The sequence below is a fragment of the Dromiciops gliroides genome, chromosome X, assembly GCF_019393635.1.
Source record: "Dromiciops gliroides isolate mDroGli1 chromosome X, mDroGli1.pri, whole genome shotgun sequence".
NCBI lineage: Eukaryota > Metazoa > Chordata > Mammalia > Microbiotheria > Microbiotheriidae > Dromiciops > Dromiciops gliroides.
Window position 1 is genome coordinate 28,958,221 of NC_057867.1, and position 144,179 is coordinate 29,102,399.

Below are 144,179 nucleotides of genomic sequence, written 5' to 3' on the forward strand. Positions count from 1 at the left end.
GGTTCTCTCTCTCTCTTGGTTTGCCCCCTTTCTCCCTATAGTAACATTGGTTGTTGTCCTTTTAATTTGGAGCCTTTGTCTCTTTTACCTCTTGGTAATTTGTTTCACCTAGGCTCAAGGCTTTCAACCTTATGGCAGCAACAATTCTGGCCTATATCCCTGTTCACCCTCTGGACCAGGCCTGCAAGGATTTCTACTCCTCCCTCCAAGAACTAGGGGCAGAGGGGCAGCTAGGTGACGCAGTGGATAGAGCACCGGCCCAGGATTCAGAAGGACCTGAGTTCAAATCTGGCCTCAGACACTTGACACTTACTAGCTGTGTGACCTTGGGCAAGTCACTTCACCCCAATTGCCTCACCAAAAAAACCCCAAAGAACTATGGGCAGCTCTACAACCTTAGCCAGTCTGAAGCAGTACAGAAGAAAGATCTTTGCTCTCTTTCCCCTTAGCTATTAAAAGAAAAAGTATGGAAGTGTAGTAGCAGCTTAGTAGACTTGGACCCAGTTATGTGTACTCTGACCCTGGAGGGGGTGGGGGGGGCTGACACTCTGACCATGGAAAAATATGGTTGATCAACTTGCTGGGGATACAGATTATTCTTTCCTTGCAAAAGCAAAGTAGTTAATTAACCAGATAGTGGTTAGTCTGTCTCTATTTGGGTAAAGGATGTTGTACAGTTGTGTTCATATATTTCCTTTGTCCATCTTGGTAAGTAGACGCTAAAATGTTTTATACTTTCTGTCATTTTGGGGGAGAAATTTTTATTCTTTCTTTTTTCTGATTACATATATATAAACCATTTAACATTGATTTTTTTTTTTAAATTGCATTCTCATTTCTTCCCCCCCAGCCTTGATATAGATTATACATGCCCAGTCACAGGCAACATTTCCTTATTAGCCCTGTTGTGAAAGAAAACATAAAATAGAAACAAAACCAAGAAAAATAAAGAAAGTAAAAAATGCTATGATCTGCTTTCATATTCCATCAGTTCTTTCTCTGGAGCTAGATCGCATTTTCCATCCTACGTCCTTCAGAATTGTCTTGGATCATTGTATTGTCGACAATAGCCGAGTCATTCACAGTTGTTCACTGGACATTATTACTGTTACTGTGTACAGTGTTCTCCTGGTTCTGTTCAGTTCTTCTCTGTTCTTGTGAGTGTTTCCAGGTTTTTCTGAAAACATCCCACTCATTATTTCTATCACAATTATAAACCATGGCTTGTTTGGCCATTCTCTAATGGATGGGCATCCTCTCAATTTCCAATTCCTTGCAATCACAAAAAAAGAGTTGTTCTAAATAATTTTATATTGATTAGTTCTTTTCCCTTTTCTTTGATCTCTCTGGGAGACAGACCTCATTGTGGTATTTCTGGTATTTCAAAGGGTCATTTGTAATTATATAAACATAATTACAAATTACTTTTTAGAATGAGTGGATCAGCTCACAACTCCACCAACAGAGCCTTAGTGTCCCAATGTTTCCACAGTCCCTTCTGACAGTTGTCATTTTCTTTTTCTGTCATAACAGTCAATCTGAAAGTTGTGATGCAATACCTCAGAGTTGATTTAATTTGCATTTCTTTAAACAATACTGATTTAGACCATTTTTCCCACTTGACAATAGATAATTTTTTTTTCTTCTTGAAAACTGCCTCTTCATATCCTTTGACCATTTGGCGATTGGTGAATTATCCATATTCTTATACATTTGATTCAATCCTCTGTCTTTTTGAGAAATGAAGCATTTAGCAGAGAAACACGATATAAAAATGTTTCCCCAGTTTTCTGCTTTCCTACTAATGTTGACTGCATTTTTGGGTGCAAAAACCTTTTAATTTGATGTAATCAGTATTATTGATTTTACATGCTGTAATGCTCTCTATCTCTTGTTGGTCATAAGCTCCAGGAAGGAAGACAAAAAGGAATGATAGAGCAAAGAAAAAAGGAAGGAATATGGAAGTGTAGAAATATTTTTACTGACTAGACCTGATTTGGGGGGACTAAACTGGGGATGACTAAACTGGGGACTTTTGACTATTTGGCTATCTGACTTCGTTAATTTAATGTGGGCCGTTTATAAAGTTCCACCACACTGCTCCCAAAGTGATAGACTAAAGATTAAGAAGCCTCTTAACCAAATAATCCAAGCAGAGTTTATTTATGAGATACTATTTCAAATTAGGAATACAGGGAAATAAAGTACAACCTGACTGCTTTCCTGTGGTTTCTTTCCACTGTGTCTCTTTCCCACCTGCTTCGCTTAGAACTTCTTAGAACTTCTCGAATACAGTAAGGGCCTTAGCTGCCTCCGGCCTCAGGGCACGTTACACTTTCCCTAGTTTGTATTAAGGCCTGTGACCTTCTGTCTGTCTGCTCTGTCAGTTTGCCCTTCGGCCTCTCTTTTGCCTGCTCCTAGTCCTTCTCGTCTTCTCCTGCATCCTTGTAGCCCCCTCTCCAGTCTCCAATCTTTGCCTCTGCTCAGCCGCCTCTTGACCTCTTCTTGCCCGTCTGAACCCCTGAGTCTTGTCTAGCTAGTCTGTCCTCGGCCCATCCTCTAGTCAGTCTCCCCCCTCCAGTCTCATTCCCGGGTCTGTAGATACCTTTTCTTCTCTCCAATCAAATCTCGGGGCTTCCTTCGCCCCCACAGACCAAGCTAATCCACCAGCCAGAGCTGCAGCTGGGGGGGGAGGGGGCTGTGCTCTCGAGCCTCATGCCTCAGCACAGGCCATCCGGGATCCTTCAGATAGCTCTGCTCAGGTCGAGGGAGCTGGGGGCTTTTTTTCCCCCCAACTCCATCTGACCTGGTCTTGTATAGCCCACGGGGCTTTTTCCGCTCAGCTGAAGCTGAGGAGGAGGGGGAGAGACCCTGAGGGCCTAAGGCTTTTTAATCTCAGCCTAAAGGTAGGGTCCCCAAATCAAAATAAATTTCCACAGAAGGAAAGAAAGAGGTAAGAAAGAAAGAAGGAAAGAAGGAAAGGAAGAAAAGAGGAAAGAAACAGAAAAGAATGAAAGGAGAAAGGAAGAAAAAAGAAGGTAGGAACAAAGGAAGGGTAGAAGAAAGAAGGAAGGAAAGATAAAAGACAGATGAAAGAAAAGGAAAACTGAAAGGAAAGCTATAAAGAGAGGGCAAAGGAAGAAAAGAGGAAAGAAAGAAAGAAGGAAGGAAGGGGGAGGGAAAGGAAGGAGGGAAGGAAGGAAGGAAAGATGAAAAAGGAAGGAAGAATAAAGAATGAAAAAAAAGTAGAAAGGAAGGGAAGGAAGGAAAAAGGAAAGATGGAAAAATAAGAAGGAAGAGTAAATAAAGAAGAAAGGAGGTAAGGATGAAAGGACAGAAGGAATGAAAGGGAAGAAAGGAGTAAGGGAAGAAGGGAGGGAAGGAAGAAGTGACATGGGGCTAAATTAGGTTATTAGGATAAATTAGGACATTGGGATAACTCAAGTTTTCTCCTCAAGAAGCCAACGCAAAGGACAGACACACCTAAGGAGTAAGGGGAGATAAGTCCATTAGGCTTGGCTACTACCTGAGCTTGGAGACAGAGATAACTGCAGAGGTCAGGACTATCATTCCCCCCCCCCCAAAAAAAAAATCCCCCTGACTCTCGGTCATCTTTCCCCCCCCAAAGGGCACTTTCCATTGTCAGGTGATCACCCCATCTATCGTCTTAAAAAACTTTGGCCTTTCTTCTGTTTGAGGAGAAAGAAGTTTAAGCCCTCTCCTCCCCTGGAGGCCAAGTCTTCCACTTCCCTCTAGGTCACTTTCTCTAGTGCCCAATAAAGGACCCTTTGAATCCTGACTGGACGGGGTGTAAGAGTGTACTTCTTTATGGAGGAATACCTAAGGACCTCCCCACTGACAGAAGGAAGGGAATGTGGGAAGGGAGGAAGGAAAAAGGAGGGAAGAAAAGAGTGAAGAATGAAAAAAGAAAGGAGGGAGGGAGGAAGGAAGGAAGGGGGAGGTGACAGAGGTGATGGAGGGGGGGGAGCTGGCCGGAGCTGCCCCGCCCCCAGCCTTCGCAGGCCCCGCCCCCAGCGCCCTGGGAAGCCTTAGCCCCTAAGGCTCCGCCCCCACGGCGAGGACGGGCCCCGCCCCCGCCCCTGCCCGTGCTTGTGGGGGCGGGGGGCCTCTGGCCCCCGCTGTTACCAGCCTGGAACACTCGGGTCGCGGGCGGTTGCAGAGACGCAGTCCGGGCGGGAGGAAGGAGCGGACCCGGGACCTGAGTTCGGTAGGCCTCGGCCCCCCCCACCCCCCCTTCCCACCCCGCGAAAGAGACCCCTGGGCCGGGCTTCTGGCTCGCGGGCCGCCCCTCCAGCTCCCGTGCTCCCCGCGGCCCCCTCCGACCCAACCCCGACCCTCCTGGGGCCTGCCCTTCCCGCGCCTGGGCCGGGGACCCCGGCCTCCGAGGCCGGCCTGTGTGGGCTCCGTCCCAGACCCTGCCCGCTCCGGGCCTCAGTTTCCTAATCTGGACAGTGGGGGTGGGGGCGGCATGAGTCCAGCCCGGGGTGCCCGCATACCCGTCCCCCCCCCAGCCCCCTCCCCGGAACAGCTGCCCCCCCCCCCAAGGTAGTGCCGGGCATGGATCACAAAGGAAAGCAGCAGCTGCAAGCCTTCTCTCCCCTCCCCCCCAGGCCCCTGTCTCCCTTCTCCCCCCCATCCCTTCTCTTCCTTTCTTCCCCCCCCATTTCCCCCCTCCCTCCCCATAACCTTCTGGAGAGCCGGGCCTGCCTTGTTTGTATGTTGGTTTGTTTGTGGTTTTCCTCCTTAGCATCCTAGGTGGCCGTGGGAAGGTTTCTAGGCAGTGGGTAGGCCCCGGGCCATCTTTTTTTAAAATTCCGAATATGGGAAATATAACGAGCGTTTCTATAACAAGGTGGAATAGAAAAAAAAAGAGGATTGCATCTAAATCTGCAAATCTCTTATGTCCAGCTTGCCTTTCCTTTTAAATATGCAAAAAAAACCCGATTACGATGTAACTATTCCCCCCCCCAGATGGCTTCCCTTAGTCACAATTATATGTGTGTGTGTGTGTGTGTGTACACCCCCCCCCCACACACACACACGGTGGGCCAAAAGTCATGATTTTTAATAACTTTTCAAAAATGATTTTTCTTTATTTTTGCCATTTATAAGATTTGTTTTTTCACACTTCATGTCAATTCATTTCCTCTATGTACTGTATATGATGCTGTGGCCTTGTAACTGAAGCATGCACAATAAAGGAGTTATGAAATATTGAAACCCCTTTGTGATTTTCAGCCCACCTTTCTCTGGGTGCAGATAGCATGTCCCTGCAAAGGACCTTTGTGGTTAATTCAGGCATTTCTAATAGAATGACTTGGCCCATCAAAGTTGTTCTTAAAACAGTATTGCTGTTACAGTACACGCCGTTCTCTTGGTTCTGCTCATCTCACTCGTCATATTTGCATGCAAGCCTTTCTAAAACCATGGAGCTCATCATTTCTTAGAGCACAGTAGTCTTCCTTGAGGAACATAAACCACAATGTGTTCAGCTTTTCCCCCAATGACAGTCGTCCCCCTCACGTTGGTCCATCATTTGTTGTTTGTTTTTTTTGGGGGGGGGGTTGGTGGCATTGAGGGTTAAGTGACTTGCCCAAGGTCACACAGCTAGTAAGTGTCAAGTGTTTGAGGCCAGATTTGAACTCGGGTCCTCCTGAATCCAGGGCCAGTGCTTTATCCATTGTTCAACCGAGCTGTCCCACCTTGGTGCATCTTGACTTTGACTGTAGGCATTGCATCACCTGATGTGGTGGAGAGGGCCTGGCAGGCAGGACACCTGAGTTCTATTTCCAACACCTTTGGTCTTTCTGCTCCTTAGCCACCTGTCCTTGGGCAAGGTCCCTCCTTTCTTCTGGGGCAGAGCTGAGAAGTGCGACTCTGATGTCTTTCTTTCTCTCTTTCTTTCTCTTTCTTTCTCTCTTTCTTTCTCTTTCTTTCTCTCTTTCTTTCTCTCTCTCTCTCTTTCTCTCTCTCTTTCTCTCTTTCTTTCTCTCTTTCTTTCTCTCTCTTTCTCTCTCTTTCTCTCTCTTTCTCTGTCTCTCAGTCTCTCTCTTTCTGTCTCTCTCTTTCTGTCTCTCTCTTTCTGTCTCTCTCTTTCTGTCTCTCTCTTTCTGTCTCTCTCTTTCTGTCTCTCTCTTTCTGTCTCTTTCTGTCTCTCTCTTTCTGTCACTCTCTGTCTCTCTCTCTCTGTCTCTCTCTCTCTGTCTCTCTCTCTCTGTCTCTCTCTCTGTCTCTCTCTCTCTGTCTCTCTCTCTCTGTCTCTCTCTCTCTGTCTCTCTCTCTCTGTCTCTCTCTCTCTGTCTCTCTCTCTCTGTCTCTCTCTGTCTCTCTCTCTCTTTTTCTCTGTCTCTCTCTGTCTCTGTGTGTCTCTCTCTGTCTCTCCCTCCCTCCCCCCCCCTTTCCTTTCCTTTCATCAGTTGGGGTTAAGTGACTTGCCCAGGGTCACACAGCTAGTAAGTATTAAGTTTCTGAGCTCAGGTTTGAACTCAAGTCCTCCTAAGTCCAGGGCCAGTGCTCTATCCACTGCACCACCGGGACCCTGATTTCTACCAGTACTTCTAACTCTAGTCGTGGGGTCTAGTCTCACTCCTGGGGTCAAAAAGGGTCTTCCAACATGAGTGATAGAACTGGTGCTTTGACCACCTGAGAGAAGGGACGTGGAAATGGTGGGTGATGCTACCAGCATTTGTAAGGCATTAGAAAACACACGCATTCCAGTGGTGGAAGGGCTTGGCCAACAACTTGTAGGAACAGTAAGAAGGTTCAGTGAAGACCTGTAAACTGGGCAGCAAACCTGCAACATGGTGGGTGTGGTGGGAAAGGAGAAGAGGAGCAGGAGGAGGAAGAGGAGGAAGCAAAGGCAGGACCTGGGGCTGGGGCTGGCTCTGAACTAGGTCTGGGGTCCTGGACAAAGCGCTCAGGAATGTGTTTGGTACCACGAAGCTGCTTGGACTCCAGCTCAGGGACCTTCCCATTTGGGGTCACACACCCCTTTGGCAGTCAGTGTGGGGAAGCCGTCGGGCCCTTTTCAGAATCGTGTTTGTTACCTCCATTCCCAAAGGCTGATTCTCTGTCATTTTGAAGTTAGAGACAAGTTACTTGTAATTTTGACACCCCCCCACCCCCCAAAGCCCTATGCAAGTTCCGGAGCCCCTGAAAACCATCCATGGCCCCTGGACCCCAGGGTAAGAATCCGTGGTCTTGAGGTTTGCCCAACAACTTGGCAACTGTCATTTCCCCCCTTCTTTCAGCACAAATAGGTGGATGAGTAGAAGACAGTCTCATATGGGAGGGGGGCCATGGAAAGAGAAATAAGGGCAGCCACCAAGAAGGCCTGGCAGGGGGAGTTCTGGTATCCGGATAGATTGATGTCCCTGTATGCTGTGTCCCTCCCCCCCCCCCATGCACATAGAGAGCAGGAAGCATTGTTCAGAAGGACGACCTTGAGTTCCAGCAACATCCTAACTTATCAAAGGACAGTTTAATATTGTACATCATATTTTATTGACTAAGGCCAGAGTGTGAGCTGTTTTTTTGCTGAAAAGATTTTGTTCTCAAGAGTGGAAACAGAAACACTTTTGTGCTTCACCTTCAGCCCAGAAAATCAAGGGAATCGGCCAAGTGGCTACATGGAGTATTCTGGGTAATTCACATTTTGTCATCTAATGGGGAGAGGAGGCAGTGTGGTGCAGGGGTTCTAAGGACCAAACTTGGTGCTTGGGAAACTGGAGTTCAAATTCTGCCTGTGATATTTTGTAGCTGTGTAATCATGAGCAAGTCACTGAGCCTCAGTTTTATATGAGGATTGGTGATGCCTGGAGTCCTTCCCTCCCAGGGACGGTGTGAGGATCCTCTGAGATAATGTACACACACAATCCTTTTTAAATGTGAGAGGGGTCAAGCATTGTAATCCTTAGGACAAGGTTTAGCCTGTGGGAAATACGATGGGTCCCCCCCACCCCGCCAAAATAGCTTTGAGAATGGAAACCAGACTTTGTAGGCTCATGTCTTAGCTCCTTTTAGGCCCCAGAGAAACAGCCAACTTTTTGCCCAGTTTAAGCCCTCTCGTTTTGTTTTTGTTTTTTTTTTTTTTGGGTGGAGCAATGAGGGTTAAGTGACTTGCCCAGGGTCACCCAGCTAGTAATTAAGTGTCTGAGGCCGGATTTCAACTCAGGTCCTCCTGAATCCAGGGCCGGTGCTTTATCTACTGTACCACCCAGCTGCCCCCTAGTTGTACAAGTTTCTAAAAAAGATTGTAGGAGTCATATATTTCTTTCTTTTTTTTTTGGTGAGGCAATTGGGGTTAAGTGACTTGCCCAGGGTCACCCAGCTAGTAATTAAGTGTCTGAGGCCGGATTTCAACTCAGGTAGTCCTGAATCCAGGGCCCGTGCTCTATCCACTCTGCCACCTAGTGGCCCCAGGAGTCATATCTTCGATCAACTTCCAAAGGCCCCTTAGTCTCAGACAACTGATACTAGACCGCTCACATGGGGCCTACTGCTCATATTGTGTGCTGAATATTGAAGGGACCTTGTTACCTAATAAGTGATCCTATTCTTCTTCCTTTAGCTACTCCCTTGTCTTTCCCACCCCTTCCCACTGGGTAGGGGGTATCATTTAGCTGTAAGCCCCAAGTCACTGACCAGAAAAGTAAGCCTCCATTCTGTAGTCCAGGGTAACCGTCAGGGGAGTTCTTTAGCCCATGGGGCCACATGCTTCTGAGCCCTGACTCCAAGCCTAAGTGTTCCCAGTTCCATTTGGGGGACCAGTGAGCATCCCGGTATTTTCCATAAATATCCCTCAGGTCTTAAGCAGCAGACTCAGGCTTCCCACAAAGTCTCTCAGTTTCTTGTGAGCTAATTTGCGCCTCTTTGTTTCAGACAGATGCCAAAGAGATGTGCTTTCTAATGAGATGTGGCTGAGGAAGCTCTCATTTGTAGATCTTTCTCATTTCCTGTATCTGTCCCTCCCTGCCAGCCCCAGAAGTCATCCTGGCTCTATGATGCTCCTCCTTCCTTAGTCACGCCAGTGAAGTGGAGGGAGTAGGGCAGGGAGCACAGAGCACAGAGTTTGTTGGCCTGCACAGCCACCTTTTTGTTCTTGCAGCAATGCCAGATGTGTATGTGGTCCCGGGTGGAGCCTCGCCAGAGATGCCCAGGGAGGATTCTCATCAGTCAGAAGTGGAGGGTAGCAGTGTCCATTCCAGCTATTCCAGTGAGACCTTTGAGTCCTTCACAGAAGAGGAGGTGAAGGAGGAGGTGGCAGAAGAAGAACAATGTCAGCTGATTGAGGGGAAAGCCCCCGGCTCCTTGGCCTCTTCTGAAGAATGCCTGACCGAGTCTAGTGCCTCTGGGAGCCAAGCTGTGAGCAAGAAGCTGATGCCAAGCTTAAAGGATGGAGGTACAGAATTCCTATTGGGTGGGAGTGGAAAGGGCTGTTGGTTGGTCCATCAGTGGGCAAACATTTTTTAAGAACCCCCTATATGCCAGGCACTGTGATAAGTAAGTTCTGTTGGCCACAAACTTAGGGTTACATTCCCACCCACCCACTGCCTTTGCCCATTTTCTACAGTAAAGGGGACCAGCCACTTTGCCATTGGCATGCTCACCCTGGGCATCTACAACATGCAGAACGCAACAGAAACAACCCCTGGCCCGCCCCCCCCCCCTCCAGCCAAACAAGATGCTCTCTGGTTCCTCTGAAGCCACAGGCCAAGGTGACGTGAAAGGTGCACACCAGGGTACATTGCTGAAGAGGGCCAAGCTGTGCCAAAGAGAGTGTAGTGGGGCAGAGGGAAGGCCACAAGGGATTGGTTCAGTAGCCTGATCACTGTGGATATTGACCTTCCTCCCCACCTGCCCCTGCACACAGCCCAAGCTCTGCTGCCCACTCTTCACACTTGTCTTCATTCCCCTTTCTACTGCCGTTTGAACCCCTTCCTGACAGCGGCCCTGTCTGCAAGTTGTTCCCGTGTTAGGAACCTAGGATTGAGAGTTAAGAGGGACCTCAGAGGTGTCTCCAACCCTGGATTGACAGATGAGAAAGCTGAGGCCCACATAAGTGAAGTGACTTGTAAGATGTCACAGGGTAATTTTACAAGAGCCAGATTTGAACCCACATCCTTTGACTTGAAATCTGGTCCTCATTCCCTGACATCACACTCTCCCCCTATCCGATGTGAGCTCAGGAAATGTGGGCTATGTTGAATATGTCTGTACAGTGAAGGTAATTACAAAAATGCATCTGCTCCAGGAAAATAATGGAATGCATTCCAAGGCCAGAGAGAACAGTTTTTAGATGGTTTTCTCTTTGGGATAATCCATTTCCACAGGCCATTCTTTCCATTAGCACCAGTCCTTGGGATTTGTCTGTCAGCATAATTCTTCAGGGTCTCTCCTGACAGTGGGGAGAAAAGACTGATGAGGCACAGCCTGATAACGGACTTCCAGTAAATTCAGGGTTACACGAACAAAGAAGCAAACCATTTCTCCATCTCCTTAGGAAACAGACAGAGAGGAATCGGGTTCATACAGAAACTGGGGAAAGAAACAATTTGTTTGCAAGGGCACTGAACCCCAAAATGGGCTTAGATGGCAAGGTTCTGGGCCCTTCATTCATCAGCCCTTTGGGTGGGCTGACTTGGGTACTCTCTCTAGCATGCGGGCAGAAGCTGGGATGAGAGAACATGTCTGAAAAAATGATGGTGGTTTTTTCCCTTGATGTCACTTCCCAGTGGCATTTCCCCAACCTCAATAGCACCTTCCCTGGCAATGGAGAAGTATGGTTCAACAAAGGAAAGCCATGTGTTGGCCATTAAGAACAACATGGTGTCATTCTGGGCCTCTGGCTTATTGCCACCTCTCTTTTGGGTGGCAGAAGCCTACTGCCTTTCTCAGGCCAAGTAGTTGGCCTCCTGAGGCACTTTGCAATTCAGGGATTCTACCAGAGGCTACTCCTCCCACCTTAGCCAATAAGGAAGCCTTCCTAAACAAAGCTGGTTGTGTTGATTTTTTTCTATCCCAAATAGGGGAATGAAATGCTCTGTGGTGTCTGGGATCTAGTATATTTATTTGAGCTCATGACTGTGTAGGGTGTCCTCAAGAAGTCAGATCTGACTTTAGAATCGATAGTGCCCCACATGGGGTCATCCTAGGGAGGTAGGGCAGAACCCCAACCCCCCCAAATGTCTCTTCTTTAGCCTGTAATAATCCTTCAAATTCAGCCTTTACAGATTCATACAAGGGGGCTGGAAAGAAGAGATGAAAAAGCATTTATCAAGACCTCCCCCTGTGTATGCCACAGTAGAACGTGCACATACAAAAGCAAACCGGTCCCTGCTGTCTAGGAGCTCACAGCCCAACGGGGGACGCCGCCCAGAGTGGATTGACCGGGTGCTGAGCACCTCGGAGGGTACTTTGCTCCTTAGGGTGCAGAGGTAGGCTCAGGGTGCTGCAGCTGTCTTTAGTTTCATCAGACAAATCACAATAATGTTTGTGTTTCTGAGGTTGAGCCATTGGACGGCCTCAAAGACTTAGGTGGCAGGAACCTTCTTGGTGAGGTCTTCAGTGGCTAGGCCTCTACCACAGTCAGCCAACATTTCACTATTGTAATTTAGATGAGCCCTTGAAGACATTGGACCCTGCTGCTTTGGAAGAGAAATTGAGTCAAAAGTGGATCCAGCATCTCAAGGCCAAAGAAAGTCCTGTTGGACAGCCCCAGGCTGATGGACGACCCCAGGCAGGCCCCAGGCCCCGAGCAGGTAAGCCTTTACCTTGTGTTAGCAGTAACCTCCTCTTTCTCTGACTGCCTTGTCGGGAGCAGTGGCTGTCTGAGACTCAGTTTCCTTCTGTGTAAGACAGACATCTTACTTGAGTGTCTACCTCCCAGGGGTGCTGTGACAAAAGCCTTGTGTGAACCTCACACTCGTAAGGAGATGCTCATTAGCCAGCATCACCCATTCTTTTTGTCTTTTTATTTTTTAAAGTAATAGACATTTTTATTTATAGCTTTGAGTTCCAGTTTTTATTCCTCCTTCCCTCCCTGTCCTCCACCCTCCCTGAGGCAGTAAGCAATGGGTCATACATGAATGGTTAAGTAGAACTTTACCCTGTTAGTCGTTTTGAATAAAAGAAAAAATGAAAGAAAGTGACAAATAGCAGGCTTAAGTCTGTGTTCCATCAGTATCGGTTCTTTCTTTGGAGGGGAATAGTAGGTTTTTTCTCGATACTCCTTTGGGGTTGTCTTGGATCATTGTATTGTTGAGAATAGTTAAGCCATTCACAGTTCTTCATCAAACAGTATTGCTGTCTCTGTGCACATTGTTCTTTTGGTTCTGTGTTCTTCGCTATACATCAGTTCTCACAAATCTTTTCAGGCCTTTCTGAAGTCATCCTGCTTGTCATTTCTTTTTTCTTTCTTTTTTTTTTTTTGTGGGGCAATGAAAGTTAAGTGACTTGCCCAGGGTCACACTTACTAAAGTGTCAAGTGTCTGAGGCCCGATTTGAACTCGGGTCCTCCTGAGTCCGGGGCTAGTGCTTTATCTTCTGGGCCACCTAGCTGGCCCCTGCTTGTCATTTCTTATAGCACAGTAATGTTCCATCAGCATCATATACCACAGCTTGTTTAGCCATTCCCCAACTGATGGGCATTCCTTTGATTTCCAATTCTTAGCCACCCCAAAAAGAGCTGCAAGAAATATAAAAAATAGGTACAAATAGGTCTTTTTCTCTTTTGGGGGATGTCTTTGGGATGTTTCCCTAGCAGTGGTATTGCTGCATCAAAGGGTATGCCCAGTTCTGTAGCCTTTTGGGCATAGTTCCAAACTGCTCTCCAGAATGGTTGGATCTTTTCACAATTCCTCCCACAGTGGATTAGCATCCCAGCGTTCCCACATCCCCTCCAACATCCCACATTTTCTGTCTTTGCTATATTTGCCACTCTGATAATCACCTGTTCTTTATACATGAAATGGTGCCACAAACCCTATCTCCAGTGTGGCTGGAAACAACACTTTATTTCCAGAACAAAAGCCGTGTTCACGGGTGTGCTTCTCAAAAGCACTAAAAGTTTGGGTTTGGAAGCAAAGGGCAAGTCCTATGACAGTCAAGGTGTGCCCAGGTCTTGCAGAATGCAATTTAAGGAAGAGCCCAGGAGTTTCCTATGTTTCCTCTCTGTGGACAGACTTTGCCATTTTCAAGCTGGATGGGACCTGGGAAATCATGTGATCCAACCCTCTTGTTCTGCAGAGAGAGAGAGAGAGGGCAACAGCCCTGAGAAGTTCAGTGACTGGCTTATGGTCAGGCAGATACTAGGGAGCTGAACCAAGATTTGAACCCAGGTCGCCAACCTTGGAATTGAGAGTTCTTTCTGCGGTTTTCTTCCTCATATCAGCATATGCCTTCATCCTCTCAAGCTGTGTTGGGTTTCATTCAGGTTCTGCTAAAGAGCCGTGCAAATATCCATTCGGGGAGCCTGGTTTTTGATACAGTTCTCTCCCACCTCTGCACGGCCTTCTTTGTCTGCTTTCTGTTACGTTCTGTCTCCTAGGTTCTCGTTCTGTTGACCACCAGAAAAGTTATAGTTTTCTGCTCCTCTTTTGCATGAGGATATTTGGTTTCTTTTCCTTTATTGGGCACCAGATGGCGCTCTCTTGTCACTTTATTACAGTGATCATCCCTTATTAGGCAACTAGTCCGGGTCAGGGGTTCTGCTAAACTCTGGGCTACAAAAAGAGGCAAAAAGGCCCATCCCTGCTCCGAAGGACTGCACAGGTGGATGAAAGAGATGAAAAGGGAGCCAATACGTACACATCAAGCATACAGGAGATAAATAGGAAATGAGCAAGCGGGGGGGGGGTGGCACTAGAATTAAGAGGAGTTGGGAAAGATGTTGGGATTCTGGATGCGAGTTGAAGGAAGTCAGGAAAGTCAGGAGGTGGAGGGAGAGAATGCCAGGCGTGAGAACAGGCAGGAATGAGGACCACAGGGGAAAGATGGAGGGTCTTGTTGGTGGAGCAGCCAGGAGGCCAGCATCACTGCATGGAAGAATCCCTGTTGGGCAGTGAGGTGGGAGTAGTTGGGAAAGGGAAGAGAGGTGGCCTAGTATCCCTGGAGGGAAGTCAGGGATTCTGAGTCTGAATTGCTGTGTGACCTCAGCCAGGCCATTTAAGCTCACTTGGTATGGGATTCCCTCTCCTTAAAACCCTAGGTCTGCCCAGAGATTTCTGACTTTCATTTCATCTCTCAGTCCCATTGATTCAAAGGCCTCCCTGCTTTGGTTACAAAGAGGAAAATGCAGGCCTTTCCCATTCCCCTTTCTCCCGCTCACTTGATCCAGTGTTGTAGAGATGTAAATATGAATAGAGAGAAAAACCCGAATGCTTTTAGACTGGACGTATGCCCCAAGGATTTCAAAGGCACAAGCAGGGGTTCTGTGTGCCCACCAATATTCACAGCAGGACTTTTGTGGAAACAAAGTGGGTTACGTGTGCCTACTATGGAGAGAGCTCTCACAGATAAGCCTAACATAGGGTTACTGGGTGGTAAGAAGGGACAGCTACGAGCAGCTCAGAGACTTGGAAACATGACCGTGAGCTAAGGACAACAGGCATCAAGTCCCTGAAATAACGTCAAATTCTTTCTGGAAAAATGTGAGAGTAGGCTTCAGGAGAGCCTTAGAAGTGAGGGAGTTTGAGGGGCAGCTAGGTGGCGCAGTGGCTAAAGCACTGGTTGTGGATTCAGGAGGACCCGAGTTCAAATCCGGCCTCAGACACTTGACACTTACTAGCTGTGTGACCCTGGGCAAGTCACTTAACCCCCATTGCCCCACAGAAAAGAAGTGAGGGAGTTCTTCTTTACTGGATTTTTGTTGGGAACATTATAGAGGAAATTTATACTTCAGGTAGTGGTGGAACTAGATGACTTCTGGGGGGTCCTCCCAGTTCTGAGATCCATGGGATTTTCCTCTTTCTTCCTGTAACTACCGTCTCCTCTAAGAATTTGGATGCTGTATCATTTGGTGCCTACATGTTTAGTATTGCCATTACTTCATTGTCTATGGTACCTTTTAGCAAGGTGTAGTTTCCTTCCTCATCTCTTTTAATTAGGTCAATTTTTGCTTTTGCTTTGTCTGAGATAGGGATCGCTACCCCTGTTGATATTTGATTCTGCTCCAGCCTTTCACCTCTCCCCTGTGTGTATCTCTCGGCTTCAAATATGTTTCTGGGAAACAACATATTGTAGGATTCTGGTTTTTAATCTACTCTGCTATCTGCTTCCATTTTATAGGAGAATTCAGACCTTTCCTGAAGACCTTCTAGGTTACCTTAAGTCAGAAGACTGGTTCACTGGGTTTTTTCAGGTTGTACAGCTCCAGAATCTGTTGAGAGGCTTAATTTAACATTGTTTCTGAGGGGAATTTGAGAGAGCTCAGGCAGCTTCCTGGTTCTACCCTGCCATCTTGGCTCCACCGTAGGATTTTTCAAGTGCAAGAGAAAAACACACCATACTCTGCATTTTTGGGAGATGTCTGTCAGAGACAGTTTGTCGATTTTTTACAAGCATTCCTGCTTGGAGGGAGAATCAAATGAGCCAAGCTTCCCTTGCTCATTGAAATTTCTTCTTCCCCAACCGATGTCTCCTTACATTTTGTAGTTATCCTGAAAGGAAAGACATCATTCCTAGTGCAAGACAAAACAAGGTGCAGAACAAAGGCTTAGGGACCTTTTACCCATGCCAGTGGATGGAAGCAGCATTGGTGCACCCTTGGAGAAATCTCTTCCCCCAAGCAGTTATTCCCTCTTTAACTGCTCCTTCTAGGAGTCCCCTTTCAGGCTAGGCAGAGATGCCCACTCTTAGCTGGATGACTCAGAAGGTATTCCCACTCTTAGCTTGGTCACCTCCAGCAAGACAGACTTGGTGTGTCATCTTAGTTTGGGGAAGTGAATGAATGAACAAGGACGTTCCTGAAAGGCTGATGAGATCTCGATTCAAGTGAGACCAAGGCTGTCAGATTGGGACAGTGTCCTCACGTGATTTCTTGACATTGTGTTACACTTCCCCCAGAGGTGGACCTGTACTTTCGCCACCATGCCGCCAAGTCAGGTTATAGTGAAGAAGAGGAAAGTGAGGCCCAGAGAGGGAATTGCCCCTCCATCCCCCAGGCGGTGGTAGGGCAGGATTCAAACCCAAGTGGTCAGGAGACTCGCATCCAGGCCCCCTCTGCTGCATTGTGGTGCCTTCCCTTCCACCATGCTTTCTCGTACTAGGGAATCTGTCGTTTTCCCTTTTCCCTTCCTAAGTGACAAACACGGAAAGCGTTGGAGACACAGATCACATAATTCCTCCTTAACCTAACAGAGTCACTGACATTTCTGTTCCGTGCACGTGTTGTTGACAGATGTCGTGGAAGCATCAGAGAGTGAAGAGGATGCTCTGCAGGCTTTTTATGCCACTAAGATAAAGGTGATTCGTCATCAGCTGAGCTCTCAGGAGACAAAGGGCAGCAGCCTGCCGAGGCAGCAGCAAGGACTGGGTGCAGAGAAGCCAGTGACAGATGAGCGGAACGACTGTGTTGTTCCTCGTCAGCTGATCAACAGAATCTCTCAGCAAAACCTGAGGATGGCACCCAACAAGGTACAGACACTGGAGAGTGTCCCGTTAGCTTTGGCAGCTGCTCAGTAAAGGAAAGTCTTCTGACTTATTTACTTGAAAGGAGCCCCGTGTTTTCCTGAAGCCACCGGGATCCTATGACATTGTGTCTGATGAAGAGCAAATCACGTTAGCAGTCAGGCAGCTAGGGGTTAGGGGTGGGAATGAGGCAGTACCAAGCAAAGGCAGCCCCCAGTGCAGTGGAGGCAGTGCGGAGTCACGAATGAATGGCTGATCTCTTCTTGATCAGGGTAGGGAAGGGAGGAAAGTGAAGCCAGAGTGGTGGCGACAGCCTGGAAGAACACTGGAGGTAGAAAGGGCATGGCTAGAGGTCATCATGAAGATGAAGGGTCTGGGAAGGTAATAGTTACCAGGAAGACTAGAGCAGTGCTCATGGCAACCTCCCCAAACCCCAGAGTGAGCTCTGTGTAATTGTAATGACCAAGCTTGGACCAGAAGAGGTGAGACAGTGCAGCCCCTCCCTTCTTTGAGGAAGTGTCAATGTGCAGAATATTGCCTTCCAGACCAGCTCACCTGAGGTGCTGCATAGTTTTGTCACGCTAATTTTTAACCCCTCTGGCCATCTTTTGTTCTAAGGGCCACCCCTGGGGGCGGGCCACCACTGGTTTTGCTCCTGAAGGTTGTATAAAAGAAGGAAACACCACCACAGTGGTTTTCAGAGGCCAAAGAGCCAACCAGGGGAATGTCTAGTCTGAAACTGATTCTTCCCAATCACTTTGCTTGGGGTCATGGGGAGTGGGTGGGTTGGTGGGAATGATGGGGAGCACAGGAAGAAATGACCTCCCCATCTTAGAAGTGGGACATTTTTGTTTGTTTTTGAGACGGGGCCTCCATGTCTCACCTAGACTGGAAATAGAGTGACCACTCTGGACAGTCCCACTGAACCCTGAGGGAAACCTGTAGTGAAAGGAGGTGATCTGGAGGAGGATCCAGCACAAGAGAATGAGGAGTGGTCAGAGAGGTAGGGAGGGACCGAGGAGAGCAGGGGTCCTGGAAACCTAGAAGAGAATAGTGAGGAGATCAGGGGCGTCCAAGCTACAGAAAGGCCAAAGGTAAGGAAAATGGAGAAAAGGCCCTTGGATTTCAGCACTAAGAGCTCACTGGTAACTTTGGGAGTTTGGGTGCAATGCTAAGACTGGACAGTGCACTGTAAGGGCTTAAGTAGAGAGTGGGAGGAGAGAAAGCAGAGGCACCTCTCCTAGGAGGCCTTCCCCAGCAGATTGGCCACAAAGGGCAGAAGTGGGATCAGGCCACAGTTCATGGGCATGAAGGCTCAGGGAGGGGGAGGAGACATGGCAAGGAAAGGAAAGGCCTCTCAGTCCGAAGGCAGGGAGAGATGGAAGGTTAGACTCATTGCCCCTGAAAGCCAAAGTTGAAGCAGTGGCTGGAAGCTGGAAGGAGTCACATTGTGGTGGAAAGACTCTTTGGTGTGGGAATGGCTGAGACTCCACGGCCTCTGAGCTCCCTTCAGATGGGGAGACTTTGTCATGCTCTTGTCTCTCTTTCAGGAAGCTTGGTACTGATCAGTAATGCTCACACACACAGAGAAACTCACTCACACACACACACACACACACACACACACACACACGCGCACACACGCACACGCACACATGCACACACGGACTCATACACACACACACACTCACATACTCACACACATTCACATACTTACTCTCATGTACTTACACATCCACACTCATGCACACTCACATATTCTACACTCACACACACACACACACACACTCACATACTCACACACATTCACACACTCTCATGTACTCACACATACTCTCACACATCCATACTCATGCACTCTCACATACTCTCACACACACACACAGGGACTCACACACACACTCTCACATATCCACACTCATGCACACTCACACATACACAGGGACTCATATATACACACACACTCACATACACACATTCACATACTCACTCTCATGTACTCACACACACTCTCACCCATCCACACTCATAAACACACTCCTGCACACTCATAAAGACACTCCTGCACACTCACATATTCTCACACTCACACACACAGGGACTCATATACACACACAGACTTATACACATACACTACATAGGATATACACCTTGCCTTGATCCCCGCTCAGTTCGTTGCTGGGTGATAAGAAAATGAAATTCCCCTGACAGGAATTAAATCCTAGTAGAAGGTAAAATGCCGTCTGTTGCCCGCTCTCGTTCCCCTTTGGGGGCAGCTTGTGGTGCGGAGAATAGAGCTCTAGACCTGGAGTCAGGAAGGCTTGATGCCGCCAAACCCAGGCTCAGATATTCAGTAGCTGGGTGACCTCTGTCTACCTCAGGCTCTTCATCTATAAAGGGAGGATAATGGTGGCCTCCACCTCCCTGTGGTGGTGTGAGTATAATGTGGGAGAGAATATTTGGAAAGCATTCTGTAAACTCTAAATGCGGTTTAAGTCCCAGCCACTGTTATCAGTATAGGAAATAGTTTCAATTTGTTTCTCTCTCAACCCTAGCCTTGGAGTCAGGGATCCAGTTCTGTGTCTCGTCTCTGCCTGCTGCTGAAGTAGCTCTGTGACCGTGGTTGCTGCAGTTTCCCCTCACTTTCCAAACAGAAACTCTTAACTTGACAAGATAATGGTGGAGATTAATGTAGCAAAAGTACGTTTTCACCATTAGGCTCCATAAAGATGTCAACCGGTGTTATTCTTTCTGCTTCCAAGCATGTTTATTGAGCATTCCTTTCAGAAAGGTGTTGGGTGACTACCGAACTCGGCCTAATGCATCCGGTAATTTCTGATTCTGATTTCTCGTTTGAAGGCATCAGCAGTTAAAGAGCACAAGTGTTCCCGGTGCCCAGAGTGTACCAAGAAGAGAGGAGAACTCTCCCAGCTGACCTTTCTGCGACAGAAAAAGACCTTCCTAGAGTCGGCTCTGCTCAAACAGAAAATGGAAGAGCACCGCCATACCAAAGTTAGTGACTCTTACACACAAATTCTGAATGGCCCACGTTTCCATAGCCTTTCAAGGCTGACCCAGAGCTTTCCTCACAAGCTTCTAGCAGAAGCAGGCGGCGTGGCCTCCTCCTTTGATTTTCCTCTTGGAAATGCTTATTACTTATCCATTTAAAATATTCTTTTCTTTTTCAATTGAGTTGCAGGTTCTCTCCCTCCCTCTCACCCCTTCCCACCCCACCCACTGAGAAGGCAAAGGATAAGATGTCACTTATGCGTGTGAAGTCCTGCCAACTACATTTCCATATCAGCCCTATCTCACAAAAGCAAAAACCCAACCACCAGCTATCATCTCTGTGGCTGCTCTGTCCTTGGCTGTTCAGTATTTTTGCATCAGCATTAAGCGATATTACTTTAGGCTTCTTTCTCTATCCCTCTTTGGTCTGGATAAGAAGGTTGTGTTTGTCTCTTAGAAAGAGGTTGGTGCCTTCATCCTCTGTTCTTAAAAAGAGTTTCATAGCAGGACTCAGAGGTTATTTTGTAATGTTTAATACAACGTGCTTGCAAATCTCTGTGGTCCTAGAGGCCCCTCCCCTGCATGGGAATTCATGTATATGTTGTTCACTTTCTCTTTCTGTGATTAGCTTGTTTGGGTTACGTTTATGCCAGTTCAAGAATCTCATGTTGTTTTTTTTAAATTATTCATCCACTTAATTTCATGTTTTCCTTTACTTGAAATACAACTGGGTATCCAGTTTCTGAGAACTGTCTTTATTTCTCTTCCAGCTTTTGTGATTTCCTTTCATCAGTTTGATTTCGGTATTTTGGTTTTCTTCTCTCCCTTTCTTTCACTTCTCATCGAGACCGTTAATTAAGGTTATCAGATTTATATTTTTTGTTTGATCATTCAGTCGTGTTCACGTTTTTGTGACCCCACTAAACCATAGCACATCAGGCTCTTCTGTCTTCCACTATGTCTCAAAGATTGCCCGAGTTCCCATTCGTTGTTTCCATGACACTCCCCAGCCATCTCCTTCTCTGCCGTCCCCTTTTCCTTTGACTTCAGTCTTCTCCAACATGCAGTTCTTTTCCAATGAGTCCCATCTTCTCATTATGGGGCCAGAGGATATAAGCTTCAGCTTTAGTATTTGACCTTCTGGTGAATGGTCTGAATTCATTTCTTTAGATATTGCTGTCCAAGGGACTCTACAAAGTCTTCTCCACCACACTTGGAAAGTGTTGATTCTACAACTCTCACAACCATACATTGGCACCTTGATTATCCCGACCTTGGTTGGCAAGCTGATATCTCTGCTTTCGAGTCTGCTGTCCACCTTTGCCATAGCTTTCTTCCAAGGACTAAGCGCCTTTGAATTCATGGCTGTAGTCCTCTCTGCAGTGATCGTTGAACCCAAGACTATCAAATCTGCCACTGCTTCCATTTCTTCTCCCTCTATGTGCCTGGGTGTGGTGGGACCAGCTGCCAAAGTTCCTAGGGGTTTTGATGTTAAGCTTCAAGTCAGCTTTTGCATTCTGCTCTTTCACACTCAAGAGGCTTCACTTTCTGCCATCAGAGTGGTATCTTCTGCATATCTGAGGTCGTTGAGGTTTCTCCTCCTAACCATAATTCCAGCTTTTCAATCACCCGGCCTGGCATTTCCCCTGATGCGCTCTGCCTAGAAGTTCAGTCACCGAGGGGGAAGGGACAGCCTGGTCACCCTCCTTTCCCAGGCTTTAATTGATCAGGTGTTCCATGGTTAGTTCTAACTCTTGCTTCTTGGCCTACACGCAAGATGATCTGGCACTCCCATCTCTTGGAGGACTTGCCACATTTTGTTGTGATGCACACAGTCAAAGGCTTTAGTGTAGTCAGTGAGGCAGAAGTAGCTGTTTTTCTGAAATTCCCTACTGTTCTCCACAGTCCAGTTGTCAATTTGGTCTCTAGTTCCTCTGCCTCTTCAAAAATCAGCCTACGCTTTTGTGAATCCTCGGTTCACAGATTGCTGAAGCCTGCCTTGCAGAATCTTCAGGATGGTCTTGCTTGCGTGTGACATGAGTGCAACTGTTTGGGCACTTGACCATTCCCTGGCGTTGGCCTTCTTTAGGATTGGGAAGTGAACGGCTCTTCTGCAATCCAGTGGCCACTCTTGAGTTTTCCGAATTTGTTGGCCCGTTGAGTGCAGCCCTTTGACAATTGCTCCTCCATAAATCCGGGTCCGTGTGCTCAGTGGTCATCTTCCATTGATTTTCACCGTGTTCTCCTTTGGCCTCACTTTTGCATTATTGCCTTGGTGGTTCTGTACTCAGTTGCTTTTTAAATCCTTATTTGCCATAAGCAGCTCTGATTTCATCAGTGTAGGGAAGACTCAGCCTGCTAAGTCCTTCCACAAGTGTCAGTCAAGAGCTCCACTGTAACTTGGAGTCTTCCTGGGTCCTGGATTGTTTCAGTGCCAGGCCACACATGGCAGAGGTAGGACTGGAACCCAGCTTTCCCTGCCTCCAAGGCTTGCACTTTCTTGTGCTGCTTCGAAGCCTTCCCCTCAAGACATTAGTGTTCTCTTACCCTTTTGGTAATGTCCGTGTCATAGGATATACATTTTCTCCTGATGAGCATTGAAGTTGCAGCCATCAACATTCTCATGTTATCTCCTGGCTAGCATTCTCTTTAATGTTGTTCTTATGATTGGGCCTTTGATATTCTCATTGTAGGGAACTTCATTTATCAGTTCCTTTTAGGCCTTTTTCTAAGTCCATTTTTTGAGTACAATTTGTGTCACGTTGGGGCAGCTAGGTGGCACAGTGGATAAAGCACCGGTCCTGGATTCAGGAGGACCTGAGTTCAAATATGACTTCAGAGACTTGACGCTTACTAGCTGTTTGACCCTGGGCAAGTCACTTAACCCTCATTGCCCTTTTAAAAAAAAACCAACAATTTGTGTCACGTTATAGAAAACAAAAATTTTTTGGAGACTTGTGCTTCTTTTATGTCTGAATTCTTTGTGTCTTGGCAGTTTTTGTATAAGTCTCATTGGAGTCTGAAAACAAAGCATATGCTCTAAGATTCTCACTCAGAAGTCTCCATAGCCCCAAATTCTAATAAATTCTCTATGGAATTTAGTAGGAAGGGGACATCCTTACTTTTTGGAGCATCACCAGAATGCAGGTGGATCATGTACGGTGTAGATGAGCTCTTAGGGTTTTCATCCAGCTGATGCCATAACCTGGAGACTAGAGATTCTTCACCCACTTGATTATTTTCCTGTGTCGATGTTTGGGGCGGTTACAGGTCTCATCCAGGAGACTTGACAGAAACAAAAAGCTTCTGTCTTTTGCAAAGAGGAGCACTTGTAGATCTTCACCACCCATAGTGAAGCCCTTTTTGGGGGAGACTCTCTACCAGATCCATCTGTGATCCGGGCAAAAGGCTTCCACGAGCATTTGTCTCGCTGTGTTATGGCTGGCCTATTATTCATGATCAGAGGGTCACCAAAGAAGTTCTTAACCACCATCTCTTCTCAGTCCCCACTGGGGACAGCCCAAGACCCTGGGTCTAACATCTTATTAGAGACAGCCCAAGACCTTGAGTCCAAGACTCTCTGAAATTGTCACGCTTCCAGCTGAGCATTTGCAACCATCATCCCAGGTAGTTATCCTAGCAGAAATATAACCTGGCAAGTGCTCCTGCAGGTGGTATCACCACTTCACTTATAGATAGCCCCCCCAAAAGTTCTTGTCCCCAAAGTCCTTGGCACAGATGGATGGCTCCGTGTCACAAATGGGTATGATTTTTATCCTGGAATTGACATTAAAATGCTTTGCCATCTGTTTTGCCACTGTACCCTGAGGACCATGGGACTTTTCCACTTGGCTTGCCATTCAAAGTTTCCACGTATATAGTCTCTTTTATTAGAACGGGGGCCCCTTGAGATCATGGACTGTCTTAATGTCCATCTGTTTCTCCAGTATCTAGTGCAAAAGTGCTTAATAAATGCTTTCTTTAGTCATTCCTTATTCATTCTCTGCTGTTTTATATTTAAGGGAGCCAAATAGTTTGGATGCACGAATGGGAGATGCTTTTCTGGACTAGAGCCGTTAAAGTGGTATTTTGTTCTAGGAAACGGGAACGCTTTTTATAATCAAGAAACCCTAATCACAGAGGGGTCTTATATTCTCCATACCTTTGAGGCAGTTGTGTCATGGTTCAGATTCTGCCTGCTCTCCACTGTAACAGCTGCCCTCTTCCCTGTTAATCCCATCACGGGGGATGCCCTTAATGCATGTATTTGTGCTTCTCACCACTATTTCTTGTCAGTGGGAAAGTAGGCGCGTGCAGGTGGATTGTTGTTGATGTTCTGAGATACCTTGGCATCAGTTGATCCTTCAGTGACCTGTCATCGTGTTTCTCTGATTAGTGATCTGGAGCATTTCTTTTGCGTATGGCTATAAATAATTTGTGCCCATTGATACCCCTGACCATTTGTCAGGGGATGTTATTCATTCTTGCATGTTTCAATCTGCCATGTAAATACCTTAGATGTCAGACCTTTATCGAAGATCCTTGCTGCAAAGATTTTTTTCCTCATATAATGCCCAGGCTTTCTGATGTGTTGCTGTATCCTCTTTGCTAATATTTTATTAAATATTTTTCAAATTGATATTCATTATGAAGAGTGGTCCATACTTTTTCTTTCTCTGATTGGAGTTCTCTCTGCTTCTCTTCTCTGATACCTAAGTATCGGGACCTATGACCTGTGTGATAGAAGAAATTATGTGCGGTCCCTTATTTCATTTTTGCAACCATATTATTCTTCCAGTGTTTGAAAGAAGTCACTTGTAAATTAAACTGGTTGTGGAATTTGTTTTTCTTTTAGAGTTCATTTATAGCTTGTTCAGTTTCTTTTTCAAAGATTGGGATATGTAAAATCTTCATTTCTTCTTCTGTTCATCTGGATATCATATATATGTACTTATGGATGTGGATGTGGATATGTCTATTTCAATGAAGTTGTCAGTTTCATCTGGATATAGTTGGACAAAATAATTTCCAGTAATTTCCTTCATTTGTTCTGATTTGTCCTTTTTCATTTTTGGTACCTGCCATTTGGATTTTTTTCTCTTATTTTAATCAGGTTAAGTACTGATTTTTCTCTTTGGTCACTTTTCCCCTGACCTCCCAGCCTCTAGTCTTATGTAATTATCTATTGAGGACAGGGCAGGGGCTGCTTTCAGCTGTCTTATTCACTCCTTTGATTTTTCAGCCTTTTGCTCCCGACCCTTATTTTAACCTTGAGTGACTCTGTTTAAGTGTGTTTCTCATTCCTAAGAAATTACAGAATCCTACTTTCTAGGCCCTTTTGCTACCTTCCTCTATTTCCTAGGTGAGTTCATCCCATTCGAATTTAGTGTTATGATTGTTTATTGTACATTTCCCTCTATCCTATCCTTGTATACCTTTTGCTTTCTTTGATCCTATCTTCCTCTTTGCAGAGGATAAGAGAAAAGGGGGATGCTCATCACTAGTGAGTTATATATTTGGTGTGGTCTACTTCTGTTCTCTTCCTCCTCTTCTCTTCCCCCCAACCAGTCCTTGGTTACAGGTTCTTACCATTTCTCTCTGCTTTGCTCCCCACTTTGTGATCCTCCCTACAGAGTCGGAATTTGTTTTGCTTCTGACCAATCCCTCCCTCACCCTACTCTGCCTCTTGTTCCACCTCTCCCCTCTCCCAGTTCCTACCTGTTTCCTCATTGAGTTTAATGTATTTTTGTACCAGACTCTCTTCTGTGTGTGTGTGTGTGTGTGTGGGTGTGTGGGTGTGTGTGTGTGTGTGTGTTTGGAAATGCTGTTTGGCATTCAAAGCCCTTCATCTTCAAGCCCCCTCCTGCCTTTCCAGTCTTCTTCTTCTTTCTTCATGCCTGACACGTACTCTTCTTCCCAGTGTCACTGGCCTCAGGGCTGATCCATAAACAAGACATTCCAGCTCTCTGTGCCAGGCATTTCCTTGAGCTGTCCCCCCATGCCCGGAATGATCTCCCTCCCCCATTCCCACTGCTGACCTCCTTTTCTTCCCATAAGTCCCACCCCAAATCTCACCTTCTCCAGAAAGCCTTCCCCAGCTCCTTCTTTTAAGGATTTCTTCTTGACCTCCTATATTCCTTGTTTTGTGTAAACGTGTTTGCATGTTGTCTCCCCCATCAGACTGTAAGCCCCTTGAGGGCAGGGGCTATTTTGCCCCTCTTTTGTATCCCCAGCACTTGGCACAGTGCCTGGCACATAGGACGCGCTTAATACAGGTTTATTGACTCACCTTGAATGGACCTGAGTTCAGATCTGGCCTCAGACATTGACTAGCTGTGTGATGCTAGGAAACTCACTTAGCTTCTGTCTACCTAGGATTCCTCACATGGGAAATGGGGGCAGTAATCGCCCTTCCCTCCTCTAGTTGTTGTGAGGACCAGATGAGGTAATATTTGTAAAGCACGTGCAGATGTAAAGTGCTCTATAAATACTATCTGTCTTATCTGTTATTATGTTGTTGTTGTCCATGATGGTGGTGGTAGTGATGATCACTTGTAGGGAGCGCCCCTAGTTTCCTGGGATGCCACTGGTCTCTTAGTAGAGCATCTGAGGGGTCCAGTTTCTGAGGGCCTTCAGAGGGTTCACTGCAGAATTCTGTGATCCTCTGCATTCTCCCTGAGCTAATTCTCTTTGTCATGAGGTAGCATAGCAAGTGCCAGAGGGAATCCCACGATTGTGATAGAATGATCAAATACATCGTTTTGATCAGGTGACTTTTTCTGAGCTGTTGTACACGCAAAATCCGTGCAATGAGCATAAGGTTGGCAGTCAACTAGATGAAAATTGTCTGTCAAGTCTACAGGCAGCTAACCTAAATACAGAGGAGCAGAAGCCATGCCCCAGGAGGGTAGTGGTCACAGAGTATGAACAATCAGTTGTCCAAAGTACTAGGTATTGTTAGCCACCATATGCCCCAAATCACTCATGATAAGAGAGAGGTCGGTCAAAGCAAGCGAAATCTGAGGTTTCTCTTCTTGCCCAGCAAACTGGGACCCAAAATATGGGAAGGACTGTGGAAAGACCAGCACAGTCACGGTGCTCTTGGTTTATCTGTGAATCTACCCAACCGTTCTGGAAAGCAGCTTGGAGTTATTTGAAAAAAAGGACTAAAATATCCCTACCCTTTGACCCAGAGGTTCCACTTCTAGGCGTATACCCAGGCAGGTCAGTGCTCAGAAGAAAGGCCCCACATCCACCCAAATTCACCTTTTAGCAGCAATTTTAGAGTCGCAAAGAATTGGAAACCAAGATGACGCCTGGGGATCGTGGCCTAGTTCGCTAAGGTGTGACGTGTGAAAGGAATGGAATATTACTGTGTCGCATCCAACAAATAGGAAGAATCCAGAGACTCATGGCAAGACTTCTGTGAACTGATGCAGAGTGAAGTCAGAAGAATCAGGAAAACAATCTAGACGGCGACCACAAGGATGTCAGCGGAAAGGACCACACCCAAACAATGGACCCTGCCTGCCTTCCTTGGAATCTGAATGACCAGGCATGGCCCCAGTGACGCTCTGTCCCCTCCCTCTTCCTCCAGGACAGCTATGGCTGAAAACGTCTTTGCCAGGGGCTATCCTTCTAGGGATAACCCTCTCCACCCAAGGGCAGTCTGGTCCTCAGACAGAAGACACAGCAAAGTTGGTTCAGTGTCCACTGCTGCAAGAACAGGAGGAGGAGAAGTTGTAGATATCTTCCTCTTTGTCTTAGGAGTCATCCTTGTTCTTGTTACTGTTTTCCTATTTCTTTGTCTTCTAGGACTTTCTCAGCTTCATTGGAGAAATCCACGAAAGCCTTCCCAAGCTTTCAGATGACCCAGAGACCATCTGGAAAAGATTAAATGCTCGAGGTCAGGTTGGGTAGAGTGTGGCTCAGCTTGGCCCCAGAGCAGGAGGCTGGATTGAACTATCAGGCCCTCTCCTCTCCATCCTGGGCCCTGCCTCATGCCCTTTGATACCACCAGCTGTCAGTAATATGTGGTCAATAAACAGATGTTTCTGGCATGTGTCTGAGTAGCCTCATTATTCCTGCAGTACACAGTGCACATCCTGTAAGGGTTCTGTGCAGACCTGGGCACTTGCACAGAGATGCCAGGAGGAGCTCCCATGCACAGGGCCCTATGCTGTGTCATGGGGGGTGGGGGGTTGGGGGCACAGAGCCAGGGAGCCAAATTTAGAGAAGACAGAGTCCATCCCCTGCCTGCAGCCGGGTAGGGAGCCAGGCCACAAGCACCGGTAAGTATAAGATATAAAGTACCCCTGGGGTGCATGAGGGAGGTGCAGAATGGAATGCCCCATGAGGTCACACGCCTCGGGAGAGATTCAGCAGCTGAAGAAGAACATTCCAAGTACAACAAAGAGCATGAAAAAATCAGTCCCTGCATGCCCGGAGCTCCCATTCTCCTGGGGGAGAGAACACAGTAGGTTGCTGTTTAGGGGCCAGTCAAGTGGAAACGTCCCATGGGCCTTCAGGAGGAGGCACAGAGCCAGGGCCAAAATGGCCCTTCTTTAAGGGTCTTTGTTCTGATGAGACCCTAGTGGTATCTGATGTGGAACCACTGCATGTTGCCAAGGATTTTGGTGGGGGGACTTTCCATTCCAGGTCGTCAGGAGCCACTGCCAGGGAAGCTTCCCATGCTGGAAGCTCTGCCCTTTCCCAGGCTCTTGGGCTCAGGGCCCTGGGCCATCCCCATCAGGGTCTGAGGGGAGATGGGTGGTGATCAAGGGGGTGTTGATGGTGCTGTGAGTTGTGTGGCACAGTGTTGCTTCCTGGATCTCCCTAGGGAAGCCTTGTTGCTTTAGGGGCAACATTTTAATTGAGGAGTGTTAGGTGGCTCGCCACAATATTGTATCAAGGAAGGAGATTAATAGCCTCTTTCAGAAACAACAGGGTTTATTAACAAAAATAAATTTAAAAACACAATTAAGATTAGTAGAATTAAGGAAAAGGGAATGGGGAAATAAAACTTAAGACCGGCTATCACACCACCACCTGGGGCTCAGCAGAACACACAGCTGCATCCTGCCTCTTTCCAGCTCAAAAGCCAGAGTGGCGAATCTCCTCCCTTCTTCCCAGAAAACCCTGGGCTGTCCATACACAGTCCCAAACTAATTGGTTGGCAGCCGTGACTGACAGTCACATGACTGCCCTCACTGGGCTTCCAGTCATTATAATTTTGCCAGGTCTGTATAGGCATTGGCGAGTGGTGATGATGTGAGCTGCCAGTGACATGACAATGGCTACAGCCAGTGGGTGGAGCACTATGTTGGTGCGTAGGGGTGGTGCCTGAGCCTGGCCAGTGTGCATGCTGGGGTTTCTTCAATTCCAACCAAAAGATGGGGTCATAAATACCTGGATTCACAATTCTTTACATTCCCTCCTTTGTTTTGTCAAGAAACATGGGGTGTTTCCTTGATGAAACAATAAATAATAAACGATAAACTGTAAATAAAAAATAACAATATCATAGCCTATGCTAACAAACAATATACTAATAATATAGGAAAGGGAAAATACACATTACAAATGATATATATAGTAACAAGGAAAAAAAACCAAAAATGTTCATTTAGGGTCCTTGAAATCTTGTCTTCGTTGAGTGTTAAGATACCATCAGGGGGACTGGATTCTGGTCCCGATTCTGGATTCTTATTGTGTCTGAATACTTTCACTTCTTTAGTTTTTGAACTGCTGAATTTCCCCTAATCTTTAGTATAGCATTGTCAATGATCAAATTAAACAGTGAAAGTTCTTCAAAATATAACTCAGAACAAATTTAAACTTGATATAGCATATTACAGTCCCCCCCTTTGGAGGATACTTATACCCATATGCAATACAGAGTTGAGGCAGTTATGACATCAATAATACTTTCTACCACCATATGGCTGGATTAAGGCCAAATTTAGCAGTGTGTCTGTCTGTGATGATACCTGAAAATGTTATGGGAAGGTTACCATACCACATCTCGTGGTTCTGTAGACATCTAGTAATTGTGCTAGGCCTCAGGTGGATTTATTCTGACCTTGCCACCAGACTGAGTGAGAAAACCAAGTTAAGTTTAATCAGGTGCATGTGTTAGGGCTAACATGACACCAGGCCATTTTTGGAGGGAGAGAGGAAGAAATTGGACTATGTCCAGCAATTATGCTCCACATAGCTGCTATCATAAGCAAACTATGGACTTCCTGAATGTATTTAGCTCCATCAGGGCATCTTACATGTATCTGTCTCTCTTCCTGTTGTACATATATTCTCTCTAGGGCCTGCATTGTGGTGTTGAACTATCTCCGTCAAGCTCAGTGTAAGAGCAATTATTCTCTGAAATGGTAAGTTTCCATAATTCATAAATCTCATATAAATTTCACCTAAGACAATATGATGATAAAAATAAATGCTATACTGTATAACTTAGGATATACTTGAAAGATATACGCATATATGTATGATCTCAAACTAGACCCACAGTATAAATAGTCACAATGACATATAAATGATAAATGAATGTAAATGGCTGATAATATTAAACATTATTACAGAATCTTCATTAATCAAGTAAACCACATCATCTTGTCCATGAATTCTCTATCTAGTACAATGACAATAACAGATATTTGAAGTGATAAACAATTTATCAAAAGGAAATAAAACATCAGCGAGGCTTAATTTGTTCATTAATTGTCTTATAAATCAAGCGATAAGGTTCAATAACTCTTTCTAGAAGACAGAGCCATGTGCTCTTGGTGGAGAAGTTCTTCACCTGTAGGAGGAAAAGCTTGTTTAAGGTAAGAGCTTATATTGCTAGAATTTGGGGTATACCACATTTTTTCATCTGTTTTCCCAATTATCTGCATGCCAAAGAGGCAGGGGTTTCCAAATCATCATTGATTCTTCTAATGCTGTCATAATGACTGTTATGGTAGAAAATATGGAGTTCTTTAGTGTTGGCTTTGTTTGTGCCACAAATTTGCCATAGAGGTTTATTCAACTGGTGAATGATTAAATTCAGTTGGTTATGTTTGGCAAAGGCTACAATTGCATCATTGTCAGCCCATGTCCCAGCTTTTTTCAAATCAGCAACATATTCTTCAAAGGGAATATCATTCCCTCTAAAAGGCTCAAAGTCTTTTTTATGACTGAGCATATAATTAGTAGTTTCTATTCTGTGTTTGATATGGTTTCTTGAATGACCTCCTAACTGGTCTCTGAAAGCTCTAAAAAGACAATTTCCATCTCCTGATACCGTACGGAGTTTGAGTCCCAGGGTTTGCAGTTGAGTGATAATGCTTGCAAATTGGAACTCTCTATTATCCCTAGGCTCTATTCGGTTTCTTTGCTCTTTAGGAGCTGGTTGAGTTTTATCTGAAATTACTTTACCTACAAGTGGTGCAGGCTTCACATGGGAACAATGAATCCAAGATTCTTTTTCTCCAATTTTAATAGCAGTAGGAGTCCTCAATAATACCTGAAAAGGTCCCTCCCAAGTGGGCTGGGTCCCACTGGTCCGCTGAAAATTCTTAATATATACATTGTCTCCAGGACTTAAATCATGCAAGGAAAAATCTAAAGGACCAGCGTGTGCAGCAATTCCTGCTTCATGGAGTTCATGTAGCCTAGTTTGTAGTTCCTGTAACAACAGAAGTATCACCTCCAACCAGTGATGTATAAACTGGGGAAAAAAACCTTTTAGCTTGGATAGGAGGGTGACCAAAAAGCATCTCATAAGGAGATATATGGTGTTCTCTTCTTGGTCTACTGCGTAGATAGAATAATGCCAAGAGTAGAATATCAGGCCATTTTAAATAGGTTTCAATACATAATTTGCCAACCATGCTCTTAAGCTCTTTATTCATATGTTCAACTTGGCCTGAGCTTTGATGGTGATAAGGGGTAGGAAATCTGGGAGAGAACTGAATTTGTAAAATGTGTACCTCTATCAGAGTCAATGCATGCTGGAGGCCCAAAGCGGGGAACTTTAAGGAGAACTTTGGCCACAAAGCCAGCAGTTGCTCGTGGGGGAAGGAAAAGCCTCTACCCATCAAGTGAGCTAATAATATTCTAATCAGAAACTACAGCAGCCCCAGTGAAATGGGTACCATCTTTCATAAATGAAGAACTGTCCGTATAGAGTACAATATCAGGGTTCTCTAAAGGTGTATCAAAAAGATCATCACGGGGTTTCTCAGCCATATCAACTAAAGAGACACAGTCACGCAACGGCTCCCCTGAGAATGGTAAGTTAGGGAGCAGTGTTGCCAGGTTAAGGACTGTACAGTGTTTAAAAGTGATATTCTCATGACCTAACAGGGTTACTTCATATTAGTCAGCCTTTGATCCAAAAAGGCTTGTGTTCTATGGCGTAGTAAGAGGGCCTCTACTTCATGGGGACATTGCATCGTAAGAGGATTACCTAGGACCAAATCAGAACCTTTTTCTACCAAAAGGGCTGTAGCTGCCACTGTCCTGAGGCAGAGTGGCACCCCAGAGGCCACAGAATCTAGTTGGCTGGAATAATAAGCTATTGGATACTAGACAGGTCCTAATGATTGAGTCAGGACCCCAGAAGCCACTCCCTTCTGTTCATGTACAAAAAGAGTAAAAGACTTACTGTAGTCTGGGAGTCCTAGTGTAGGTGCTGATAACAATGCCCACTTCAATTCTGTTCTACCTGAGAGATGCTGGGAATACAGCTGTAAAGGTTTTGGGACAGAATTTTTGGTTAGAACTATAAGAGGCTTAGTAATTTCACCAAAAGAGAGTATCCATTGTCTGCAATACCCAGCTGCTCCCAGAATGGCCCTTAACTGCTTCTTAGTAGAGGGAACAGTGAATTGTTGAGTAGCCTGGACTCACTTAGGAGAGACAGAGCAAGTTCCAGCAGCCAGAATGAAGCCCAAATATTCTACTTGAGGTAAGCACATTGCACCTTTGACTTAGAGACCTTGTGGCCTCTCTTGTATAGTTCTCATAATAAATGGCGGCTGTCTTCCTGACAGGTTTCAGCATCAGGGGAGGCTAAAAGTAAATCATCAAAATACTGCACTAAAATGGTGCCTTTAAAAGTAATAGAGTCCAGGTTCTGTTGTAAAATTTTGAGAAAATAATGTAGGACTGTCTACAAATCCCTGTGGGAGTCTAGTCCAGGTCCACTGTGTATTTTTCCAAGTAAAGGCAAATAAATACTGGAAGTTCTCATGCACTGGTATAGAGTAAAAGGCAGAGCAGAGGTCTACCACTGTGAAGCATGTAGCCTCACATGGGATGGAAGAAACTATGGTGGTAGGACTAGGGATTATAGCATGTCTAGGGATAACATAATTGTTAATCACTCTAAGATCCTGTACAAAACGATAAACAGGTTTGCCATCTGGCCCAGGCTTGGTTTTTTTAACTGGAAAAATGGAAGTATTACATGGAGAATGCTGGCATGGGACAATAATACCCTGACTTTTCAGAGACTCAATTATTGGGGTGATCCCTTCTATGGCTTCTTTAGACAATGGATACTGTGGAATGGATGGAGGTGGTCCCCCTTTAACTTCAATAGTAACAGGCATAGCAGATTTAAGGAGCCCCGCTTCAGTATAGGATGAGACCCATAGGAACTCAGGAATGTCAGAGGGGATTTTGAATGTATCCCCTACTGTTTCTTGAGCATCTGCAATTAAATTGGTAATAAATGAACAGTATTCTCTGGCAATTGTAGGGAGACAGCCCCATCTGGAGAACAAGATATGGTTGCTCTAAGCTTACAAAGAAGATCACGACCTAATAAATTTACAGGGGTATCAGGCATAAGTAAAAATGTTAAAGGCCCCATAGATACCATGTAAGGGCTTAATTCTGCCACTCTTTTGGCCTTACCTGAGACTCCTACCACATTTAAAGATCCAATAGAATTGCATCCAGGGTCTGATTTACTCACTAAGACTGATTTAGAGGCTCCTGTATCTAACAAACAATCATAATACGTATCCCCAACTTTGAGGATCACATGGGGTTTGTTACTCTGGTGAGGTGAATGGATTGGTATGAGGGTTGATATATTCAGGGTCTAGAAAAATGAAACTTTCAGTGTCTATTGTCCATTCCTCCCCTGTACACCATCAGTCCTGTGTCTCCCTCTGAGGGATTCTAGAATTACCCCGATTCTGATTCTGTCCTTCTGTACCTCCCTAATAGGGTCTAGGAGTATACTGATTCTGGTTGTAATAAGGCCTGTAATTATCTTGTTGGTTTCCTTTCTGGTAAAAGTTTCCATAATTATTCTGGTTTCTCCTGAAAAAATATTCAAGACCCTCAGTTATTGCTTGCCTAAGTTCTTGCTTTCTAATTCTACATTCTCTCAATGAGGGTCCTTGTTTTTCATAGTACTGACACACCTTTGGGGTTTTGTACTGACCTTTAAATGCCTGACCTGAAAGTGCTGGTGCCAGAATGCTTTGCTTAGCTGTATTTCCTTCATTTGCCTCAAAGATATAGGTGGCAATTTCTTTAACCCTTTCTACAGCAATATCTTTCCAGCCTGCACACTGTGTTATAAAATATTTATGGATTTCTGGCAAGGATTGGTAGACAAATGTATTACGAATAATATAGGAGTCCTTTGAATCTAGTGGGTCCAGTCTTGTAAATTGCCTAGCAGCTTCACAAAGTCTATCATAAAATCTATTAGGTTGTTAATTAGGCTCCTGGGTAAGTTAAAAAAATTGTTTTTGCCAGTTTTCAGATTACTTAGAACAGGATTCCATTCCTTTTTGAAGCATTTCCTTAGCATTTTTAAATTCTTGGAATTGTTGTGGGTTGTTATAATTCCAGTTTGGCTCCTGGAGAGGCCATTATGTTGAAGCTTTTCCTGAGGCTACTAAGGAATTTCCTGCTGTGACAATATCTATAATTTCACTTGGGGATAGTACAATTTCTATAAGACAAGTGACATCAGCCCAAGTGGGTTGATGTGTATTAAATATAGACCTTAACTGCGAAATTACTGACTTCAATTCTGATCAAACCTAGGTATAAGTTTCTTCCATGCACTCAGATCCTTTAGACTAAATGGGCTGTATCTTTTAAGTTGTACTCCTCTGTGGGTATGGTCTGTAACATCCTGCAGGGGGCGCAGTCTCTGCTGATCTGATCCTAAAGACTGGTCTAAATCTGTTTCTGAACTCAGGTCATCTCCAGTAGAGGTAGCTGTTCTGGCATCCTTCTGAACACATGACTTACTATGGTCATATCCCTTCTTCTCTTTCCAGTTTTTTGGGAAAAATGCCACATTACAGTAATGACAATAGCGAAAATAAAATTTATAGCCATTTGAGCTATGATTATACTACTATAGTAAGGATCAAACTTAGTTATAATGCTTCCAGTAATATTAAACATGTACTCAGTGGGGAAGATAGGCTCTCCCATGCCATTGTTCCAAAGATTTTTTACTGTGTTTTTGAGGAGGAAACCAGTAATGCTATATATATAAATATGGAGTAAGTTAGTTGTTTAAATTGGGACAGTATGCTGTCCAAAAATATTCCAATTAGGATATACAAGGGGGGAGCAAAATATTCAATCATGGTGCAGTTTAAAATGGACTGGCTTTTCTCTGACCAGCAAGATAAATGCTAAGGTTTTTTAAGATCAAGAGAGATTGCCTAAGGGAGGCAGTGGGGGAGGGTTTAAAAGATCCCCTAGGTTAGTTAGCATGTGGTCAAATAAGGGGAGGGGTGGGGTGGGTTAAAGAAATCCACTAGGTTAGCTAACTCCTGGCTGGCACTTCAGTCTGTAGAAGCCAAATTTTAATTGGGAGTGTTAGTTAGGTGGCTTGCCACAATATTGGGGCAAGGAAGGAGATTAACAGCCTCTTTCAAAAACACAACAGGGGGGCACCTAAGTGGCACAGTGGATAAAGCATCGGCCCTGGAGTCAGGAGGACCTGAGTTCAAATCTGGCCTCAGAAACTTAACACACACTTACTAGCTGTGTGACCCTGGGCAAGTCACTTAACCCCAATTGCCTCACTAAAAACAGAACAAAACACAACAGGGTTTATTAACAAAAACAAACTTAAAAATACAAGTAAGATTAGTAGAATTAAGCAAAAGGGAAAAAGGGAATGGGGAAAGGAAAATCTTATGACCTGCTATCACACCACCACCCAGGGCTCAGCAGAACACACAGCTGCATCTTGTCTCTTTCCACCTCAAACACTGGAATGGCGAATCTCCTCCCTTCTCCTTCCCAGAAAACCCTGGGCTGTCCACACACAGCTCCAAGCTAATTGGCTGTGTGATGTTTAAAATCTAAATTGTGGTCACCTTAAATTAGAAGCTTCAGCGCCAGTCTTTGGGCATTAAACATTTATTAAAGCATGCAAGTGTTCACAAGGAGTTCAGAAAGTTAAGAAAAAGCCTATCTCGAATAGAGTTCCAGCCTGGTTGGGTTCTTCCTCAAGTCCTCCTCCAGGAGCCTGCTTTAATCAGGAACTGTCCAGTAAGCTGACTGTGGAAGCTTTTTATAGTTCTGGAACAGAGGTGGTTCTTACACACTGCTTCAAGCTGATTGGTTGGCATCATCCAAATCCATTGGTTCTGAAGGTGTTCTCAAGGTGTGATTACAATCCAGTTAACTTGAAGTAGGCTAATCAGCAGTCAATCACTCTCACTTGATTCAATCAGTCTAGGTTAATCTCCAGGTGGGTCTTTGAGTATCTACTAAATGTCATTATTTCATCACAGCTGGCAGCCCTGATTGACAGTCACATGACTGCCCTTACTAGGCTTCCAGTCATCATAATTTTGCCAGGCCCATGTAGGCATTGGTGAGTGGTGATGATGTGAGCTGCCAGCATCATGGCAATGGCTACAGCCAGTGGGTGGAGTACCATGTCAGTGCGGAGCCATGGTGCCTGAGCCGGGCCAGTGTGTACACTGGGAGTCCTTCAATTCCAGCCAAAAGATGGGGTAAAAAAACCTCAAATCACAATTAATTCTTTTTTTATTAATTATAAAAGTATCTTATTATTTTCCAGTTACATATAGAGATAGTTTTCAACATTTTTTTTTGTTTTGTTTTTTGTGTTGTTTTTTTTTTGAGGGCAATGAGGGTTAAGTGACTTGCCCAGGGTCACACAGCTAGTTAAGTGTCAAGTGTCTGAGGCTGGATTTGAACTCAGGTCCTCCTGAATCCAAGGCCAGTGCTTTATCCACTGCGCCACCTAGCTGCCCCCTCAACATTTGTTTTTATAAGATTTCTAATTTCAAATTTTTTCTCCCTCCTTAACCTCCCTCTCTCCCTCCCCAAGACAGCAGGTAATCTGATATAGGTTATATATGTACAATAACATTGAACATATTTCTGTATTAGTCATGTTATAAGAGAAGAATCAGAACAAAAGCACCAAAACCAAAAGAAATAGTATGGTTCAATCCGCATCCATATTCCACAGTTCTTTTTTTTCTGAATTTGGAGAGCCTTTTCCATCATGAGTCCTTTGGAACTTTCTTGTACCATTGTATTGGTGAGAAGAATCAAGTCTGTCACAGTTGATCAATGCATAATGTTGATGATACTGTGTACAATGTTCTTCTGGTTCTCATCTCACTCATCATCAGTTCATGCAAGTCCTTCCAGGTTTCTCAGAACTCCTCCCGCTCATCTTTTCTAATAGCACAATAGAATTCCATTACATTCATATAACACAACTTGTTCAGCCATTCCCCAATTGATGGGAATTCCCTCAATTTCCAATTCCTTGACACTACAAAAAGAGCAGCTATAAATATTTTTATACATATGGGTCCTTTTCCCTTTTTTATTATCTCTTTGGGAAAAGACCCAAAAGTGGTACTGCTGGATCAAAGGGTATGCACAGCTTTATAGCCCTTTGGGCATAATTCCAAATTGCCCTCCCGAATGGTTGGATCAGTTCACAGCTCCACCAACAATGCATTAGTGTTTCCATTTTTCCATAGCTTCTCCAACATTTATTATTTTCCTTTTTTGTCATATTAGCCAATCTGATAGGTGTCAGGTGGTACCTCAGAGTTGTTTTAATTTGCATTTTTCTAATCAGTAATGATTTAGAGCATTTTTTCATATGGCAATAGATAGCTTTGATTTCTTCATCAGAAAGCTGCCTGTTCATATCCTTTGACCATTTATCAATTGGGGAATGACTTGGGTTCTTATAAATTTGATTTAGTTCCCTATATATTTTAGAAATGAGGCTTTTATCAGAAGTACTGGCCACAAAAATTGTTTCCCAGCTTTCTGCCTCCCTTCTACTTTTGGATGCATTGCTTCTGTTTGTACAAAAATTTTTAAATTTAATTTAATCAAAATCATCCATTTTGCATTTTATAATATTCTCTTTCTCTTGTTTGGTCATAAACTGTTTTCCTTTCCAAAGATCCGAAAGGTAGACTATTCCTTTTTCTCCTAATTTACCTATGGTATCACCTCTCATGTCTAAATTGTGTATCCATTTTGACTTTATTTTAGTATAAGGTGTCAGATGTTGGTGTATGCCTAATTTCTGCCATATTATCTTCCAGTTTTCCCAGCAGTTTTTTTTCAAATACTGAATTCCTATCCCAGAAGCTGGAGTCTTTGGGCTTATCAAACACTATATTACTTGTGTCATTTACTACTGTGTCTCCTGTGCCTAGCCTATTCCATTGATCCTCCACTCTATTTCTTAACCAGTATCAGAAAGTTTTGATGACTGCTGCTTTATAGTAGAGCTTCAGATTTGGTACAGCTAACCCACCTTCCTGTGCATTTTTTTCATTATTTCCCTTGATATTCTTGACTTTTTGTTTTTCCAGATCAATTTCATTATTATTTTTTTCTAGCTCTATAAAATAATTTTCAGGTAGTCTGATTGGTATGGCACTGAATAAGTAAATTAATTTGGTAGAATTGTCATTTTTATTATATTAGCTCAGCCTATCCATGAGCAATTGATATCTTTCCAATTATTTAGATCTGATTTGAATTGTGTGAAAAGTGTTTTGTAATTGTGTTCATAGAGTTCCTGGGTTTGTCTTGGCAATTAGGCTCAAGTATTTTATATTATCTACCACTACTTTAAATGGAATTTCTCTTTCTATCTCTTGCTGCTGGACTTTGTTGGCCATGTATAGAAATGCTGATGATTTATGTGGATTTATTTTATATCCTGCTACTTTGCTAAAGTTGTTAATTGTTTCAAGTAATTTTTGAGTTGATTCTCTAGGATTCTCTAAGTATACCATAATATCATCTGCAAAGAGTGATAGTTTTGTTTCCTCCTTGCCTATTCTAATTCCTTTAATTCCTTTTTCTTCTCTGATTGCTAAAGCTAACTTTTCTAGTACAATATTAAATAATAGAGGCGATAATAGACATCCTTGTTTCACCCCTCATCTTATTGGGAAGGCCTCTAACTTATCTCCATTCCATATAATGCTTGCTGATGGTTTTAGTTAGATACTGCTTATTATTTTAAGGAAAGCTCCACCTATTCCTAAGCTCTCTAGCGTTTTTATTAGGAATGGGTGCTATATTTTGTCAAAAGCTTTCTCTGCATCTATTGAGATAATCATATGATTTTGGTTAGTTTTCTTATTTATGTAGTTGATTATGTTAATAGTTTTCCTAATATTGAACCAGCCCTACATTCCTTGTAGAAATCTCAGCTGGTCATAGTGTATTATCCTGGTGATCACTTGCTGTAATCTCCTTGCTAATATCTGATTTAAGATTTTTATATCAATATTCATTAGGGAAATTGGTCTATAATTTTCTTTCTCTCTTTTTGCTCTGACTGGTTTTGGTATCACCACCATATTTGTGTCACAAAACGAATTTAGTAGAACTCCACCTATTTTTCCAAATAATTTGTATAATATTGGAATCAATTGTTCTTTAAATGTTTGGTAAAATTCACCTGTAAACCCATCTGGCCCTGGGGAGTTTTCTTAGCGAGTTCATTAATGGCTTGTTCAATTTCTTTTTCTAACATGGGCTTATTTAAGGATTTTATTTCTTCTTCAGTTAACCTGGGCAGTTTGTATTTTTGTAAATAATCATCCATTTCATTTAGGTTGTCAAATTTATTGGCATACAGTTGGGCAAAATAGTTCCTAATTATTGCTTTAATTTCCACTTCATTGGTGGTAGAATCACCCCTTTCATTTTTCATACTGGTAATTTGGTTTTCTTCTTTCTTTTTTCTAATCAAATTAACCAATGGTTTATCTATTTTATTGGTTTTTTCATAAAACCAACTCTTAGTTTTATTGATTAATTCTATAGTTTTCTTGCTTTCAGTTTTATTAATTTCTCCTTTAATTTTCAGGATCTCTAGTTTAGTATCTAATTGGTGATTTCTAATTTGTTCTTTTTCCAGCTTTTTAAGTTGCATGCCTAATTCATTGATCTCCGCTTTCTATTTTTTATTCATGTAGGCAGTTAGAGCTATAAAATTTCCCCTAAGCACTGCTTTGGCTGTATCCCATACATTTTGGTATGTTGTCTCATTATTGACATTGTCTTAGATGAAGTTATTGATTGTTTCTATTATTTGTTGTTTGACCCACTCATTCTTTAGAATGAAATTATTTAGTTTCCAATTGATTTTCAGTCTACCTTTCCCTCGTTCTTTATTACATGTAATTTTTATTGTATCATGATCTTAGAAGGATGCATTTACTATTTCTGCCTTCTACATTTGACTATGAGATTTTTGTGCTCTAATACATGGTCAGTTTTTTAATATGTGCCATGTACTGCTGAGAAAAAAGGTATATTCCTTTCTATCCTCATTCAATTTTCTCTAGACATTTATCATGTCTGACTTTTTTAGTATTCTATTAACATCTTTCACTTCTTTCTTATTTATTTTGTGGCTAGATTTATCTAATTCTGTGAGGGGAAGATTCAGATTCCCCAGTAGTGTAGTATTACTGTCTATTTCCTCTTGTAACTCATTTAACTTCTCCTCTAAGAATGTGGATGTTATGCCACTTGGCACATACATGTTTAATATTGATATTACTTCATTATCTATAGTACCTTGGAGCAAGATGTAGTTTCCTTCCTTATCTCTTTGAATTAAATCTATTTTTGCCTTTGCTTTGTCTGAGATAAGGATTTCTACCCCTGCTTTTTTTACTTACAGCAAACACAATATATTTTGCTCCAGCCTTTTACCTTTACTCTGTGTGTATCTCTCTGCTTCAAATGTGTTTCTTGTAAACAGCATATTGTAGGATTCTGGTTTTTAATCCACTCTGCAATTTGCTTCTGTTTTATGGCAGAGTTTATCCCATTCACATTCACAGTTATTATTACTAGCTGTCTATTACCCTCCATTCTATTTACCCCCTTTGTACTTTGCCCCATCTTTCACCCTATTCCTACTCACCAATGTCTTGCTTCTTATCCCTGCCTCCCCCAATCTGCCCCCCCTTTTTATTACCCCCTCCCTTTTCTTTACCTTTTTCGCCCTTGCTTTTGCCCTCCCTTCTACCAGTCCCCCCTTTCCCCTTATCGTTTTACTTCACTAAAGAATAAGCTAAGTTTCTTTATCCAAATGAATGTATATTTTATTCCCTCTTTGAATCAAATATAGTGAGAGTAGGGTTGAAACAATGTTCACCCCTCCCTTCTTTCCCTCTATTGTGATAGGCTTTTTCCCCTCTTCATATGATATAATTCACCTCATTCCACCTCCCCTTTTCTCTTCTCCCCATAAATTCCCTTTTTAAGCCCTTAATTTTCTTGATATCATCATATCAAAGACAGTTTATATTTATACCCTCTGTGTATAATCCTTCTATCTGCCCAAATACATATACAGTTCTCAAGAGTTATAAGTATTATCTTCCTGTGTAGGGATGTAAACAGTTTAACCTTATTGAGTAACTTCTCCCCCCCCCCCGCCACAGTCCCGTTTACCTTTTTAAACTTCTCTTGAGTCTTTTATGTTAAGATCGAATTTTCTATTCAGATGTGGTCTTTACATCAGGAAACCTTGAAAGTCCCCAATATCATTGAATGTTCATCTTTTCCCCTGAAAGAGAATGCTCAGTTTTTCTGGGTAATAGATTCTTAGATGCAATCCAAGCTCCTTTGCCTTCCGGAATATCATATTCCAAGCCTTGCAATCCTTTAATGTTGAAGGTGCCAGGTCCTGAGTAATCTTGACTGTGGCTCCATGATATTCAAATTGCTTCTTTCCGGCTGCTTGGAGTATTTTCTCCTTCACCTGATAATTCTGGAATTTGGCTACAATATTCCTTGGAGTTTTCCTTTTGGGGTCTCTTTCAGGAGGTGATCGGTGGATTCTTTCAATGACAGTTTTATCCTCCGTATCCTCTATAATATCAGGGCAGTTCTCCTTAATAATATCCTGGAATCTCATGTCTAGATTCTTTTTCTGATCATGGCTTTCAGAAAGTCCAGTGATTCTCAAATTATCTCTCCTGGATCTGTTTTCCAGGTCAGTTGTCTTTCCAATGAGGTATTTCACATTTTCTTCTATTTTTTCATTCTTTTGAGTATGCTTGACTGATTCCTGGTGTCTCATGGATTCATTACCTTCCAGCTGTCCAATTTTAATTTTTAAGGCATTGTTTTCTTCAATGAGATTATGCCCTTTTTTCTCCATTTGGCCAAAAGAATTTTTTAAGACATTGTTTTGTTCAGTGAGATTATGAACCTTTTTTCCATTTGGCCAGATGAAGTTTTTAAGGAATTTTTTTTTCCAGTCAATCTTTGTGCTTCCTTTTCCAAGGTGCTGATTCTTTTTTCATAATTTTCTTGTGTTGTTTTCATTTCTCTCCTCATTTCTCTCAGTTGATTTTTTTTTTTTTTTTGGTGAGGCAGTTGGTGTTATGTGACTTGCCTAGGGTCACACAGCTAGTAAGTGTTAAGTGTCTGAGGCCTGATTTGAACTCAGGTCCTCCTGCCTCCAGGGCTGGTGCTCTATCCACTGCGCCACCTAGCTGCCCCTCAATTGATTTTTTTTGTTTTTTTTGTTTTGTTTTTTTTGTAGGGCAATGAGGGTCAAGTGACTTGCCCAGGGTCACACAGCTAGTAAGTGTCAGGTGTTTGAGGCCGAATTTGAACTCAGGTACTACTGAATCCAGGGCTGGTGCTTTACCACTGCGCCATCTAGCTGCCCTCAATTGATTTTTAAAATCCTTTTTGAGCTCTTCCAAGAAGGATTTTTGTTTTTGAGACCAATTCATCTTCCATCTTGAGGCTTCACATGTAGGCAGTTTGGGAGTATTGTCCTCATGAGTTTGTGATTGGAATGATGCCACCTACTGGAGACTTACTATAGGAAAGCTCCACCATGAGGAAAATGCCTCAGAGGATAAGGCCATGTGGCTTTTCCTTGGCATCAGGAAGTGATGTTGGCTCATGGGTGCTGTCTATCAAGACTACCAGCCAATCAACTTGAGGAGCCTCCTATTTTCTGGGAGGGGACAGGAAGGAGGAAAGAGGGCCTGCATGGAGAGCGCTCTCTCCTTTGGGTTCCTGATTTGATGGTGGTGGTGGCGGCAGAGGACTTCACAGGAAATTTGAGGAAAGATAGGAATGCCAGGCTGTTGGAATTCTGTTCTCAATCTTTCTCTTTCTATTTTTCAATAAACCCTTAAAAACTTAAACTCGTTTTATCAGTGATTTTAGTCAGTTTCCCCCAAAACTGGGGGAACAGATTAGAATCCACATTTAGAATCTTAAATTACACACCTGTCAATGCAGAAGCTCTCAATGGTGAGAGCTCTTTTTTTTCTTACTCATACTGCAGCTTTTTTTTAAAGTTGAGGTTTGTTCTGGGGGTACCAGGGTCCCTGTTTCAAGCTTCTTGTGCTGGGGTATAGGGGCTGTGTCACTGGCTTTCTACACTGAGGCCTCTATGGCTTGTGGATTACTCCCCACCCTGGCCCTGCTAGCTGCAGGCTGGGATCGGTAGGCCTGGTCGCACCTGTCCTATGGGTGGCTGTCCAGCTGGTAACCTGCCCTCTCTACTGGTGCAGGTGGGTTTCACCACTGTCCTGCTGCACCACCAGCTGGTTCAGCCAGGATCCAGGGGCCTCAGTTGCTCTGCTGTGGCCCACAGCTTTCTGCTGACTTGCCCTGATCCCCCTCTGCATTGCGATGTGCTTCCCTTTTGCCCCAGTGAGACCAACCTTTCCTGAAGTCTTCTCAATTATCTCTGGTTGGACGACTGTGTCTCTCTGTCTCTTTGCAGGTTCTTTAGTTTCAGAATCTGTCTAGAGGCTTGATTTAATGTTCTTTTTGAGGGAACAGAAGGAGAGCTTAAGCAATTTGCTGGCTACTCTCTGCCATCTTGGCTCTGCCTCGGGATCTCTCAATTGTTTGTTTTTTGTTGTTGTTGTTTTGTTTTGGATTTTTAGGTCAGGCAATTGGGGTTAAGTGACTTGCCCAGGGTCACACAGCTAGTAAGTGTTAAGTGTCTGAGGCCGGATTTGAATTCAGGTACTCCTGACTCCAGGGCCAGTGCTTATCCACTGTGCCACCTAGCTGCCCCTCAATTGTTTTTTTGTTTTGTTTTGGTTTTTTAGTGAGGCAATTGGGGTTAAGTGACTTGCCCAGGGTCACACAGCTAGTAAGTATTAAGTGTCTGAGGCCGGATTTGAACTCAGGTACTCCTGACTCCAGGGCTGGTGCTCTATCCACTGCGCCATCTAGCTGCCCCCCCCCAATTGTTTTTAATAGGAATGAGGGATGTATTTTGTAAAAAAAAATTCTGCATCTATTGATATAGTTATATGATTTTGTTACTTTTGTTATTGATATAATCAATTCTGTTAATTGTTTTCCTCATGTTAATCCATCCCTGCCTTCCTGGTATAAATCCTTCTTGGTCATCATGTATAATCTTTGCAATATATTGTTGTAGTCTCCTGGCTAGTATTTCACTTAGAATTTTTGCATTCACATTCATTAATGAAATTGGTCTATATTTTTCTTTCTTTGTTTTTACTCTTCCTGGTTTAGGTATCAGCACCATATTTGTTTCATAAAAGGAATTTTGTAGGACTCCTTCTTTGCCTATCATTCCAAATAATTTAATTAGCATTGGAATTAGTGGATTTTTAAATTTTTGGTAGAATTTACTTGTAAATCCATCTGTTCCTGATGCTATTTTTCTTAGGAATTTCATTTATGACCTGTTCAGTTTCTTTTAAAAAAATACGTTTATTTAGATATCCTGTTTCTTCTTCTTTTAATCTAGGTAGTTTATATTTTTCTAAGTAATCTTCCATTTCACCTAAATTGTAAATTTTATTGGCATATAATTGGACAAAAACCCTCCTAATAATTGCTTTGATTTCATGTTCATTTTTGATACTAGTGATTTGGTTTTCTTCTCTTTTTTATTTTAATTTTTTTGAATAGAATTTTATTTTCCAAAATATATGTAAAAACAAAAATTTAACATCAATTTAAAAAAAACTTTGTGTTTCAATTTCTCTTCCCCCCTCCATTCCCACCCCCCACCCACAAGAACTTAGGAAATTCAAAATAAGTTATACATGAGTTGTCATGGAAAAATTCCCATATTAGCTAGTTGTGAGAGAAAACAGTCAAAAAATCCAAAACTTCAGATTAAGGAATTGTCAAAGAGGAAAAGAAAAAAAAATAAAAAATGTGTTTCCATCTGTTTTCAGATACTATCAGTTCTTTCTCTGCAGATGGGCTGCAATCTTCATAAGTCCTTCAGGGTTATATTGGAGCATTGCCTTGCTGAAAATAACCGCATGCTTCCCAGAATATCATCCCCCACTATTGCTGTTATTTTGTATACAGTGCATTTCACTCTGCTTCAGTTCATGTAGGTTCTTTCTAGGTTTTTCTGATAGTATCCTGTTCATCATAACCTGTGTATAGTACCTTAAGCTTAACAGAGTTTTCTTCATAAAAGCCCTGCAAAGTAGTTACCATACATTTTGCCATTATAATCAATCATCATAACTATTTTCCTCCATCCCACTCCCTTCCCATGACCATCTTCTTTTTACCTATTCCTCCTCAAAAGTGTTTTACTTCTCACTATCCTCTCCCTCACTCTGCACTCCCCTTTTTCACCCTTCCTTCCTTATCCTCTTCCCCTCCTACTTTCCTGCAGGGTTAAATAGATTACTCCTCCCAATTGGGTATGAAATCTATTCCCTCTATGAGCCCACTCCAATATGATCAGGGTCCCTGAGCTAATTCTTTTTTTTTTTGTTCCATAATCTCTCTTTTTTTTAATGTATAAGGTATTTTATTTTTTCCGTTACATGTAAAGATAGTTCTCAACTTTTGTTTATACAAGCTTTACAATTTCAGATTTTTCTCCCTCCCTCCCCTCCCTCCCTCCTCCCCTAGACAGCAGGTAATCTGATATAGGTTATATCTATATATCTCTATACATATACATATAGATATAGATATATACACACACATATATAAACACATAATAACATTAATCCGATTTCTGCATTAATCCTGTTACAAGAGAAAAAATCAGAGCAGTGATGCAAAACCTCAAAATAGAAAAAAAAAACAACAGCACCCAAAACAAAAGAAATAATATGGTTCAATCAGCATCTGTACTCCACAGTTCTTTCTTTCTTTTTTTAACTTGGATTTGGAGATCCTCTTCTATCATGAGTTCCCTGGAACTCTTCTGTACCATTGCATTGGTGAGAAGAATATAGTCCATCACAGTAGGTCAACACTCAATGTTGATGATACTGTGTACAATGTTCTTCTGGTTCTGCTCATCTCACTCATCATCAGCTCACGTAAGACCCTCCAGGTTTCTCTGAACTCTTCCTGCTCATCATTTCTTACAGCACAATAGTATTCCATTGTATTCATATACCACAACTTGTCCAGCCATTCCCCAATTGATGGGCACCCCCTCAACTTCCAATTCCTTGCTACCACATAAAGAGCAGCTATAAATATTTTTGTACATATGGGTCCCTTTCCCCCTTCCATGATTTCTTTGGGCAAAAGACCTAAAAGTGGGGTTGCTGGGTCAAAGGGTATGCACAGCTTTATCGCCCTTTGGGCATAATTCCAAATTGCTCTCCAGAATGGTTGGATCAGCTCACAGCTCCACCAACAATGCATTAGTGTTCCAATTTTCCCACAGCCTCTCCAACATTTATTATCTTCCTTTTTTGTCATTTTAGCCAATCTGATAGGTGTCAGGTGGTACCTCAGAGTTGTTTTAATTTGCATCTCTCTAATCATTAGAGATTTAGAGCATTTTTTCATATGGGAATAGATAGCTTTGGTTTCTTCATCAGAAAACTGCCTGTTCATATCCTTTGACCATTTCTCAATTGGGGAATGACTTGGATTCTTATAAATTTGATTTAATTCCCTATATATTTTAGAGATGAGGCCTTTATCAGAAGCACTGGCCTCAAAAATTGTTTCCCAGTTTTCTGCCTCCCTTCCAATTTTGGATGCATTGCTTCTGTTTGTACAAAAATTTTTTAATTTAATATAATCAAAATCATCCATTTTGCATTTTATAATATACTCTATCTCTTGTTTGGTCAAAAACTGTTTTCCTTTCCAAAGATCTGATAGGTACACTATTCCTTTCTCTCCTAGTTTACCTATGGTATCACCTCTTATGTCTAAATCATGTATCCATTTTGACCTTATTTTAGTATAAGGTGTAAGATGTTGGTCTAAGCGTAATTTCTGCCATACTATCTTCCAGTTTTCCCAGCAGTTTTTGTCAAATACTGAGTTCCTATCCCAGAAGCTGGAGTCTTTGGGTTTATCAAACACTACATTACTAGTGTCATTTACTACTGCCTTTCCTGAGCCTAGCCTATTCCATTGATCTACCACTCTATTTTTTAGCCAGTACCAGATAGTTTTGATGACTGCCGCTTTATAGTAAAGCTCCAGGTTTGGTACCGCTAACCCACCTTCCTGTGAATTTTTTTTCATTATTTCCCTGGATATTCTTGATTTTTTGTTTTTCCAGATGAATTTTGTTATTATTTTTTCTAGCTGTATAAAATAATTTTTAGGTAGTCTGATTGGTATGGCACTGAATAAGTAAATTAATTTAGGCAGTATTGTCATTTTTACTATATTAGCTCTGCCTATCCATGAGCAATTGCTATCTTTCCAATTATTTAGATCTGATTTGATTTGTGTGAAGAGTGTTTGGTAGTTGTGTTCATAGAGTTCCTGGGTTTGTCTTGGCAAGTAGACTCCCAAGTATTTTATATTATCTACCGTTACTTTAAATGGAATTTCTCTTTCTATCTCTTGCTGTTGGACTTTGTTGGTCATGTGTAGAAATGCTGATGATTTATGTGGATTTATTTTATATCCTGCTACTTTGCTAAAGTTAATTGTTTCAAGTAATTTTTGACTTGATTCTCGAGGATTCCTTAAGTATACCATCATATCATCTGCAAAGAGTGATAGTTTTGTTTCCTCCTTGCCTATTCTAATTCCTTTAATTCCTTTCTCTTCTCTGATTGCTAAAGCTAACATTTCTAGAACAATATTAAATAATAGGGGTGATAATGGACATCCCTGTTTCACCCCTGATCTTATTGGGAAGGCCTCTAATTTATCTCCATTGCATATAATACTTGCTGATGGCTTTAGGTAAATACTGTTTATTATTCTAAGGAAAGCTCCCCCTATTCCTAAACTCTCTAGTGTTTTTATTAGGAATGGGTGCTGTATTTTGTCAAAAGCTTTCTCTGCATCTATTGAGATAATCATATGATTTTGGTTGGTTTTCTTATTGATGTGGTTGATTATGTTAATAGTTTTCCTAATGTTGAACCAGCCCTGCATTCCTGGTATAAATCCCACCTGGTCATAGTGTATTATCCTGGTGATCACTTGCTGTAATCTCCTTGCTAATATCTTATTTAAGATTTTAGCATCAATATTCATTAGGGAAATTGATCTATAATTTTCTTTCTCTGTTTTTGCTTTGCCTGGTTTTGGTATCACCACCATATTTGTGTCATAAAATGAATTTGGTAGAACTCCTTCTTCACTTATTTTTCCAAATAATTTGTATAATATTGGAATTAATTGTTCTTTAAATGTTTGGTAAAATTCACCCGTAAACCCATCTGGCCCTGGGGATTTTTTCATAGGGAGTTCATTAATAGCTTGTTCAATTTCTTTTTCTAACATGGGCTTATTTAAGGATTTTATTTCTTCTTCCGTTAACCTGGGCAGTTTGTATTTTTGTAAATATTCATCCATTTCATTTAGATTGTCAAATTTATTGGCATACAGTTGGGCAAAATATTTCCTAATTATTGCTTTAATTTCCACTTCATTGGTAGTAACATCACCCTTTTCATTTTTGATACTGGTAATTTGGTTTTCTTCTTTCTTTTTTTTAATCAAATTAACCAATATTTTATCTATTTTATTGATTTTTTCATAAAACCAGCTCTTAGTTTTATTGATTAATTCTATAGTTTTTTTGCTTTCAATCTTATTAATTTCTCCTTTAATTTTCAGGATCTCTAATTTAGTGTCTAATTGGGGATTTCTAATTTGTTCTTTTTCTAGCTTTTTAAGTTGCATGCCCAATTCATTAATCTCCTCTTTCTCTTTCTTATTCATGTAAGCATTTAGAGCTATAAATTTTCCCCTAAGCACTGCTTTGGCTGCATCCCATAGATTTTGGTATGTTGTCTCATTATTGTCATTCTCTTGGATAAAGTTATTGATTGTTTCTATGATTTCTTGTTTGGCCCATTCATTCTTTAGAATGAAATTATTTAGTTTCCAATTGATTTTCATTCTACTTTTCCCTGGCTCTTTCTTACATGTAATTTTTATTGCATCATGATCTGAGAAGGATGCATTTACTATTTCTGCCTTTCTACATTTAACTATGATATTTTTGTGCCCTAATACATGGTCAATTTTTGAAAATGTGCCATGTACTGCTGAGAAAAAGGTATATTCCTTACTATCCCCATTCAATTTTCTCCAGACATCTATCATGTCTAACTTTTCTAGTAATCTATTCACCTCTTTCACTTATTTTTTATTTATTTTTTGGCTAGATTTATCTAATTCTGAGAGGGGGAGATTCAGATCCCCCACTAGTATAGTATTACTGTCTAATTCCTCTTGTAACTCATTTAACTTCTCCTCTAAGAACTTGGATGCTATACCACTTGGCGCATACATATTTAATATTGATATTACTTCATTATCTATAGTACCTTTAAGTAAGATGTAATTTCCTTCCTTATCTCTTTTAATGAGATCTATTTTTGCCTGCACTTTGTCTGAGATAAGGATTGCTACCCCTGCCTTTTTTACTTTAGCTGAGGCATAGTATATTCTGCTCCAGCCTTTTACCTTTACTCTGTGTGTATCTCTCTGCTTCAAATGTGTTTCTTGTAAACAGCATATTGTAGGGTTCTGGTTTTTAATCCACTCTGCAATTCGCTTCCGTTTTATAGCAGAGTTCATCCCATTCACATTTACAGTTATTATTACTGACTGTCTATTCACCTCCATTCTATTTACCCCCTTTGTACTTTTCCCCCCTTCTTTCACCCTATTCTTCCTCACTGACGTTTTACTTCTTACCCCTGCCTCCCTGGATCTGCCCTCCCTTTTTATCACCCCCCTCTCTTTTCTTTACCCTTTTCTCCCTTGCTTTTGTCCTCCCTTCTATCAGTCCTCCCCTTTCCCTTCCCCTTTTGTTTCCCTAAAGAATGAGTTAAGTTTCTTTATCCCAATGAACGTATATGTTATTCCCTCTTTAAGTCAAATCTAATGAGAATAGGGTTGAAACAATGTTCCCCCTCCTTTCTTTCCCTCCGTTGTAATAGGTTTTTTTCCACCTCTTCATATGATATAATTCATCCAATTCCACCTCCCCTTTCCTCTCCTCCCCATAAACTCCCTTTTTAACCCCTTAATTCTTTTGTATCATCACATCAAAGACAATTTATATTTATACCCTCTATATAAAGTCCTTCTCTCTGCCCAAATACATTTACAGTTCTTAAGAGTTATGAGTATTATCTTCCTGTGTAGGGATATAAACAGTTTAACCTAATAGGGTAACTTTTTTTTTCCCCTCTGTTTACCTTTTTAAACTTCTCTTGAGTCTTGTATGTTGAGATCAAATTTTCTATTCAGTTCTGGTCTTTTCACCAGGAAAGATTGAAAGTCCCCAATGTCATTAAATGTCCATCTTTTCCCCTGAAAGAAAATGCACATTTTTGCTGGGTAATAGATTCTCGGCTGCAATCCAAGCTCCTTTGCCTTCCGGAATATCATATTCCAAGCCTTGCGGTCCTTTAATGTTGAAGCTGCTAGGTCCTGAGCAATCCTGACTGTGGCTCCATGATATTTAAATTGCTTCTTTCTGGCTGCTTGGAGTATTTTCTCCTTCACCTGATAATTCTGGAATTTGGCTACAATATTCCTTGGAGTTTTCCTTTTGGGGTCTCTTTCAGGAGGTGATCGGTGGATTCTTTCAATGATGATTTTATCCTCTGATTCTATGATATCAGGGCAGTTCTCCTTAATAATTTCCTGGAATATGGTATCTAGATTCTTTTTCTGGTCATGGCTTTCAGGCAGTCCAATGATTCTCAAATTGTCTCTCCTCGATCTGTTTTCCAGATCAGTTGTCTTTCCAATGAGGTATTTCACATTTTCTTCTATTTTTTCATTTTTTTTTATTCTGCTTGACTGATTCCTGGTGTCTCATGGATTCCTTATCTTCCAACTGTCCCACTGTAATTTTTAAGGCATTGTTTTCTTCAGTGAGATTATGCACCTTTTTTTCCATTTGGCCAAGTGAATTTTTTAAGGTATTGTTTTCTTCAGTGAGATTATGCAGCTTTTTTTCCATTTGGCCAAATGAATTTTTTAAGGCTTTGTTTTCTTCAGCTTCCTTTTCCAAGCTGCTGATTCTTTTTTCATAGTTTTCTTCTTTTGCTTTCATTTCTCTCCCCATTTTTTCTTCTACCTCTTGCAATTGATTTTTAAAATCCTTTTTGAGCTCTTCCAGGAAGGCTTTTTGTTCTTGTGACCAATTCACCTTCCCTTTTGAGGCTTCAGATGTAGACAATTTGAGGCTATTGTCCTCATCTGAGTTTGTGTTGGCTTCTTCCCTATTGATACAGAAGCTCTCAATGGAGAGGGCTCTTTTTTGCTTCTTACTCATTATTGCAGCTTATTATTCTTTAAGTTGAGGTCTGCTCTGGGGGCACCAGGGTCCCTGTTTTGGGCTTCTTGTGCAGGGGTATAGGTGCTGTGTGACCGGGCTTTTACTCTGAGGCCTTTATGGTGTGTGGAGATCCCCCGCCCTGCACTTCCTGTCTGATTGCGCTCGGCCAGCCAGGCGCCAGACCACGGTGTCTGATCCCGCCTGACCCGTTAGTCTCCCTCCCGGCCGGTGCAGGTAGGTTTTTCCACTGTCCTTCTTGGCCACCAGATTTTTGAACCAGGTTCCGGGAGCCTCAGTTGTTCGGCTGTGGCCCGCAGCTCCTGCTGACTTGCCCTGACCCCCTCGGCGCTGGGTTGCTTCCCTGAGCTGGGCCTCCCTTTTGCCCGAGTCAGACCGACCTTTTCCTGAAGTCTTCTAAATTATCTCTGGTTGGAGGACTGTGTCTCTCTGTCTCTTTGCAGGTTCTGTAGTTTCAGAATCCGTCCAGAGGCTTGATTTAATGTTCGTTTTGAGGGAACAGAAGGAGAGCTCAGGCAGCTTGCTGCTTCCTCTCTGCCATCTTGGCTCCGCCCCTCCCTGAGCTAATTCTGTGCTCTAAATTTTTCTTCCTCCCTCTCTCCTCAACCCTCTCTATGAGATCAAGCAATTCAATATGTCATACTGGTGCAGTAATGCAGAACATCTTCATCTTCCTTGAAAGTGTTTTGCTTTTTACTGCTCTCTCCCCAAATCTGCCCTTCCCTCCTTCCCTTCTGCCCCCCCCCCTTTATCCCTCTCCTCCCTCAGGGCAAAAATATATTACTATATCTACTTGAGTATGTATGTTAGTCCTTCTTTGAGCCAATTCTGATATTAAGGTTCACTCACTCCCCAACTCCTTCCCCCTCTTCTACTCTCCTCCACAAGCTTTTTTCTTGTTTCCTTCATGTGAACTTCCTCTCCCCAGACCATCTCTCCCCTTCTCCCTCCCCTGGTTTATTCCTCCTACACCTCAACCCTATTTTAATGATGTCATCATGGATCAGTTACATGGTACAGTGGACAAAGCACCAGCCCTGGACCCAGGAGGTCCCAAGCCCAAATCCAGCCCCAGACATAAGACACCCCACCCTGTCTACCACACAAAGAACAAAACATAAATGCTTTACAGATATCATCCCTTCATATTCAGTTCAGACCTGTGTCTTCTCTGAATTTCTTACTGAGATAGTTCTTATGATTTCTAAGTATTATCTTCCAATGTAGGAATGTAAGAGTTTGATCTTTTTTTTTTTTTTTCTGGGCAATTGGGGTTAAGTGACTTGCCCATGGTCACACAGCTAGTAAGTGTCAAGTGTCTGAGGCCGGATTTCAACTCAGGTACTCCTGAATCCAGGGCCGGTGCTTTATCCACTGTGCCACCTAGCTGCCCCAGTTTGATCTTTTAATATCCCTCATGAAGTCTTTTTCCTGTTTATCTTTTTTTTTTGTGGGGCAATTGGGGTTAAGTGACTTGCCCAGGGTCACACAGCTAGTAAGTGTTAAGCGTTTGAGGCCGGATTTGAAGTCAGGTCCTCCTGAATCCAGGGCTTGTGCTCCATCCACTACATCACCTAGCTTCCCCCATGTTCATCTTTTTTATGCTTCTCCAGGGTCTTGTATTTAAAGTCAAATTTTCTATTCAGTTCAGGTCTTTTAATCACAAATGCTTGAAAGACCTCTTTCTCATTGAAATCCCATTTTTGCCTCTGAAAAATTATACTCAGTTTTGCTGGGTATGTGATTTTTGGCTGTAGTCCCAGTTCCTTTGCCCTCTGGAATATCATATTCCATGCCCTTCAGTCCTTTAATGTAGAAGCTGCTAGATCTTGCTTTATCCTTATTGGGGCTCCACAGTATTTGAATTCCTTTTTTCTAGCTGCTTGCCATATTTTCTCCTTGACCTGGGAGTTCTGGAATTTGGCTATAATATTTCTGGAGGTTTTCCTTTTGGGATCTCTTTCAGGAGGTGATTGGTAGATTCTTTCAATTTCTATTTTAGCTTCTGCTTCTAGAATATCAGGGCAATTTTCCCTCACAATCTCTTGAAGGATGGTGTCTAAGCTCTTGTTTTGGTCATGGTTTTCAGGTAGTCCAATGATTTTCAAATTATCTCTCCTCGATTTATTTTCCAGGTCAGCTGTTTTTCCAAGGAGATATTTCACATTGCCCTCTATTTTCTCATTCAATTGGATTTGCTTTACTGTGTCTTGGTTTCTCATAAGGTCACTAGCTTCCATTTGTTCAATCCTAATTCTTAGGCATTTATTTTCGTCAGACAGTTTTTTAATCTCCTTTTCCATTTGGCTTTTCAAACTGTTGACTTTTTTATCATGACTCTCCTGCATTGCTCTCATTTCCCTTTCCATTCTTTCCTCCTTTTCTCTATATCTTCTTTCTATTTCTCCTACTTTCTCTTCAAAGTTCCTTTTTAGAGCTTCCATGGCCTGAGACCAGTTCATATTTTTCTTGGAAGCTTTGGATGTTGGAGCTTTGACCCTGTTATTATCTTCTTCTTCTGAGGTTGTATTGTGGTCTACCTTACCCCCAAAGAAGTTTTCAATGGTCTTTGGCTTTCTCTGCCTACTCATCCTGGCTTACTATTTCTTGCCTTTTAACTCCTTCTTAAAGTGTGGCACTGCTTCCAGGACACACTGTTCAAGCTACAGCGAGGCGCAGGGGATGGTTGGGCTTCTTCTCAGCCTGCCTGGCCTCGCTCTCATTTGATTTTAAACTCTCCACTGTGGGGGTGATGGGGGTATTGCTGTTTGGGGGGGGGCTGCTTCTTGGCTTCGCTCCTGTTCTCAGCTTCAGAGGGTCCCAGGTGTTTTGGGTTGGGGGGGGCAGGTTTTAATCTCACCTGGCCTGTTCTCTGGTCCAGAGATAACCTCAGGCCTACTTTACTAAGCAACCAACCAGCAAAACTTTCTGTGGTATGGTTCTCAGCTTCCGATGAGACTGCTCCCCTGCTCCCCTGCTCCCCTCCCCCACCTGGGTCTCCCGCCGCTCAGGATTTCTTCCTGGTTGCCCGCTGGGGTGGGACATTCGAATCCTCCCCCCAGTCCACTGGTACCCCTGCACTTACCACCCCAGGCCAGCCGTTCAGCCCGACCACGCTCTTGGTTCCAGAAGACGCCAGTGCTGCAGCCGATTCAGAGGCACTGGGGCAAATTACCCTGGCGGATGTCTGACGTGTCGACCTGATTGCAGTGTTCGGCTTTATTTGTGGCCCAGCATGGCCGCCTGAAATCTATCTATAGCTGGAGAAAACTCTCAGCCTGTATTTTTGTGTGTTTTTCTGCCCCAAGGGTTCTTTTATTGCTATTTTTGGGGTGATTGTATCAGGAGCCCTCTGTTTAATGTCTTTCCTTCACCATCTTTTTCTTCTCTTTTTAAAAATACTATTAACAGGGGCAGCTAGGTGGCGCAGTGGATAGAGCACCGGCCCTGGAGTCAGGAGTACCTGAGTTCAAATCCGGCCTCAGACACTTAATACTTACTAGCTGTGTGACCCTGGGCAAGTCACTTAACCCCAATTGCCTCACTAAAAAAAAAAATACTATTAACCAACGGTTTTTCCATTTTGTTGTTTTTTTTTTTTAAATAAAACCAACTCCTAATTTTATTTATTAATTCAATGGTTTTCTTAAATTATCTTTAATTTTTGGATTTCTAATTTGCTGTTTAATTGGGAATTTTTAATTTGTTCTTTTATAGTTTTTAAAAATTGCATACCCAGTTCATTGATCTGTTCTTTCTCTATTGACGTAAGCATTAAGAGAGATAAATTTAGGGGCAACTAGGTGGCACAGTGGATAGAGCATCGGCCCTTTATTCAGGAGGACCTGAGTTCAAATCCAGCCCCAGACACTTGACACTTACTAGCTGTGTGACCCTGGGCAAGTCACTTAACCCCAATTGCCTCACTTAAAATAAAAAGAGAGAGAGAGAGAGAAATTTTCCTCTGAATGCTGCTTTTGCTTCATCCCATAGGTCTTGGTATGTTGTCTCATTATTATTGTTCTTTTTATTATTTCTATCACTTGTTCTTTAACTCACTCGTTCTTTATGATTGGCTTATTTAGTTTCCAATTAATTTTTAATCTGTGTTTTCATGATACCTTTATTAAATATCATTTTGTTACACTATGATCTAAAAAGAATGCATTTAATATTTCTGCTTTTCTACATTTAACTATAAAGTTTTTATGCCCTAATATATGATCAATTTTTGTAAAGGTACCATGCACTGTTGAGAAAAAGGTATATTCCTTTCTATTCCCATTCAATTCTCTCCAGATATCTATCATATCTAGCTTATTTAAGATTCTATTCATCGCCTTGATTTCTTTCTTCTTTATTTTTTGGTTAGATTTATCTAGTTCAGAGAGGGGTACGTTGAAGTACCCCAATATTATAGTTTTACTATCTATTTCCACCTCTATTTCATTGAACATTTCCTTTAAAAAATTGGATGCTATAGCATTTGGCACATTTGTACCAGTTTAATATGGATATTACTTCATTATCTACGGTACCTTTTAACACAATGTAGTCTCCCTGTTTATCTCTTTTAATTAAATCTATTTTAGCTTTACTTTTGTCTGATATCATGATTTTGAATCAGCTGAAAGCATGATGAATTCTACTCCAGCCTCTTATTTTTACTTTATGTGTCTTTCTGGTTTTTAATCCATTCTGCTATCTGTTTCTGTTTTATAGGTGAGTTCATTCCATTTACATTTGAAGTTATAATGACTACTTACAAAACTAGTGTATTTCCCTCAATCCTAGTTTTTCTATTTATTTTTCTTTCCCCTTCTTTGTACCCTATCCCTCCTCAGGTGTCTAATTTACTTCTGACCACTACCTCCCTTATCTGCCTTATCTATCTTCCTTCTAAGAATCTCTTCCTTATCCTCTCCCCTTGACCTTCTATTTCTCTTCAAGGTAAGAAGACTTTTATAAGTGTAGCTTATCTGAACCCAGTTCAGATAAGAATAAGATTTTAGCTCTACCAGCCCTCTGCTCTTTCCTGTCTTCCATTGTAACAGTTCCTCCATTGATACCTCTTTTGTATGAGATAATTGCTTCATTTCACCTCTTCCTACCCAGTTTTAGTTTTAGGATCATCCCATCATATTCAACACAACCCCAAGCCTTCTGTCTATTATGCTCTTTCAAACTACCCTAGTAATGACAACATTCTTAAAAGTTAACAGATGACATTTCCCCATATAGATAGTTTGACCTTGTTAAATCACTTATAAATGGTCTATCATGTTTGCCTTCTTATGTTTCTCCTTATTCTTTCTTTTCTTTTTGGTGAGGCAATTGGGGTTAAGTGACTTGCCCAGGGTCACACAGCTAGTAAGTGTCAAGGGTCTGAGGCCGGATTTGAACTCAGTTCCTCCTGAATCCAGGGCTGGTGCTCTATCCACTGCACCACCTAGCTGCCCCTCCTTATTCTTGTAGTTCAAATTTTCTGTTCAGTTCTGGTCATTTCCTTAAGAATACTTGAAAGTCCTTTAATTCATTGAATATTTTGTTTTTATTATTAAGCTAAATCTGTTTTTAATTAATATTAATTGCTATTACTATGTTTTAAATTAATTAATTGCTATTATACCAGTTTTGGCGGTAAGCATTTATTATTAATTAACATTATATATACTAGTAAAGGATTGACCACATGTCTCCTTAACTTCTCATGGTCTCGGGCTTTAAGACCTACATTGTCCTAAGAGGGAGTGCTAAGTCAAGTGTCCATGAGTCTGGAGAGAGAGCCAAGGGCTAGCCCAGAGAGCAAGCCAAGAGAGCTTCCCTGGCAGGGCCAAGGGTTTTATCCTCTTTTGATAGAGGTGGGTAGGGGGCAGCTAGGTGGCACAGTGGATAAAGCACCAGCCCTGGATTCAGGAGGACCTGAGTTCAAATCCGGCCTCAGACACTAGACACTTACTAGCTGTGTGACCCTGGGCAAGTCACTTAACCCTCATTCCCCCACCCCCACCCCCCCCAAAAAAAGATAGAGGTGGGTAATTATACATTGATCAAAGCTAATTGGTTAGCATCATTCAATTCCATTGGTTGATATGACTTGAGGGTTGTCTGTATTAAAATGAACTCTATGGATGACATCAGGAAGAAAAATGTAAAAGACCCTCCTCAAGTTCCTTAAGGCAAAGTCCATTATCTGAGTGTGGTCCTTCACTGAACTAGACAAAAGAGTCCATCTCCATTTCTTTTGTTCCCTTGGGTTTGTCCCAGGCAAGATCTGCTGAAGTTCCTGAAGAACTGGACTTTCTGGAGTGGGGGGGAGAAAGGACTAAGGAACTGATCTCTGGGTCCCCCCAAGAAATCCATTATTAATAATTATTTTCTCATAATATCTCTTTTTTGCTTTCCCCCTGAATGTCTGTAAGTTATGTGCTATTTGAAGTTCAGACAAAGGAACAAGGAAACAGTAGCTGACTGACCAGTACAGAAGCAATTCCCAGGTATGACACATGGGTTGCTTAAGATGTATGGCAGATGAGGTTCCAGGCTGTGGCTGTGGGTGAAGAGGAGCAGGTACATTCTGGTGAGTGCAGTAGTAGAGGTGATGGGGCCCCTGCTTGTGCTTGCTTGCTTCAGTTCCAGAGCAAAGGGGTGAGTTGAAGCTGGCAACTACTGGAGGGAGCAAGAGCAATCTGAGATGGTAGTGGTGTCCCAGGGCCTCTAATACCTCTTTACATTAATTTTTGATCAGCATAAGCTAGGTCCTGAGTTGGGCATTAAACAAACTGGTACCTAAGCTATAGGTCTGGTTCCTCAGCCGGGCAGGGCTAGGTTCAAGCAATGCCATAAAGTTTTCCCACAATTTCCTCCTTTTGGCATTAAAGCCCAACATTCCTATATTAGCAGCAACACAACTACAAAACCAGATATTTAGGTTAAAGTTTAAAATTTGAATCAGTGGAAGCATCTCCTTCACTGCTCATCTTATCAAGAGCTTGATAGAATTCTTTTAAGGAGTGACCAGGGACCAGATTGGCATCAAGTCATAGAGGGAGGGATCAAATTGAATAAGTGTCAGGGGAGTCTTAGATTTGCACCAGAAAACAAATGTACTACACTATACAGGGAAATTTCCCAGACATCAAAAGAATATATACATCATCTGTCTGTCTGTCTGTCTGTCTGTCTGTCTGTCTGTCTATCTATCTATCTATCTATCTATCTATCTATCTATCTATCTATCTCTATTTCATTTGTTTGTTTTTTAAGGTTTTTCCTTTTTGCTCTGATTCTTCTAGCACAGCATGACTAATGCAGAAATGTGTTTAATGTGATTGTACATATATAACCTATATCAGATTTCTTGCTGTCTTGGGGAGGGGAGACGGAGGGGAGGGAAGGAGAAAAAATTGAAACTAGAAATCTTATAAAAACAAATGTTGCAAACTATCTCAACATGTAACTGGAAAATAATAAAATACTTTAATGGAAAGAACATATATAGCCACAAATATCACAAAAAGTTATTTTTTATTTATTTATTTTTTTGCGGGGCAATGGGGGTTAAGTGACTTGCCCAGGGTCACACAGCTGGTAAGTGTCAAGTGTCTGAGGCCGGATTTGAACTCAGGTACTCCTGAATCCAGGGCCAGTGCTTTATCCACTGCGCCACCTAGCTGCCCCTATTTTTTTTAAAAGATACAATCCCATTCCTTCAATATCATGAAAGTTGAAGAAATTTAGTTAAAGTCATACTGTCATATATACCTTAAGGAAACAAACCTAGTTAAAGAGATTATATAGCTAAACTAAGTTATTAGTTTACATTAAACTACATTTAATCAACTTATTGCACCAGGAATCTTAGTTGTCTGATACTTGGAAACATTTTTCCTTGGAGATTCTGGAATAAGCTTCATCCACAAGGCAGTTGTGGAGGACCATTCCTCTTTAGTCTGGCTTTGCAGTAACTAGTTCATGTGGGGAAAACCAGTTTAAACGTTACGGAGATAGCCTTATACTTGTTCTTTTGTCATTGTTTTTATTTTTATTTTTATTTATTTTATTTTATTGGTGAGCCAATAAAAGTGACTTGCCCAGGGTCACACAGCTAGTAAGTGTTTAGTGTCTGAGGCCGAGTTTGAACTCAGGTCCTCCTGAATCCAGGGCTGGTGCTCTATCCACTGCACCACCTAGCTACCCCCCTTGTCATTGTTTTTAATAGAAACATTTAAGAGTATACAGACATACACATATATGTATGTATATACACCAAAGTCATAATACAAGAAAAACTAGAAGCTGAACAATAACACCAACAGTATTATGGGTTTTTAAGGTATGCTGCAAAATGTTTTGCCAGTCAAACAACATCAGTTTTTTGAATATATATCTGAATCATCTTGCATAGAAAATCATTTCACCCATCTATCAATTCAGCATTCTATACTAATCACATTAAAAACCAATCTAAGATAGTTACACTTTTAATTCTTATTCATGCAGTTTCTAAATATATCATCTTAGTGCCAAATATTAAATCTATTTTCAATAAAGGTCAAATTTCCTTAGAGAGGGAAACATCACAATTATCTCACTTTAAATGGAACCATGTTATAATTTAGTTTTAGGACAAATTCAATCAAATAAAATCTGAATTTACAACCACAAATGCTATCATTCAAAATCTTAATTTTCTCAGGGACCTCAAATTATAGAGCCCACTGCTTTCATTTAGGTCACTTCCAAAGATTTATGGTGACAGCCTCCCATTTTCCTGTCTTATTCAAATATTTTAGCATTTACAAAAATCTTCGAACCATAATTTGCACATCTATAGCAAATACATTATATTTCAATTACAAATTTGGTCTCTAGTTTATAATGCCATAAATTTCTATAAAACAGGAAAAAGTTTTCCCTTCTTTGTTAGTCTAACTTTATCTCTGTAACCCCAACTGGTCAGTACTGAAATGATAGTAAATGTTTCTTGCAGGTTTTTTTTTTCTTATTTGTGAAACCTAATCTCCCACTGAAAGTCTGAAGTGGGTGAAAGTCCCTGTTTACTGGGTTGGAGAATTTAGCATCAGATTAGAGAAACTTGTTTCAAGTATGAAGCTTCATTAATCTTCCCCAGCATTCTGAACTTTCTGACTAGTTTTTTTTTTTTTTTAATACAGCTGCCTTTATGGCTGGCTGCATTTTCTCCTTAGAAATCTTCCAAGGTAGCAGAATTTGCAAACGTTAGATGTGACACAAGATAAAGGTTTTCCTTAGAATCTCATAGGGAAGGTAAAGAGGGTGAAAAAGAAGGGTGCCCTACTATTGGGGAATGAGCACTCGGCTTGGGGAATGTACAATCCTGGACAGCAGTTATTTAGACTGGTACATGTATGAGCTTCCTTCATTAACCTAATGTCATCCTAAGTGAATGAATGACTAATGTTAGTGATGATGTTCATCAGATCACCAAATCAACTAAAAGGATAAAGGATTCTCTCTTGACATTTCATGTGGTTCAAACTGAGTTTGAGTCCTGGATCATAGTTCCATACTTACTAGGGAAGCTGTTGCCAGTATAGTTACAGACACAGGTAGCTGGTTTATTTCTAATGGTCACAGGAGGGTTAGTGTACATTACACTGGTGAACATATTTTCCCATATTCCCTCCACTATTTGTAATTTTTACTGTTCTGTCATCTTAGCCAAGCTGATTGGGGGGAGGTGGTACCTTAGACTTGTTTTAATTTGCATTTCTCCAATTATTAGTGTTTCAGAGCCTTTTTTCATATGACTATTGAAGGCTTTGAATTCTTCCTCCCAAAACTGACTGTATCCTTTGGCAATTTTTCAATTGGTAAATGGGTCTTATTTTTATAAATTTGGCTTACTTCCTTATGTATCTGAGAATTGAGACCTTTCTCAGAAAAACATACTATAATTTCTCCCCCACCCCTAGGTTCCTGCTTTTCTTCTAATTATGGCTGCATTGCTTTTGTTTGTGCAAAGGCTTTTCAATTTTATGTAATCAAAATTATCCATTTTTCCTTCTATGGATCTTCCTATCTCATTTGGTCATGAACTCTTCCTCTCTCTATAAATCTTACAGGTAATTTCTTCCATGCTTAGCTAATTTGGTTATGATGTCCTCCTTTATGTCTAAATCATGTATCCATTTTGAGCTTATCTTACTATACAGTGAGGTGTTTGTCTATTCCCAGTTTCTGCCAGATTTTTTTAGTTTTCCCAACAGTTTTTGTTGAATAGTGAGTTCTTATACCAATAGCAGAGATCTTTGTGTTTCTCAAACACTACGTAACTGGGCTCATTTGCTTCTGTATATTGTGTACCTAATCTGTTCCACTGATCACTCGATTTCTTACTCAGTCCCAAATGGTTTTGATTATAAAAGCTTTGTGGTATAGTTTTGAGATATGGTACCGCTAAGCCCTCCCCTTCCTTTATATTATTTCATTGATTTCCTTGATATTCTTGATCTTTTGTTCCTCCAGATGAACTTTGTTATTATTATTGTTATTTTTGCAGGGCAATGAGGATTAAGTCACTTGCCCAAGGTCACAAAGCTAGTGTCAAGTGTCTGAGACCAGATTTGAACTCAGGTCCTCCTGAATCCAGGGCCAGTGCCACCTAGCTGCCCCTTTGTTATTATTTTTAATAGCTCTATAAAGGAATTTTTAGGTAGGTTAATTGGAATGGCACTGAATAAGCAAAAAACTTTAGGTAGTATTGTCATTTTTTATTATATTGGCTTGACCTACCCATGAGTTTTATTTATTGGTTCAATGTTTTTTCTACTTTCAATTTTACTTATCTCTCATTTATTTTCAGGATTTCTAATTTGATGTTTATTTAAGGATTTTTAATTTGTCCTTTTTCTAGTTTTTTTTTAGTTGAAGGTCTAATTTATTTGATTGGCTTTTTCTTGAGAAATTAATGAGCTATTAATATTTCTCCAATTATTTAGATCTGTCTTTATTTGTGTGAAGAATTTTTTATGAATGTGTTCATATAATTCCTGTGTATATCTTGGCAAGTAGATTCCCAAGTATTTTATACTCTCTGAAGTGATTTTAAATGTAATTTTCTATCTCTTCCTGCTGGATTTTGTTGAGAATATAGAAATGATGATTTATGTAGGTTTATTTTATATCTTGCAACTTTGCTAAAGTTGTTTTGGCTAATTTTTAGTTGACCCTTTAGAGTTCTTAACGCCAATATATTATCTGCAAAATTGTAAGATTTTTGTTTCCTCATTATCTAATCTTATTCATTCAATTTCTTTTTCTTGTCTTATTGATATAGCTAACATTTCTCATGTAATATTGAATAACAGTGGTAATAATGGATATCCCTGCTTCACTCATGATCTAATTGGAAAAACTTTTAGTTTCTCCCCATTACAGATAATTCTTTCTCTTGGTTTCAGATAATACTACTTATCATTTTAAAGAAAAGCTCAGTTCATTATTATGTTTTCTAGTGCTTTTAATAGGAATGGATATTTTATTTTGTCAAAAGATTTTTCTGTATCTGTTGAGAAAATCAAATTATTTTTGTTGTTTTTGTGATTGATATAGTCATGTTTATAGTTTTCCTAATGTTGAACCATCCCTTCATTCCTGGTATAAATCCCACCTGGTCATAGTGTATGATCTTTGTGATATATTGCTGTAATCTCCTTGCAAGTATTTTATTGAATTTTTTGCATAAATATTCATCAGGGAAATTGATCTATAGTTTTCTTTCTATCTTTTTTACTCTCCTTGGTTTAGGTATCAAAACCATATCTGTGTCATAGAAAAAAATTATTAGGACTCCTTCTTTACCATTTTTTTCAAATAGTTTATGTAGTATTAATTATTCTTTAAATGTCTCATAGAATTTACTTGTAAATCCATCGGGTCCTGGAAATGGAATGCTTAAATAATCCATAGAGAAAAAACTTGAAAAAGCCATAAATGAGTATTTTATTTCCTCTTCTGTTAATCTGGGCCAATTATGTTTTTGCAAATATTTATTCATTTCACTTAGATTGACAGTTTTATTGGCATATAATTGGACAAAATAGCTCCTAATAATTTCTTTAATTTCATCCTTTTTCAATTTTGACACTGGTAACTTGTTTTTCTTCTTTCTTTATATAAATCCAGTTAGCCAATGGTTTATTGTATTATCTTTTAAAATTATAAAATGAACTCCTAGTTTCATTTTTTTGGTTCAGTGTTTTTTCTACTTTCAATTTTATTTATTTTTCCATTTATTTTCAAGATTTCTAATTTAATGTTTAATTGAGGATTTTTAATTTGTTCTTTTTCTAGTTTTTTTTAGTTGCAGGCCCAATTTATTGATTGGCTCTTTCTTTATTGATAGAAGTATTTAGAGGTATAAATTTCCCCCTAAGTTCTGTTTTGTATCCCACCTAGCTGCCCCTGGAGAACATTTTCTATCATGAGTTCTTTGAAATTGTCTTGGATCGATTAATGCAGAAATAGGATTAATGCTATTATGTGTATATATATATATGTGTGTGTGTATATATATATATGTATATGTATAGAGATATATAGATATAACCTATATCAGATTACCTGCTGTCTAGGGGAGGGGGGAGGGAGGGGAGGGAGGGAGAAAAATCTGAAATTGTAAAGCATGTATAAACAAAAGTTGAGGACTATCTTTACATGTAACGGAAAAAATAAAATACTTCATACATTAAAAAAAAAAAAAAGAAATTGTCTTGGATCATTGCACTGCTAAGAAGAGCCAAGTCTACCACAGTTGATCATCACATAATCTTGCTGTTACTGTGCACAATGTTCTCCTGGTTATGCTCACGTCACTCAGCATCTCCAATTAATTTTTAATCTGTGTTTCAAAGGCCCTTCATGGAATGTAATTTTCATTGCATTATGGTCAGAAAAAGATGCATTTAATATTTCTGATTTTCTGCATTTTTGGTGAAGCTTTTATGTCCTAATACATGGTCTATTTTTGTGAATGTCCAATGGTCAATTGAGACATAGGTAAGCTCCTTTCAATTCTGATTAAATATTCTCCAGAAGTCTATCATATCTAACTTTTCTAAAATTTTATTCATCATTGTCATTCTCTTTAACAAAATTATTGATTACATTCATGATTTGTTCTTTGACCCACTCATTTTTAGGATTAGGCTATTTAATTTCCAATTAATTTTTTTAATCATAAAAGTATTTTGTTATTTTTCAGTTACATGAAAAGTAGTTTTCAACATTTATTTTCATAAGATTTTTAGTTCCAAATTTCTCTCCCTCCCTTCCCTCCCTCCTCCCCAAGACAGAAAGCAATCTGATATGGGTTATATATGTACAAATACATTAAACATATTTCTGCATTAGTCATATTATGAAAGAAGAATCAGAACACAAAGGAAAAACCTCAAAAAAGAAAAAAAACAGCCAAGAAGTAGAAACAGTATAGTTCAATTTGCATTCAGAATCCACAGTTCTTTTTTTCTGGATGTGGAGAACATTTTCTTTTTTTCTTTTTTTCTTTTTTTTTAGGGCAATGAGGGTTAAGTGACTTGCCCAGGGTCACACACCTAGTAAGTGTCAAGTGTCTGAATTTGGATTTGAACTCAGGTCCTCCTGAATCCAGGGCCAGTGCTTTATCCACTGTGCCACCTAGCTGCCCCCAAACTTTAATTTTTTTTTTTTTTGGTCAGGTCAATGAGGGTTAAGTGACTTTCCCAGGTCACACGGCTAGTAAGTATAAAGTGTCTGAGGCCAGATTGAACTTAGGTCCTCCTGAATCCAGGGCCAGTGCTTTATCCACTGTGCCACCTAGCTGCCCCTGGAGAACATTTTCTATCATGAGTTCTTTAAAATTGTCTTGGATCATTGCACTGCTGAGAAGAGCCAAGTCTATCACAGTTGATCATCACACAATGTTGCTGTAACTGTGCACAATGTTCTCCTGGTTATGCTCACTTCACTCAGCATCTCCAATTAATTTTAATCTGTGCTTCAAAGTCCCTTTATGGAATGTAATTTTCATTGCATTATGGTCAGAAAAAGATGCGTTTAATATTTCTGCTTTTCTGCATTTTTGGTGAAGCTTTTATGTCCTCATACATGGTCTATTTTTGTGAATGTCCAATGGTCAATTGAGACATAGGTATGCTCCTTTCAATTCTGATTAAATATTCTCCAGAAGTCTATCATATATAACTTTTCTAAAATTTTATTAATCTTCTTAATTTCTTTCTTATTTATTTTATGGTTAGATTTATTTAGGTCTGAGAGGGGTAAATTGTGGCCCTCCACTATTACTGTCTAGTTTTTCCTGCAACTCATTTAACTTTTCCTTCAGATTAAGGCAGTGCCTGAAATTTTTTTTCTCAATTTTCATCCAGCTACATAATATACTTTTTTTTACCTTTTCTCATTGGCTGTGTTTCAAGATCTGGCTTTTAAATCAGAGCATCAGCATGGCGTTGAGAGAAATTATATTGAAACATGTTCTATGTTATAACCTAATTATATTTTGATACTGGTTTTTAAAGTTACTTATCAGTCCCCCAGAATTGGATCTCTGAGTACAGAAACAAAACTTGTTCCCAGCAATGATATTGTGTATTCTTGGAACCATATGAGCTATGATAACCAGTGTTGTAAGAGTCCCCACAGCTCTGACACTGTGCGATTTTATGGTCAAAGGTAGTCCTAAAATTGCAGGTTCCAGTGGCTTTGTAAGCTCTGATATTCCTTCCCCAAAGTACCCTCCCACCTCTGATATTCCCTATTCTATGGCTTATTTTAGGCTTGACACATGTTCAAATCTTACAGAAACAGACAATTTCAGTTCTCTGACTCTGACCAGTTCCTTCCAAGTTTAATAATCTAGGCAGGAATTTCTCATCTAGCTCATCCCCCATGAATTGTAAATTGCCTCCAAGCTCAGACACTCTCACCTTCTTAAGTTTCATATTGTGGATGCTACATAAACTCCTAGTTCTGATATGCAGAGTCTACACTTCCATCCAAGCAGGGAATTGACACAATATAAAATTACTTTTTTTTATGGAGCAGTGAGGATTAAGTGACTTTCCCAGGGTCACACAGCTAGTATGTGTCTAGTGTCTGAGGTCAGATTTGAACTCAGGTCCTTCTGAATCCTGGACCAGTGCTTCATTCACTGTGCCACCTAGCTGCCCTATTAAATAACTTAAAAAAAAATTTTTTTTTGAGGGGCAATTGGGGTTAAGTGACTTGCCCCAGGGTCACACAGCTAGTAAGTGTTAAGTGTCTGAGGCCGGATTTGAACTCAGGTACTCCTGAATCCAGGGCCAGTGCTCTATCCACTGCGCCATCTAGCTGCTCCTAAATAACTTTTTTGTCAGTTTTTTCTTTCAGTTTTTTCCTTTACATTTAGATTAGGTTTGGTATATTTGAACTTCTTCTGGCTTTCTGATTCTGGGTATAAGTTTTAGTTCAGAGGATCACCACTGTGATGATACAGATTATTCTGTAATATGGCTGGCATCTCATACCCCAAATAAACTTTTTTTTAATTGTTTCAGCTTTACCCATTTTTCTGTATAACTTGCAACTCTGATCCCATAAACAAAGCATATTCCCCCAAATTATATTGTATGCCCTCAGGACTATCTGAGGTTAGATAACTTATATTCTAAGAGCCCTCCCAGCTCTGACACTGTATGGTTTTATGGTTTATCCTAGTCCTGAAATTGTATGTTCTAAGATATTCCCTGGCTCCTCTCACCCTTCCTCTAAATTCTCTGCCAGCTCTAACATTCTCTTCTCTACAACTACTCCCAGGCCTGCATTGTGCATGCTCAGCTCCCACAGAATGAGACAATTTTAGTTCTCAGGCTTTGACCATCTCTCACTTTCTGCTGTCTAAATTCTCTTGCAAGTTTGATATTCCAAGTTGGAAGTCCCCATCTAGCCCAGGCCCCATTGATTCTAAATTGACTCTAAGCTCAGACATTATATGTTGGGACATACATGCCTTCCCAAGTCTCATATGCTGGCTTTTTTTTTTTATCAACTCCCAGTTTTGTTGTTCAGAGCCTGGACTGCTCTCCTGGTCCTGGCATTCACCATTGTGCTGATATAAATTACACTGAAATATACGTTGCATCTTCTATACTAAATACACTTTAAAATTTTACTTGTCCCTCCCTTTACACTTGAACTCTGAGCAAAGAAATAAAACTCCTTTACACCTGAGGTATGTATGTTCTTAAAGACTTCCAAACTTTGCTAACCTCTGTTTTAAGATTCTTCCCAGATCCTACACTCTAAAGTTTTAAGGTCATTCCTAGTCTAGAACTTGGATGTTCTAAGGACTTTCCTAGCTCTGATATCACTTGTTCTACCCACCTTGCCAGCAGAGACAGTCTGTGTGCTCATACCCCATGGGATCAGACAATTTGTGTCCTCATGGTCTGCCCATTTTCCACTTTCTGTGTTTTAAGGTCCTCCCACCTTTGACATTCCAAGAACCAACACTCCATCTAGATCAGGAACGCTATATTCTAAATTACCTCTAAGCACAGATATATTAGTTTCTCTATGCCTTCCAGGGTTCTTATTTCTTTGTCTACTTCCAGTTTTGTCATTCTGACCTGGACTGCTGTTCTGGACATGAAATTCTTCATTCGAAGCTCTATCTGTCCTCCAATATATTCCCCTGAAAGCTACTTTTTAATGAGACATTCTATTTTCTAAAGACCCCTATAGCCCTATTATTTTGTGGTTTAAAGGGCCCACCTTCCTCTGATATTCCAGGGTAGTTTTTTTCATTTTTTACTTGTTTAATCTGTTTTAGTATGTTATATGACATAGATGTATTAGCAATGCAACTACTTGAGAGCACAAATTGTTTCTTTTGAATTTTGTGTACTTTATTTTTTGAGCAAATATTGACCAACAATAATATTGATATCTATGGAAGCTTCAACCTTTCAAGACACTGCAAACAATCACTGTTGTCCATTATTTTTGTCCTTTTCCTTTTTAAAAAATGGGACCGGATCAGGTACTGTATGTTCATCTTTTAACTTTGACCGTGTTATTCAGGAAATGAGAGTTAATTCAGAGGATCACTAGTGTGCTGATATAAATTATACTGACATATATGTGGCATCTCATCCCTAAATATATTTTGTTATTGTTATTTAATTTTACCTGTCATTTCTCAGAGGTTGTTACTTTGAGTACAGAAACAAAACTTCTTCCCATCAGTGATAATTGGGTTTTCCTCAGACCATCTGAGCTTTGATAAGCTATGTGCTAAGAGCTCAGCTCTGGTCAAAATTAGTCCTGAAATTGCATTTCCTAAGCGCTTTCCAGGATCTGATATTTCTTCCTTCAAATGCCTTCCCAGTTCTGGCATTCTCTTCTCTATAGTTTCTCCTAGGCCTGATATTTTGTGTATAGATCCCCTGGAATCAGACAATTTCAGTTCTCTATGACCATCTCTCACTTTCTGTGTTCTGAGGTTCCCCCCATGGTTGATAATCTAGATTAGAGGGTCCCATCCAGCTCAGGCCACATCCATTCTAAATTGCCTCCCAGCCATTTCAAGCTATGCCTCCATTCTACATTGGGTAGAACCCCTCAGCTGTCATACTCTGGCTTCTATACAAACTCCCACTTCCAATAACAACAACAATAACAAATAGCTAATGATTATATAGAGTCTACTATGTTTCAGGCACTGTGCTCACCCTAGCCAGAAGCTCTTCAAGGGTGGCACAAACCTCCTAGCATCAGTCTTCAGCTCCTCAGCTCCACAGGTGCAGTAACTTATCCATGTGGCTGCTAGAGAGGCTAACAGTAAGAAAAGAAAACATAATAAAGATGAGATTGCAACCCACACTCAAAGAACCTGTGTTGCTATTGAACAAGCACCTTCAAAGAGAATTCTAGGGAAGAAAGAGCTTTCCAATGCAGGGGAAAGGTCGGTTTTGGGATGCACTAAAGAAGAAGAAAATTCTGAAAGGGAGCAAAAGAGCAAATGGTAAAATGTTTGATAATTCAGATTATTCATTTGAGGTAAATAAAAGAAAGAAGATTTGAGTCAGTGAGGAAGAGGAAAGAAGAAACAATAAGAGAACTTTATTAGTGGGAAATTTACTTTGTCTCCTGTTTAAAAAAAGAGCTGTTCCTTGATTCCAGCCAATAGCACTTTATCCAAAAAAATGGCTGCATTAAAACACAAAGTTCACCCTGAAGAGAGCATTAACGATTATGTTGCTGCTGAAAAGGCACTGAGAAGCAGCAGCATTCAGAGTGCAGAGACATTGCCCATCAGAGCTGAAATTCGAGCTGACGCTCCTCTGAGGGCGAAGAGATAAGTGTTTTTGGGGAACAACCTCCCTTCCAAGCCTGAGGAGGCCGCCACTCATGAACACTCCTCTGACTGTGGAAGCATTGGAGCAGTAAAATTGTGAGAAGCAAAGACGCTGGAGTTGGCCAAGGGTGTGACTATGTCTTCCTTGAAATACTGATGCTGTACAACTTGCTTTGAGATTAAGTGACTCTGGGGGCATCTAGGTGGCACAGTGGATAGAGCACCAGCCCTGGAGTCAGGAGGACCTGAGTTCAAATCTGGCCTCAGACATTTGACACTTACTAACTGTGTAACTCTGGACAAGTCACTTAACCCCAATTGCCTCACCAATAAAACAAACAAAACAAAACAAAACAAAAAGCAACAACAATAACAAAAAAGAGATTAAGTGACTCTGAATTAATGGGAAGAAAACATGCCAAGCTTTATGGTAATAATGGCAAGGTTCAAACACCACACACTCCTGGCAAAGATTTGCAGAAATCCATCAAATTTAAGCACAAACTTAATTTCCCTCCTAAAAACACAAGATAGCATTCTGAAAATGCATTTCCTATAGAAAAAGCTAATTCCTTGAAAAAGAAAAAGAAATGGCAAAAAAGTAGAAAAAAAGTAAAAAGCAAATGGAAAAACCCAGCGACTCCATCTTAAACTTTTCTATGTGGTGGATAACTTACTAATAAAGTTGTATTCCATTAAAAATGAAAATGATTATTTTTAAAAAATTTGATCCTCACAATAATCCTGGGAAGTGGATACTATTATTATCCCCATTTTACGGATGAGGAAACTGAGGCAAATGAAGATTAGGCGACATACCCAGAATCATATAACTTTTAAGGTTCTGAGGCCTGATTTGAACATAGATCTTCTTGACTCCAGTCCTAGCACTATATCCAAGCACTGCAATTCTCCTTTCTAAGCTCTATCCATCCATCAATATATCTGTAAAATGGGGAGAATAATAGCATCTACCTCTCAAAGTTTTTGTGAGAATTAAATGAAAAAAAATACTTGTTTATTTTTCAGATATTATATTTTCTTAAAAAAAATTTTTTTTGATGAGGCAATTGTGGTTAAGTGACTTGCCCAAGGTCACACAGCTAGTAAATGTCAAGTGTCTAAGGCTGGACTTGAACCCAGGTCCTCCTGAATTCAGGGCTGGTGCTTTATCCACTGCCCAGATATTATATTTTCTAAGGAGCCTGACAGCCTTGTTATTTTATGGTCAATGTGCTCTTTTCCCTCTGATATTTTGACTTGTTTTCCCCCTTTGATTTATTTCATTGCTTTTAGTATATAAAGGGCATCTCTATATTAGCAATACAATTATTTAAGATCATAAATTATTTGCCTTGTGAATCCTGTGTACTTAACCTTATTTTTTCCAATAAATATAGCAATACTTATAAAAAACCCCAACAATAATATGTTCAGCAGCCTTAAAAACCTTGAAAAGAAACACAAGCTTTTGCTTTTGTTCCATTTTTTCTTTTCATTATTTTCCCTTTTTTTTTTTTTTTGGTGAGGCAATTGGAGTTAAGTGACTTGCCTAGGGTCACACAGCTAGTAAGTGTCAAGTGTCTGAGGTCGAATTTGAAATCTGGTCCTCCTGACTCCAAGGTTGGTGCTCTATCCACTGTGCCACCTAACTTCCCCTGTGCCACCTAGCTGCCTCCATTATTTTCCTTTTAATTCATATCAAGTATTGTGTATTAAAATTTCCATTTTGGTTGTGTGATTCAGGACATGAGTTTTAATTCAGAAGATGACCATTGTGCTTAAAGATATTATATTCATATATATATAAATATATATTGCATTGTATGCAATATTCTTTTTCTAGTGTTTTTAAGATTTAACTTACCTTCACAATAATTTGTTCTCCTTAGCACATGCAAAAGACTCCCCAACACTGATATTGTGTTTTCTCAGGACCAAGCTCTGATCATTCATATTCTAAGAGCTCTTAAGCTCTGATATCATGAGATTCTATGGCAAAAACTAGTCCTGAAATACTATGTTCTAATGAATTTGCGGTTTCTGATATCTCTTGTTCTACCTACCATGCCAAATCTGATATTCTCTTCTTTTTCCCTTTCCTCTTATTTAATCAGTTTTAGTATGTGAGCATATATATATCAACCATAAAATTATTTAAGGTCATAAAATTTTTCCTCTTCTGAATCCTGTGTAGTTACCTTATTTTTTCAAATAAATACAGCCCATTTAGTAACAACAATAGTGGCCTTACCTTATGAAAACACCAGAAACTTTTAAGTTTTTGCCTTTACATTGTTTTCTTTTTTAATCCAGATTAGGCACTGTATATTCAAATTTTCTTTTTGGCTGTGTGAGTCAGGACATGAGTTTTTTTTCCCCTTTCCTTTCCCCCCCCTTTTTTCCTTTTTTTCTTTCTTTTCTTTTTTTCTTCCTTTCCTCTAAATTAATAAAGTATTTTTTTCCGCCACATGTAAAGATAGTTCTCAACTTTTGTTTATACAAGCTTTACAATTTCAGATTTTTCTCCCTCCCTCCCCTCCCTCCCCCCAGGACATGAGTTTTAATTTAGAGAATCACCATTGTGTTTATAGATCTTATATTGCCATACGTGTTGCATTTCATACCAGAAATATATTTAATTTTTAAAAAATTAGCTTTCTTTCCCCATAATTTAGACCCATGAGCACATAGACAAAATTACTTCTCATCCATGACATCATGAGTTCTCAAGAACATCTTAGCTCGATAATCTAGGTACTAAAAGTTCTCCCAGCTTTAACAGTGTGTTTTTATTTCCAAAACTAATCCTGAAAATGTATATTCTAAGAACTTTGATCTCTCGGATATGACTTGTCCTGTCTGCCTTTTGAGCTCTGACATTCTCTTCTCTCTGGCTTCTCCCGGGCCTGACATTCTGTCTGTTCACATCCCATGGAGTCAGACAATTTTTGTTCTCTGATCACCCTCCACTCTCTGTGTGCTTAAGTCCATCCCAAGTTTGATATTCTAGGTTACAAGTCCCCATAAAGCTCAGGGTACAAGCTCAGATATTCAATGTTGGACATACCCTCTAAAGTCTATCTTCTATCCATCCTCAAATCTATTCTCTTGAAAGGCATTTCCAAGTCAGACATTGTATTTTTAAAGACCCTCCCAGACCTGTCATTTCATCTTCAAAGTCTACTCCCTCCTTTGATAGCCAAAGGTGTTTTTTTTTCTTCTTATCAATTTTTGTATGTTAATTTACATCTGTATATTAATAATGCAATTATGTAAAATTAGAGATTTTTCACTTGTAAGTCCTGGGTGCTTACCTTATTATTATTTTTTTTGGTGAGGCAATTGGGGTTAAGTGACTTGCCTAGGGTCACACAGCTAGTAAGTGTCAAGTTGTCAAGTATCTGAGGCTGGATTTGAACTCAGGTCCTGCTTTATGCACTGCACCACCTAGCTGCCCCATACTTACCTTATTTTTTAATAAATACGGTCCATTCATTAAAAATAATAGTCATATATACAGCATAGTTAGCTCTTGAAAACACTGTGTACAACTACTTTTTGTCAGGCATGATACATTCCCATTTCCCCTTTGGCTGTGTGAGTCAGGATATGAGTTTTAATTCAGAGCATCACCATTGTGCCGATATAAATGATATGGTCATATAGGTTGAATCTCATATACTTAATAAACTTTTTTTTTTTTTTGGTGAGGCAATTGGGGTTAAGTGACTTGCCTAGGGTCACACAGCTAGTAAGTGTTAAGTGTCTGAGGCCGGATTTGAACTCAGGCATTCCTGACTCCAGGGCCGGTGCTCTATCAACTGCGCCACCTAGCTACCCCAACTTTTTTTTATTGTTCAGATTTACCTGTTCTTCCTTATAAGTTATTACTCTGAGCATAGACACAAAGCTCGTTCTCAGCAATAATATTGTGTGTTCTCAGGCCACCTAAGCGCTGATAATCCATATTCTAAGAGCCCTCCCAGTTCTGACACTGTGTGGTTTTATGGCTCATCCTAGTCCTGAAATTAATTATATGTTATAAGGCCATTTTTCTTGCTCTTCCATCCCTTTCTCCAAGTTCTCTCCTCTCTGTCTTCCTCCACGCCTCATATTCTGTGTTCTCAGATCCCACAGAATTGGATAATTTGTGTCCTCAGGCTCTGAACATCTCCCATGTTTCGTTTAAAGGTCTCTTACATCTTTGATATTATTTGTTTTACATGCCCTCCCAAGTCTACTATTCTACCTTCTATTTGCTCACACCCTGAGTTTGGATAACTATCCTTTTGCAGAAATCTTCTCTTTTAAGCTCTACCCCACCTTTGAGATATTCACTTCCAATGCATCCCCAAGTCAGACATTCTACGTTCTAAATAATCGACAGGCCCTGTCCATTTTTGTTCAAAAGATTGCTTTCCATTAGTTTTTTTTTCTTTTCACTTATTTAGTCTTACTATATTAAATTGCACATTTTCCTTTAGAGCAGGATCAGGATAGAGCTGGATTATGTTAAACTGTGTGATTTAGGATATGAGTCTTAATTTAGAGGATCACCATTGTGCTTTTAGAAATTAGTTTGAAATATGTGTTCTTTTTTTTTGTTTGTTTGTTTGTTTTTCGGTAAGGCAATTGGGGTTAAGTGACTTGCCCAGGGTCACACAGCTAGTCAGTGTTAAGTGTCTGAGGCCGAATTTGAACTCAGGTACTCCTGAATCTAGGGCTGGTGCTTTATCCACTGTGCCACCTAGCTGCCCCATATGTGTTCTTTTATACCAAAAATATTGAAAATACTAAAAATCTACTTTTTTCTGTTATTTTTTTCCCCTTTTCATTGTTTTCCATTGGAATCAGAAGAGGCATAGCATGTTTAGCTCGGCACTTTGGCTCTGTGATTCAGGATAGGAGTTTTAATTCAGAGGATCACTGTTGGGTTTATATAAATTATATCAAAACAAGTGTTTTATATCATACCATAAATATACATTTAAATATTTTTAAAATTTAACTTCCTGTTCCCATGCCTGGGAAGTCTGAGCACACAAACAAAAGCCCTTTCCATTACAGGTTCTCAGCACCAACTTAGCTCCAATCATCTATGTTCTAAAAGACCTCTCAGCTCTAACACTGACCAAAGCTTGTCCTGAAATTGCACGTTCTAAGGGCTTTCCCGACCATACTATCCCTTCTTCTAAGTACCCTGTCTTCTTCTTCTAGGCCTAACATTCTGTGTGCTCACATCCTACTGAATCAGGTCATTTCTTTTCTCTGACTTTAACCATTTCTTACTTTTTATGATGTAACATGCTTCTCACGTTTGATATTCTAGGTTGGAGGGCCCCATCTAAGTTGAGCCTCATGGATTCTAAATTACTCCCCAGCTCAGACATTCTATGCTGGGCAATACCCTCTTTAGTCTCATATGCTGGCTTCTATATCATCTCTTGGTTCTGATATTCAGAGCCACAAGTGCCAAACCAGCTTGGAAATTCTTCATTCTGGGTTCTCCAATATATTTTCTGTTTGACTCCTTGTTTTCTAAAGACTTTACCATTTTCCTAGTTACTTTATGTTCAATAGTCCTGTGATCCTCTGATATTCAAGGGGTTTTTTTCCATTTCACTCATTTAATCAGTTTTAGTTGTGTTAAATGCCTTATATTTATTAGAAATACGGTTATTTAAAGCCATAAATTGTTTACTTTGTAAATCCTGTATACTTAATTTTCTTTCTTTATAAATACATTCATTCACAATGACAGCAATATGTACAGCAGCCTTTCTCCTTGAAAATGCTGCAGGTAATTACTTTTTTTGCCAGTTTTTTTCTTTAAGTCCAGATTAGGAATGATATATTCAAACTTCCCCTTTGACGGTATGATTCAGGCTATGATTTTGAATTCAGAGGATCTTCACTGTGCTCATAGATGTTATATTGAAATATATGTTGCATTTTATACCATAAATATGCCCTTTATTGCAGGGCAATGGGGGTTAAGTGACTTGCCCAAGGTCACACAGCTAGTAAGTGTCAAGTGTTTAAGGCCGGATTTGAACTCAGGTTCTCCTGAATCCAGGGCTGGTGCTTTGTCCACTGTGCCACCTATCTGCCCCAAAATATGCTTTTAAAAATGATTTAAAAAAATTATCATCTTGCCTTCCATAGAACTTGGACCCCTAAGCACATAAACAAAACTCTCTCCCAGTACTAATATTGTATGACTTTGGAGCTCTGATAATCTTTGTTCTAAGAGCCCTGCTGGCTCTGACAGTGTGGCCTTATAAAGGCCCAAATTGGTCCTGAAATTGTATGTTCTAAGGGCTTTCCTGGCTCAGATCCCCTAAATGCCCTGCCTGCTCTGGCATACTCTTCGCCCTCTCTTCTCCTAGGCCCTTCATTCTGTGTGCTCACATTCCACTGAATCAGACCCTTTCTCTTCTCTGTCTCTGACCATCTTTCTGTGTTCTAAAGCCCCTCCCTCCATGTTTGTCATTCCCAGTTTCAGGCTGACATCCAGTTCAGGTACTCGATTCAGAATTGCCTCCAAGCTCATTCATTCTCCCTTCCACATTCTCTCCCAGATTTGATATTCCGGTTTTCATGTCAACTCCTGCTTTTCACACTCAGAGGAAGACTACCGTCCCAACACTGGGAGTCTATTCTGAGCTCTCTCCAACCTCCAATATACTCTCTCCAAAAGGCCCTGCAAGTCAGACAACTATGATTAATGCTCCCTTTCCGCTGGGGCATGTTATGGTCAAAGCCTCCTCCTTCCTCTGATATTTTAAGTTTTTTTCCCCTTCCTGCTTATATCTTTATTTTTATGATATTAAATTACATACATACATGAAATACAGTCTTTTGAGAGCAGAAATTGTTTTTATTTTAATTCTGTAATACTTTTTTAGTAAATGACTGTTCATTAATAATAATAATATTTACAGCAGCCTTAATCCTTCAAGACACTGTGTGTAATTGTTGTATTTTCAGTTATTTTCTCCCTATTCTCTTCTTTTTGTTTCTCTCTTTTCCCTCTCTCTCTTTCCCTCTGTGTCTTTCTTTCTCTCTCTTTATTTTCCTCTGTCTGTCTCTCTCTGATTCTCTCTGTCTTTTTTCTTTTAGTTACCAGATTAGGTACCTTACATATTTGACTGATTAATATAGGATATGGGTTTTAATTCAGAGGATCACTATTATGCTGGTATAAATTATAATGTAATATAGGTTGTAGCTAGGTGGCACTGCAGTGGATAGAGTGCCAGGCCTGGAGTCATGAAGACTCAACTTCCTAAGTTCAAATGTGGCCTCAGACACTTACTGCCTGTGTGACCCTGGGCAAGTCACTTAACCATGTATATTTCAGTTTTCTCAGCTGTAAAATGAGCTGGAGAAGGCAATGGCAAACCACTCTAATAACTTTGCCAGGAAAACCTCAAATGGGTCATGAAGATTCAGACATGACTGAAAAAAACACTAAACAAGAACTCTCCCAACTCTGACACTCTGATGGGGAGGGGGGGAGGAGAGCAGTGTCATGATCTAAGCTAGTCCTATAATTCTATGGTCTCATATTATGATTTCTTTGTCAACAGTCAGCTCCGAGATTCATAGCCTGGGTTATGTCCCAAATATAATTTCTTGAAAGATACCTCCAAATCTCACATTCATTTGTCTAGTGACCCTCCTGCCTTATCATTTTATGGCTGAAATTCTCTCCCACATCTTATATTGGAGGGTTGTTTTTTTCCTTTTCACTTATTTCTTTAGTATTAGTTTATTAAATAATATATTAGCAATGCGGTTATTTGAGAGCACAAATTTTTTCTCTTATGAAATCCATGTATATGCTTTATTTTTTCAATGAATACTGACCATTCATTAACAGTAATAGTGATGTGTCCAACAGCCTTCAAGAAACTGCAAGCAATTAAAATGTTGTTTTCTTCTCTCCTCTCTACCCTTGTCCCCTGCCATCTCCTTTTCTCTTCTCTCCTCTCCCTCTTTTACCTCTTTCTCTTTTAAAAAAAATGAGACCCAGCCTAGGCACTACATATTGAGCTTTCACCTTTGATTGAGTGATGCTGGACATGAATCTTAATTCAGAAGATCGCTTTTGTGCTGATATCAATTATAATGTGATATAGTTTGCATCTCATACCCTAAAATATACTTTGTATTGTTCAAATTGATTTGTCCTTCCCCATAAACTTGAAACTCAGAGCAGAGAAATCAAATTCCTTCCAATGATACAGTATATTCTCAGGCCTTCTGAAATTTCATGTTCTAAGGGCTTTCCTAGGGCAGCTAGGTGGCACAGTGGATAAAGCACCAGCCCTGGATTCAGGAGGACTTGAGTTCAAATCTGGCCTCAGGCACTTGACACTTACTAGCTGTGTGACCCTAGGTAAGTCACTTAACCCTTATTGCTCAGGAAAAAATAATTTAAAAATCCAATCTAGGGGCAGCTAGGTGGTGCAGTGGATAGAGCACCAGCCCTGGAGTCAGGAGGACTTGAGTTCAAATCTGGCCTCAGGCACTTGACACTTACTAGCTGTGTGACCCTAGGTAAGTCACTTAACCCTTATTGCTCAGGAAAAAATAATTTAAAAATCCAATCTAGGGGCAGCTAGGTGGTGCAGTGGATAGAGCACCAGCCCTGGAGTCAGGAGGACCTGAGTTCAAATCCGGCCTCAGACACTTAACACTTTCTAGCTGTGTGGCCCTGGGCAAGTCATTTAACCCCAATTGCCTCACAAAAAAAATAAATAAAAATAAAATTAAAAAAAAATCCAATCTAAGGGCTTTTCTACTCTGATATTCCTTCTTCAAAGTGGCCTGCCAGCTAAGCCATTTTATAATGAAAGGCCCCTCCCTCCTCTGATATTCTAGGGTTGTTTTTTCCTTTTAATCTATTTATTGTTTCATTATTTTAAATTACATATGTGTGTTAGCAATATAATTATTGAAGATCACACATTGTACCCCTTTTGAATCCTGAGCATTTAGCTTGTTTTTTTTTTTCAATAAATACTGGCCATCCCTTAACAATAAGAGCAATATCTACAACAGACCTACCCCATTGTTTTCTTGTCAGCTTTTATCCTTTTTTTATTGGAGCCAGTTTAGGCATGGTATGGCCTCCTTTTCTGTTGGCCTGTGTGATACAGGACATGCCTTTTAATTCAGAGGATAACCTGTAAGGGGGGTTTTAAAAGATCCCCCAGGTTTGTTAAGCCCTGTAAGGGCCACCAATCTGTAAGGGCCAAATTTAATATGGGAAGAGCTGCCCCCTCCCCAACTGTTCCTCCCAGACTGATAAGAAACGAGATTAAAAAGCCTCCTTTCAAATAAACAAAAAACAGAGTTTATTGAGAACAAATTTAGAAATAAGGAGAAGAGTTCACAGCGGCAGGTGAGAGAGTCTGGCCACAGATGCACAGGGGGATAAAGAGAGTCAAAAGCAGCTGAGTCTGGTCCCAAATCACAATCAATTCTTACAAAACATTGTGCCAAATGAAATTATACTGTTGCCTCTACTCCATGATTGACTATTGTTTTCTCAGTTTACTTGTTTCTCCCCACAAGGTGGAGCTCTGAGCACAGAAACCATACTCTGTCCAAGTGAAGGTATCATCTATCCTCAGGACTATGTGAGCTCTGGAGTCTCTATCCTAAGAAATTCCCCAGCTCTGATGCTCTGAGATTTTAAGGCCGCTCTGAGGGCATTCATGGCTCTGACAGTCTCTTCTTCGTGGCCTCTCCCAGGCCTGACAACTCTAAGGATTTTTTACTTTCTGTAGTTTCAGGTCCCTCCCACTTTTAATATTCCAAGTATGAAGGCCCTATCCAGGTGACACACACTTGATTCCAGATCACCTCCAAGCCGAGACATTTCATGTTGTACATGCTCTCACATGTCTGTTATTCTGGCTTTTTGTCAGCTTCTAGCTCTGACATCGAGAATTCGGATTGCTGTCCCAGTAGGGAAATTCTTCATTGTAAGTTCTATCCATATTCCAGTATATTCTCTTGAAAGACACCTCCAAGTTAGACATTTTATTTTCTAAGGACAATTTTTTTCCCTTTTCTGCTTTTTTTTTCTTGTTTTCCATTGGATCCAGTTTAGGCACTCTACATTTAACATTTAATCAATTTTAGTATATTAAATGACAAATATTTGTAGAAATAGAGTTAGTTAAAACCATAAATTGCTTTCCTTGACAATCCTATGTACTTAAATTATTTTTCAAGAAATATAGCCCCCCTAAAAAAGAAATATAGCCCATTCATTCAATATAACAATAAGTAAAAGAACCTTTTTGTTGAAGCCACTTCAATTGATTAAAAATTATTAATTTTTTACATTTTTTTCTCTTTACATTCATATTAGGCATTTTATCTTCACAATTGCTTACTGGGGTACAGGGTGAGGGGGCAGAGTGAAAGGTCACCACAGCCAAAGTTCCCCCAAAACCTCCCATACAGAATAAGCACAGAAAACACTGAATAGATTTCTGGGTGGAAAGGCCAAGAATAGCTCACAGTGAGTTCTTTGTCCAATATAAGGCAGATGATGAAGATAGTAGAGAGACCTGAAGATGTTGAGTGTAGGCTGCTCTTGGCATGGGAGGTGTGGCACCAGGAAGTGCTCTTGGCAGGCAGCAGCAGCAGGGAGGTGTAGTGGCGTTGCTGGCAGCGGAACCAGTGCCCAGGGATTGAAAGCAGACAATTAAAACACTTGCTTTCAAGCCTATGGGCGTAGGATCAGGTGCCAAGAGGGAGTTCTGTTACCATTAATCACTTCTGAGTTGCAGTTCCAAACTGGAGAGGAGTGCTGGTAGTCACAAAGAAGCAGGTGCCCTACCTGAGCAAGAACCACAGCCCATGTACTAAGTACACCACTTTCAAGGCACCAAAAACCTACAGACCCTTAGATAGACTTGTGAAAGCAAAAGGACATAATGCACAGAAATTCAGGCCAGTCATCCTCTCAGAAGCAGAGCACAGACCAACTCTAACATAAAATCAAAAGTGAAGATGGGGGCAGCTAGGTGGCGCAGTGGATAGAGCACCGGCCCTGGAGTCAGGAGTACCTGAGTTCAAATCCGGCCTCAGACACATAGCACTTACTAGCTGTGTGACCCTGGGCAAGTCACTTAACCCTAATTGCTTCACTAAAAAAAAAAAAAAAGTGAAGATGTAGGCTAGGGAAATGAGCAAACAAAAAAGAACCTGACAATACAAAGCTCCTATGGTGAGAAGCAAGCTCAGACACAAACTCAGAAGAAGACAAAGTATTGAAAACAAGAATGATATAAGAAAAGTTGGGAAAATAATTGAAAGATGAACAAAGATTTATGAAAAGAGAATGAATAGGGGCAGCTCTCATATCATCTCCTGTAAGTTGGCTGCCAACTCTATCATTCTCTTCTTTCTTCCTACTCTCAGGCCTGACAGGAGGTGTGCTCACATCCCAAGGATTCAGAAAATGTCTGTTCTCACGCTCGCTCTGAACATCTCTCACAATTTGTGTTTTAAGCTCTATCCCACCTTTGATAACATGAGTTGGATGGACCCATTCAGTTTCGGTTCTCATGATTTTGGATTGCCTCCAAGTTCAGACACTCTGTATTCTACATGGTCTTCTGAGTCTGATATTCTGGCATCTCTAGGAACTCCCAGCTGTGATATTCAGAGTCTGGAATGCTGTCTCAGTGTGGAAATTCTACATTTGACGTTCTCAGCTGTTATTTTCTGTTCAAAGTCCCCTCATTCCAGTTAGTTATATTCAATGTCTTTTTTCCCTTTTCACTTATTCAGTTTTCTTATGTTGAATTGTATATATGTTTTAGTAATACGTTTATTTAAAATCACAAATGGTGTCCCTTCTTAAAACGTATACCTAATACCTTACATGCTTAAAAAACTCTCCCCTTTCATTTCCTGAAATAGGAATATCAGTAGCAGTCTTGCTAAATTAAGGCAGTGCATGGAATTATTTTTTTTTTCCTCAGGCTCTTTTTTGTTCAGATTTTAATCCTACTAAAATAATATATTTTTTGTTTTTGTCATTATCCGTGTTTCAGGTCCTGACATTTACATAAGAATATTAGCATGGTGCTGATGTAAATTATTTTGAAAAATATGTTCCATGTTCTACATGAAATTGTTAATATGAATGTATAGATCACCTGGATTTGATGGAGCTGCCTTATTATCCAAATGGATTTTATGAGACCCTGGAGCAAAATGCCCTTTGCTCAAAGACTTCAAACTGAAACCAGACAGTCCCAATTTACTTTCCCCAAGAGAATAAACAAATTTAAATGTCCCTTTGAAATTCTTATTCACTGTCTTCTTTCCCAAGAAAGTGAATAGATCTTATTGTTCTCCTGATCAACTATCTAGAACTTCTTGTCTCCACACAATCTATCCTTAGCATCTGCTTTAAGCTGAGCTTTTAAATTGATTTATATTGTTCAACTGATTTACATTTCTAGTATTTGCTTTGGGTTGAGTTGTATCAAGCCCATTAAGTTATTCTGTAACCTGTGAGCAAAGAAACCTTAAAAACCCTTAGAAAGAAGTGGCTCTCTGAGCCCCCTTCTGAGGAGGGTGGGGGAAGGTCTCCAGCATGATCATGCTATATTTCTTCTTGGGACAAAAATAAATTGTTATTATGTTTTTTCTGTCTGTCTTTGATCTAGTTTTGGTAGGAAATTTATGTTTTCTCTGATCTGGGTTTTTGTAGGAGGACAGGTATGGAAACAAATTGTAGGAGATATTATAATTTCTGTGATCTGTTTATTAATTTTGTAGGAGAGATTAAAGATTAATTTCTCTGATCTGTTTGTAGGAGACAGGCAGCTTAAACTATGTATATTAATATTCAACAAAATATAGTTTGATATTATTTGTTAAATTTACCCGTCCTTCCCATCGATAAGAACTGAGCACAGAAACAAAATCATTTCTAGATTTGATTTTTTTCTTTTTCATTTATAAATTGTTTTCACATATTAAATTAAATATTTTATATTGAAAATACATATTGTATCTTTTGACTTTTGTGTACTTTATTTTTTTTTAATAGTGACCATTGTTGAACAATAAGAGTGATGTCAACAACAGCTTTAACTCTTCAAGATGCTGCATGGCCTTTCTGTGTTTTCAGGTATTTTATCCTTTTACTTTTTAAAAAATTGGAACTGGATTATTTACTTGATTTTGACCTTTCGTCTTTGACTGTGTAGTGGAAGACAGGAGTTTCAATCAGAGGATCAGCACTGTGTGGATAGAAATCATTCTGCATTATATGGTGCACCTCATATCCTGAACATATTTTTTCTTTATTTGTCGTTACCCATAAGTTGCAACTCTGAGAGTAGAAACAAAACTCTTTCCCAGAAATGACACTTATTTTATGTTTCCAATAAGTATTGATGATTAACTGACAATCATACTGATATCTATAGCATGTTGAACGCTTCAAGGCACTTCATGCAATTATCATTTCATTAATTATTTTTCCTTTTAATTTTTGGAAAAATTGGAACTAGATTTGGCATTATATGTTTATATTTCCTCTGTGCCTGTGAACATGGGTTTTAGTTCACAGGATCACTATTGTGCTGACATAAATTATTACAGAAATATATGGTGCACCTTATACCCTAAATAGATTGTTTTTGTTGTACACATTGATCTCTTTCCTTATAAGTTGGAACTCTGTGCACAGAAACACAACTCATTCCCATCAGTGATATTGTGTGTTCACAGCACCATCAGGAGCCTGATAATTTATACTGGAAAAATCCTTGCAGTTCCAATACTGTGAGGATTTATGGCCAAAACTCTTCCTGAAATTGTACGTTCTAAGGGCTTCTTCAGCTCTGACATTCTCTTCTCTCTAGCTCCTCCCAGGCCTTATATTTTCTGTACTCACATTCCATGGAATCAGAAAATTTCTGTCTCTGGCTCTGACCATCTCTCAGTTTATGTGTCCCAAAATCCTTCCCATGTTGGATATTCTAGGCTGGAGGGCCCCACTGAGCTCAGGCCCCAATGTTTCTAAATTACCTCCAAGCTCCCCAACATTTTATGTTGGACATACCCTCTCACATTTTATATATTAGATACTATATCACCTCCCAGTTCTGCTATTCAGAGCCTGGATAGCTATCCCGGCCCTGAAAATCTCCACTCTAAGTGCTGTCCACCCTTCATTATATTTCTTTTTAAAAGGCGCCTCCAAATCATGTTTCCCTTTAAAAAATGTCGTCCATATCAGGGACTCCCCTTCCAGGTGGTTGCTTGTCTGTCCAGGAAGAATTACCCCAAAAGCAGATTTGATTTGCAAGACAAGTATAATTATCTTGGGTGCGGTTTTGAGTGGAATCTCTCCATCCAAAGTGAATTTCTCCCTTTAGCAACGGGATACCAGGAGTCCAGGAGTAAGCAATCTGTAACAACAACCAGGAAACTATAAAAAGAAACTGTCATTCCCGAAGGAAGGTTTATGTGAGTGGCACAATATATAATTTGTCATCTCCAGTATAACTAACCATAACAGTGTTATTAGAGCCCTCTGTGATGATCTCAGCGGCCTTAGGAATATCCGTCGGGTGTTTCCTCACCCAAAGTTTTGTTACAACTCGGGGATTAGTTGATCCAAATCCCTCATTTCAAGTAGCACTGGAGGGAGGTTCTTTTACCTCCTCCCATCCAACTCTAAGGCATGGCAATATTATTAGTTGACATACTCAAGCTCCTTTGAATGCTATATACACTTCAGAAGTACTGAGACTGTGCAGATGTATTTTAATTTCTCCTCTATAATCACTATTCATTATACCCCACCCCCCCACCTGGACTTGCTGAATAGTAGTGCTTGCTCTAGATCAATTGTCCACAATAGCCTGCTGGTATCTCTACTCCAGTCCCTGTGTGGAAGAACCCCGATTTTCCAGGCCCTAAGTCCACATCTTCTATGAAAGATATGTCATATCCAGCAGCCCCGCCCGTCCCATACAAACTGGTGGAGCGCCATTTCAAAGTCTTAGAATGCGCTTGCTGTGCTCTTATTTCTAAGTTAGGACTCATCATTCTAGATAAAGGTGGTCCATTACCCAGAGGCCTGTTATTCAATTGCTGGAAAGCCTCAAACAAATTCTCCTTCCATTTATGGAGAGAATTCTTTCCCAATTTCTTTAATTTTTCTTTAATAGACCATTCATCCTCTCAATCAGGCCTGCAGCCTGAGGATAGTCAGGTTCTATATTATGTTGTTGACAATACTGATCGATCTCTTTCCCTTTGAAATGAGATCCATTATCACTTTGTATCTGCATAGATAGAGTGTTATAATATCTATAGTTTTGCAAGTGTTCTTTTGGGTAGCCCGTTTATATGGGCAAGCTATCAACACTCCTGAGTAGGTATCCACGCAAGTGCAGGCATACTGACACCCCTGACTAATAGGCAGATGACCAATGTAATCAATCTGCCATACTTGCGCAGGTAAAGCTCCTCTTCTAATTTCCCTAATAATAATATTAGGGATTGCCTTTTCTTTAAACAGCTGGCATTGTTTGCACTCATCTGTTACTTGTCTTAATAGGGAAATGGGAAGGGCCATTCCATGGGCCAATGCCCACCTGTATGATGCTTGGGGTCCCAGATGTCCTGCCATTCCGTGGAGCCATCTTGTCAATGATAAGAGTTCCTCAGTGTCATCAGGGGAAACCCCGGATTCAATTTGGGTTTCTCCTATTTTGGCCAGTTCATTTACATGGACGTTATGCTCACGTTCCACTGAATTCGCATCCGTATTCGCATCTACATGAAAAACTGAAACATTAGTAAATTGAACCCAATTCCATATATCTTTCCACATTTTATATCCCCAAATATTTTTTCCATGTATATCCCAATTCTTTGTTTGCCAAATTGGCATCCAGGTAGTTAATCCATTAGCCACTGCCCATGAATCAGTAAAAATATGACATTGTCCTCCTTTTTTCCTGTTTAATGGCCCGATATACTGCCATAAGTTAAGCCCATTGACTACTTCCTTCCCTGTGGTTTCTAACACTACTTTAGTAATAGGATTAAATGACACAGCTTTCCAATATCTCTCCTGACCCAAATATTTTGCTGTACCATCAGTGAACCGTACATGTTGTTTTTGGTCTGTAGTAAGAGAAGCATACCCTTGGTTCCATTTAACCAGGGAATGTGTTTTAAGAGTTTCTTTCATAAGAACTCCCTCTTCATTGCTAACAGCTGATACCTTTTCATGTAATACAGATATTCCTGACTTCCCAGGTTTAGCTCGGTTTTATATATACCACTTCCAATTTAATACTTGCTTCTTGAGCATGTCCAATTTTATGTGATGCAGGAGTCCCCATTACCCAACTCATAATAGGGAGTTATGGTCTTATAGTTATTTCATGATTAAGCATCAGGTGCTCAGTCTCCACCAGTGCCCAATAGACAGCTAATAGTTGTTCAAAATGGGTGTATTGCAAACCAGAACTAGGTAATTTACAGGACCCAAAACCCACGGGCACATTCTTTCCTTCTTGCTTTTGCCATAAGCTACATTTGGCATATTCTTGTTCTACAGAGACTTGTAATTCTACTGGACTTCTTTTTTGGGCGGGGCAATGAGGGTTAAGTGACTTGCCCAGGATCACACAGCTAGTAAGTGTTAAGTGTCTGAGGCTGGATTTAAACTCAGGTACTCCTGAACCAATGCTCCATACACTGTGGACTTTCTTTTATAGGCAATAGATCTAAAGCAGTTTGGACTGTGGCCTTAGCTTCTTCAAAGGCTTTTTGTTCCTGTGGTCCCCATTCAAATTCATATTTCTTTCGGGTTACTTTATAAAGGGGACTTAAAATTTCTCCCAAATGAGGAATGTGATTCCTCCAGTATCCAAAAAGTCGGATAAATTTCTGTGCCTCTTGTTTAGATGTAGGGGGAGCAAAGTCAGCTATTTTCTGTTTAGCTTTCGGAAAGATTTCTCTATGGCCTGCATTCCATATAATCCCTAAAATTTTATGTTCTGGTCAGGCCCTTGTATTTTAGCAGGATTTATCTCCCACCCCTTCTCCTTCATGTGATCAATCAAAGCATGTAGTGCCTTTTCCACTATTTCCTTGTTCTCTCCCTGAACCATAATGTCATCAATATAATGAATAATTTGTACTCCAGAAAGTTTTAATTCATCCAAGTGTTCAGCCACAGTTCTATGACAAATAGTAGGGCTATGCAATTATCCTTGAGGAAGTTGTGTGAAAGTATATTGTCTCCCTTGCCAATTAAAGGCAAACTGGTCCTACTGACTGGAATCTACTGGTATTGTAAAAAAAGGCATTTGCAAGATCTATAACTGCACACCACTGCCCAGGGGAGGTTTGAATAGTCTCTATTAAAGTCACTGTGTCCGGGACTGCTGCATAAAGTGGAGGAGTTACCTTGTTTAATTGTCTATAACCAACAGTCACCCTCCATGTCCCGTTGATTTTCCTCTTTCTTTTCTTATATTGAGCTACTCTCACAGCAGCTTTCTCAGCTATACTCTGATAATTCTGAGCTTGATCTCCAAGTATAAAATTCTGACACTGTAACATAGATCATTTTCCCTGTCATTCAGCTAACTCATTTCCAAATCTACTTTTTCTTTTATCTTCTTATTCCTATCCTCACAAACTATCCTATATGCAGTCAAAAGTGCCCACCCTCTTCTATAAACTCCAATCATTTCTTTCCTTTTTTCAGCATATTTCTTTTTTTGTTTTTTGTTTTTTTTATTGAGGCAATTGGGGTTAAGTGACTTGCCCAGGGTCACACAGCTAGTAAGTGTAAAGTGTCTGAGGCTGGATTTGAACTCAGGTACTCCTGACTCCAGAGCCGGTGCTCTATCCACTGCGCCACCTAGCTGCCCCAGCATATTTCTTAAACAGAGGCATTTTGTACAGCGAATCCTGTTCGTGACACCAGTTTGTATTGTTAAGGGTAATGTTCAGATTCGCTCCTACAAAATGACATTCCAACACCAGGTGAAGAAAATGAGATTAAATTAATATTATAGTACAGGAAAAGAGATATTAGTTTTGCAGCAGCAATAAAGTAAGCAGCCTAACATTGTAACTATTAAAGCAAAAGCGACCACTATGTAGAGATTTAAAGAGAAAATACATTACCAAATCGGGGAAGCACCAACTCCTGGATCCATTGGCTGGGGGTCCCGGTACAGCCTCCCAGAGTCCCGATTGGGAATATCCCAGGCAGAGCGTCCTCTCCACAGGTGAGACTCCAAAGAGGCGGGGCTTTACTTTGACTTATATAGGACTTTAAACAAAAGTGGCTTGAAGCCACCAATAGCAGCTTGTATGATGGGCTAATTCTTTACTGACACCAAGTGAGTTCGTGCAGGGTCACTGCCAGAGAAGTTGGAATAAACATTTAGTTTCTCAGGACATACTCCTGATGGGGAGCCAACCCCCCAGAACCACCCCTGGAATTGTTTATAGTCCCTAGAAATGGCTAGTTCCTGGGAACTAATTTAGTGAGATATGCCTAGAAGGGACCTGGCCAGGATCCCAGCAGGGTGTCCTCCTTCACAGTCCCACTCTCGGTCAAAACAGAGGCAGTTTCCCACATGAAGCTATAGCTAGAGTTCACAGAAAACATCTGGGAGTTCATAGAGGGGACAAACATAGGCTTGTGAGCTAGGCCTATGCCTGGATGATCTTCTAATATTCATTTACTTTTCACCTTGTCCTAGTTCTAAATTGACTCCAAGCTCAGACATTCTGTGTTGACCATTCCTTCTAAGTCTCATATCCTGGATACTATTCTGATATTCAAAGAGAGAACTGCTATCCTAGAACTGAAATTATCCATTTGAAGGTCTTTCTATCCTCCTGTATGTTCCCTTGAAGGCACCTCCAAACTAGACATTGTATTTATTAAAGCCTCTACAAGCTTAGCTATTTTACATTCAAAAGACTTTTGTACTCTGATATTCTAGGGCTTTTTACTGTTCACATTGTAAATCAATTTTAACATATTATATGCATATATTTACTAGAAATATAATTATGTAAAATCATGAATTGCTTCCCTTATTGATAATGTATCCTTATATTTTTTTTTCTAAAAATACAGCCCATTCATTGACCATGACAATAATATATAAAATAACCTTTCCTGCTGAAGCCATTTCACTTAATTAAAATTTTGACAGTTATTCATTTTTTACATTTTTTCCTCTACATTCATATTAGGCATGGCATAATCACAGTTGCCTTTTGGGTTACAGGGTGAGGGTGGCAGAGTAAAAGGTCAACACAGCCAGACCTCCCCCAAAACCTCACATACAGAATGAGCACAGAAAACACTGAATAGATTTCTGAGTGGAAAGGCCAAGAACAAGTCACAGTGAGTCCTTTTTCTAGCAAAGGCAGATGAGGAAGATGGAAGAGAGGCCTGCAGATGATGAGTGTAGGTTGCTCTTGGCATGGTGGGTGTGGCCTCAGAAGGTGCTGTTGGCAGGCAGCAGCAGGGAGGTGTAGGGGTGCTGGTGGCAGCAGCAGCATCAGTACCTAGAGATGGAAAGTAGACTACCAAGGATATCTCCTTTCAAACGCTAGGCACAGGATCAGGTGCCATGAGAATGCTCTGTCACCCATTGCACACTTCTGAGTTGCAGTTCCAAGCTGGAGAGGAGTGCTGGTGGTCACAAAGAAGCAGGTGCCCTACCTGAGCCCAGGTACTAAGGACAGTTACCAGACCTCTCATTGCATCACACCACTTTTGAGGCACCAAAACCCTACAGGCTACCCCCCCATCCCCACCCCATGCCTAGGTTTCCTTCCTCTGCCCTGACTATTGATTGACCTCTCTGCTTCCTTTAAGTTCCAAATAAAATCTTACTTTCTCCAGGAATACTTCCCCAACCCCTCTCAATTCCAGTGCCTTGCTTCCATTAATTATTTCACATTTTCCTACATATTGTTTTCTTTGTCTATATTTCCTTGAATGTTGTCTTTCACATTAGACTGTAAACTCTGTGAGGGTAGGAACAATCTTTTGCTTTTTTTTTGTAGGCCTAGTTCTTAACACAGTGCCTGACACATAGTCAGTGCTTAATAAAGGCTGAGCAATAGATTGATTGTTCTCAAAACCATCTGCGCTCTTACAGTCTATATTTGAAGAGCCTTCCTGAGCTCTGACACAGTATGAATTTATGACCAAATCTCATCCAGAAATTCTATGTTCTAAAGGTTTACTGGGTCTGATATCACTTTTCCTAGCAGCCTTCTCAGTTCTAACCCTCTCTTCTCTCTGAATTTTCCCAGGCATGATATACTGAGTGTTAACATCCCATAGAATCAGGAAATATCTGTTGTCTGACTCTGACCACCTTCTACTAGAGACCCTAAAATCCCTCCCAATTTTAATTTTCTATGTTGGAGAGCTCCATTTAGCTCACTCTAAATTTGGTCCAAATTCAGACATTTTTTATTACATATACGTCTGAATCGCATATTTTCCAATCAATTCATGTTCTTCCATGTCTGCTCCCAGTGTTTCTATTCATATACTCACTGGCATCTCAGCCCTGAAATTCTCCATTCTTATCTCTATCCATCCTATAATATATTCTCTTGAAATGTATCTTCATGTTCATCCATCTTTCCTCTGAAGATTCTTGGAGCTATAATATTTTTTTTTGCAGGGCAATGAGGGTTAAGTGACTTGCCCAGGGTCACACAGCTAGTAAGTGTCAAGTGTCTGAGGCCGGATTTGAACCCAGGTCCTCCTGAATCCAGGGCCAGCACTTTACCACTGCGCCATCTAGCTGCCCCGGAGCTATGATATTTTATGTAGAGATAACCCCCGATCTGGTGATACTGAAGTGTTATTTTTCCCTTTTCTCACTTTGAATCAGTTTTCATCTTTTACATGGAATGTTCTCTTAGCAATACTATTATTTAAAATCACAAAGGCTGTCCCTTCTAAACTTGGGTACTTAACATTAAAAGACACTCACCATTTACTCCTAACAATAAAAATATAAGTATCCGTCTTACTAGATTCAGAAAAAGTATTCCCTGAATGTTTTTCTTAGATTTTTAGCCAGCTATGGTAATATATTTTTACTTTTTCTGTTTGCATGGGTTTCAAGATTTGTCTTTTAAGACAGAAACTCACCGTGGTGCTAGGAAAAATGATATTGAAACAGATTTTGTATGTCATACAATACATATACTTTGTGATCTTGTATGTTGTCAGCATCATCTAAGCTCTGTTCCTCTATGATCTAAAAGCCTGAGCAGCTCAGACATTGCTGTTTTATGGCCTAATTCAGTCCTGAACTTGTAGGTTCTAAGGACTTCATGAGCCCTGATAACCCTTCTTCTAAATGCCTTGTCAGCTCTGACATTCTTTTTTTTCCTGTGGCTTCTGCCAGGTACTACATTCTGGGTGCTCAGATCTTATTGATTTAGACAATTTCAGTTCTGTGCCTCTGACTATCTCTCCCTTCCTGTGATCTACATGCCTGGCACATTTGATAATCTATCTTAGACACTCCCATATAGCCCAGAGTCCACCTGTTCTAAATTGTCTCCAAGTTTAGACATTCTGTGTTGTCCATTCCTTCTTAAATCCTGCCTCTTTTGTCAACTCCCTGTTCTGGTATTCAGAGGCAGACCTGTCATCCCACCACTGAAAATCTCCATTCTAAGCTCTTTCCATCCTCCCATATGTTCCCTAGAAGGCACCTCCAAATGACACAGGATATTTTCTTAAGCCCCAGACAGTATAGCTATTTTATATTCAAAAGCATTTTGTCCTCTCATATTCTAGGGTTTTCTCCCCTTTCACTTCTTTAATCAATTTTAGTACATTAAATGACATATATTTGTTAGAAATAGTTAGTTAACACCATAAATTGGTTCCCTTGCCAATCACATCTATTCATATTGTATTTTTGAGAAATACAACCCATCTATTCAACATAACAGCGATAAGCAAAACAACCTTTCTGTTGAAGCCACTGCAGTTGATTAAAATTTTGACAGTTATTAATTTTTTTCCTTTATATAAATATTAGGCATGGTATCTTCACAATTGCCTATTGGGTAGAGGGTGAGAGTGGAAGAGTAAAAGGTCACCATATCCAAACCTGCCGTACAGAATGAGCACAGAAAACACCAAATAGATTTCTGGGTGCAAAGGCCAAGAATAGGTCACAGTGAGTTCTTTGTCCAATACAAAGCAGATGATGAAGATGATAGAGACGCCTGCAGATGCTGACTGTAGGTTGCTCTTGGCATGGCAGGTGTGGCATCAGAGGGTATTGTTGGCAGGCAGCGGCAGGGAGATGTAGTGGTGGTGTTGACAGCAGCAGCACCCGTACCCAGGGATGGAAAGCGGACTACTAAGTACATCCCCTTTCAAGCCATGGGTGCAGGATCAGGTGCCAAGAGGGAGTTCTGTTACCTTTACTCACTTCTGAGTTGCAGTTCGAAGCTGGAGAGGAGTGCTGGTAGTCACAAAGAAGCAGGTGCCCTACCTGAGCAAGAACCATAGCCCACGTACTAAGGACAGTGACCAGACCTCTAATTCCATCACACCACTCTCACCAAAAATATACAGACCCCTAGATAGACTTGTGAAAGCAGAAGGACATAATGGACAGTAATTCCTGCCAGTTATCCTCTCAAGAGCAAAGCAGAGATCAACTCTAACATAAAATCAAAAGTGAAGATGAAGGCTAGGAAAAGGAACAAAGAAAAAAGCAATTGACAATACAAAGCTACTATGGTGATAAGTACTATGGCAAGCTCAGACACAAACTCAGAAGAAGACAGTCTTGAAAACAAGAATGATATAAGAAAAATTGGGAAAATAATTGAAAGATGAACAAAGATTTATGAAAAGAGAATGAATGATTTGGGAAAGGGGTCCCCCATGATACTGAAAAAAAAAACATCGCAGCAATTCTCTAGCAATCAGAATTTGCCTAATGGTAAAAAAAAAAACCTCAATGAAGAAAATAACACCTCAAATAATAGACTTGGCCAGGTAGGAAGTAATGACTCCATGAGATATTAAAAAATAGTAAAACAGTGAAAGACTGAAAAAATAGGAGAAAACATTTAGTATATCATTGAAAAAGCAACTGCCCTGGAAAGAGATTGAGGAGAGATACTTCAAGAAACACTGGACTACCTGAAAGCCATGATTTTAAAAAAGAGCCTTGCCATTCTATTTCAAGAAATCATAAAGGAAAAATATCCAGGTATCTTAAGAGTCAGAGAACAAAGGTAAAATTGAAAGAACCGAGCAGCTAGGTGGCACAGTGGAAAAAGTGCTGGCCCTGGATTCAGGAGGACCTGAGTTCAAGTCTAGACTCAGACACTTGACACTTACTAGCTGTGTGACCCTGGGCAAGACACTTAAACCTCATTGCCCTGAAAAACAAAACAAAACAAAAATTGCAAGAACCTCCTTGTCACCTTCTTAAAAGAAATACATGAGAACTCCCAAAACAGTTCTAGCCAAAATCCAAATCTCCCATGGCAAGGAGAAAATATTGTAAGCAACCAGAAGGAAAGACTTCAAATAATATGGAATCATAGGAAAAATCACACAAGATTTATGTAGGACTGGAGGGTTAGGAATTTGATTTTCCAGAAATCAGAGGAGCTAGGATTGCATCCACATTTAACCTACCCAACAAAACTGAGTATATTGCTGCAGGGGATAAAATGTATACTTAATGAAATAGAGGAATTTGCAGCATTCTTCATGAAAAGAACAGAGCTGAATAACAAATTTGATATTCAAACACAAGACTCAAGAGAAAAATAAAAATGGAAACACGAGTGAGAGACCATAACACTTTAACAAGTTTACACTATTTCCATCCCCATGTGTGAAGAAGATCCATGTAATTCCAAAGAACATAATCATCATTAAGGCATTTAGAAGGAGTTTACTTAGGCAGAGGGCATGGGTGTGGATCTGTTATGAAAGGATGGTCTCCAAAGAAGAATGGAAGGGTAAGAAAAAAACATCCATTGGGAGAAGAGGGAAGGGAGAGAATGAATGGTGTAAGGTAACTTATGTAAAAGAGGTCTCAAGAAGAGGTTTTTTTTCTTTTGGTGAGGCAATTGGGGGTAAGTGACTTGCCCAGGGTCACACAACTAGTAATTGTCAAATGTCTGAGCTCAGATTTGAACCCAGGTCCTCCTGACTCCAGGGCTGGTGCTATATCCACTGTGCCACCTAGCTGCCCCTCAAGAAGAGGAATTTCCCTTACAATGGAAGGGAAAATAAGGGGCAAGGAGTGGGCAAAGTTTCACCCACACTCTCATCTGAACTGGATCAGCAAGGGAAATGTGTATATACAAATACAGTTGTATATAGAAATTCTCCAGTACTTCCCAACAGGGAATTAGGAGAAGGGGCTATATAAAAGAGGAATGGGTTTTAATAAGCAGGTGGGGAGATTAAGGGAGGCAGTTATCAAAAGCAAAACAGACTTTTGTGCTCTTACTTCATATTGTTGTTACTTCATATTCAGGAAAAAAGAGAAGGATAAATAGAACATAATAGGATGGAAAAATACATAATTAGGAATCCAAATTGTGAAGGTGAATGGATGAATTCACCCATCATATGGTAGAGGATAGGAAAATGGATTAGAAACCAGAATCCAACAATATGCTGTTTGCAAGAGAGACATGGAACAGAAAGACACATACAGAGTTAAAATAAGGGGTTGTTACAGAATCAATTATGCTGTAGTAGGACAACAGGAGGGTGTATCAATCATCATATGACACAAAGGACAAGTACAAATAAACAGTTAAAAGAAATGTTCAGGGGAACTACATTTTGCTAAAAGGTACCATAAACAAATATTACTATCAGTACTGAACATGTACGCATCAAATGGTATAGCATCCAAATTTCTTGAAGGACAAGGTGCCTTACAGCAGAAAATAGACAGTAATACTGAAATAGTGGGGCCCCTCAATTTACGCCCTCTCAGATATAGATAAAGCTAATCATAAAATAACCAAGAAGGAAGTTGAAGGACATTATGAATATATTTTTAGAAAAGTTAGATACTCTAGGCTTCTGGAGCATAGTTACTGGAAATAGAAAGGAGTGGTGTACCTTTTTTCTTATATCTGCATGGTGCCTTCAGAAAAAAGTAGCCATTCATTTGCACATAAAAGTCTCACAATCCCAGAGAAACAAAACTATTAAATGTAGTCTTTTGGCACCATAATGGAACAAAAATTACATTTAGTAAAGGGCTTTTGAAGCATCAGTGAAAAATTGTTGGATGGTAAATAATATATGGGTGAAGAATGGATGGGTTAAAGAAGTAATGGTCAAAAGGATCAATAATTTAAGCAAAGGAAATAAGAAAAATGAGATAACTTACCAAAATTTATGGGATGCAGACCAAACAATACTTCAGGCAAAATTTAAAATTGTTAACCCTTATATCAGTAAAAGAGGGAAAGAACAGATCAATAAATTGTATTCATCAATTCTGTTAAATTACACATTGTTATTAGCAGTTATTTAAAATCACAAAGGATATACTGTTTAAAATAGGTTCTCTGTTTAAGCAAAATGCCTGGCCTCCTGGCTGTTCCATGAATGTGACATTCTATCTCTTGGCTCTCGGCATTTTCCCTGGCTACCCCCCTCCTCCCATGACTGGAGTTGTCTCCTTCCTCTGGAATGACTAATAACCTCTCTGCTTCCTGAAAGTTCCAAATAAAATCTTACATTCTCCAGGAATACGTCCCCAACCCCCTCTCAATTCCAGTGCCTTCCTTCCATTAATTATTTCACATTTTCCTATGTATTCTTTGCTTTGTATATATTTCCTCACATGTTGTCTTGCACATTAGGTTGTAATTCTGTTAGGGTAGGGACTATCTTTTGTCTCTTTTTTGGATGCAGAGTTTTTAACAGTATAGTCAGTGCTCAATAAAGGTTGAGCTACAGATTGATTGTTCTCAGGACCATCTGAGGTCTTATAATTTATATTTGAAGAGATTGCCTGAGCTCTGACAAAGCATGAGTTTATGACCAAATTTCATCCTGAAATTCTGTGTTCTAAAGGTTTGCTACATCTGACATCACTTGTCCTACCTGTCTTCTCAGCTCTGACCCTCTCTTCTCTCTGAATTCTCTCAGGCATGATATAGTGGGTGTTAACATCCCATAGGATCAGTCAATTTCTGTTCTGATTCTGACTACCTTCCACTACAGTTCCTAAAGTCTCTCTCAAGTTTGATATTGTATGTGAGACCAGTATCAAGCTTATTCTAAATTTGGTCTGACTTTAGTCATTCTTTATTAGCTATATGTCTGAATCACTTAATTTCAAATCAATTCATATTTCTTTGTGTCTACTTACAGTTTTGATATTCCCAGCCTCACTGCCATCCTAGCCTTGAAATTCTCCATTCTCATCTCTATCCATCCTATAATATATTCTCTTGCAATGTGTCTCCATGTCCATCCATCTTTGCTCTCAAGATTGTCACGGGTCTGACATTTTCTTTTCAGATTCCCCCCACTCTGGAGATATTAAAGGGTTATTTTTTTCCCTTTTCACATCTTTACTCATATTTCATTTGTTAAATGCTATAGGGTTTTTTAGCAATACTATTATTTAAAATCACAAATATTTTCCATTTTAAAATTAGATACTTAATAATATTAGAGACTCACGATTCAATTCTAACAATAAAAATATCAGTATCAGACCTATGAGATTCAGTGAGTGTATTCGCCCAGGGTTTTAAAAATCATATTTTTTAACCAGACATGGTAATATATATTTACTTCTACTAATTACATGGGTTTCAAGATCTGTCATTTAAGCCTTAGCATGATGGTAGTAGAATGCATATTTAAAAGGATTTTGCATGTCATACCCTACATTTTTTGAATTTGTGTGTTATCAGCATTATCTGAACTCTGTTAAACTGTGACCTAAGAGCCTGAACAGCTCAGACATTGCAGTTTCATGGCTTAATCCACTCCTGAACTTGCAGGTATTGAGGACTTTGGGAGCCCTGATAACCCTTCTTCTAAATGCCTTGGCTGCTCTGACATTCCTTTTTCTGTGGCTTCTCTCAGGCCCTACATTCTGGGTGCTCAGATCCCATGGAATTGGACAATTTCAGTGCTGTGCCTCTGACCATCTCTCCCTTTCTGTGATCCACATCCCTTCCATGTTTGATGATCTAGTTTAGACAGTCCCATCCTGCCCAGGGTCCATCTGTTCTAAATTGCCTCCAAGCTCAGACATTCTATGCTGACCATTGCTTCTCAAGTCTTATATCCTGCATGTTATGTCAACTCCCTATTCTTGCCCTCAGAGGCAGAACTGCCATCCCTGCACTGAAATTCTCCATTCTAAGCTCTTTCCATTCTCCTATATGTTCCATTTAAGGCACCTCCAAATTATCTTCTAAAGCCCTAGGCAGTATAGCTATTTTATGTTACAAAACCTTTTGTCCTCTCTTATTGTAGGTTTTTTTCTACTTTTTACTTGATTAATGAATTTTAGTATATTCAATGACATAATTGATAGAAATCAAATTAGTTAAAACCTTAGATTGCTTCCCTTGCAAATCACAGGTACTTACATTATTTTTCCTAGAAATACAACCCATTCATTCACCATAACAATAATAAGTAAAACAACCTTGCCTGTTGAAAGTTTTGACAGTTATTCATTTTTTACATTTTTTCCTCTACATTCATATTAGGCATGGTATAATCACAGTTGCCTATTGGGTTACAGGGTGAGGGTGGTAGAGTGAAAAGTCAACACAGTCAGACCTCCCCCAAAACCTCACATACAGAATGAGCACAGAAAACACTGAATAGATTTCTGAGTGGAAAGGCCAAGAACAAGTCACAGTGAGTCCTTTTTCTAGCAAAGGCAGATGAGGAAGATGGAAGAGAGGCCTGCAGATGATGAGTGTAGGTTGCTCTTGGCATGGTGGGTGTGGCCTCAGAAGGTGCTGTTGGCAGGCAGCAGCAGGGAGGTGTAGGGGTGCTGGTGGCAGCAGCGGCATCAGTACCTAGGGATGGAAAGTAGACTACCAAGGATATCTCCTTTCAAACGCTAGGCACAGGATCAGGTGCCATAAGAATGCTCTGTCACCCATTGCACACTTCTGAGTTGCAGTTCCAAGCTGGAGAGGAGTGCTGGTAGTCACGAAGAAGCAGGTACCCTACCTGAGCAAGGACCAGAGCCCAGGTACTAAGGACAGTGACCAGACCTCTAATTGCATCACACCACTTTTGAGGCACCAAAAACCTAAAGGCCCTCGGATAGGATTGTGAAAGCAGAAGGACATAATGCACAGAAATTCAGGCCACTCATCCCCTCAGGAGGAGAGCAGAGACCAACTGTAACAAAAAATCCAAAGTGAAGATGTAGGCTAGAGTAATAAGGAAAGAAAAAAAAGAACCTGATGATACAAAGCTACTATGGTGAGAAGGAAGGTCAGATACAAATGCCAAAGAAAACAATGTCTTGAAAACAGGAGTGATATAAGAAAAATTGGGAAAATAATTGAAAGATGAACAAAAATTTATGAAAAAAGAATGAATGATTTAGGAAAAGCATCCCCCACAGTACTGAAAAAGCCCCAGTAATTGTTTAGGAATTAAAATTCACCTAATGGTAAAACCTTCAATAAAGAAAATAACTCCTTAAAAATTAGACTTGACCAAGTGGGAAGTAATGACTCCAGTAGACATAAAAAAAATCGTAAAAGAAAGTGAAAGACTGAAAAAATAGGAGAAAACATGTAGTATCTCATACAAAATGCAACTGACCTGGTAAGAGATTGAGGAGAAATACTCTAAGAATCACTGGACCACCTGAAAGCCATCATTTTAAAAAAGAGCTTTGCCATTATATTTCAAGAAACTATAAGGGTGGCTAGATGGCACAGTGGATAAAGCATCGGCCTTGGATTCAGGAGGACCTGAGTTCAAACCTGGATTCAGACACTTAACACTTACTAGTTGTGTGATCCTCGGCAAGTCACTAAACCCTCATTGCCCTGCAAAAAAAAATTATAAAGGAAAAACATTCTGGTATCTTAAGAGTAAAAAAGAAAAGGTGAAATCGAAAGAACCTCCTTAGAAAAGAAATTGTCATGTGAGAGCTCCCCAAACTGTTCTAGCCAAAATCCAAATCTCCCATGTCAAGGAGAAAATACTTTAAGTAATCACAATGAAGGGCTTCAAATACTATGGAATCATAGTCAAAATCACACAATATTTATGTAGAATTGGAGGCTTAGGAATTTGATTTTCCAGAAATTATAGCACCTAGGATTGCAGCCATAGATCACCTACCCAACAAAACAATATAATGCTGTAGGGGACAAAATGGATACTTAATGAAATAGAAGACTTTACAGCATTCCTGATGAACAGAACAGAGCTGAATAATAAATCTGACATTCAAAACCAAGATTCAAGGGAAGGATACGAATAGAAATATAAGTGAGAGACAATAACACTTTAGCAATGTTAAACTATTTCCATTCCCATGTGTGAAGAAGATCCATGCAATGCCTAAGAACATAATCATAATTAAGGCACTTAGAAGGAGTCTACTTAGGTAGAGGGCATGGGTGTGGATCTACTAACTAAGGATGGTCTCCAAAGAAGAATGGAAGGGTATGAAAAAGCATGCATTGGGAGAAGAGGGAAGGGAGAGAATGATCGGTGGAAGTCAATTCACATAAAAGAGCTCACAAGAAGAGGTTTTACAATGGAAGAGAAAATTAGGGGCAAGGAGTGGGCCACGTTTCACCCTCACTTTCATCTGATCTGGTTTAGTGAGGGAAGGGTATATATATACACAAACAGGTGGGTATAGAGATTTACCAGTACTTCCCAACAGGGAAGTAGCAGAGGAAGGGGATACATAAATAGGGTAGGGGCTGTAATAAGTGAGAACAGAGATTGAGGGAGGCAGTGGTCAGAAGCAAAATGAATTTTTGCACTCTTACTTCACATTGAAGATAAAAAAGAGAAGGATAAGTAGAACAGAAGAGGATGGAGAGAAATACACAAATTGAAATATTCACTGTGAATGTGAATGAATAGATGAATTCACCCCTCAATTAGTAGAGTTAAGGAGAATGGATTAGAAACAAGCATCCAACAATAGGTTGTTTACAACAGAGACATGGAACAGAAAGACAAAGATAGAGTTAAAATAAGGGGTTGGAACAGAATCAATTATATTTGAATAGAAGGGCAACAGGCAAGTGTAGATATCATCATCTGACACAAAGGACAAGTATTAATAGACCTAGTCAAAATGAATATTCATGGACACTACATTTTTCTAAAAGGCACCATAGATAATGAATTACTATTGATACTGAACACATATGCATCAAATGGCATAGCATCCAAATTTCTTGAAGGAAAAGGTAAATGCCTGACAGCAGGAAATAGACAGTAATGCTGTAATAATGGGGCCCCTCAATTGCCTCTCTTTCAGATCGAGATAAAGCTAATCATAAAATAGCCAGGAAGAAGTGAAGGAGATGAATAGAATTCTAGAAAAGTTAGATATTCTAGGCTTCTTCAGTATAATAAATGGCACTAGAAAGGTGTTTTATGCCTTTTTCATTCAGCTCTCTATGGTACCTTCAGAAAAACTGTCCATGCATTTGTACAGAACCACTTCATACACAAATGCAGAAAATCAAAACTAATAAATGTAGCCTTTGGGGACCATAATGCAAGAAAAATTACACTTAGTAAAGAGCTTTTGTTACATCAATGAAAAATTAGTTGGAAGCCAAATAATCTACTCCTAAAGAATGAATGGATCAAAGAAGTAATGATTGAAAGAATCAACAATTTCATTAAAAGAAAAGAGAAAAATGACATAACATACCAAAATTTACAGGATGGAGACAGCAATACTTCAGAGGAAATTACAATCATTAATGCTTATATCAGCAAAAGAAGGAAAGAACAGATCAATAAATTGTATTCAAGAATTATGTTAAAATATGCATTGGTCTTAGAAGTTATTTAAATTCACCAGTGGTGTACTGTTTAAAAGTAGGTTCTTAACAACTTATTTGTTCTTTTAAAAAAATCACTGGCCTCATGGCTGTGTGACACTCTTTTGACTTTAGGTATTTCCTTTGGCCTAGAATGGTCTTTCTCTGGCCTGACTTTTGGCCTCTCTGCTTCCTTTAAGTTCCAACAAAATCTTAAATTCTCCAGGAATACTTCCCAGACCCCTCTCAATTCCAGTGCCTTCATTCTATCAATTATTTCACATTTTCCTATAAATTGTTTGCTCTTCATATATTTCCTTGCATGTAGTCTTCCACAATAGGTTGTAAACTCTGAGAGGGTAGGAACTATCCTTTGCCTCTTTTTTTGTAGGCCTAGTTGTTAACACAGTGCCTGACACATATAGTCAGTGCTTAATAAGAGTTGAGCAATTGATTGATCATTTTCAGGACCATCTGAGGTCTTACAGTCTATATTTGAAGAGCCTTCCTGAGCTTTGACACAGTATGAGTTTATGACCAAATCTCATCATGAAATTCTATGTTCTGCAGGTTTTTTCTGACTTGTCCTACCTGCCTTCCCATCTCTAACCCTCTCTTCTCTCAGGCAAGATATACTGAGTGGTAACATCTCATAGAATCAGGCAATATATTTTCTCTGACTCTGACCACTTTCTTCTCCAGTCCATAAAATCCCTCCCAAGTTTGATTTTTTATATTGGAGAGCTTCATTTAGCTCAGTCTAAATTTGGTCTAAATTCAGACATTCTTTATTAGACATACATCTGAATCATATATTTTCTAATTAATTCCTATTCCTCCATGTCTACTCCATTTTCTATTCATATACTCACTGCCATCTCAGCCCTGAAATTCTCCATTCTTATCTCTATCCTATAATATATTCTCTTGAAATGTATCTCCATATCAATCCATCTTCTTTCTAAAGATTCTCACAGCTATGATATTTTATTTCCAGATTAGACCCACTCTGGTGATATTGAAGTGTTATTTTTTTCCCTTTTCTCACCTTTAATCAGTTTTCATCTTTTCCATGGAATATGTTTTCTTAGCAATACCATTATTTAAAGTCACAAATATTGTCCCTTTTAAAACTGGGTACTTAACAATAAATGAGAGTTCCATTCACTTCTACCAATAAAAGATTAGTATCAGTCTTACTAGATTCAGGAAGTGTATCCCCTGGGGTTTTTTCTTAATCTGTTTTTTAGTCAGCTTTTTTAATATATCTTTAACTTTTTCTCACTGCATGTGTTTCAAGATCTGTCTTTTAAGATACAACTTCAGCATGGTGCTAGGAGAAATTATACTGAAGCAGATTTTGTATGCTTTGTGATTTTGTGTGTTATCAGGATCATCTGAGCTCTGTTAACATATGGCCTAAGAAGATGAGCAGCTTAGACATTGCAATTTTATGGCCTAATCCACTCCTGAATTTGCAGGTTCTAAGGACTTCATGAGCCCTAGTAAACGTTCTTGTAAATACCTTGCCAGCTCTGAAATTTCCTTTTCTGTGGCTTCTCCCAGGCCCTACATTCTGGGTGCTCAGATCCCATGGAACTGGCCAACTTCAGTTCTGTGCTTCTGACCATCTCTCCCTTTCTGTGATCTACATCCCCGGCACATTTGATGAACCCATCCTGCTCAGGGTCCATCTGTTCTAAATTTCCTCCGAGTTTATACATTCTATGTTTTCCATTCCTTCTCAAGTCTTATTTCTGCCTCTTTTGTCAACTCTCTGTTCTGGTATTCAGAAACAGAACTGCCATCCCAGTACTGAAAAACTCCATTCTAACCTCTTTCCATCCTCCCATGTGTTCCCTTAAAGGGACCTCCAAATGAGACAGAGTATTTTCTAAAGCCCCAGGCAGTATGGATATTTTATGTTCAAAAGCCTTTTGTCTTCTCTTATTTTAGGGTTCTCTTACTTTTCACTTATTTAATCAATTTTAGTATATTAAATGGCATATGTTTGTTAGAAATAGTTATTTAAGGGGCAGCTAGGTGGCGCAGTGGATAGAGTACCGGCCCTGGAGTCAGGAGTACCTGAGTTCAAATCTGGCCTCAGACATTTAACACTTACTAGTTGTGTGACCCTGGGCAAGTCGCTTAATCCCAATTGCCTCACTAAAAAAAAACAACCAAAAAACCCAGAAATAGTTATTTAAAACCATAAATTGCTTCCCTTGCCAATCCCATGTACTTCAATTATTTTTTCAAGAAATATAGCCCCCCTAAAAAAGAAATATAGCCCATTCATTCAATATAACAATAATAAGTAAAAGAACCTTTCTGTTGAAGTCACTGCAATTGATTAAAATTTTGAAAGTTATTAATTGTTTACATTTTTTCTCTTTACATTCATATTAGGCATGGTATTTTCACAATTGCCTATTGGGGTACAGGGTGAAGGTGGAAGAGTGAAAGGTTACCATATCCCAACCTTCTATATAGAATGAGCACATAAAACCCTGAATAGATTTCTGAGTGGAAAGGCCAAGAACAGCTCACAGTGAGTTCTTTGTCCAATAAACGGCAGATGACGAAGGTGGTAGAGAGACCTGAAGATGTTGAGTGTAGGTTGCTCTTGGCATGGCAGGTGTGGCACCAGGGAGTGCTCTTGGCAGGCAGCAGCAGCTGGGAGGTGTAGTGGTGTTGCTGGCAGCGGAACCTGTGTCCATGGATGGAAAGGAGACTACTAAGGAGACTCCCTTTCAATCCATGGGCGCAGGATCAGGTGCCAAGAGGGAGCTCTGTTACCATTACTCACTTCTGAGCTGCAGTTCCAAGCTGGAGAGGAATGCTGGTGGTAGTCATGCAGAAGCAGATGCTGTACCTGAGCAAGGATCAGAGCTCTGGTCCTAAAGACAGTAACCAGACCTCTAATTGGATCACACCACTTTCAAGGCACCAAAAACCTACAGACCCTTAGACAGACTTTTGAAAGCAGAAGGACATAATGCACAGAAATTCAGGCCAGTCATCCCATCAGGAGTAAAGCGGAGACAAACTATAACATCAAATCAAAAGTGAAGATGAAGGCTAGGGAAATGATCAAAGAAAAAAGATATTGACAATACAAAGCTACTATGGTGAGAAGCAAGCTTGGACACAAACTCAGAAGTAATGTCTTGAAAAGAAGAATGATATAAGGAAAAGTTGGGAAAATAATTGAAAGATGAACAAGAATTTATGAAAAGAGAATGATTTATTTAGGAAAAGGGTCACCTATAATACTGAAACCACCCCCCCCAACAATTCTTTTGAAATCATAATTGGGCTAATGGTAAAAAACTCAATAAAGCAAATAACTCCTCAAAACATAGACTTGGAGAGGCAGCTAGGTGGTGCAGTGGATAGAGCCCTGGCCCTGGATTCAGCAGGACCTGAGTTCAAATCCAGCCTCAGACACTTGACACTAGCTGTGTGACCCTGGGCAAGACACTTAACCCTCATTGCCCCACAAAAACAAAACAAAACAAAACATAGACTTGGAATCATTCTGGAGAGCAATTTGGAAATATGCCCAAAGGGCTATAGGGCTGTTCATATCCTTTGACCCAGTGGTACCACTAATGGGTCTGTATTCCAAACAGATCATAGAAAAGGGAAAACCCACATGTACAAAAATATTTATAGCAGCTTTCTTTGTGGTGGCAAAGAATTGGAAATCGAAGGAATGCCCATTGATTGAGGAATGGCTCAATAAGTTGTGGTATATGAATGTAATGACATATTATTGTGCTGTAAGAAACAATGAGCAGGAGGAGTTCAGGGAAACCTGGAAGGACTTACATGAACTGATGCTGACTGAGAGGAGCAGAACCAGGAGAACGTTGAACACAGTAACAGCATCATTGTGTGATGAACAACGGGGATAGACTTGGCTCTTCTCAGCAGGTAGTGCAACGATCCAAAACAGTTTAAAAAAACTCGTGATAGAAAATGTTCTCAACATCCAGAAAAAAGAACTGTGGATTATGAATGAAGATTGAACCATACTGTTTCTATTTTTGGACTGTTTTTTTTCCTTCTTCTTTGAGGTCTTTCCCTTGTGTTCTGATTCTTCTTTCACAATATAACTAATGTAGAAATATGTTTAATGTGATTGCACATATACAACCTGTATCAGATTGCTTTCCATCTTGGGGAGGAGGGAAGGAAGGGAGGGTGAGAGAAAAAAAAATTGGAATTAAAAATCCTGTGAAAACAAATGTTAAAAACTATCCTTATATGTAACTGGAAAATAATAAAATACTTTAAAAATTTAAAAAAAAACATAGACTTGGCCAGGTGGGAAGTAATGATTCCAGGAGATATCAAAAATAGTAAAACAACATGAAAGACTGAAAAAATACGAGAATACATTTAGTAACTAATAGAAAAAGCAACTGACCTGGAAAGAGATTGAGGAGAGATACTTCAAGAATCACTGGACTGCCTGAAAGCCATGATTTAAAAAAAGAGCCTTGCCATTCTATTTCAAGAAATCATAAAGGAAAACTATCCAGGTATCTTAGAATCAAAGAACAAAGGTAAAATTGAGAGAATCTCCTTGTCACCTTCTAAAAGAAATTCTCACATGAGAACTCCCAAAACTGTTCTAGACAAAATCAAAATCTCCCATGTCAAGGAGAAAATACTGTAAGCAATCAGATACTCTGGATCCATAGTCAAAAATCACACAGGATTCATGTAGGATTGGGAGGTTAGGAATTTGTCCAGAAACCATAGGAGCTAGTATTGCATTCATGGATAATCTACCCAAGAAAACTGAGTATAATGCTGCAGGGGACAAAATTGATACTTAATGAAATAGAGGACTTTGCAGCATTCCTGATAAAAAGAACAGAGCTGAATAACAAATTTGATATTCAAACACAGGAAAATAATGCAACAAAAATTACAGTTAGTAAAGGGATTTTGAAATATCAATGAAAAATTAGCTGTATGGCAAATAATCTAATGGTAAAAATGGATGGGTTAAAGAAGTAATGGTCAAAAGGATCAATAATTTCATCAAAGGAAATAAAAAATGAGATAACATACCAAAATTTACAGGATGCAGACCAAGCAACACTTCAGGAAAATTTTAGAATTGTTAACACTTATATCAGTAAAAGAGGGAAAGAACAGATCAATAAATTGTATTCATCAATTCTGTTAAATTACACATTGTTATTAGCAGTTATTTAAAATCACAAAGGATATACTGTTTAAAATAGGTTCTCTGTTTAAGCAAAATGCCTGGCCTCCTGGCTGTTCCATGAATGTGACATTCTATCTCTTGGCTCTCGGCATTTTCCCTGGCTACCCCCCTCCTCCCATGACTGGAGTTGTCTCCTTCCTCTGGAATGACTAATAACCTCTCTGCTTCCTGAAAGTTCCAAATAAAATCTTACATTCTCCAGGAATACGTCCCCAACCCCCTCTCAATTCCAGTGCCTTCCTTCCATTAATTATTTCACATTTTCCTATGTATTCTTTGCTTTGTATATATTTCCTTACATGTTGTCTTGCACATTAGTTGTAATTCTGTTAGGGTAGGGACTATCTTTTGTCTCTTTTTTGGATGCAGAGTTTTTAACAGTATAGTCAGTGCTCAATAAAGGTTGAGCTACAGATTGATTGTTCTCAGGACCATCTGAGGTCTTATAATTTATATTTGAAGAGATTGCCTGAGCTCTGACAAAGCATGAGTTTATGACCAAATTTCATCCTGAAATTCTGTGTTCTAAAGGTTTGCTACATCTGACATCACTTGTCCTACCTGTCTTCTCAGCTCTGACCCTCTCTTCTCTCTGAATTCTCTCAGGCATGATATAGTGGGTGTTAACATCCCATAGGATCAGTCAATTTCTGTTCTGATTCTGACCACCTTCCACTACAGTTCCTAAAGTCTCTCTCAAGTTTGATATTTTATGTGAGACCAGTATCAAACTTAGTCTAAATTTGGTCTGACTGTAGTCATTCTTTATTAGCTATATGTCTGAATCACTTAATTTCAAATCAATTCATATTTCTTTGTGTCTACTTACAGTTTTGATATTCCCAGCCTCACTGCCATCCCAGCCTTGAAATTCTCCATTCTCATCTCTATCCATCCTATAATATATTCTCTTGCAATGTGTCTCCATGTCCATCCATCTTTGTTCTCAAGATTGTCACGGGTCTGACATTTTCTTTTCAGATTCCCCCCACTCTGGAGATATTAAAGGGTTATTTTTTTCCCTTTTCACATCTTTACTCATATTTCATTTGTTAAATGCTATAGGGTTTTTAGCAATACTATTATTTAAAATCACAAATATTTTCCATTTTAAAATTGGATACTTAATAATATTAGAGACTCACGATTCAATTCTAACAATAAAAATATCAGTATCAGACCTATGAGATTCAGTGAGTGTATTCGCCCAGGGTTTTAAAAATCATATTTTTTAACCAGACATGGTAATATATATTTACTTCTACTAATTACATGGGTTTCAAGATCTGTCATTTAAGCCTTAGCATGATGGTAGTAGAATGCATATTTAAAAGGATTTTGCATGTCATACCCTACATTTTTTGAATTTGTGTGTTATCAGCATTATCTGAACTCTGTTAAACTGTGACCTAAGAGCCTGAACAGCTCAGACATTGCAGTTTCATGGCTTAATCCACTCCTGAACTTGCAGGTATTGAGGACTTTGGGAGCCCTGATAACCCTTCTTCTAAATGCCTTGGCTGCTCTGACATTCCTTTTTCTGTGGCTTCTCCCAGGCCCTACATTCTGGGTGCTCAGATCCCATGGAATTGGACAATTTCAGTGCTGTGCCTCTGACCATCTCTCCCTTTCTGTGATCCACATCCCTTCCATGTTTGATGATCTAGTTTAGACAGTCCCATCCTGCCCAGGGTCCATCTGTTCTAAATTGCCTCCAAGCTCAGACATTCTATGCTGACCATTGCTTCTCAAGTCTTATATCCTGCATGTTATGTCAACTCCCTATTCTTGCCCTCAGAGGCAGAACTGCCATCCCTGCACTGAAATTCTCCATTCTAAGCTCTTTCCATTCTCCTATATGTTCCATTTAAGGCACCTCCAAATTATCTTCTAAAGCCCTAGGCAGTATAGCTATTTTATGTTACAAAACCTTTTGTCCTCTCTTATTGTAGGTTTTTTCTACTTTTTACTTGATTAATGAATTTTAGTATATTCAATGACATAATTGATAGAAATCAAATTAGTTAAAACCTTAGATTGCTTCCCTTGCAAATCACAGGTACTTACATTATTTTTCCTAGAAATACAACCCATTCATTCACCATAACAATAATAAGTAAAACAACCTTGCCTGTTGAAAGTTTTGACAGTTATTCATTTTTTACATTTTTTCCTCTACATTCATATTAGGCATGGTATAATCACAGTTGCCTATTGGGTTACAGGGTGAGGGTGGTAGAGTGAAAAGTCAACACAGTCAGACCTCCCCCAAAACCTCACATACAGAATGAGCACAGAAAACACTGAATAGATTTCTGAGTGGAAAGGCCAAGAACAAGTCACAGTGAGTCCTTTTTCTAGCAAAGGCAGATGAGGAAGATGGAAGAGAGGCCTGCAGATGATGAGTGTAGGTTGCTCTTGGCATGGTGGGTGTGGCCTCAGAAGGTGCTGTTGGCAGGCAGCAGCAGGGAGGTGTAGGGGTGCTGGTGGCAGCAGCGGCATCAGTACCTAGGGATGGAAAGTAGACTACCAAGGATATCTCCTTTCAAACGCTAGGCACAGGATCAGGTGCCATAAGAATGCTCTGTCACCCATTGCACACTTCTGAGTTGCAGTTTCAAGCTGGAGAGGAGTGCTGGTAGTCACGAAGAAGCAGGTACCCTACCTGAGCAAGGACCAGAGCCCAGGTACTAAGGACAGTGACCAGACCTCTAATTGCATCACACCACTTTTGAGGCACCAAAAACCTAAAGGCCCTCGGATAGGATTGTGAAAGCAGAAGGACATAATGCACAGAAATTCAGGCCACTCATCCCCTCAGGAGGAGAGCAGAGACCAACTGTAACAAAAAATCCAAAGTGAAGATGTAGGCTAGAGTAATGAGGAAACAAAAAAAGAACCTGATGATACAAAGCTACTATGGTGAGAAGGAAGGTCAGATACAAACGCCCAAGAAGACAATGTCTTGAAAACAAGAATGATATAAGAAAAATTGGGAAAAAATTGAAAGGTGAGCAAAAATTTATGAAAAAAGAATGAATAATTTAAGGAAAGCATCCCCCACAGTACTGAAAAAGCCCCAGTAATTGTTTAGGAATTAAAATTCACCTAATGGTAAAAACTTCAATAAAGAAAATAACTCCTTAAAAATTAGACTTGGGGGCAGCTAGGTGGTGTAGTAGATAGGGCACTGGCCCTGGATTCAGGAGGACCTGAGTTCAAATCCGGCCTCAGACACTTAACACTTACTAGCTGTGTGACCCTGGGCAAGTCCCTTAACCCTAATTGCCTCACCAAAAAAACCCCCACAAAAACAAAAACAAAAACACAAAATAATTAGACTTGACTAAGTGGGAAGTAATGACTCTAGGAGTTATCAAAAATAGTAAAACGAAGTGAAAGTTTGAAAAAAATAGGAGAAAATATTTATTATGTCATTGAAAAAGCAACTGATTGAGGAAACATACTTCAAGAATCACTGGATTTTTAAAAAAAGAGCTTTGACATTGTATTTCAAGAAATCATAATAGAAAAACATCCTGCTATCTTAGAGTCAAAGAGAAAAGGTGAAAGTGAGAGAATCTCCTGGTCAAATTCTAAAAGAAATCCTTAAACTCCCAAAACTGTTCTAGCCAAAATCCAAAGGTCCCATTGTCAAGGAGAAAATACTGTAAGCAACCAGAAAGAAAGACTTCAAATACTATGTATGTATCCATCTTCAAAATCACACAAGATTTCTGTAAGATCAGAGTGATAGGAATTTGATTTTCCAGAAACCATAGCAGGTAGGATTGCAACCATAGATCACCTACTCCACAAAATTGAATATAGTGTTGGAGGGGACAAAATGGGTACTTAATGAAATAGAGGATATTCCACCATTTCTGATAAAAAGAACAGAGTTGAATAACAAATTTGACATTCAAAAACAAGATTCATGAGAAGGGTAAAAATGGAAATATCAGTGAGAGAGCATACTTTAAAAAGGTTAAACTATTTCCATTCCCATGTGTGAAGAAGATCCATGCAATGCCTAAGAACATAATCATAATTAAAGCACTTAGAAGGAGTCTACTTAGGTAGAGGGCATGGGTGTGGATCTACTAACTAAGGATGGTCTCCAAAGAAGAATGGAAGGGTATGAAAAAGCATGCATTGGGAGAAGAGGGAAGGGAGAGAATGATCGGTGGAAGTCAATTCACATAAAAGAGCTCACAAGAAGAGGTTTTACAATGGAAGAGAAAATTAGGGGCAAGGAGTGGGCCATGTTTCACCCTCACTCTCATCTGATCTGGTTTAGTGAGGGAAGGGTATATATATACACAAACAGTTGGGTATAGAGATTTACCAGTACTTCCCAACAGGGAAGTAGCAGAGGAAGGGGATACATAAATAGGGTAGGGGGTGTAATAAGTGAGAACAGAGATTGAGGGAGGCAGTGGTCAGAAGCAAAATGGATTTTTGCACTCTTACTTCATATTCAGGATAAAAAAAGAGAAGGATAAGTAGAACAGAAGAGGATTGAGAGAAATACACAAATTGAAATCCTTATAGATGAATTCACCTATCAAATAGAGTTAAGGAGAATGGATTAGAAACAAGCATCCAACAATGTGTTGTTTACAACAGAGACATGGAAAAGAAAGATAGAGAGAGTTCAAATAAGGGGTTGGAATGGAATCAATTATACTTCAATAGAAGGACAACAGGCAGGTATAGCTATTATCATCTGACATAAAGGACAAGTACAAATAGAAATAGCTAAAAGGGATGTTCATGGACACTACATTTTTCCTAAAAGGCACCATAAATGGGGCAGCTAGGTTTCGCAGTGGATAAAACACCAGCCCTGGATTCAGGAGGACCTGAATTAAAATGTGGCCTCAGACACTTGACTCTTACTAGCTGTGTGACCCTGGGCAAGTCACTTAACACTCCCTGCCAGGCAAGAAACAAAAAAAACAAAACAAAGAAACAAAGAAACAACAAAAACAAAAACAGAAATAAATATATCAGGGCAGCTAGGTGGCATAGTGGGTAAAGCACTGGCCCTGGATTCAGGAGGACCTGAGTTCAAATGTGACCTCAGACACTTGACACTTACTAGCTATGTGACCCAGGGCAAATTGCCTGTCTGTCAGATCCAGATAAAGATAATCATAAAATAACAAGGAAGAGGTGAAGGAGATGAATAGAATTTTAGAAAAGTTAGTTGTTCTAGGCTTCTGTTATATAATGAATGGCTAAAGCAAGGTGTTTTATACCTTTTTTACTCAGCTCTTCATGGTACCTTCACAAAAAACGACCATGCATTTGCACATAAAAACCTCATGGACAAATGCAGAAAAACAAAGCTATTAATTGTAGCCTTTGTGGATCATAATTCAAGAAAAATTACATTTATTAAAGGGCTTTTGTGGCATCAATGAAAAATTAGTTGGAAGCCAAATAATCTACTCCTAAAGAATGAATGGATCAAAGAAGTAATGATTGAAAGAATCAATAATTTCATTGAAGAAAAAATGAAATAATGAGATAACATACAAAAATTTATGGGATGGAGACACAGTAATACTTTAGGGGAAATTTACAATCATTATTCCTTATATCAACAAAAGAGGGAAAGAACAGATCGATAAATTGTATACATGAATTATATTAAATTACACTTTGGTCTTGGCAGGTATTTAAACAGTACACCAGTGGTGTACTATTTAAAAATAGGTTCTTAAGATCTTATTTTTTTAATCACTGGCCTCCTGGTTGTTCCATACATGTGAAACTCTCTCTCTTGGCTCTAGGCATTTTCTTTGACCTAAAATGGTCTCCTTCCTCTGGCCTGCCTTTCAACCTCTCTGCTCTGTTAAGTTCCATCTAAAATCTTACATTCTCCAGGAATACTTCCCAGACCCCTCTCAATTCCAGTGCCTTCATTCTATCAATTATTTCACATTTTCCTATAAATTGTTTGCTCTTCATATATTTCCTTGCATGTAGTCTTCCACATTAGGTTGTAAACTCTGAGAGGGTAGGAACTATCCTTTGCCTCTTTTTTGTAGGCCTGGTTGTTAACACAGTGCCTGACACATATAGTCAGTGCTTAATAAGAGTTGAGCAATTGATTTTCAGGACCATCTGAGGTCTTACAGTCTATATTTGAAGAGCCTTCCTGAGCTTTGACACAGTATGAGTTTATGACCAAATCTCATCGTGAAATTCTATGTTCTACAGGTTTGCTAGATTTGCCCTGACTTGTCCTACCTGCCTTCCCATCTCTAACCCTCCCTTCTCTCTGAATTCTCCCAGGCATGATATACTCAGTTTTAACATCCCATAGAATTAGTCAATATCTGTTATCTGACTCTGAGTCCCTAAAGTCCCTCACAAGTTTTATTTTCTATGATATACTCAGTTTTAACATCCCATAGAATTAGTCAATATCTGTTATCTGACTCTGAGTCCCTAAAGTCCCTCACAAGTTTTATTTTCTATGTTGGAGAAGTCCATTTAGCTCAGTCTGAATTTGGTCTAAATTCAGACATTCTTTATTAGACATACATTTGAAACATATATTTTCTAATTAATTCCTATTCCTCCATGTCTACTCCATTTTCTATTCATATACTCACTGCCATCTCAGCCCTGAAATTCTCCATTCTTATCTCTGTCTATCCTATAATATATTCTCTTGAAATGTATCTCCATATCAATCCATCTTCTTTCTAATGATTCTCACAGCTGTCATATTTTATTTCTAGATTAGACCCACTCTGGTGATATTGAAGTGTTATTTTTTCCCTTTTCTCACCTTTAATCATTTTTTTTTTATTGAGGCAATTGGGGTTAAGTGACTTGCCCAGGGTCACACAGCTAGTAAGTGTTAAGTGTCTGAGGCCAGATTTGAACTCAGGTACTCCTGACTCCAGGGCTGGTGCTCTATCCACTGTGCCATGTAGCTGCCCCACCTTTAATCAGTTTTCATCTTTTCCATGGAATATGTTTTCTTAGCAATACCATTATTTAAAGTCACAAATATTGTCCCTTTTAAAACTGGGTACTTAACAATAAATGAGAGTTCCATTCACTTCTACCAATAAAAATATCAGTATCAGTCTTAACCAGATTCATTTCTAACACTATTCACCATTCTCACTATTCGAAACCATTCTAACACTTTGAACACCATTCACTTCTTTTTTTTTCATTCACTTCTAACAATAAAGCCCTGGGGTTTTTTCTTAATTAGATTTTTAGTCAACTATGGTAATATATCTCTACTTTATCTCACTGCATGTGTTTCAAATCTGTCTTTTAAGACAGAACCCCAGCATGGTGCTAGGAGATATTACATTGAAACAGATTTTGCATGTTTTGTGATGTGTGTTATCAGCATCATCTGAGCTCTGTTAACATATGACCTAAGAAGATGAGAAGTTCAGACATTGCTGTTTTATGACTTAACCCAGTCTTGAAATTGCAGGTTCTAAGGACTTCATGAGCCCTGATAAACCTTCTTCCAAATGCCTTGGCAGATCTGACATTCTTTTTTCTGTGGCTTCTCCTGGGTCCTACATTCTGGGTACTCAGATCCCATAGAATTGGACAATTTCAGTGCTGTGCCTCTGACCATCTCTCCCTTTCTGTGATCTGCATCCCTTCCATGTTTGATGATCTAGGTTAGACACTCCCCCATCCTGCCCAGAGTCCATCTGTTCTATTGTCTCAAAGTTTAGACATTCTGTGTTGTCCATTCCTTCTCAAGTCTTATATCCTGCCTCTTTGGTCAACTCTCTGTTCTGGTATTCAGAAACAGAACTGCCATCACAGCACTGAGAAACTCCATTCTAACATCTTTCCATCCTCCCATGTGTTCCCTTAAAGGGACCTCCAAATGAGACAGGGTATTTTCTAAAGCCCCAAGCAGTATAGTTATTTTATGTTCAAAAGCCTTTTGTCCTCTCTTATTTTAGGGTTCTCTTACTTTTCACTTATTTAATCAATTTTAGTATATTAAATGACAAATATTTGTAGAAATAGAGTTAGTTAAAACCATAAATTGCTTTCCTTGCCAATCCTATGTACTTAAATTATTTTTCAAGGAATATAGCCCCCCTAAAAAAGAAATATAGCCCATTCATTCAGTATAACAATAATAAGTAAAATAATCTTTATGTTGAAGCCACTGCATTTGATTAAAATTTTGAAAGTTATTAATTTTTTACATTTTTTTCTCTTTACATTCATATTAGGCATGGTATCTTCACAATTGCTTACTGGGGTACAGGGTGAAGGTGGCAGAGTGAAAGGTCACAACAGCCAAATCTCCCCCAAAACCTCCCATACAGAATAAGCGCAGAAAACACTGAATAGATTTCTGAGTAGAAAGGCCAAGATTAGGTTACCTTGAGTTCTTTGTCCAGTAGAAGGCAGACGTCAAAGATGGTAGAGTCACCTGCAGGTGCTGAGTGTAGGCTGCTCTTGGCATGGCAGGTGTGGCACCAGGAAGTGCTCTTGGCAGGCAGCAGCAGCAGGGAGGTGTAGTGGTGTTGCTGGCAGCGGAACCAATGCCCAGGGATTGAAAGCGGACAATTAAAACATTCGCTTTCAAGCCCATGGGCGTAGGATCAGGTGCCAAGAGGGAGTTCTGTTACAATTACTCACTTCTGAGTTGCAGTTCCAAACTGGAGAGGAGTTCTGGTAGTTATAAAAAAAGCAGGTGCCCTACCTGAGCAAGAACCCCAGCCCATGTACTAAGGACACCACTTTCAAGGCACCAAAAACCTACAGACCCTTAGATAGATTTGTGAAAGTAAAAGGACATAATTCACAGAAATTCAGGCCAGTCATCCCCTCAGGAGCAGAGCAGAGACCAACTCTAACATAACATCAAAAGTGAAGATGTAGGCTAGGGAAATGAGCAAACAAAAAAGAACCTGACAATACAAAGCTACTGTGGTGAGAAGCAAGCTCAGACACGAATTCAGAAGAAGACAAAGTATTGAAAACAAGAATGATATAAGAAAGATTGGGAAAATAATTGAAATATGAACAAAAATTTATGAAAAGAAAATGAATAATTTAGGAAAATGGTTCCCCATGATACTGAAAAAACCCACAGTAATTCTCTAGCAAGCAGAATTTCCTAATGGTAAAAAAACCCTCAATGAAAAAAATAACATAGACTTGGCTTTGTGGGAAGTAATGAATCCACGAGATATCAAAAATAGTACAACAAAGTGAAAGACTGAAAAAATAGGCGAAAACATTTAGTATATCATTGAAAAAGCAACTGGCCTGGAAAGAGATTGAGGAGAGTTACTTCAAGAAACACTGGACTACCTGAAAGCCATGATTTTAAAAAAGAGCCTTGCCATTCTATTTCAAGAAATCATAAAGGAAAACTATCCAGGTATCTTAGAGTCAAAGAGCAAAGGTAAAATTGAGAGAATATCCTTGTCACCTTCTAAAAGAAATTCTCATATGAGAACTCCCAAAACTGTTCTAGCCAAAATAAAAACCTCCCATGTCAAGGAGAAAATACTGTAAGCAATCAGATACTGTGGATCCATAGTCAAAATCACACAGGATTCATGTAGGATTGGGAAGTTTAGATTTGATTTTCTATAAAACATGGGATCTAGAATTGCAACCAGGGATAACATACCCAGCAAAATTGATTGTAATGCTGCAGGTGACAAAATGGATAATTAATAAAATAAAGGACTTTCCAGTATTTTTTGATGAAAACAACATAGCTGAATAAATATAAGACTCCAGAGTAGTATTAAAATTGATTCATGTGTGCGAGGTCATAATAGTTTAACAAGTTTAAACCATTTACATTCCCATATGGGAAGAAGATCCATGTAATGCCTAAGAACATAATCAGCATTATAAGCACTTAGAAGGGGTCTGCATAGGCAGAGGGCATGGATGTGGATCTATTGTGGTAGGATGGTCTCCAAAGAAGAATGGAATGGTAAGGAAAAAGCATGCTTTGGGAGAAGATGGAAGGGAGAGAATGAATGGTGGAAGGTAACTCACTTAAAAGAGCTTTCAAGAAGTTTTTCAAATTGATGGAAAAATAAGGGGCAAGTAGTGGCCCATGTTTGACCCTCACTGTCATACCCTTCAATAAGGGAAGGGTATACACACACACACACACACACACACACATATATATATATATATGTATATATGTGTATATATATATATATATATATATTTATATATACACATACATATACACACACACAGTTGGGTGTAGAAATTCACCATTATTTACCAATGGGTAGTAGAAGGGGAAAGCTAAATAAAAGATTTAGGTGCTGTAGTAGGTGGGAGGGGAGATTAAGGGAGGCAGCTGTCGGAAGCAAAATAGCCTTTTTTACTCTTACCTCATGTCTACTCCTAAGGAATGAATGAGTCACAGAAGTATTGATTGAAAGAATCCATAGTTTCATTAAAGGAAAAGAGAAAAGTGAGATAACATATATACCAAAATTTATGTAATGCAGAAACAGCAATACTTCAGGGGAAATTTATAATTGTTAAGTCTTATATCAATAAATCAGGGAAAATATATCAATAAATTGCATTCATGAATTATGTTAAATCCTATATTGGTCTTAGCAGTTATTTAAAATCATCAATGGTGTACTATTTAAAAGGAGGTTCTTAACAGCTTATTTGTTGAAAAAAAATCACTGGCCTCCTGGCTGATCCATGAATGTGACACACTATCTCTTGGCTTTAGGAATTTCCTAGGGCTATCACCCATGCCTAGAATGGTCTCTTTCCTCTGCCCTGACTACTGACCTCTCTGCTTCCTTTAACTTCCAACTAAAATATGACATTCTCCAGGAATACTTCCCCAAACTCTCTCAATTCCAGTGCCTTCCTTCCATTAATTAATTTACATTTTCCTGTATATGGTTTGTTTTGTATATATTTCCTTCCATGTTGTCTTCCACATTAGGTAGTAAACTCTGTGAGGGTAGGAACTATCTTTTTGTATGCCTAGTAAGTAACACAGTGACTGAAACAAAGTCAGTACTGAATAAAAGTTGAGCAACTGATTGATTGTTCTCAGGACTTTCTGAGGTCGTCATCTATTTCTGAAGTCTTTCTAAGCTTTGACAAAGTATGAGTGTATGACCAAAACTTATCCTGAAATTCTATGTTCTAAAGGTTTGCTAGGTCTGATATCACTTATCCTACCTGCCTTCTCAGCTTTAACCCTTTCTTCTCTATGAATTCTCCCGAGCATGATATATTGGATGTTAAAATCTCACATTATCAGTCAATATCTGTTCTCTGACTCTAACCACTTCCTACCAGAGTCCTTATAGTCCCTGCCAAGTATGATTTTCTGTGTTGGCGAGCTCCATTTAACTCAGTCTAAATTTGATCTAAATTGAGACATTGTTTATTAGACATATGTCTGAATCTCATATTTTCTAATCAATTCATATTCCTCAGTATCTACTCCCAGTTTTAATATTCATATACTCCCTGCCATTCCAGCTGTGAAATTCTCCATTCTTATCTCTATACATACTATAATACATTCTTTTGAAATGTATCTCCATGTCCATCCATCTTTCCTCTAGAGATTCTTGTAGGTATGATATTTTATTTCCAGATAACACTCACTCTGGTGATATTGAAATGTTATTTTTCCCTTTTCTCACCTTTAATCAGTTTTCATCTTTTACATGGAATGTTTTCTTTTTATTATTTAAAATTTTTATTATTTAAAATCATATATGTTGTCCCATTTAAAATTGGGTACTTAATAAAAGACAATCACCATTCACTTCTAACAAGAAAAATATCAATATCAGTTTATAATATTCAGGAAATATATTCCCTGAGAGTTTTTCTTAATCACAGTTTTAGTCAGCTATAGCAAATTATCTTTAATTTCGTCATTGCATGGGTTTCAAGATCTGTGTTTTAAGACAGAACCTCACTATGGTTCTAGGAGAAATTTATATATATATGTGTGTGTATTTGATTTGGTTTAGTTTGTTTAGTTTGTTTCTTTGTATTTTTGCAGGGCAAAATGGGTTAAATGACTTGCCCAGGGTCACATGGATAGTAAGTATCAAGTGTCTGAGGTCAAATTTAAACTCAGGTTCTCCAGAATCCAGGGCTGGTGCTTTATCCAGTGAGCCACCTAGATGCCCCTAGAAATTATATTGAAATAGATTTTGAATGTCATACACTACATATACTTTTTGATTTTGTATGTTATCAGCATAATCTGAGCTTTCTTAACTTACAACTTAAGAGCCAGAGCAGTATAGACATTGGTTTTATGACCTAATCCAGTCTTGAACTTGCAGGTTCTAAGGACTTCATGAGCCCTGATAACCCTTCTTCTAAATGCCTTGGCTGCTCTGACATTCCTTTTTCTGTGGCTTCTCCCAGGCCCTACATTCTGGGTGCTCAGATCCCATGGATTGGCCAATTTTACTTCTGTGCCTCTGACCATCTCTCACATTCTATGCTCTAAATCCCTCCCAAGTTTGATGATCTCAGGATCCATCTGTTCTAAATTGGCTCCAAGCTGGGACATTCTGTGTTGTCCATTCCTTCTCCAGTCTTATATCCTGCCTCTTTTCTCAACTCCCTTTTCTGGAGGCAGAACTGCCATCCCAGCACTGAAAATCTCCATTCTAAGCTCTTTCCATCCTCCTATATGTTGCCTTGAAAGGAACTCCAAATGAGACAGGGTATTACCTAAAGTCCCTGACAGTATAGCTATTTTATGTTTAAAAGCCTTCTGTCCTCTCATATGCTAGGATTTTCTCCCCTTTCACTTGTTTAATCAAATTTAGTATATTAAATAAGATATATTTGCTAGAAAGAGTTAGTTAAAACCATAAATTGCTTCCCTTGTCAGGCCCACGTACTTATATTATTTTTGTCGAGAAGTACATCCCATTCATTCAACAATAATAAGTAAAAAAACCTTTCTGTTGAAGCCACTGCAGTTGATTAAAATTTTGACAGTTATTCATTTTTTTATACTTTTCCCCTTTATATTCATATTAGGCATGGTATCTTCACAATTGCCTGTTGGAGTACAGGGTGAGGGTGGCAGAGTGAAAGGTTACAACAGCCAAACCTCCCATACAGAATAAGCACAGAAAACACTGAATAGATTTCTGAGTGGAAAGGCCAAGATTAGGTTACTGTGAGTTCTTTGTCCAGTACAAGGCAGATGACAAAGATGGAAGAGAGGCCTGAAGATGATGAGTGTAGGTTTTTCTTGGCATGGCAGGTGTAGCATCAGAGGGTGCTGTTTGCAGGTGGTAGCAGCAGCAGCAGCAGCTGGGAAGTGAAGTGGTGGTGTTGGCAGTGGAACCAGTACCCAGGGATGGAAAGGAGACTACTAAGGAGATCCCCTTTCAAGCCATGGGCGCAGGATCAGGTGCCAAGAGGGAGCTCTGTTACCTTTACTCACTTCTGAGTTGCAGTTCCAAACTGGAGAGGAGTGCTGGTAGTCATGCAGAAGCAGATGCTGTACCTGAGCAAGAACCAGATCCCAGGTACTAAGGACAGTGACCGGACCTCTAATTGCATCACACCACTTTCCAGGCACCAAATACCTACAGACCCCTAGATAGACTTGTGAAAGCAGAAGGACATAATGCATAATTCAGGACACTCATTCCCTCAGGAGCAGAGCAGAGACGAAGTCTAACATAAAATCAAAAGTGAAGATACAGGCTAGGTAAATAAACAAGAAAAGCACCTGATTATACAAAGTTACTATGGTGAGAAGCCAGCTCAGACACAAACTCAGAAGAAGACAATGTCTTGAAAACAAGAGTGATATAAGAAAAATTGAGGAAATAATTGAAATATAAACAAAAATTTGTGACAAGAGAATGAATGAGTTATAGAAAAGGGTTCCCCATGATACTGAAAAGCTAACAAACCAGCAATTCTTTATCAATCAGAATTGACCTAATGGTAGAAACCTCAGTAAAGAAAAGAACTCCTTGGCAAGTTGGGAAGTAAAAGGGATAGCAGTTATCAGAAGTGGGAGTGGAGATGGAGGGAGGCAGTGGTCAAAAGCAAAAGGGGCTTTTATACTCTTACTTCATATTACTGGTACTTCATATTCTGGAAATAAAGACAAGGATAAGTAGAACAGAAGAGAATGGAGAGAAATACACAATTCACAATCCTCACTCTGAATGTGAATGGATGAATTCTCCCATCAAAAGGTAGAGGGCAGGAGAATGGATTAGAAACCAGAATCCATTTTTTACAAGGGTGACATGGAACAAAAGGACAAAGAGTTAAAATAAGTGGTTGTAACAGAATAATTTATGCTTCAATAGAAGAACAATAGGCAGGGGCAGCAATCATTAGCTGAAACAAAGGACAAATAGACCTAGTTAAAGGAGATGTTCATGGACACTACATTTGGCTAAAAGGCAACATAGACAAAGAATTACTACCAATACTGAGCACATATGCATAAATTGGCATAGCATCCAAATTCTTGAAGTAAAAGGTAAATGCCTTACAGCAGAAAATAGTAACACTATAATAGTGGGTCCCGTCAATTGACTCTCTGTCAGATCTAGATAAAGCTAATCATAAAATAACCAGGAAAAAAGTGAAGATGAATAAAATTTTAGAAAAGTTAGATATTCTAGAGTTTTGGAGCATATTGACTGGCAATAGAAAGGAGTTATATACCTTTTTTTCTCAGCTCTGCCTGGTACTTTCAGAAAAATTGACCAAGAATTTGCACATAAAAGTCACAAACAAACTCAGAAAAGCAAAACTATTAAATATATCCTTTGAGAACCATAATGCAACAAAAATTACATTTAGTAAAGGGCTTTTGAAGTATGAATAAAAAATAGTTGAAAGTCAAATAATCTACTCCTGAAGACTATATGGGCAAAAGAAGTAATGATTGAAAAATCAATAATTTCAGTAAAGGAAAAAAGAAAAATGAGATAACATACCAAAATTTTTGGGATGCAGACACAGCAATGCTTCAGGGGAAATTTGCAGTCTTTAACGCTTACATCAACCAAAGAGGGAAAGAACAGATCAATAAATTGTATTCAGGAATTAACATTACACATGGGTCTTAGCAGCTATTTAAATTCACCAATCGTGTACTGTATAAAAATAGGTTCTAAACAATTTATTTGTTTAAAAAAATCACTGGCCTCCTGTCTGTTCCATATGTGTGACACTCTCCCTCTTGGCTCTAGGCATTTTTCCTGACTGTCCCCCATGCCCAGAATGGTCTCCTTCCTCTGGCCTGACTATTGAGCTCTCTGCTTCCTTTAACTTCCAACTAAAATTTGAGATTCTCTAGGACTACTTCCCCAACCCCTCTTAATTCCAGTGCCTTCATTCTAGTAATGATTTCTCATTATCCTATATATTGTTTGCTTTGTATATATTTCCTTGCATGTTGTCTTCCACATTAGACTATAAACTCTGTGAGGGTAGGAAGTATCTTTTTTTTTGGGGGGGGAACTTAGAAGATAAAATGCCAGAGCTGGTAGGGTTATTACAAAATAAAAGGGTCGGAGCTTGGAAGGATCTTAGAACAAAAAAGTTCAGATTTGGGAGGGCCCTTAGAACATAAAAGGTCAGAGAAGGGAGGGATCTTAAAATATAAAAGCTGAGATTTGTGAGGTCCCTTTGGAGATAAAAGGTCAGAGCTGGGAGGAGGAACTAACTTTTTCCTCTTTTTTATGCCTAGTTCTTAACACAGTGCCTGACACATAGTCAGTGATTAATAAAAGTTGAGCAGAGGGTTGACTGTTCTCAGGACCATCTGATGTCTTACAGTCTACATTCAAAGAGCCTTCCTGAGCTTTGGCACAGTATGAGTTTATGAACAAATCTCATCCTGAAATTCTATGTTCTAAAGTTTTGCCTGGTCTGACTTGACTTGTCCTACCTGCCTTCCCATCTCTAACCCTCTCTTCTCTCTGAATTGATATACTGAGTGTTAACATCCCATAGAATCAGGTAATATCTATTCTCTGACTGATCACTTTCCACTAGAGTCCCTAAAGTCCTTCCCAACTTTGATTTTCTGTGTTGGAGAGCTCCATTTAGCTCAGTCTGAATTTAGTCTAAATTCAGACATTCTTCTTTATTAGACATGCATCTGAATTATATACTTTCCAGTCAATTAATATTCCTTCATGTCTATTCCCAGTGTTTCTATTCATATAGTCACTCCCATACTAGCCCCAAAATTCTCCCTTCTCTTCTCTATGCATCCTCTTGAAATGTATATCCATGTCCATCAATCTCTATTCTAAAGATTCTTGCAGCTATGATATTTTATGTCTAGATTACCCCCACGCTGGTTATATTGAAGTGTTATTTTTCCCTTTACTCACCTTTAATCAGATTTCATCTTTTACATGGAATATGTTTTCTTAGCAATCTATTGCTTAAAACCACAAATGTCCCTTTTTAAAATTTAAATTGGGTATTTAACAATAAAAGACAAGCACTGTTCAAATCTAATAATAAAAATATCAGCATCGGTCTTACCAGATTCAGGAAGTGTATTCCCTGAGGGTTTTTCTTAAACAGATTTTTAGTCAACTATGGTAATATAATTTTACTTTTTCTCATTGCATGGATTTCAACATCTATATTTTATGACAGGCTGTCAGCATGGTGCTGGGAGAAATTATATTGAAACAGACTTTTGTATGTCATATAATACATATACTTCGTGATTTTGTATGATATTAGCATCACCTGAGCTCTGTTAACATATGACTTAAGAACCTGAACAGCTCAGACATTGCAGTTTTAGGGCCAAATCCACTCCTGAATTTGCAGGTTCTAAGGAATCCCGATAAATCTTTTGTTAAATGCCTTGGCAGCTCTGAAATTCCTTTTTCTGTGGCTTCTCCCAGGCCTTACTTTCTGGGTGCTCAAATCCCATGGAATTGGCCAATTTCAGTGCTGTGCCTCTGATCATCTCTCCCTTTCTGTGATCTACATCCTTGGCACATTTGATGATCCAGCTTCTACACTCCCATCCTGCTCAGGGTCCATCTGTTCTAAATTGGCTCCAAGCTGGGACATTCTGTGTTGCCCATTCTTTCTCCAGTCTTATATCCTGCCTCTTTTGTTAACTCCCTTTTCTGGTATTCAGAGGCAGAACTGCCATCCCAGCACTGAAAATCTCCATGCTAAGCTCTTTCCATCCTCCTATATGTTGCCTTGAAAGGACCTCCAAATGAGACAGGGTATTATCTAAAGCCCCTGGCAGTATAGCTATTTTATATTTAAAAGCCTTTTAAAAGCCCTCTCACATGCTATGATTTTCTCCCCTTTCACTTGTTTAATCAATTTCAGTATATTACATAAGATATATTTGTCAGAAATAAAGTTAGTTAAGGGGCAGCTAGATGGCACAGTGGATAGAGCACCGGCCCTGGAGTCAGGAGTACCTGAGTTCAAATCCAGCCTCAGACACTTAACACTTACTAGCTGTGTGACCTTGGGCAAGTCACTTGACCCCAATTGCCTCACAAAAAAAGAAATAAAGTTAGTTAAAACCATGAATTGCTTCCCTTGCCAATCAAATGTACTCATTTTTATCAAGAAGTACATCCCATTCATTCAACAAAACAATAATAAGTAAAAGAACCTTTCTGTTGAAGTCATAGCAGTTGGTTAAAATTTTGACAGTTGTTTTTTTTTAATTTTTTCCTTTACATTCATATTAGGCATGGTATATTCACAATTGCCTATTGGGGTAGAGGCTGAAGGGTGGCAGAGTGAAAGGTCACAACAGCCAAATCTCCCCCAAAACCTCCCATACAGAATAAGCGCAGAAAACACTGAATAGATTTCTGAGTAGAAAGGCCAAGATTAGGTTACCTTGAGTTCTTTGTCCAGTAGAAGGCAGACGTCAAAGATGGTAGAGTCACCTGCAGGTGCTGAGTGTAGGCTGCTCTTGGCATGGCAGGTGTGGCACCAGGAAGTGCTCTTGGCAGGCAGCAGCAGCAGGGAGGTGTAGTGGTGTTGCTGGCAGCGGAACCAGTGCCCAGGGATTGAAAGCGGACAATTAAAACATTCGCTTTCAAGCCCATGGGCGTAGGATCAGGTGCCAAGAGGGAGTTCTGTTACAATTACTCACTTCTGAGTTGTAGTTACAAGTTGGAGAGGAGTGCTGGTACTCACAACAAAGCAGGTTCCCTGAGCAAGAATCAGATCCCAGGTACGAAGGACAATGACTAGACATCTAGTTCGGTTACACCGCTTTTGTGGTACCAAAAACCTGCAGGCCCCTAGATAGGCTTGTGAAAGCATAAGGACATAATTCACAGAAATTCAGGCCAGTCATCCCCTCAGGAGCAGAGCAGAGACCAACTCTAACATAAAATCAAAAGTGAAGGGGCAGCTAGGTGGCGCAGTGGATAGAACACTGGCCCTGGAGTCAGGAGTACCTGAGTTCAAATCCGGCCTCAGACACTTAACACTAGCTGTGTGACCCTGGGCAAGTCACTTAACCCCAATTGCTTCACCAAAAAAAAAAAATCAAAAGTGAAGATATAAGCTAGGGAAATTTCCAAACCAAAAAAGAACCCAATTATACAAAGCTACCATGGTGAGAAACAAGCTCAGAAACAAACTCAGAAGAAACGTTTTGAAAACAAGAGTGATATAAGAAAAATTGGGAAAATAATTGAAAGATGAACAAAAACTTATGAAAAGACAATGACTTATTTAGGAAAATGGTCTCTCATGATACTGAACCCCCCTCCCCCAGAAATTCTTTATTAATCAGAATTGGCCTAATGGTAAAAACCTCAGTAAAGAAAATAACTCCTTATAACATAGACTTGGTCAGGTGGAAAGTAATGACTCCATGAGACATCGAAAATAGTAAAACAAAGTGAAAGACTGAAATAATAGGAGAAAACATTTAGTATCTAATAGAAAAAGCAACTGTCCTGGAAAGAGATTGAGAGAGACTTCAAGAATCCTTGGACTACCTGAATGCCATGATTTGAAAAAAAGACCCTTGCAATTCTTTTTCAAGAAATCATAAAGGAAAAATATTCAGGTATCTTAGAGTCAAAGAACATAGGTAAAATTGGGAGAATCTCCTTGTCACCTTCTAAAAGAAATACTCACATGTGAAACCAGAAAACTGTTCTAGCCAAAATCTAAAGTTCCCATGTCAAGGAGAAAATAGTGTAAGCAACCAGAAGGAAAAACTTCAAATACTATGGATCTATCGTCAAAATCACCCAAGATTTATGTAGGATTGTATGGTTAGGAATTTGATTTCGCAAAAGGCATCTGAGGTAGGATTGCATCCATGGATAACCTACCCAACAAAGCTAAGTATAATGCTGTAGGGGATAAAATGAATACTTAATGAAATAGAGGACTTTCCAGCATTCCTGATGAACAGAACAGCTGAATAACAAAATTGACATTCAAACACAAGCCTCAATAGAAAAATAAAAATGGAAATATGAGTGAGAGACCATAACACTTTAACAAGTTTACACTATTTCCATCCCCATGTGTGAAGAAGATCCATGTAATTCCAAAGAACATAATCATCATTAAGGCATTTAGAAGGAGTCTACTTAGGCAGAGGGCATGGGTGTGGATCTATTATGAAAGGATGGTCTCCAAATAAGAATGGAAGGGTAAGAAAAAAGCATGCATTGGGAGAAGAGGGAAGGGAGAGAATGAATGGTGGAAGGTAACTTACATAAAAGAGCTCTTAAGAAGAGTTTTTACAATGGAAGGGAAAATATGGGGCCAGGAGTGAGCCATGCTTCACCTTCACTGTCATCTGAATTGGATCAGTGACTGAAGGGCACATGTGTGTGTGTGTGTGTGTGTGTGTGTGTGTGTGTGTGTGTGTGTACACAGAAGGATATAGAAATTTTACTAGTACTTCCCAACAGCGAAGTAGGAGGAGAAGGGAGAAAGTAAAAGGGATAGGGGGTGGAATACATGGGGGTGGAAATGGAGGGAGGCAGGGGTCAGAAGCAAAATGGGCTTTTGTACTCTTACTTCCTATTACTGTAAATTCATATTCAGGCAAAAAAGAGAAGCATAAGTAGAACAGAAGAGAATGGAGAGAAATACACAATTCACAGTCCTCACTGATAAAGCCCTGATAAACCTTCTTATAAATGCCTTGACAGCTCTGAAATTCTCTTTTCTGTTGCTTCTCCCAAGCCCTACATTCTGGGTGCAGATCCCATGCAATTAGGCAATTTCAGTGCTGTGCCTCTGACCATCTCTCCCTTTCTGTGATCTACATCCCTGCCACATTTGATGATCTAGCTTAGACACTCCCATCCTGCTCAGGGTCCATTTGTTCTAAATTGGCTCCAAGCTGGGACATTCTGTGTGGTCCATTTCTTCTCCAGTCTTATATCCTGTCTCTTTTGTTAACTCCCTTTTCTGGTATTCAGAGGCAGAACTGCCATCCCAGCACTTAAAAACTCCATTCTAACCTCTTTCCATCCTCCCATGTGTTCCCTTGAAAGCACCTCCAGATGAGACAGAGTATTTTCTAAAGCCCCTGCCAGCATAGCTATTTTATGTGTCAAAGCCATTTGTCCTCTCACATGCTAGGATTTTCTCCTCTTTCACTTGTTTAATCAGTTTTTAGTAAGTTAAATGGCATATATTTGTTAGGAAGAGTTAAATAAAACCATAAATTGCTTCCCTTGCCAAGCACATGTACCCATACAATTTTTTCGAGAAATACAGCCCATTCATTCAACACAACAATAAGTAAAACAACCTTTCTGCTGAAGCCACTGCAGTTGATTAAAATTTTGACAGTTATTAATTTTTTTTTACGTTTTTTTCCCTTTACATTCATATTAGGCATGGTATTCTCACAATTGCTATTGGTGTACAGGGTGAGGGTGGCAGAGTGAAAGATCACAATAGCAAAACCTCCTCCAACACCTTGGATACTGAATGTCCACAGAAAACACCAAATAGATTTCTGAGTGGAAAGGCCAAAAATAGGTCACAGTGAGTTATTTGTCCAATACAAGGCAGATGACAAAGATGGTAGAGTCACCTTCAGGTGCTGAGTGTAGGTTGCTCTTGGCATGGCAGGTGTGGCATCAGAGGGTGCTCTTGGCAGGCAGCAACAGCAGGGAGGTATAGTGGTGGTGCTGGCAGCGGAACCAGCACCCAGGGATCGAAAGGGGACTACTAAGTACATGCCCTTTCAAGCCCATGGGCGTAGGATCAGGTGCCAAGAGGATCTCTGTTACCTTTACTCACTTCTGAGTTGCAGTTCCAAGCTGGAGAGGAGTGCTGGTACTCACGAAGAAACAGGTTCCTTACCTGAGCAAGATTGAAATCCCAGATCACACCACTTTGGAGGCACAATATCCTACAGGTCCCTAAATAGACTTGTGAAAGCAGAAGGACATAATGCACAGAAATTCATCCCAGTCATCTAAGGAGAGGAGCAGAGACCAACTTTAACATAAAATCAAAAGTTAAGATGTAGGTAGAGAAATGAGCAAACAAAACAAACCAGATGATACAAAGCTACCATGGTCAGAAACAAACTCAGAAGAAACGTTTTGAAAACAAGAGTGATATAAGAAAAACTGGGAAAATAATTGAAAGATGAACAAAAATTTATGAAAAGACAATGACTTATTTAGGAAAAGGGTCCCTTATGATATTAAACCCCCCTCCCCCAGCAATTCTTTATTAATCAGAATTAGCCTAATGGTAGAAACCTCAGTAAAGAAATAACTCCTTATAACATAGACTTGGTCAGGTGGAAATTAATGACTCCATGAGACATCAAAAATAGTAAAACAAAGTGAAAGACTGAAATAATAGGAGAAAACATTTAGTATCTAATAGAAAAAGCAACTGTCCTGGAAAGAGATTGAGGAGAGATACTTCAAGAATCACTGGACTACATGAAAGCCATGATTTGAAAAAAGACTCTTGCAATTCTTTTTCAAGAAATCATAAAGGAAAAATATCCAGGTATCTTAGAGTCAAAGAACAAAGGTAAAATTGGGAGAATCTCCTTGTCACCTTCTCAAAGAAATACTCAAATGAGAACCTGGAAAACTATTCTAGCCAAAATATAAAATTCCCATGTCAAGGAGAAAATAGTGTAAGCAACCAGAAAGAAGAACTTCAAATACTGTGGATCCATCATCAAAATCACTCAAGATTTATGTAGGATTGGAAGGTTAGGAATTTGATTTCCCAGAAGGCATCTGAGGTAGGATTGCATCCATGGATAACCTACCCAACAAAGCTAAGTATAATGCTGTAGGGGATAAAATGAATACTTAATGAAATAGAGGACTTTCTAGCATTCCTGATGAACAGAGCAGAGCTGAGGGCATGGGTATGAATCTATTATGTAAGGATGGTATCCAAAGAAGAATGGAAGGGTAAGAAAAAAGCATGCATTGGAAGAAGAGGGGAGGGAGATAATGAATGGTGGAAGGTAACTTACATAAAAGAGCTCTTAAGAAGAGTTTTTACAATGGAAGGGAAAATATGGGGCCAGGAGTGAGCCATGTTTCACCTTCACTGTCATTTGAACTGGTTCTGTTAGGGAAGGATAGATATAGATATAGATATAGATATAGATATAGATATAGATATAGATATAGATATAGATATAGATATAGATATAGATATAGATATAGATATAGATATAGATATGGATATGGATATGGATATGGATATGGATATGGATATGGATATGGATATTGATATAGATATAGATATAGATCCCAACTGTATGTGTCTCTCTATATATAGAGACACACAGACACAGACACAGACACACACAGTTGGGCATAGAAATTTACCAGTACTTCCCAATAGGGAATTAGGAGGGGAAGGGGCTAAGTATAAGGTGTACGGGGTATATTAAGTGGGAGTGGAGATGGAGGGAGGCAGGGGTCAGAAGCAAAATGTGCTTCTGAACTCTTCATATTACTGTTACTTCATATTCAGGAAAAAAGAGAATGATAAGTAGAACAGAAGATAATGGAGAGAAATACACAATTCACAATCTTCACTGTGAATGTGAATGAATTCCCCCATTAAATAGTAGAGGACATGAGAATGGAATAGAAATCAGAATCCAACAATATGTTTTTTACAAGGGTGACATGGAACAAAATTACACAGAGTAAAAATAAGGGGTTTTAACGGAATCAATTATGCTTTAATAGAAGGACAACAAGCAGGGGTAGCAATCATTAGCTGAGACAAAGGGCAAGTACAAATAGACCTAGTTAAAAGAGGTGTTCATGGACACTACATTTGGCTAAAAGGCCCCATACACAATGAATTACTATCAATACTGAGCACATATTCACCAACGGTTTACTGTTAGGAAAAGTAGGTTGTTAACAACTTATTGGGTTTTGTTTTTTAAAAAAAATACTGGCCTCCTGCCTGTTCCATATGTGTGGCATTCTATCTCTTGGGTTTAGACATTTTCTTCATCCTAAAATGGTCTCCTTCCTCAGGCCTGATTGTTGAGTTTTCTGCTTCCTTTACATTCCAACTAAAATTTTACTTTCCAGTAATACTTCCCCAACCCCAGTTCCTCCATTCTATTAATTCTTGTAAGACAGACCGTCAGCATGGTGCTGGGAGAAATTATATTAAAACAGATTTTGTATGTCATACAATACATATACTTCATGATTTTTATGTTATCAGCATCATCAGAGCTCTGTTAACATATGACCTAAAAAGCTAAGCATCTCAGACATTGCAGTTTAAGGCCTAATTCACCCCTGAACTTGCAGGTTCTAAGGACGTCATGAACCCTGATAAACCTTCTTGGAAATGCCTTGGCAACTCTGAAATTCCCTTTGCTGTAGCTTCTCCCAGGCCATACTTTCTGGGTGCTCAAATCCCATGAAATAGGCCAATTTCAGTTCTGTGCCTCTGACCATCTCTCTATTTCTGTGATCTATATCCCTGCAACATTTGATGATCCACCTTAGACACTCCCATCCTGTTCAGAGTCCATCTGTTCTAAATTGGCTCCAAGATCAGACATTATTTGTTCTCCATTCATTCTCAGTATTCTTTTTTTTTGGTTGGGCAATGAGGGTTAAAGTGACTTGCCCAAGGTCGCACAGCTAGTAAGTGTCAAGTGTCTGAGGCTGGATTTGAACTCAGGTCCTCCTGACTCCAGGGCCAGTGCTCTAGCCACTGAGCCACCTAGCTGCCCCTTGTCCATTCCTTCTCAAGTCTTATATCCTGCATGTTACTTAAACTCCCTTTTCTGGTATTCAGAGGCAGAACTGGCATCCCAGCACTGAAAATCTCCATTCTAAGCTCTTTCCATCCTCCTCTATTTTCCCTTGAAAGCACATCCAGATGAGACAAGGTATTTTGTAAATTCCCTGGCAGCATACTGTTTTATGTTTAAAAGCCATTTGTCCTCTCATATACTAGAGTTTTCTCCCCTTTCACTTGTTTAATCAATTTTAGTAAGTTAAATGCCATATATTTGTTAGAAATAGTTAGTTAAAACCATAAGTTGCTTCCCTTGCCAATCACATGTACCCATACATTTTTTGAGAAATACAACCCATTCATTCAGCATAAGAATAATAAGCAAAACAACACTTCTCTTAAAGCAACTGCAGTTGATTAAAATTTTGACAGTTACTAATTTTTTACGTTTTTTCCTTTATATAAATATTAGGCATGGTATCATCACAATTGCCTATTGGGGTACAGGGTGAGGGTGGTAGAGTGAAATATCCTAACAGCCAAACCTCTCCCCAAACCTCCCATACATAATAAGCACAGAAAACACTGAATAGATTTCTGAGTGGAAAGGCCAAGATTAGGTTACCTTGAGTTCTTTGTCCAGTACAAGGCAGACGTCAAAGATGGTAGAGTCACCTGCAAGTGCTGAGTGTAGGTTGCTCTTGACATGGAAGGTGTGGCACCAGGGAGTGCTCTTGGCAGGAGGCAGCAGCTGGGAAGTGAAGTGGTGGTGGTGGCAGCGGAACCAATACCCAGGGGTGGGAAGGAGACTACTAAGGACATCTCCTTTCAAGCCATGGGCGCAGGATCAGGTGCCAAGAGGGAGCTCTGTTACCATTACTCAATTCTGAGTTGCAGTTCCAAGCTGGAGAGGAATGCTGGTAGTCCTGAAGAAGCAGGTGCCCTACCTGAGCAAGAACCAAAGCCCAGGTACTAAGGACAGTGACAAGACCTCTAACTTAATCACACCACTTTGGAGGCACAATATCTTACAGGCCAGGCCCCTAGATAGACTTGTGAAAGCAGAAGGACATAATGCACAGAAATTCATGCCAGTCATCCAAGGAGAGGAGCAGAGACCAACTCTAACATAAAATCAAAAGTTAAGATGTAGGTAGAGAAATGAGCAAACAAAAAAGAACCTGATGATACAAAGCTACTATGGTGAGAAACAAGCTCAGAAACAAACTCAGAAGAAATGTTTTGAAAACAAGAGTAATATAAGAAAAACTGGGAAAATAATTGAAAGATGAACAAAAATTTATGAAAAAGTAATGAACTATTTAGGAAAAGGGTCTGCCATGATACTGAAAAAACAACAACCAGCAATTCTTTGTGTTCTAAAGGTTTGCTAGGTCTGACCTGACTTGTCCTAACTGCCTTCCCATCTCTAACCCTCTCTTCTCTATAAATTCTCCCATAGAATCAGGCAATATGTGTTCTCTGACTCTGATCACTTTCCACTAGAGTCCCTAAAGTCCCTCCTAACTTTGATTTTTTATGTTGGAGAGCTCCATTTAGCTCAGTCTGAATTTAGTCTAACTTCAGACATTCTTCTTTATTAGACATGCATCTGAATTATATACTTTCCAGTCAATTCACATTCCTCCATGTCTACACCCAGCATTTCTATTTATATACTCACTCCCATCCTAGTCCTAAAATTCTCCCTTCTCTTCTCCATACATCCTATAATATAGTCTCTTGAAATGTATATCCATGTCCATCAATCTCTGTTCTAAAGATTCTCACAGCTATGGTATTTTATATCCAGATTACCCCCATGCCGGTTATATTGAAGTGTTATTTTTTCCCTTTTCTCACCTGTAATCAGATTTCATCTTTTACATGGAATATGTTTTCTTAGCAATCTATTATTTAAAATCCCAAATGTCCCTTTTTAAAATTTAAATTGGGTATTTAAAAATAAAAGACATGAAGACACTTCTAACAATAAAAATATCAGCATCAGTCTTACCAGATTCAGGAAATGTATTCTCTGAAAGTTTTCTTAATCAGATTTTTAGTTAACTATAGTAAGATATCTTTACTTTTTCTCATTGCATTGGTTTCAACATGTCTTTTATGACAGGATATCAGCATGGTACTGGGATAAATTATATTGAAACAGATTTTTGTATGTCATACAATACATATACTTTGTGATTCTGTATGTTACCAGTATTATCTGAACTTTGTTAACATATGACCTGAGAAACTGAACAGCTCACATACTGTAGTTTTATGGCCTAATCCACCCCTGAACTTGTAGGTTCTAAGGACTTCATGAGCCCTGATAAACCTTCTTGTAAATGCCTTGGCAACTCTGAAATTCCCTTTGCTGTGGCTTCTCCCAGGCCCTGCTTTCTGGGTACTAAAATGCCATGGAATTGGCCAACTTCAATTCTGTGCCTCTGATCATATCTCCCTTTCTGTGATCTATATCCCTGCCGCATTTGATGATCCAATTTAGACAGTCCCATCCTGCTCAGGGTCCATCTGTTCTAAATTGCCTCCAAGTTTAGTCATTTTGTGTTGTCCATTCCTTCTCCAGTCTTATATCCTGCCTCTTTTGTCGACTCCCTTTTCTGGTATTCAGAGGCAGAACTGCCATCCCAGCACTGAAAATCTCCATGCTAAGCTCTTTCCATCCTCCTCTCCCTTGAAAGCACATCCAGATGAGACAAGGTATTTTCTAAAGCCCCTGGCAGCGTAGTTATTTTATGTTTATATATGCCATTTGTCCTCTGATATTCTAGTGTTTTCTCCCCTTTCATTTGTTTAATCAATTTTAGTAAGTTAAATGACATACGTTTGTTGGAAATGGAGTTAGTTAAAACCTTAAGTTGCTTCCCTTGCCAGTCACATGTACTCATATTGTTTTTTTGAGAAGTACAAGGTACAGGATGAGGGTGGCAGAGTGAAAGGACACAGCAGCCAAACTTCCCCCCAAACCTTCCATACAGAATAAGCACAGAAAACACTGAATAGATTTCTAAATGGAAAGGCCAAAATTAAGTCACCATGGGTTCTTTGTCCAATACAAGGCAAATGACAAATATGGTAGAGATGTCTGCAGATGCTGAGTGTATGTTGCTCTTGGCATGGCAGGTGTGGCACCAGGGAGTGCTCTTGGTAGGAAGCAGCAGCAGGAGGGAGGTGTAGTGGTGGTGGTGGTGGCAGCAGAACCAGTACCCAGGGGTGGGAAGGAGACTACTAAGGACATCTCCTTTCGAGCCATGGGCGCAGGATCAGGTGCCAAGAGGGAGCTCTGTTACCATTACTCACTTCTGAGTTGCAGTTCCAAGCTGGAGAGGAGTGCTGGTAGTCATGAAGAAACAGGTTCCTTACCTGAGAAAGAACCAGAACCTAGGTACTAAGGACAATGACCAGACCTCTAATTGGATCACACCACTTGTGTGGCACCAAAAACCTATAGACCCCTAGATAGACTTGTGAAAGCAGAAGGACATAATGGACAGAAATTCAGGCCAGTCATATCTTCAGAAGAGGAGCAGAGACCAACTCTAACATAAAATAAAAAGTGAAGATGTAGGTAGGGATAAACAAAAAAGAACCTGATGATACAAAGCTACTATGGTGAGAAACAAGCTCAGAAACAAACTTGGAAGAAATAGCTTGAAAATAAGAGTGATATGAAAAATTGGGAAAATAATTGAAAGATGAACAAAAATTTATGAAAAGACAATGAATGATTTAGGAAAAGGGTCCACCAGGATCCTGGAAAAAAAACAAACCTAGCAATTCTTTAGCAATCACAATTGGCCTAATTGACATGAGTGTAGATCTTTTATGTAAGGATTCTCTCCAAAGAAGAATGGACAAGTGAAAAAACAAACATGCATTGGGAGAAGAGGGAAGGAAAACAATGAATAGAGGAATGTAACTTTCATAAAAGAGCTCTCAAGAAGAGTTTAACAATGGAAGGGGAAAAAAGGGGCAAGCAGTGGGTTACTATAATCTGAGCCATTTCACACACACACACACACACACACACACACACACACACACACACACATTTGGCTATCGAAATTTACCACTACTTCCCAACAGGGAAGTAAGAGAGGAAGGGATTAAGTAAAATGAATAGGGGGTGAAATAAGTGGGAGTGGAGATCAAGGGAGGCAGTGGACAGAAGCAAAATGGGCTTTTATACTCTTACTTCATATTACTGTTACTTTATATTCAGCATAAAAAAGAGAAGGGTAAGTAGAACAGAAGAGAATGGAGAGAAATACACAATTCACAATCCTCACTGTGAATGTGAATGGATAAATTCCCCCATCAAATAGTAGAGGGTAGGAGAATGGATTAGAAAACAGAATCTAGGGGCATCTAGGTGGCGCGGCGCAGTGGACAGAACACCAGCCTTGGAGTCAGGAGGACCTGAGTTCAAATCCTGCCTCAGACATTTGACACTAGCTGTGTGACCCTGGGCAAGTCACTTAACCCCAATTGCCTCACCAAAAAAAAAAGGGAGAAAACAGAATCCAAAAATACGTTGTTTACATGGGAGACATGGAACAAAATTAGACAGAGTAAAAATAAGGGGTTGTAACAGAATCAATTATGCTTAAATAGAAGGACAACAGGCAGAGGTAGCAATCATTAGCTGAGACAAAGGACAAGTACAAATAGACCTAGATAAAAGAGATGTTCATGGACACTGCATTTGGCTAGACAATGAATTGCCATTAATACTGAGCACATATGCAAAAATCGGCATAGCATCCAAATTCTTGAAGTAAAGGGCAAGTGCCTTACAGCAGGAAATAGTGACACTCATAATAGAGGGGCCCCTCAATTGACTCTGTTAGATCTAGATAAAGCTAATAATAAAATAATCAGGAAAAAAATGAAGGAGATGAACAAAATTTTAGAAAAGTTAGATATTCTAGACTTCTGAAGCATACTGACTGGAAAGGAGTTGTATACCTTCCTTTCTCAGCTCTGCCTGGTACCTTCAGAAAAATTGTCCAAGCATTTACACATAAAAGGCTCACTAACAAACACAGAAAAGCACAACTATCAAATGTAGTCTTTGAGGACCATAATGTAACAAAAATTTCATTTAGTAAAGGACTTTTGAATATGAATGAAAAATCTGTTGAAAGCCAAATAATCTACTTCTAAGAATGTATGGGTAAAAGAAGTAATGATTGAAAAATCCATAATTTCAGTTAAGGAAACAAGAAAAATGAGATAACATGCCAAAATTTATGGGATGCAGACATAGCAATACTTCAGGAGCAATTTGAAGTCGTTAACCCTTATATCAACCAAAGGGGGAACAACATCTTACACCTTATACTAAAATATGGTCAAAATGGGTACAAGGAATAGTTTACCTCTCAGATCTTTGGAAAGGAGAATAGTTTATGACCAAAGAGATAGAAAATAATATGAAATGCAACATGGATGATTTTGATTACATTAAATTTAAAGGTTTTTGTACAAACAGAAGCAATGCAGCCAAAATTAGAAGGGAGACAGAAAGCTGCAAAACAAAATTTTTAAAGCCAGTATTTCTGATAAAAGCCTCATTTCTAAAATATATCAGGAACTAAATCAAATTTATAAGAATCCAAGTCATTCCCCAATAGAGAAATGGTCATGGGATATGAACAAGGAGTTTTCTGATGAAGAAATCAAAGCTATCTATTGCCATATGAAAAAAATGCTCTAAATCCCCACTGATTAGAGAAATGCAAACTAAAACAACTTTGAGGTACCACCTCACACTTATCAGATTGGCTAATAGGACAAAAAAAGAGAAAAAGAACAAAAGAGGAAAAGAACAGATCAATAAATTGTATCCATGAATTATGTTAAATTACACATTGGTTTTAGCTGTTAGTCAAAATCACCAATGGCATACTGTTTAAAAGTAGGTTCTTAACAACTTATTTGTTTACAAAAATTCACTGGCTCTTGTCTGTTCCATATGTATGATACTCTATCTCTTGGCTCTAGTCATTACCCCTGGCTATCTCCCATGACTAGAATGGTCTCCTTCCTCTGCCTTGACTATTGACCTCTCTGTTTCCTTTAAGTTCCTACTAAAATTTTACATAATCCAGGAATATTTCCCCAGTCCCTCTCAATTCCAATGCCTTCATTCTATTACTTATTTCACATTTTCCTATATATTGTTGGCTCTGTATATAATTCCTTGCATGTTGTCCTCCACATTAGCTTGTAAACTCTGTGAGGGTAGGAACTATCTTTGGCTTCTTTTTTGTATACTTGGTTCTTCACACAGTGCTTGACACACAGTGCTTAAGAAAAGCTGAACAAATGGTTGATTGTTCTCAGGACAGTCTGAGCTCTTAGTTTACATTTGAAGAGCCTTCCTGAGCTTTGACACAGTATGAGTTTTTGTCCAAATTTCATCCTGAAATTTTATGTTTTAAAGGTTTGTTTGCTCTGCCCTGACTTGTCCTACCTGCCTTCCCATCTCTAACCTTTTCTTCTCTCTGAATTCTCCCAGGCATGATATACTAATTGTTAACACCCCATAGAATCAGGCAATATGTGTTCTCTGACTGACTGCTTTCCACTAGAGTCCCTAAAGTCCCTCTCAAGTTTGATTTTCTATGTTGGAGAGCTCCATTCAGCTCAGTCTGAATTTGGTCTAAATTTGGACATTATTTATTAGACATACATCTGAATTATATATTTTCCAATCAATTCATATTGCTCTGCATCTATTTCCAGTTTTTATATTCATATACTCACTCCCATCCCAGCCCTACAATTCTCCATTCTCTTCTCTATTCATCCTATAATATAGTCTCTTGAAATGTATCTCCATGTCCATCAATCTCTGTTCTAAAGATTCTCACAGCCATGATATTTTGTGTCCAGATTACCCCCACTTTGGTGATACTGAAGTGTTATATTTTACCTTTTCTCACCTTTAATCAGAATTCATCTTTTACATGGAATGATTTCCTAGCAATACTATTATTTAAAATCACAAATGTCCCTTTTAAAAATTTAAATTGGTTATTTAACAATGAAAAACACTCACCATTCACTCCTTTTTTGTGGGACAATGGGGGTTAGGTGACTTGCCCAGGGTCACACAGCTAGCAAGTGTCAAGTGTCTGAGGTCGGATTTGAACTCGAGTCCTCCTGAATCCAGGGCTGGTGCTTTATCCACTGCGTCACCTAGCTGCCCCCAACCAGTCACTTCTAACTATAAAAATATGAATATCAATCTTACCATATTAGGAAGTATATTCCCTGAGGGTTTTTCTTAATCAGATTTTAGTCAGCTATGGTAATATATCTTTACTTTTTCTCATTGCATGGCTTTCAAGATATGACTTTTAAGAGAAAACCTCACCATGGTGCTAGGAGAAACGATATTGAAACAGATTTTGTATGCCATACATTTACTTTGTGATTTTTTATGTAATCAGCATCATCTGACCTCTGTTAACATATGACCTAAGAACCTGAGAAGCTCAGACATTGCTGTTTTATGACCTAATCCAGCCCTGAACTTGCAGGTTCTAAGGACTTCATGGGCCCTGATAAACCTTCTTCTAACTGCCTTGGCAACTCTGACATTCATTTTTCTGGGGCTTCTTCCAGGCCCTACATCTGTGGTGCTCTGATCCTATTGAATTGGCCAATTTCAGTTCTGTGTCTCCCATCATTTCTCCCTTTCTGTGATCTACATCCCTGGCACATTTGATGATCTAGCTTAGATACTCCCATCCTGCTCAGGGTTCATCTGTTCTAAATGGCCTACAAACTCAGACATTTAGTTTTGACCATTCCTTCTCAAGTCTTCTATCCTGCCACTTTTCTCAACTCCCTTTTCTGGCATTCAGAGGCAGAACTGCCATCCCAGCACTGAAAATCTCCATGCTAAGCTCTTTCCATCCTCCCACGTGTTCCCTTGAAAGTACCTCTTAATGAGACAGGGTATTATCTACAGCCCCTGGCAGTATAGCTATTTTATGTTTAAAAGCCTTTTGTCCAGGCAGCTAGGTGGCTCAGTGGATAGAGCACTGGCCCTGGATTCAGGAGGACATGACAATTATTAGTTGTGTGACCCTGGGCAAGTCACTTAACCCCAATTGTCTTACCAAAAAAAAAGCCTTTCGTCCTCTTATATTTTAGGGTTTTCTCCCCTTTCACTTGTTTAATCAATTTTAGTATATCAAATAAGATATATTTGTTAAAAATAGTTAGTTAAAACCATAAATTGCTTCCCTTGCCAAGCACACGTACCTATACTATTTTTTTTGAGAAGTACAGCCCATTAATTCAACATAACAATAATAAGTAATACAACTGTTGTGTTGAAGCCTCTGCACTTGATTAAAATTTTGACAGTTTTTAATATTTTATATTTTTCTTTTACCTTCATATTAAGCATGGTAGCTTCACAATTGCCTATTGGGGTACAGGGTGAGGGTGGCAGGGTGAAAGGTCACAACAGCAAAACCTTCTCCCAAAACCTCCACTACATAATGAGCATGGAAAACACTGAATAGATTTCTGGGTAGAAAGGCCAAGAACAGCTCACAGTGAGTTCTTTGTCCAGTACAAGGCAGATGACAAAGGTGGTAGAGAGACCTGTAGATGTTTAGTGTAGGTTGCTCTTAGCATGGCAGGTGTGGTACCAGAGGATGTTCTTGGCAGGCCCCAGCAGCAGGGAAGTGTAGTGTTAATGTTTGCAACAGCAGCACTAGTACCCAGGAATGGAAAGGGGACTACCAAGGACATCCCCTTTCAAGCCATGGCTGCAGGATCAGGTGCCAAGTGGGAGCTTTGTTACCATTACTCACTTCTGAGTTGCAGTTCCAAGCTAGAGAGGAGTGCTGGTAGTCATGAAGAAGCAGGTGCCCTACCTGAGCAAGGACCAGAGCCCAGGTACTGAGAACAGTGACCAGACCTCTAATTGCATCATACCACTTTCCAAGCACCAAAAACCTACAGACCCCTAGATAGACTAGTGAAAGAAGGACATAATGCACATAAATTCAGACCAGTTATCCCCTCTAGAGGAGAGCAGAGCCCAGCTCTAACATAAAATTCAAAGTGAAGATGTAGGCTAGAGAAATGAGCAAATGAAAAAGAGAATCTGATTATACAAAGCTAGTATCATGACAAGGAAGCTCACGCACAAATGCAGAAGAAGACAATGTCTTGAAAACAAGAATGATGAGCGAAAAATTGGGAAAATAATTGAAAGATGAACAAATATCTATGAAAAGATAATGGATGATTTAACAAAAGGTTCCCCCACCATACTGACAAAAATACAGAAATTCTTTAGTAATCAAAATTGGCCTAATGGGAAAAACCTCAGTAAAGAAAACAACTCCTTAAAACAAAGACTTGGCCAGGTTGGAATGACTCCAAGAGACATAAAAAATAGTAAAAGAAGTGAAAGACTGAAAAATAGGAGAAAACATTTAGTATTTCATAGAAAAAGCAACTGCCCTGGAAAGAGATTAAGGAGAGATACATCAGAAATCACTGGGCTACCTGAAAGCCATGATTTATAAAAGAAAGCCTTGCCAATCTATTGCAAGAAATCATAAAGGAAAAATATCCAGGTATCTTAGAGTCAAAGAGCAAAGGTAAAATTGAGAGAATCTCCTAGTCACATTCTAGAAGAAATCCTCACATGAGAACTCACAGAAGTCTTCTAGCCAAAATATAAAGATATAAGGTCAATGAGAAATACTGTAAGCAATCAGAAATATAGACTTCAAATACCATGGATCCATAGTCAAAATTAGAGAAGATTCATATAGAATTGGAGGGTTAGGAATTTGATTTTTCAGAAAGCATGGAAGCTAGAACTGCAACCAGAGATAACATACACACCAAATGTGAGTATAATGCTGCAGGGGATAAAATGGATACTTAATGAAATAAAGGACTTTTCAGCATTTTTTCAGCATTTTTGATGAAAAGAACATAGGTGAATAATAAATTTGACATTCAAACACAAGACTCAAGAGAAGTATTAAAATGGAAACATGAGTGAGAGAAAATAACAGTTTAAAAATGTTAAACCATTTGTGTTCCCATATGGGAAGAAATCCATGTTATGCCAAAGAACATAATTAGCATTATAGCAGTAAGGAGTCTACTTAGGCAGAGTACATGGATGTGGATATATTGTGGAAGGATGGTCTCCAAAGAAGAATGGAGTGGTATGAAAAAAGCATGCATTGGGGGCAGCTAGGTGGCGCAGTGGATAGAGTACCGGCCCTGGAATCAGGAGGACCTGAGTTCAAGTCTGGCCTCAGACACTTGACACTTATTGGCTGTGTGACCCTGGGCAAGTCACTTAACCCCAATTGCCTCACTAAAAAAAAAAAAAAGCATGCATTGGGAGAAGAGGGAAGGGAGAGAATGATGGAAAGGTATATACACAAATACAATTGTAATATGAAATTCTATAGAGGGGAAAGGGTCAAATAAAAGGATAGGGCAGTGTAATAAGGGGGAGGGGAGATTAAGGGAGGCAGTGGTCAGAAGCAAAATTGACTCTTCTACTCTTACCTCATATTCTTGTTACTTCATATTCAGGATAAAAAAGATAAGGATAAATAGAACAGAATAGGATGGAGAGAAATATACAATTAGCATTCCTTACTGTGAATATGAATTGATGAATTCACCCATCCAATGGTAGAGGATAGGAAAATGGATTGGAAAATAGACTCCAACAATATGTTGTTTACAAGAGAGACACTGGACACAAAGGAACAGAGAGAGTTAAAATAAAGGGTTAAAACAGAATTAATTATGCTTCAACAGAAGGACAACAGGCAGGAGTAGCAATCATTAGCTGAGACAAAGGGCAAGTATAAACAGATCTAGTTAAAAGGAATAGTCAGGGAAACTACATTTTGCTAAAAGGTACCATAGACAGTGAATTAAAATGAACACTGAACACCTGCATCAAATGACATAGCATCTAAATTCTTGAAGGAAAAGGTAAATGCCTCACGGCAGGAAATGGTAATGTGTTTGTATGGCTCCTCAATTGACTCCTTGTCAGATCTAAATAAAGCTAATCATAAAAATAACCAGGAAGGAAGTTATAGAGATGAATAGAACTTTAGAAAAGTTAGATATTTTAGGCTTTTGGAGCATACTGATTGGCAATAAACAGGAGCTGTATACCTTTTTAATTCAGCTCTCCATGGTACCTTCATAAATAATGACCATTCATTTGCACATAAAAGCCTCCTAAACAAACACAGAAAAGCAAACTATTAAATGTAGCTTTCAGGGACCATAATACAATGAAAATTACATTCAGTAAAGGACTCTTGAAGCACCAGTGAAAAATTAGTTGGAAGCTAAATAAACTACTCCTAAAGAATGAATGGGGTAAAGAAGTAATGATCAAAAGAATCAATAATTTCATTAAAGGAAAAGATAAAAACGAGATCATATACAAAAATTTTGGGGACACAGAAATACTTCAGGGAAATTTATAATTGTTAACTCATATCAAAAGAGGGAAAAACAGATAAAAATGTATTTATGAATCAATGTTAAATTACACATTGGTTTTAGGAGTTATTTAAAATCACAAATGGTATACTATTTAAAAGTAGGTAAACAGCTAACATGTTTAAAAAAAAATCACTGGCCTCCTGGCTGTTCTATGAATGTGACACTCTATCTCTTGGCTCTAGGCATTTTCCCTGGCTATCCCCAGTGCCTGGAATGTTCTTCCTCTGCCCTGACTATTGAGCTTTCTGCTTCTTTTAACTTCCAACAAAAATCTTACCTTCTCCAGGAATACTTCCCTAACCCCCCTCAATTCCAGTGCCTTCCTTCCACTAATTATTTCACATTTTCTGTATATTGTGTGCTTTATATATATATTTCCATGCCTGTTGTCTTCCACATTAGACTGTAAACTCTGGGAGGGTAGGAACTTTTTTTCTCTTTTCTTGTATGCCTAGTACTTAACACAGTGCCTGACACAAAGTCAGTGATGAATAAAGGTTGACCAATTGATTGATTGTTCTCAGGACCATCTGAGGTCTTATAATCTAAATTTGAAGAGCCTTCCTGAGCTCTGACCAAGTATAAGTTTATAACCAAAACTCTTCCTGAAATCCTATGTTCTTTAGAACATAGGTTTGCTAGGTCTGATATTACTTGTCCTACCTGCTTTCCCAGCTCTAACCCTCTTTTCTCTCTGAATTCTCCCAGGCGTGATATACTGGGTGTTGACATCCCATAGAATCAGTCAGTTTCCGTTCGCTGACTCTGACCACTGTAGGGGCAAAATTTAATATGGGGAGAGTTAATTGGGTGGCTCAAGAGTTAAATGGATGGCTCGCCATAATATTGGGGTTCAGAAAAATAATGAGGGACCTCTAGGTTCAAAGTTTCCTCCCTTCCAAACTGTCTTTTTTAGTTATTTCTCCCAGGCCAATAAGAAAGGAGTTTAATAGCCTCTTTTCCACAAACAAATCAGGTTTTATTAATGGGAATAAAATATATAACAAAGGTGAAATTAATAAATTCAAGGACAAGGGAATAGGGGAAGAGAAAAATGGATAAGCTCCCTGGCTCTAGCAAAGACTGATACAATCCCCAAACTTGCTTCCAGCTCAGCTAATTCAAAGAGCTATCCTTGTTTCTATTAACTTACTACCTGGGGTCCATAGTTTCAATAGGAGACAGCTGTGCAGCCCCTCTCCAGTCTGCTCTCAGAAGCTCAGTGACAGGAAAGAGAGGAAAGAAAGGGAAAATTTTGTCCAGAGGGGCAATCCCTCATGGACTCATGCTTTGGCAATGTCTACAGAGAGAAGGCCTCTGCAGAAAAATACATATTACAGATGGTGTATATAATAACAAAAGGAAAAAAAAACCCAAAATGTTCATTTAAAGTCCTTGAAATTTTGTCTTCGTTCAGTGTTAAGATGCCATCAGGGAGACTGGATTCTGGTCCAGATTCTGGATTCTGGTTGTCTCTGGATACTTTTCCTTCTTTAGCTGTTGAGCTGCTGGGTTTCCACTAATCATTAATATAGCATTGTCAAAATGTTCAAATTAAACAGTGAAAGTTCATCAAAATATAACTCATATAGAACACATTTCAACTTGATACATACAGCATATTACAGTCC

At 39.8% G+C, this 144,179-nt stretch overlaps 1 protein-coding gene and 1 pseudogene across 1 annotated transcript; both read left to right on the forward strand.

Annotated features, from left to right (window-relative positions):
* The first annotated feature begins 4,054 nt into the window (after positions 1–4,054).
* LOC122733478 (uncharacterized protein C8orf48-like) lies at positions 4,055–27,710 on the forward strand. The gene is made up of 6 exons (XM_043973916.1): positions 4,055–4,228; positions 9,128–9,421; positions 11,637–11,780; positions 16,418–16,653; positions 19,507–19,659; positions 27,472–27,710. The coding sequence occupies exons 2-6, from the start codon at positions 9,130–9,132 to the stop codon at positions 27,574–27,576; spliced, it is 930 nt and encodes a 309-aa protein (XP_043829851.1). The 5' UTR covers positions 4,055–4,228; positions 9,128–9,129; the 3' UTR covers positions 27,577–27,710.
* Positions 27,711–36,609: 8,899 nt separating this feature from the next.
* On the forward strand, positions 36,610–77,002 carry LOC122733902 (annotated as a pseudogene).
* Positions 77,003–144,179: the final 67,177 nt, after the last annotated feature.

Excerpts from the sequence above, each read along its gene's own strand:
- LOC122733478 (XM_043973916.1), top strand. The coding sequence starts at position 9,130 with ATGCCAGATGTGTATGTGGTCCCGGGTGGAGCCTCGCCAGAGATGCCC. Across the intron at positions 11,781-16,417 it reads AGGCCCCAGGCCCCGAGCAG|ATGTCGTGGAAGCATCAGAG; the intron begins GTAAGCCTTTAC and ends TGTTGTTGACAG. Across the intron at positions 19,660-27,471 it reads AAGAGCACCGCCATACCAAA|GACTTTCTCAGCTTCATTGG; the intron begins GTTAGTGACTCT and ends TTTGTCTTCTAG.